This window comes from Hemitrygon akajei, chromosome 23, assembly GCF_048418815.1.
Source record: "Hemitrygon akajei chromosome 23, sHemAka1.3, whole genome shotgun sequence".
Lineage (NCBI taxonomy): Eukaryota > Metazoa > Chordata > Chondrichthyes > Myliobatiformes > Dasyatidae > Hemitrygon > Hemitrygon akajei.
In genome coordinates this window covers 62,647,448-62,787,740 of record NC_133146.1, presented here as the reverse complement: position 1 = coordinate 62,787,740, position 140,293 = coordinate 62,647,448, and the positions used below count along the sequence as shown (strand labels likewise).

The 140,293-nt window shown below is 40.8% G+C and overlaps 1 protein-coding gene across 2 annotated transcripts; it reads right to left on the bottom strand.

Moving 5' to 3' along the window:
* Positions 1 to 19,434: 19,434 nt before the first annotated feature.
* On the bottom strand, positions 19,435 to 110,607 carry eno4 (enolase 4). 2 transcript variants are annotated; one of them, XM_073027838.1, is made up of 13 exons: positions 110,362 to 110,607; positions 99,032 to 99,160; positions 75,079 to 75,269; positions 73,801 to 73,940; positions 62,831 to 63,000; positions 57,684 to 57,815; positions 54,768 to 54,833; positions 53,599 to 53,757; positions 40,954 to 41,079; positions 27,675 to 27,867; positions 25,935 to 26,002; positions 23,640 to 23,757; positions 19,435 to 23,018 (listed from the first exon to the last, which is right to left on the bottom strand). In XM_073027838.1, exons 1-13 carry the CDS (start codon positions 110,536 to 110,538, stop codon positions 22,930 to 22,932), a joined length of 1,758 nt encoding a protein of 585 aa, XP_072883939.1. In that variant the 5' UTR covers positions 110,539 to 110,607; the 3' UTR covers positions 19,435 to 22,929. The 2 variants fall into 2 exon arrangements, with proteins under 2 accessions (XP_072883939.1, XP_072883940.1); XM_073027839.1 differs by lacking the exon at positions 99,032 to 99,160.
* Positions 110,608 to 140,293: the final 29,686 nt, after the last annotated feature.

Below are 140,293 nucleotides of genomic sequence, written 5' to 3'. Positions count from 1 at the left end.
GACATACTTTCAAGGACTCTTCATCTCAAGTTCTCAATATTTATTGTTTATTTATTTATTTTTATTACTTTGTGTTTTCTCCTTTTTGAACTTGCACTATTGTCTTTTGCACATTGGTTGTTTAGTCAGTCTTGTTCTGCACAGTCTTTCATTGATTTGGTTGTGTCTCTGTACTTACTATGAATGTCTGTAAGAAAATTAATATCATGGTTGTATGTGGTGATATATATGTACTTTGTTAATAAAATTAACAAACTGAACCAGTATTTTATAAAGGTTTGAATTAACTTCTTTACTTTTGTGCTTTATCCTTCTATTTATTAAACTCACAGTTTCCTATGCCTTCTTGATTGTGTTTATGATTACACTTCTGAAGGAGATTTGGTCAGAAGCAAATAAAATAAAGAGTTGTGAATATGAAGCATCATAGTTAGTATTTTAAAAAAGTAAAAAAGTCTGTTTATTCTTCTCCTTAGATGCTGCCTGACCTGCTGAGTTCCTCCATTATTTTGTCTAATTACCACTGCCATTGTCCTTTTGATACCCATCTAATATCCTCACTGTTCAGTACACTTGTCAAACTTTGTATTCTCTGAAATTGTGCTCTGTGCATTAAAATCCATGATATCAAGAAAACCTTGGTTCTAGTACAAAACCCTGACATGGTCATAGTGCTCAACTCCAGTAAAAAATCTCTGTGTAATTTTCTTTTGGCCAAGAAATAGTGAAACAATACTACTCTCGATTTTCTATCTGTATACCAATTTACAATTCATGCTATTTCAATCTCGTTCATTATGTGAGCTTCCATCTTGTTGACCAAGTGACAATGCCGTTATTTGGCATTAATCAAACACCTTCTGAAAGACTATGCACAAATCAACCACAATGTTTGTTTCACATTATTTCCCTACAACAAATCCATGCTGACTTCAAATTTCTGTTAATGTGTATGAATTTAACATCTATATCAATTTTTATCTGTATTGCAAATACTAATACTTCAGGTGAAGTTGATAACATTTGTTTCTTTGTATAAATCTCCTTTTCTCAGTAACTTACCCATTAATTGCCAGTCATAGACTTTTAGACCATAAAATGCAGGAGCAGGATTAGGCCAGCTGGCCCAGCAACTCCAACCATGGCTGATGTATTATCCTTCTCAACCACATTTTTCTGTCTTCTCCTTGTAACCATTGACACCCTAGCTAATCAAGAACTTATCAACTTCTGCTGTAAATATACTCAATGCTTGTCATTCACAGCTGTCTGTGGCAATGAATTCCACAGATTCACCATCCTCTGGCGAAAGAAATTCCTCATCTCTGTTCTAAAGAGACAGTCATCTATTCTGATGCTGTGCCCTCTGGCCCTAGACTCTTCTACTATTGAAAGCATCCCCTGCTTGTCCTTTTGAATCCATTTATTTATGCTATTTGCTAGCTTACTTATCCTGAAGGATGGTCATGGCCTGAAACATCCATAGATGCTGCCTGACCTGCTGAGTTGCTCCAGCATTTTGTGTGAGTTTCTCTGGCTGTAGACACTGCTTGGCCTGCTGAGTTCATCCAGCATTTTGTGTGTGTTGCTTTAGATTTCCAGCATCTGCAGAATCTCTTGTGTTTAGTCCCTCTTTGTCCTTTTAAATTCAAAAACTGAATTAAAGATTTTATATTGTCTGATTCTCATTTGGATTATCAGCTACACATCTGCCCTACATCCATGTTCTCTATTTGGTCTTTTTCTCTACTCCTTACAGCATTCATGGCTTTCTGACTACAGCTGCAAGAGAGAACTCAACTGAGAAATAATTGTAATGATTGACATAGGATATGAAATCTTCAAATGTTTCAATTCAGTCTATCTCAGGAAAAACATGGTAGAGAAATTGTTGAGGTAAGTTTATCACAGCAAAGAAGAACTGGAACTGAAGCAATTTGCAGAAATTTGAAGCAAGCGGGAAAGCACACAGCAGGTCAGTCAGTAAGAGAGAAAAATCATATTTATGCTTTTAATGTGGTTTTTCCAAAACTGAGAATCAATAAATTATTTCATTTTTCAAAAATGCAGTTATTTTGCAGCAGGTTTAATCCAAATGTAAAGTATCTATTTGGAGAACAAAACAAATTCAGTAAATATTGAACAAAATACCTTTAAGGTCAGATTAAAAATCCTGTTTTTGATAAATTCCATGATTTTCTATAATTTTCTTTCTTTTTCCACTCAGGGAGTTGGGCTATATACTTTTTATTTTCTGAAATTGCTTTAGATTGCTTTAGATTTCTACCATATGTGCTATGTGTTGTTGGTAGTGTGATATGGACCTTGGCTCTGGAGGAATGCTGCTTTGTTTAGCTATATTCACGTATGGTTGAATGTTAATTAAACTTGAACGTGAACTTCTGCCAATCCCATTCAGTTTTATTCTATATTGGAGTTTGATCTGGCAGTCACGCTTTTGACAGCAGCTCATACAGAGAGCATACAATGAAGCCAAAGCCAGTGGGAAGATAGAGGATTGGGAAGCTTATAAAAACTTGCAGAAGGAAACTAAGAAATTCATTAGGAAGGAAAAGATGAATTATAAAAGGAAGCTGGTGACTGATATCAAAGAGGATACTAAAGGCTTTTAAAGTATACAAAAGGTAAAAGAGATTGAGGGTAGATACAGGACCAATAGAAAATGACTCTGGAGATATTGTAATGAGAGACACAGAGATGGCAGAGGAACTGAATGCGTATCTTGCATCAATCTTCACAGTGGAAAACATTTGCATGATACCGGACATTCAAGAGTGTCAGGGAAGTGAAGTATGTGCAGTGAAAATTATGACTGAGAAGGTGCTCAGGAAGCTTAATGGTCTGAGGGTGGATAAATCTCCTGGATCTGATGGAAAGCACCCTCAGGTTCAGAAGGAAGTAACTGGAGAGATTATGGAGGCATTAACAATGACCTTTCAAGAATCGGTAGATTCTGGCTTTGTACCGGATAATGGGAAAATTGCAAATGTTACTCCACCATTTAAGAAGGGTGGGAGGCAGCAGAAAGGAAACTATAGACCCATTAGCCTGACATCAGTGGTTGGAAAGTTGTTGAAATCGATAGTTAGGGATGGGATTATGGTGTGCCTGGAGGCACATGACAAGATAGGCCAAAACCAGCATGGTTTCCTGAAAGGAAAATCCTGCCTGACTAACCCTACTGCAGTTTTTAAGGAGATTACAAGCAGGGTAGGTGGTGTACTTTTTTTTTTGACAAGGTGCCGCACATGAGGCTACTTAGCAAGACAAGATCCCATGTAATTACAGGGGAGTTACTAGCATGGGTGGAGCATTGGCTGATTGGCAGAAAACAGAGAGTGGGAATAAAGGGATCCTATTCTGCTGGCTGCCGGTTACCAGTGGAGTTCCACAGGGGTCGGTGTTGGGAGCGCTGCTTCTTACGATGTATGTCAATGATTTAGTCTATGGGATTATGGATTTGTGGCTAAATTTGCCGATGATACAAAGATAGGTGGAGGAGCAGGTAGTGTTGAGGAAACAGAGAGCCTGCAGAGAGTCTTAGGGGAATGGACGAAGAAGAGGCAAATGAAACACAGAGTTGGAAAGTGTATGGTCATGGACTTTGGTGGAAGAAATAAACAGGCAGACTATTATTTAGATGGGGAGAAATGCAGAGATGCAAAGGAATTTGGGAGTTCTTGTGCAGGATACCCTAAAGGTCAACCTCCAGATTGAGTTGTTGGTGAAGAAGGCAAATGCAATGTTGGTATTCATTTCTAGAGGTATAGAATATAAGAGCAAGGATGTGATGTTGAGGCTCTATAAGGCATATGTGAGACCACACTTGGAGTATTGTGTGCAGTTTTGGGCTCCTTATTTTAGAAAGGATATATTGACATTGGAGAGGGTTCAGAGAAGATTCATGAGAATGATTCCAGGAATGAAAGGTTTACCATATGAGGAATGTCTGGCAGCTCTTGGGCTGTATTCCCTGGATTTCAGGAGAATGAGGGGGGTTCTCACAAAAACATTCGGAATGTTGAAAGGCCTGAACAGATTAGATATGACAAAGTTATTTCCCATTGTAGGGGAGTTCAGGACCAGTGGGCACGACTTCAGGATTGAAGGACATTCATTTAGAGCAGAGATGCAGAGAAATTACTTTAGTCTGAGGGTGGTAAATCTGTGGAATCTGTTGCCATGAGCAGCTATGAAGGCCAAGTCATTGGGTGCATTTAAGGCAGAGTTAGATAGGTTCTTGATTAGCCAGGGCATGAAAGGGGATGGGGAGGAGGCAGGGAGTGGGGATGACTGGAAGAATTGGATCAGCCATGATTGAATGGCGGAGCAGACTCGACAGGCCAAATGGCCTACTTCTGCTCCTATATCTTATGGTCCTATGTTTTCGACTGATTTGCTTCTTTGAGAATTCATGCAGTGACACAAGCAGGAAATTAGCTGATGGTTTTGTTTTTCCTAACCACAGCGACCATATGACATTGTTGCAAAATGCCAAAGACCTTCCTATGATCAACCACAGCCAGGTCATTGGGTGTATTTAAGGAGGAGGTTCATAGGTTCTTGATTAGTCAGGGCATAAAAGGTTACAAGCAGAAGGCAGGTGAAAGGGGTTGAATGGATCAGTCATGATGAACTGGCGGAGCAAACTCGATGGGCAAATGGCCTAATTCTGCTCCTATGTCTTGTGGTCTTATAAAAGAGATAGTCCACATTTTCAAAAATCACTGTACATAAAAATGTGTTGCTTGTCAGAATATATAGTAACTCACCTATTTATAATGCTTGCACTTATTATTTAGCATTACAAGACCAGGGTTCTTTTGAGTGGAGAAGTGTTGAGTAGTGTAGATGAATTATAGTTTGATCTTTTTCAATCAAAAAACAGTAGCTGAAAGCACTTATTAAAGTGTGTTTTGAAAATCCATCAGTACCTGGATTGCTGCCATATTCTAATGTAAGTCCCCTACTGTGAGAATGTAGTTGGTATTTCATTATCCATATATGCAGCATTTTCTTTGAACGAAGACGAAGGGCCATATTTACCTATAATTTGTATTGTGCTGCAAACAGAAGCACATTGTGGTCAAAAGCAAGAATGCTCTGTGTTTGCTGGAGCAATAAACTGCAGAGGCTGTAAATTCAAAACAGAACCAGAAAATGCTGAAGCTCTCTGGAGCTCAATTCACATCTATTGGGGAGGAGGTGGGGCTAAGAAAGCGAGTAGAACTCTGTCGCCAGATCTGGAAAAGAGAGAAATGAAAGGGACCCTTAAGTTGGTGAGGGGAAGGGTGTGAAGAAAACAAAAGGAATGTTTATGATATGGTGCAAATCAAAATTATCAACTTAACAACAACTTTACAGCCAATTGTTAGAGCCAGAAGAGTGGGAAGAAAGATAAACAAACTGTAAGAGAGATATAATCACAGCCGTAAAAGGAAGCAGAAGTGATTACCTGAAATTGTTAAATCAATAATGAGGGCTACAAATTGCCCAGATGAAAGACGAGCTATTCTTGGCTTATTTTGCCAATTTTGCCAAAGATTAAGTGGTGATTGTGGGGGTGGGGCAGAGAATCAAAATGGCAGGTGACGGCTCTACAGGCAATTGATTAAATCAGGCAAATCTATATTGATAACTGTATATTAAATAGCTATTATTTACATTTATAATGAAAATAATCGCTATCCTAAAATTTCAGATATAGAATAATTATTTTCTCTTACTGAATGTACAGTATGAGTTGAATTGACTTTATTACTTACATCCTTCATATACATGAGGATTATAAATCTTTATGTTACATCTCCTCTAAATGTGCAATTATAGTCATGTATAATAAATATTATGTACAACAGGACAGTCAATATAACATAGAAATACAATTGTGTTAGCATGAATTAATCAGCCTGATGGCCTGGTGGAAGAAGCTGTCACACGGCCTGTTGGTCTTGGATTTTGTGCTGTGGTACCATTTCCCAGATGGTAGCAGCTGGAACACCTTGTGGTGGGGTGATTCGGGTTCCCAATGATCCTTTGGGCTCTTTATACACACTTGTCATTGTAAATATCCTGAGTAGTGGGAAGTTCACATCTACAGATGTGCTGGGCTGTCTGCACCACTCTCTGCAGGGACCTGCGATTGAAGGAAGTACAATTCCCATACCAAAAGGTGATGTATCCTGATAGGATGCTCTCAATTGTGTCCCGGTAGAAAGTCCTAGGGATTTGGAGGCCCATACCAAACTTCTTCAACCGTCTGAGTTGAAAGAGGTGCTGTTGTGCCTTTTTCACCACACAACCGGTAGGTACAGACCACGTGAGATCCTCGGTGATGTGGATGCCGAGGAACTTAAAGCTGTTCACCCTCTCAGCCCCAGATCCATTGATGTCAATAGGAGTTAGCCCATCTCCATTGCTCCTGTAGTCCACAACCAGCTCCTTTGTTTTTGCAACATTGAGGGAGAGGTTGTTTTCTTGACACCACTGTGTCAGGGTGATGACTTCTTCTCTGCAGGCTGCCTCGTTATTATTTGAGATAAAGCCAATCAGTGTAGTATTATCAGCAAATTTAATAGCAGAGTGGAGCTGTGGGTGGTGACACAATCATGAGTATACAGAGAGTAGAGGAGGGGCTTAGGACACAGTCCTGAGGGGCACTGGTGTTAAGGGTCAGGGGGGCAGAGGTGAGGGAGCCCACTCTTACCACCTGCTGGTGATCTGACAGGACATCCAGGATCCAGCTACATTAGGCAGGGTGAATAAGCAAGTCATTTTTTTCCCAATTTGCTTATGATAGATGCATAGATAATGTGGCTTTACGATAACAAAAAGAGCTACACTCACTGTTTTCTAGGAATTTATCCTTTGCCCTGTAATGCAGGGGGTACTGAATTTAAGTTAAGATTTTGGACTGCTGGAATATGACAATGGAGAGGTAGTAGTGGGGAACAAGGAAATAGTGGATGAACTGACTAAGTACTTTGCATCAGTCTTCACTGTGGAAGACACTAATACTATGCTGGAAGTTTGAAAGTGTCAAGGGGCAGAAGCGAGTGCAGTTGCTATTACCAGGCAGAAGGTGCTTGGGAAGCTGAAAGGTCTGAAGGCAGCATGTCACCGGGACCAGATGGACTACACCCTAGGGTTCTGAGAAAAGGAGCTGAAGAGATTATGGAAGCATTAGGAATGATCCTTCAAGAATCACTTAGAAACATAGAAAACCTACAGCACAATACAGGCCCTTCGCACCACAAAGCTTTGTCGAACATGTCCTTACCTTAGAAATTACCTAGGGTTACCCATAGCCCTCTATTTTTCTGAGTTCCATGTATCCATCCAGGAGTCTCTTAAAAGACCCTATTGTATCTGCCTCTACCACCGTCGTCGGTAACCCATTCCATGCACTCACCACTCTCTGCATAAAAAACTTACCTCTGACATCTCCTCTGTACCTAATTACATGCACCTTAAAACTGTGCCCTCTTGTGCTAGTCATTTTAGCCCTGGGGAAAAGCCTCTGACTATCCACACGATCAATGCCTCTCATCATCTTATACACCTCTATCAGGTCACCTCTCATTCTCTGTCGCTCCAAGGAAAAAAAGGCCAAGTTTACTCACCCTAATATCATAAGGCTTGCTCCCCAATCCAGGCAACTTCCTTGTAAATCTCCTCAGCACCAGAACTGAGCACAGTACTCCAAGTGGGGTCTGACCAGGGTCCTATATCGTTGCAACATTACGTCTCAGCTCTTAAACTCAATCCCACGATTGATGAAGGACAATGCACCATATGCTTTCTTAACCACAGAGTCAACCTGCACAGCAGCTTTGAGTGTCCTATGGACTCGAACCCCAAGATCCCTCTGATCCTCCACACTGCCAAGAGTCTTACCATTAATAACACTTGATTCTGGAATAGTCCTAGAAACTGGAAAATTGCAATTATCACTCTTCAAAAAGGGAGAGAGGGAGGCAGAAGAAAGGCAATTATAGGCTAGTTAGCCTGATCTCAGTGGTTAGGAAGATGTTAATTGCTAAGAATGAGATCTCAAGATACTTGGAGGCACCTGGTAAAAAAGACTAAATGCCTACTTTCTAAAGGGAAAATCTTGCTTAACAAATCTATTGGAATATTTTGATGAAATAACAAGCAGGATAGACAAAGGAGAATCATTAGATGTTCTGTATTTGGATTTTCAGAAGGCATTTGACATAGTGGTGCACACAAGGCTACTTAACAAGAGCCCATGGTATTACTGGAAAAATACTACCATGGATAGAGTACTGGCTAATTGGCAGGAGGCAAAGACTGGTAATGAAGGGAGCCTTTTCTGGTTCGCTGCCAGTTGGGATGCTTCTTTTTACATTATTCATCATTGATTTGAATAATAGAATTGATGGCTTTGTGGCTAAGTTAGTGTGGTGAACTACATATACCTGTCTGGACACGCCCCCCCGCTGACTGCTCCTGTGGCTCCTCCCACAGACCCCTGTATAAAGGCGATTGGAGGCACTGCTCCTCCCTCAGTCTCCAGGATGTTGTGTGATGGTCTCTTGCTGCTGACACTGCTTTCTCTTCCAGCTAATAAAAGCCTATCTTGACTCACGTCTCCGAGAGTTATTGATGGTGCATCAGTTAGCAGATGATATGAAGATAGACGGAGGGGCAGGTAGTGTCGAGGAAGCAGGGAGGCTGCAGAAAGGATGGGATAGGAGAATGTGCAAAGAAGTGGCAGATGGAAATATATGGTCATGCATTTTGGTAGAAGGAATAAAAGCATAGACTATTTTCTAAACAGGGAGAAATTTTTTAAAAATCCACGATGCAAAGGGTCTTTGGAGTTCTAGTGCAGGATTCCCTAAAGGTTAACTTTCAGGTTGTGTTGGTGGTGAGGAAAGCAAATGCAATGTTAACATTTATTTCCAGAGGACGAGAATATAAAATCAAGACTGTAATGCTAAGGCTTCATAAGGCACTGGTGAGGCCAAATTTGAGGATTGTGAGTGGTTTTGGGCCTCTTATCTAAGAAAGGATTCTTTTAGCCAGAGGGTGGTTGTTTCAGTGGCTCAATCAGCAACTGGAGCAATGCACAGTGAAGAGGATTCTCACAGGTCAGCAGGAGCAGTGTAGAGAGGGGTTAATAAAAGTACAGAGGGGATAAGGGGATCAGCTATTGTCGGGAGTGGACCAGTGGTGAGAGTGGGGGTGTCAGGCTTTGGCTCAGAAGAAGTGTTGGCTTGGGGCAAGTTGTCTGTGCGTTTCTGTAAGTTTCCTTTCTTTCTTACTGTGTCAGGGATACTTGGTGTAGTTTAAATGGCTGGTGTGTGTTCTTCATGCTGGATGTTGGAGTCCTGGGAGACTCAGAATCTCCCAGGAACTACATCCATGTGAAGTGCATCCAGCTGCAGCTCCTTGAAGACCATGTTAGGGATTTGGAGCAGCAGCTGGATGACTGTCAGCTTGTATGGGAGAGTAAGGAGATCATTGATCAGAGTTACAGGGAAGAAGTCATACCTAAGTTGTATGAGGTGGGTACCTGGGTGACTGTCAGGAGAAGAAATGGAAAGGTGAATAGGCAGAATACCCCTCAATAACGAGTATGATGTTTTGGATACTGTTGTGCAGAATGACCTCTCAGGCGAATGCCACGGAGACCAGATTATTGGCACTGAGCATGGGTATGTGGTACCGAAGAGAAAGAGAGAGAAGAGGAGAGTGGGACTGATGGGAGGATTCAATAGTCACAGCAACAGACAGGAGATTCTGTGGATGTGAACGGGACACTCAAATGGTATGTTGCCTCCAGGTGCCAGTGTCAGGGATGTCTCAGATTGCATCCACAGCATTTAGGAGAGGGAGGGAGAGCAGACAGATGTCTTGGTGCATGTTGTTACAAATGACATAAGAAGAGAAAGCAATGAGATCCTGAAGAGAGAATTTAGAGATCTAGGCAGAAAGATGAGAAACAGGACCTCCAAAGTAGTAATTTCTGGACTGCAATCTGTGCCATGCAACAGTGAGGGTAGAAACAGGATAATTTGGCAGATTAATGTGTGGCTGATAAACTCTTGCAGGGGGCAGGGCTTCAGGTTCTTGGATCATTGGGAGGTGACCTTCTGAGGTAGGTATTACCTGTACAAAAGGGACAGGTTGCACCTGAACCCGAGGGGGACCAATATCCTTGCGGCAGGCAGGTATCTTAGAACTTTTGGGGAGGGTTTAAACTAATTTGGCGGGGGGGGGGTCGAAAACTGGAGAGAAAAGACTCAGGATAGGACAAATGATAAAAAAAATGAAGAAAGCATCCAGTCAGACTGTCAGGAAGGGCAGGCAGATGATAGGACAAAATTGCAGGCAGCAGTGTGAGTATCAGTGCATTAGGGATGCAGAATCAAAAAAGGGAAGCTAATTCAGTACTCAGAGTGTTGTATCTCAATGCATGGAGTATAAGAAATAAGATGGATGATCTTGCTGTGCTATTACAGATTGTCAGGTATGATGTTGAGGCAATCACTGATTGTGGCTGAAGGATGGTTGCAATTAGGAGCTGAATGTCCAAGGTTACACACTGTATCAGAGGAATAGGAAGGTAGGCAGAGGGAGTGGTGTGGCTCTGCTGAGAAAGAATGTTATCAAATAATTAGAAAGATGTGACATAGCATCAGAAGATGTTGAATCCTTGCTGGTTGAGTTAAAAAACTGCAAGGGTAAAAGGACTCTGCTGATAGTTATATACAGGGCTCCAAACGGGAGCTGGGATCTAGACTACAGATTACAATGGGAAATAGAAAAGGTGAGTCAAAATGGCAATGTTATGATAGTCATGGAAGATTTTAACATACAGGTAATTGGGAAAATCATATTGGTAATAGATCCCAAGAGAATGATTTTTGTTGAATGCCTACAAGATGGGTTTTTAGAGCAGTTTGCCATTGAGTCTATGAGGGGATCAGCTATACTGGATTGGGTATTATGTAAAGAACTGGAGGTGATCAGGGAGGTTAAGGTAAAGAAATCCTTAGTTGTCAGTGATCACAATATGATTGAGATCAACTTGAAATTTGATAGGAAGAAAGTAAAGTCTGACGTAGCAGTATTTCAGTGAGTAAAGGAAATTACAGTGGTATAAGAGAGGAGTTGGCCAAAGTAAATTGGAAGGAGATGCTGGCAGGATGACAGCAGAGCAGTAATGGCTTGAGTTTCTGGGAAAAATGAGGATGGTGCAGGATAGATGTATCCCAAAAACAAAGAAATGGCAAAATCGTACTACCGTAGCTGAGAAGGGAAGTCAAAGCTGATATAAGAGCAATAGAGAGGACATACAACAGAGCAAAGATTAGTGGGAACACAGATGATTGGGAAGCTTTTAAAAACCGAAAGAAAGCAACAAAAAGAGTCATTAGGAGAGAAAAGATGAAATGTGAAAGCAAGTTAGCAAACAATATCAAGCTGGATAGAAAAATAGAAAAAAAATAAAAGAGATGAGAGTGGATATAGGACCACTTGAAACAGAGGCTGGAGAAATAATAATGGGAGACAAGGAGATGGCAGATGAACTAGATGAGAATTTTGCATTAGCCTTCACTAGCACTAGTACTAGACACTAGCAGTGTGCCAGGTGCTGAAGGCTGTGAGGGAAGAGAAGTGAGTGCAGTTACTACTGTAACCCTCAGGCTCGGCTAGCGGCTTAATTTAGTGGAAGACAGCCTCTGGCCCGGCCAAACTTAGAAATCTTGTTTGGGTGGATGCTGTGTGATGTGTTCCCCTGTTACAAATCAGAACCACGAAATAACAAATAGTACACAATATGCAATTAAACCATTGAGCTTTATAATTCTTAATTTGACTATAGGATTAGTAAAGAAACAAAAAAGAAAAAGGGCCCATTCTCATGAAACAGTCTACTGCGCAACATTGGAGCTCACAGTTTTCCTGTCTGTTCGTTAGGCGTCGTCAACTCCCGACCCCATTCCAAGTCCACTACATACATTTAAGAAAGGAGGAAGGCAGCAGAAAGGGAATTATAGACCAGTTACCGTGACCTTAGTGGTTGGGAAGATGTTAGAATCAATTGTTAAGGATGAGGTGATGGAGTACTTGGTGACACAGGACAAGGTAACACAGATTCAGCATGGTTTGCTTCAGGAGAAATTCTGCCTGGCAGACCTGTTGGAATTCTTTGAGGAGATTACAAGCAGGATAAATAAAGGGGATGCAGTGGATGTTGTATATTTGGACTTTCAGAAGGCCTTTGACAGGTGCCACACATGAGGCTGCTTACCAAATTAAGAGCCCATGGTATTACAGGAAAGTTACTAACATAGTTAGAGTATTGGCTGATCGGTAAGAGGCAGCGAGCAGAAATAAAAGGATCCTTTTCTGGCTGGCTGCCAGTGACTAGTGGTGTTCTGCAGGGGTCAGTGTTGGGACTGCTTTTTTTTATGCTGTGTATCAATGATTTTGACGATGGATTAGGTGGCTTGTTTGCCAAGTTGGCAGGTGATACGAAGATTTGTGGAGGGGCAGGTAGTATTTAGGAAACTTGTAGTATGCAGAAGGACTGAGACAGTTAAGGAGAATGGGCAAGAAAGTGGGAAATGAAATAAATGTTGGAAAATGCACAGTCATGCACTTTGGTAGTAGAAATAAATGTGCAGACTATTTTCTAAAATGGAAAAAATCCAGGAATCTGAGATGCAGAGGGACTTGGACTCCTTGTGCAGAACACCCTGAAGGTTAACTTGCAGGTTGAGTCTGTGGTGAGGAAGGCAAATGCAATGTTAGCATTCATTTCAGGAGGTCTAGAATATGATAGCAGGGATGTGATGCTGAGGCTTTATAAGGCACTGGTGAGGCCTCACCTTGACTGTTGTTAACAGTTTTGGGCTCCTTATCTAAGAAAAGATGTGCTGCCATTGAGGAGGGTTCAGAGGAGGTTCACAAGGATGATTCCGGGAATGAAAGGGTTATCATATGAGGACCGTTTGATGGCTCTGGGCCTGTACATGCTGGAATATAGGAAGATGAGGAGGGATATCATTGAAACATTTTAATTGGTGAAATGCCTATACAGAGTAGATGTGAAAGGAGTTTCCCATGGTGGCGGAGTCTAGGACTAGAGAGCACAGCCTCAGGATAGAGGGGCATCCATTTAAAACAGAGGTGTGGACAAATTCCTTTTGCCAGAGGATGTTGAATTTGTGAAATTTGTCCTGAATACTAAGTTCACATCTACAGACATGCTGGGCTGTCTGCACCACTCTCTGCAGAGTCCTGCGGTTGAGGGAAGTACAGTTCCCATACCAAGCAGTGATACAGCCAGTCAGGATGCTCTTAATTGTGTCTCTATAAAAAGTCCTTAGAATTTGGGGACTCATGTCAAACTTCTTCAACCGTCTGAGGTGAAAGAGGCATTGGAGTGCTTTTCTCACCACATGGCTGGTACGTACAGACTAAGTGAGATTCTCATGATGTGTATACCAAGGAACTTGAAACTGATCACCCTCTCAACCTCAGATCCATTGATGACAACAGGGGTTAGCCTGCCTCTGTTCCTTCTGTAGGCCACAACCAGCTCCTTTGTTTTTGTGACATTGATGGAAAGGTTGTTTTTTTGACACCACTGTGTCAGGATAATGATTTCTTATCTGTAGGCTGTCTTGTTATTATTCGAGGCAAGGCCAATCAATGTACAGTGACAATGGTGGATGTTTTGAAGCAGGAGGGTACTCTACACTGGGAGAGGGAGAGGGAGAGATCAAAAATGTCTGCAAAGACACCCGTCAGTTGTGCCGTGCACATTCTCAGCACCTGCCCTGGGACACCATCCGCTCCAACAACCTTGCGGCTATCTACTTGTTGGAAACACCTGCGTACTTCAGCCTCAGAGAGGACCAAGGTGCATGTTGTATCGGCTGTCCTCGGGGGCTCAGTATTGTCGACATTGAACCGAACATAAAGAAGATTTAGCTCATCTGGGAGAGAGGCAGCGATGTTGGCAGCACCACTGCACTTAGCTTTGAAGTTTGTGAATGTGTGTAGACCTTGCCATAAGCTGTGTGTGTTGTTGGAGATTGCACCTATGGTTACGAGTTCAGATAAACAGTCACAAAGAGAAAAAAATCCTCAACTGTTCAGGAAACATAAAACATTCGGTAGCAATCTTCTTTCTTTGATCTCCCTGTTGACATTCACCCTTCAAACAAGCCTAAAACAGAATGACTGATAATTTTTCTCATTACTGCTTCCCTGTAGTGAAAAAACTGACTTTGCTTTTAGTTACAAAATTAAACATAAAAATCAGGAGAGGAAACTGAGCTTAAGTAAAAAATTATTTTGCAATAGGAAAGTAGAGAGAAACAGCCATATAGGTTGAATACACAAAGCACTGGAGGAAACCAGTCAATCAGGCAGCATCTATGGAAGGAAATGGACCATTGATGTTTCAGATCAAGATTTTATAAAGAAACCTCATCTCTCTGCATGGATGCTACCTGCCCTACTGATTTCCTCAAGTGCTTTGTGTGTTGCTTCAGATTCCAGCATCTCCAGCTATACAGGCTGTCCCTGAGCTATAAACACCTGGCCTATAGACAAATGAACAAACAAACTCTCATAATATTATTAAATTCCAAAGTTTAAACTACAAACATATGCTTATTACTGCGAATAGCAGAAATAGCTTCCTCTCACACATTTTGTATTTTTTTCTTTCTTTTTAGTCTTTTGTGTGTTTGATACAATTCATTATAATACTGTCAAGGTATGGTTACAATATCCAGAGACTTTTGTCTTTTTTCTGACTTTGGACAAAAATAACTTATGAACATATGTATAAATGGAAGCACGCAAAATGCAACAATGGAAAAGAATAAACAGTTGACGTTTTGGGCTCGGCCCTTCTTTGGGACTGAGAAGGAAGAAGCCAGAATAAAAAGGTGGGGGGAGGGGAAAGAGGCTGGCTGAAAGGTGATAGGTGAAGCCAGGAGTGGGAAAGGTCAAGAGCTGGAGAACAAAGACTCTAATAGGAGTGGAGAATGGATCATGGGAGAAAGGGAAGGAGGAGGGTGATGTACCATCAATAACTCTCAGAGACGGGAGGCAAACGATAGGCTTTTATTAGCTGCAAGAGACTACGATTAGTAGCAAGAGACCACCACACAACATCCTGGAGACTGAGGGGGGAGCAGTGCCTCCAATCGCCTTTATACAGGGGTCTGTAGGAGGAGCCACAGGAGCAGTCAGTGGGGGGGGCGTGTCCAGACAGGTATATGTAGTTCACCACATTCACCCCCTCTTTGTTTTAAAAGAGAGTCCCCATGGGGCGAAGTTTCTGACAAGTATATTTGCAGGTTAAGTCTATCAGGTGGTTGAATCTGTCGCTGCGATCTACGTAGCACCGGTGGTGATTGCACCAGTGACGATGGTTGTGCTGGCTCCGGCCTGACTTGAGGTGCCAGCCTGTTAGGAGTCAGTAATCCCTCATGCGTGTGCGAGGTGCCCGGTATGGGAGTGTCGTGAGGAGTCTGTGTAGGGCTTGGTGTGCGCGGTGTCTCGTGGGTATACATCTCAGTGGGTACGGGGTTCATAGTCACCGTGGAGTGTTTGGGGTAGGGGTCTGGTGCTCCCGAGGGCGCCAGGTCACGGACGGAGACCGTGTCCTCCCGCCCATCAGGTAAGACCACGTAGGCATACTGGGGGTTCGCATGAAGTAGGTGAACCCTCTCAACCATTGGGGAGTATTTATTGCTCCTCGCATGTTTCCGGAGCAGCACTGGCCCTGGGGACGTCAGCCAAACTGGTAGGGTGGTCCCAGTGGCAGACTTCCTGGGAAGAGAAAAGAGTCACTCATGAGGGGTGGCATTGGTGGATGTGCATAACAGGGAGCAGATGGAGTGGAGCGCCTTGGGGAGGACCTCCTGCCAGCGAGAGACCGGCAATCCCTTTGACTTAAGGGCTAAGAGTGTGGCCTTCCACACAGTGGCATTCTCCCTCTCCACCTGTCCATTCCCCCGGGGATTATAGCTCGTGGTACTAGTAGCAATACCCCTAGCCAGCAGGTACTGGCACAGCTCGTCACTCATAAAGGAGGACCCTCTATCACAGTGGATATAGCAGGGATATCCGAGCAGAGTGAATAGCTGGTGCAGGGCTTTTATGATGGACGTGGCAGTGGTATCGGGGCAGGGGATGGCAAAGGGGAACTTGTCAATTATGTTGAGAAAGTAGACATTGCGGTCAGTGGAGGGAAGGGGGCACTTAAATTCGACACTCAGTCGCTCAAAGGGGTGGGTGGCCTTGATAAGTTGTGCCTTTTCAGGACGGTAGAAGTGTGGTTTGCACTCAGCGCAGACTTGGCAGTCCCTGGTCATCGTCCTGATGTCCTCAAGGGAGTAAGGCAGGTTCCGGGCTTTCACAAAATGGTAAAATTGGGTGACCCCCGGGTGGCAAAGATCTGCATGGAGGGCGTATAGCCAGTCAAGCTGCGCGCTGGCACACGCTCCCCGGGATAGGGCATCAGGGGGCTCATTGAGCCTTCCAGGCCGGTACAGGATATCATAGTTGTAGGTGGAGAGTTCCATTCTCCACCGCAAAATTTTATCATTTTTGATTTTGCCCCGCTGTTGGTTGCTGAACATGAACACAACTGAGCGCTGGTCGGTCAGCAAGGTGAACCTTTTGCCGGCGAGATAGTGCCTCCAGTGCCTAATAGCTTCCACTATGGCCTGGGCTTCTTTCTCCACCGCGGAGTGCCGAATTTCAGGGCCTTGAAGGGTACGAGAGAAGAATGCTACCGGCCTTCCTGCCTGATTGACGGTAGCAGCCAGTGCGAAGTCGGAGGTGTCACTCTCTACCTGGAAGGGAATGGTCTCGTCCACCGCATGCATCGTTGCTTTGGCAATGTCCCCTTTAATGCGGCTGAAGGCCGCACGGGCCTTGAGAGGGGAAATGCGGTGGACTTGACCAGGGGGCAGACCTTGTCTGCATAGTGAGGGACCCACTGGGCGTAATAGGAAAAGAAGCCCAGGCACAGTTTGAGGGCTCTGAGGGTGGTGGGAAGAGCGAGTTCCAACAGGGGGCGCATACGGTCGGGGTCAGGGCCAATGACCCCGTTCTCCACGACATACCCAAGAATAGCAAGTCAGGTTGTTCCAAACACACACTTGTCCCTGTTATAGGTAAGGTTAAGAGCTTTGGCTGCTTGGAAAAATCATTGGAGGTTAGTGTCGTGACCGCAGATGGTGATGTTATCCAGATACGGGAACGTGGCCTTCAGTTGGCACTGGTCCACCATCCGGTCCATTTCCCTCTGGAAGACAGAGACACCATTCGTGACACCGAAGGGAACGTGCAGGAAGTGATAGAGCCTGCCGCCCGCCTCAAAGGCGGTGTAGGGGCAGTCCTCTGGGCGGATGGGGAGCTGATGGTAAGCGGATTTCAGGTCTATGGTCGAGTACACCTTGTACTGAGCTATCTGATTGACCATATCCGCGATGCGGGGTAGGGGGTACGCGTCAAGCTGCGTGAACCTATTGATGGTCTGGCTATAGTCCACAACCATCCTATTTTTCTGCCCTGTCCGAACAACGACCACCTGGGCCCTCCAAGGACTTGTGCTTGGATCAATGATCCCCTCCCTGAGCAGCCACTGCACCTCCGACTTAATGAAGGCCCTGTCCCCCACGCTGTACCTCCTGCTTTTAGTTGCCACGGGTTTACAGTCGGGGGTCAGGTTGGCAAACAGCGGTGGGGGAGGGATCTTGAGGGTGGAGAGGCTGCAAGTGGTGTCAGTAGCGTGGCTGCTGGCATGGTGCTGGGTGGGAGGTGTGGGTCGGTGTGTATGTGTGGTCAGTAGCGGGGTATATGACAAAGCCCCACAAAACTGAGAATTTCTGACAGTGATTGGTGGGAGGGGCCCATCATACTCCATTGTCTCACTTTTCAGGTGGCTCTGGAAGTCGAGCCCCAATAGCACAGGGGCACACAGTTGAGGCATGACCAGTAACGCAAAGTCCCGATATTCTGTGCCCTGCACCACCAATGTCGCTACACAACCCCCCCCCCCCCCCCAGATGTCTGTGGAATGTGATCCAGAAGCCATGGTGACCCCCTGGCTTACCGGCTGAGTCACGAGTCCGCAGCGTTGCACCGTGTCCGGGTGAATAAAACTCTCAGTGCTGCCCGTGTCAAACAGGCAGCTAGTCCTGTGCCCCATCCACCAGGATGTCCATCATTGACCTTGCAAGCTGGTGTGGAGCGCTTTGGTCGAGGGTTACGGAGGCCAGAGTTGAATCGCCGTCTTGGTGCCCGGTAAGCACCCGTGGGTCGGAGGCGTGGCGAGGTGGTGCCAACAAAGATGGCCGCCCCCATACCTCGCACGAGGTGGGCAGGCAAGATGGCGGTGACCAAGATGGCCGCCCCCATACCTCGCACGAGGCGGGCAGGCAAGATGGCGGTGACCAAGATGGTGACCCGCATGCCTTGCATACGGCGCTGCTCAACCCCGCTCGTGGCTTAGACTTACAGGCCTTGGCAAAGTGGCCCTTCTTTCTGCAGCTGGAGCAGGAAGCTTTTCGGGCTGGGCAGCGATTTCGGGCGTGCTTTTCGAGTCCGTAGAAGTAACACTGTGCGGACTTGCGACTGGCAGGAGCCGTGGTCGATTGCGGGGACTTCATGGGCTCGCGACTGGCAGCAGCCATGGTCGATTAGCCGGAGGGTTGCGAGGAGTTCACGGACTCACGAGTGGCAGCAGCTGTGGTCGATTCGCCGGTGAGTGGTGGGGTCTGCAGCGTCCATGGGACCGGCGGGAGATCGCGCGGCTGGACAGCGTCAGCATTGTGCAGAGCAGCCTCCAGCATGTTGGCCAGCTCGATCGCCGACTGTAAGGTAAGATCGGCGTTTTCCAGCAGCCGCTGGCGCACATACACTGACCTGATTCCTGTAATGAAGGCGTCTCGTACCAGGAGCTCCGCATGCTGTTCTGCCATCAGTCCCCTGCAGTCGCAGGCCCACACGAGTGTCTGTAGGGCCCGGACAAACTCAGCGCTCGACTCTCCGGCCCGCTGCCGCCACATTGCTAAGCGATGTCTTGCGTAGACGGTGTTCACCGGCCGCAGGTACTGTCTTTTGAGGGCGTCCAGTGCCCCTTGCTAGGTCAGCAGGTCCCTGATCAGGGAGTATACCCGCGGACTGACTCTGGAGAAGGGAACTCTGTGCATGGTAGCAGGCTCAGTCACGCGAATCTCTTCCAGGTACGATTGGAAGCATGCAAGCCAGACTTCAAAGGCAATGGCTGCTTCGGGAGCTTGAGGATCAATGTCCAATTTATCCTGTCGTAAAATGCTCTCCATGTTTTAAAATTGCTGCTAATAAAATTGATGCACCATCAATAACTCTCGGAGACGGGAGGCAAACAATAGGCTTTTATTAGCTGCAAGAGACCACGATTAGTAGCAAGAAACCACCACACAACATCCTGGAGACTGAGGGAGGAGCAGTGCCTCCAACCGCCTTTATACAAGTGTCTGTGGGAGGAGCCACAGGAGCAGTCAGCAGAGGGGTGTGTCCAGACAGGTATATGTAGTTCACCACAGAGGGGACACAGGGGGAAGCAACAGTCAGGTGAGAAGAAGTAAAAGGTCAGAGTGAAGAATGGGGTGGGGGGGAATTTGTTTACTGGAGGGAGAAATCAATATTCATGTCATCAGGTTGGAGGATAGCAGACGGCATAGAAGATTTTGCTCCTCCATCTTGGCATAAGAGGAGGCCATGGATCGACACAATGGAATGGGAATTGGAATTGGAATTAAAATGTTTGGCCACCAGGAAGTCCTGCTTGTGGCAGATGATGCATAGGTGCTTGACGAAGCGGTGTCCCAATTTACGACAAGTCTCACCAATGAAGATCAGAGTGGTCGGCTATGTGTGGAGCCAAAAGAAATGGGAGAGATATTAAATGGGTTTTCTGCATCTGTATTTACTAAGGAAACTGGAATGGAGTCTATGGAAGCAAGGCAAACAAGTAGGGAGGTCATGGAACTTATACAGATTAAAGAGGAGGAGGTGCTTGCTGTCTTGAGGCAAATCAGAGTAGATAAATCCCCAGGACCTGACAGGGTATTCCCTCGGACCTTGAAGGAGACTAGTGTTGAAATTGCAGGGGCCCTGGCAGAAATATTTAAAATGTCGATATCAACAGGTCAGGTGCCAGAGGATTGGAGGATAACTAATGTTGTTCCATTGTTTAAAAAAGGCTCAAAAAGTAAGCCAGGAAATTATAGGCTGGTAAGTTTGACATCAGTAGTAGGTAAATTATTGGAAGGAATACTAAGAGATAGGATCTACAAGTATTTGGATAGACAGGGACTTATTAGAAAAAGTCACCATGGCTTTGTGCGTGGTAGGTCATGTTTAACCAATCTATTAGAGGTTTTCGAGGAAGTTACCAGGAAAGTGGATGAAGGGAAGGCAGTGGATGTTGTATACATGGACCAGTAAGGCCTTTGACAAGATCCCGCATGAGAGGTTAGTTAGGAAGATTCAGTCGCTAGGTATACATGGAGAGATAGTAAATTGGATTAGACATTGGCTCAATGGAAGAAGCCAGAGAGTGGTAGCAGAGGATTGCTTCTCTGAGTGGAGGCCTGTGACTAGTGGTGTGCCACAAGGATCAGTGCTGGGTCCATTGTTATTTGTCATCTATATCAATGATCTGGATGATAATGTGGCAAATTGGATCAGCAAATTTGCTGATGATACAAAGATTGGAGGTGTAGTGGACAGTGAGGAAGGTTTTCAAAGCTTGCAGAGAGATTTGGACCAGTTGGAGAAATGGGCTGAAAAATGGCAGATGGAGTTTAATGCGGACAAATGTGAGGTATTGCACTTCGGAAGGTCAAACCAAGGTAGAACATACAAGGTAAATGGTAGGACACTGAGGAGTGCAGTAGAACAGAAGGATCTGGGAGTACAAATACATAATTCCCTAAAAGTGACGTCACAGGTGGATAGGGTCATAAAGAGAGCTTTTGGTACATTGGCCTTTATAAATCAAAGTACTGAGTATAAGAGTTGGAATGTAATGGTGAGGTTGTATAAGACATTGGTGAGACTGAATTTGGAGTATTGTGTGCAGTTTTGGTCACCTAATTACAGGAAGGATGTTAATAAGGTTGAAAGAGTGCAGAGGAGGTTTACAAGGATGTTGCCGGGACTTGAGAAACTGAGTTACAGAGAAAGGTTGAATAGGTTAGGACTTTATTCCCTGGAGCGTAGGAGAATGAGGGGTGATTCGATAGAGGTGTATAAAATTATGATGGGTATATAGAGTGAATGCAAGCAGGCTTTTTCCACTGAGGTTCGGGGAAATAAAAACCAGAGGACATGGGTTAAGGGTGAAGGGGGAAATGTTTAAAGGGAATATTAGGGGGGGATTTCTTCACGCAGAGACTGGTGGGAGTGTGGAATGAGTTGCCAGATGAAGTGGTGAATGCGGGTTCACTTTTGACATTTAGGAAAAACTTGGACAGGTATATGGATGAGAGGGGTTTGGAGGGATACGGCCCAGGTGCAGGTCAGTGGGACTAGGCAGAAAATGGTTCGGCACAGCCAAGAAGGGCCAAAAGGCCTGTTTCTGTGCTGTAATGTTCTATGGTTCTATGTAGAGGAGGCCGCATTGGGACCACTGGATACAATAGACGACCCTAGCAGGTTCACAGGTGGTGTTACCTTACCTGGAAGGACTGTTGGGGCTCTGAATGGAGGTGAAACATGAGGTACAGGGGCACGTGTAGCACTTAAGCCTCTTGCAGGTTTAAGTGCCTAGAGGGAGATTAGTGGGGAAGGACGAATAGACAAGGAAATTGTGGAGGGAGCGATTCCAATGGAAAGTGGTGGGGAGGTAAAGGTCTGTTTAGTGGTAGGATCCCTTTGTAGATGGTGGTAGAGGAGGATAATGTGTTGGATGTGGAGGCTGATGGGGTGATAGGTGGTAAAAACAAGAAGGACTCTATCACTAGACAATAATGCAGGAGTAGGCCATTCGGCCCTTTGAGCCATTCACTGTGATCATGGCTGATCATCCACAATCAATACCCCGTTCCTGCCTTCTCCCCATATCCCTTGACTCCGCTATTAAAATTGTGTTAAGTTTACATACTGTAAATATGAATGAACTTAATGTAAGTTTGATTTTAATAGGGAATGGAAAATTATAAGATCTAGTGTTTGTTCAGTATAATAAATGAAGTGTATGATATTAGAATATGGAAACTCATTTCTAATCACAGTTCATTCTTAGCCGTATATATTGCTGCAAACATTGATTTCTGATTGTTATCTATCAAGTGCAATGTGCAACTGGTACTTAGCTAATGATAAAGGGATTCATGTAACTGAAATAGTTGTGTAGATGAATAGTTTTATAATGTATATACAATCAATGACTCTTAAAACACAAAATATTAAGTCACCATTAATTGGTTATGATTATACTGAATTGACACAAACTATGCAAGATTGCTTTCTAGAAACTCTGCTTATGTTTGTCTTAAATGTACTTGAGAACCTGATCAATGGTAATTAATGTTAATTGGTTTCAACATGAAATGACAGTGGAACTTCACTCAGAAACTCCTCCAGTTTAACAAAGGGAAAATTCTCTATTTTAAACTGTTTTACAAAGCTATAAGAATATTGCATTTTTATAGTGAATTAGCATTGCTTTCATGTACTGGGTGATTACTATTAAGAATGTATAAAAATGTTAACTGCAGTACCAGTTGAAGTAATTTCTACAATCACCTCATATATATCATCATTCGTTTGGGACAATTCTTCACTTGTCTTCAAATAAAATCTTTTGACAATGAGGTTACTTCAAGCCCTGATCAATATGCCTGTAGTTCAACTTAGTTGCTTAGATTGTGTCTTTTCTGGATCAAGATCTTTCTCTTCTTCACTAATGACAGGAAATTGATGTTGAGGTGATTCACCTATTTAAAAAAAAAGTTACAGTTAAGTAGTGCTAGTTAAAATTATACTTTAAATTTATTGTTGTGTGGTATTAGCAAATAAGAAATAAACACTTAAATTTATGGCAGATATTTAAAAATATACCAAACCAAATTACTAACAATGAGTTCATAAAATTTCTTATATATTTAAGCTACCATTTATATGCTACAATTTTCACTCACTATTTCACCATTTAAGTAAATGTTAGTTTATAGCAAGCACACTAAGTGAAAAATAAAATTATTCAACATTTACAGCACTTGGAGAATGAAAAGCATTATAATAATGCTGGCTTTCAATTTAGGGGATGGTTATTGATGTGAAATACTAAATTCAGTAGCACAATAATGAAGTGATTGTAGATATAGCCTCCTGATTGAAGACAATTGGTATTTATGTACATCCAGTACCATTAAGTTGTCAGTTACATGGACCAATGCAGCTTTTGGCAAATGCTTTCTTTTCTTTTGGACAGAGTGTGATTTGCTGACTCGTAGGATTCTCATTCCCTCTAGCTGCGCAATTTCTGTCACTCCTCCCATAATCTTTGTCTCCCATTCTCTGCAAGCTGAAAAGGAATAAAATGAAGCAGCTCATACCCAATGCTCCCCTCTGAGCCAATTCTTCTTCAATGGCCAGCAGACGGTTGTATTTTGCCACCCGCTCTCCATGACATAGACCTCCCAGTTTGATGAACCTGGCCCCCAGACCAACAGCCTGAAGGGAATGAAAACCAACAAATGTGGTTAGTTTGAAGTTTTAGGAATTGAAATAGACAAAAGCTATTAATGATGTTGGTGGGCGGGAGAGGGGGGAAGTGTAGTGGAATTCATTTTAAGAAGTTCAACAGTACCCAGCTTAAAGTAAGTATTAACAAATTGAAGAATTGTCATTATTAGCATGTATAATATGTAATGTAAAATTTAAAAAACACAAAATGGGAAAGGCCTGTTTATTATTTTTCACTAGAAGCATAAAGGATATGGACAGATATTAGTTCACTGAAAAGCACAATGCATGGAAATAGCAGGGTAACTATCTATTCTTTGCACCTAAACCGAACTTAAAAGCTTACCACAAAATACTTTCTTTCTAAGTTCTAAAATGTTTTACATAAATGTGATAAAGAGTCCTAAATGGGTCTAAAATATTAACATATATTATGGGTTAAACTACAACTTCTGAATCTGAATTCAACTGCTAGCTAAAATGAAAAAAAAGTTTGAACAAAGTATATGGTAATTTAGGTCTGCCATTTGAAGAATTCTGATTGTATGTGATTTAACTACCATTTTCACCTTGACTACTACAATGATGTTTTAAGATTTACTATATTTTCCCTGGCCATTGTAAAAATAATAACAACATATGGTGCTGCAATTAATTAGTTCAATAGATTTAAAACAACTAAACTAAACTGAGCTGCAAGATTTAACTGAATGAGCTATTTGTAAAAAAGTTGCTAATTAGGGGTAACACGAGGGGGAATTTCTTTAATCAGAGTGGTAGCTGTGTGGAATGAGCTTCCAGTAGAAGCGGTAGAGGCAGGTTCGGTATTGTCATTTAAAGTAAAATTGGATAGGTATATGGACAGGAAAGGAATGGAGGGTTATGGGCTGAGTGCAGGTCGGTGGGACTAGGTGACAGTAAGCGTTCGACACGAACTAGAAGGGCCGAGATGGCCTGTTTCCATGCTGTAATTGTTATATGGTTATATTCTATGAAGTTAGGTCATAGTGAATTGAATTGACTTTATTTCTTACATACTTCACATACATGAAGAGTAAAAATCTTTACGTTATGTCCCCATCTAAATGTGCAATGTGCAATCATAGTAATTTATAATAAATAGAACAGTTAATGTAATATAGAGTACACTCAAATCAGCATGAGCTCATCAGTCTGATGGCCTGGTGGAAGAAGCTGTCCTGGAGCCTGTTGGTCCTGGTTTTTATGCTGTGGTACCGCTTCCCAGATGGCAGCAGCTGGAATAGATTGTGGTTGGGATAACTTGGGTCCCCAATGACCGTGCGGGCCCTTTTTACACACCTGTCCTTGTAAATGTCCTGAATCATGGAAAGTTCACAACTACAGATGCGCTGGGCTGTCCACAACACTCTCTGCAGAGTCCTGCAGTTAAGGCAAGTACAGTTCCCATACCAGGCAGTGATGCAGCCAGACAGGATGCTCTCATTTATGCCCCTATAGAAAGTTCTAAGGATTTCGGGGCCCATACCAAAACATCCTCAACTGTCTAAGGTGAAACAGGCACTGTTGTGCCTTTTACACCACACAGCTGGTGTGTACAGACCACGTGAAGTCCTCGGTGATGTGGATGCAGAGAAACTTGAAGATGTTTACCCTCTCAACCCCAGATCCACTGATGTCAACAGGGGTAAGCCCATCTCCATTCCTCCTGTGATCAACAACCAGCTCTTTTGTTTTTGTGACATTGAGGGAGAGGTTGTTTTCTTGACACCACTGAGTCAGAGAGATGACATCTTCCCTGTAGGCCACCCTGTTATTGTTTGAGATAAGGTCAATCAATGTAGTGTCGTTGGCAAATTTAATTAGCAGATTAGAGCTCTGGGTGGCGATACAGTCATGGGTATACAGGGAGTAAAAACGGGGACTCAGTATGCAGCCCTGAGGGGCTCCTATATTGAGAGTCAGAGGGCTGGGGGGGGGGGAGGGACCCCACTCTTACAACCTGCTGGTGATCTGACAGGAAGTCCAGGATCCAACTGCACAAGGCAGGGTTAAGGCCGAGGTCTCTGAGCTTCTTGCCGAGCCTAGATGTAGCCTATGGTGTAGAATGCTGAACTGTAGTTCAAGAACAGCATTCTCACATAAGCATCCTTCTCCAGATGTGTAAGGACATCTGTATAGCTTACTATGTCAGCTAGGCTGTTGTCAGTGGTATCTTCATCTGTCAGACCCGGTATAAATCTGCAATCATTGTCTGAAATGTTAAAAAAAATTGATTAGTTAAGTGATCATTTATTTTTAAATTTTTCCCCCCCCCAAGGCAGATTACCTGGAATTTCATACACATCATTCTGATTGCCAGCTGGCTTGTTGAGAATACAAGTTGGGAAGTTAAAATGCAGCTGTATAAAATTTTGTTTAGGTCTTTTTTGGGGTATTGTGTCCATTTCTGAAAAGTGTGGAAGCTTTGGAGAGAGTGCAGAGGAGTTTTACCAGGATTAGAGAGATTGGATAAATTTAGTTTGTTTCATCCGGAGCATCAGAAGTTGAGAAGTGATACAAGATAAATAAATTTTTGAACACAAAGAGCGATAGGTGCCTGGAACATACTGCCATGTAGACAGAAGCATTTAAAAGGCTTTTAGATAGGGGCATGAACAGGCTAAGGATGGAAGTATAGAGACCACGTGCAGACAGATGGGATTAGTTTAGACTGTCATCATTGCCAGTAAAGATGTCATGGCCAAGTGTTCTGAACCTACACTCTGCACGTTACTATTTATGTTCCATAAGGCCTATCTCACCTAGACTTTTAAAACAAACAATCATTTCCAGCAAAGCAGTATTTTAATTGCACGATTTCCAATCTATCCTACTGCAATTAGCTTTCATGATTAACTTACTCTACTTTGGAGACAGCAAAGCAGCTTGGATATTCGTTTTGTGGAGCGCCTAAGCTCAGTCCTCAGGATGAGTGCGAATTTTCCATTTCATGTCACCTTAAATCTCGATCCCATTCCTATTCCAATCACTCTTCAGCCTCCTCCATTCTCTTACTGAATCCCAACATAAACAAGAACAACATCTATCTACTACTGCCTACTATTGAATGTTTTCAAATGAGAATTTTTTTTCTTCAGGAAAACTGCTGTTTCTCCATTTGCCATCATGGCTATGTCCCTTTTTCATCTGGTTTCTACGTTATGATTCCCAAACATTCAGTACTCAAGCTATTGGTCACCTGATCTTTTCTTGACCAATCTGCATAAAATTTTTAATCTCACTCACCCACCAACCACCCAAAGTCTGCTTACTCAAGATGATTTGAAAACTGTACCCTTTCAATCCTTCTCCAGTTCTGAGTAAGGATCTGTGTTCTGAAATGTTAACTGGTCTCTCTTTCTACAGATGCTGCTTGACTGGCTGAGTTCTTCCAGTATTTTATGTTTTTACTACAATATCCTATTCCCAGATCCTTCCTAATCTTTACTGAATTATTGGGATTCAAGGCATTCATTTGTTTCTAGACATCCCCTTGATCTTGCCCATCTAGTTCTGTAACTTCATTCAACCCAGCCCACTCCATATAACTAACTTTTCTCAAATGTATCTGAAATGATTATCCCGCTTTCAACTCTATCACTATGTGATTTTAGTCCACTCTCAAAAACAAATGTCCACTCTGCTGTACCTTTCTGCAGCTTTAAAAAACTTCATAAAGCTCAGTTCTTCAAAGGTACTTTCAATCTCATTTCACTGTCAACTTGGAAGATTTTCAATTTTACAGATTCTAAATGAATTTGTTATAATTGACAGGGATACTGAATTATTTTATGAACAGAAATGGAATGCAGCAATTTCAATGATAATTATTTAAAAAGTAGTGACAATAACTTCAGTATATTTCTAGCTCATAAATAACATACCTTCCAATAATTTTGCAACGTGAATTAAATTTGAAATTGTGGTTTGATTGGCATGTTTCAATACCAAACCACTGCTTTGATTTGCACCCAGGCCATCTGTTAGGAGCTTGTCTATTGACCTTGAAGCTGCATCAGCCAGAATATAACACTGGGGACTAAGAAGACTACATAGCTTATTCCACTGTTCAACATCCTGAATAGGAAAACAAATGGTTATTGTTTTGATGATAAATATATATATGTTTTTTAAAAAATTAACTCATATAATTAAATAACAAAATTTCATTCATTTTGTTGTATAAATGCAGTAAAGCATTAATGTTTCAAAGGAGGCTTAACAAAATTTAACAGAGTGCTACATGGTATATTAAAACTGATGCAAATTGCTGCTGGTTCCTAAAGGATGGTGGTGGCTTGTTAATTGTAGATGATCTGTCTAGAAGCGATGCAAGCACAAGGGGTGAATAAGGAAAGAAAATAAGTAAAGGCTTCAGCTGTGAGATATAAAATACTGCAGTTGTAAAATGAAATCAAAGAGAATAATGTAAATGCACATTAGATCAGACAGGATCCATGATGAGAGAAAAAAAGAGTGAATGTAACAGGTTTATGACCTTTCATCAAAACTGGCCCATTCTGGTACAAATAGTTGAACTTTGTCTTCAGAAGTAAAGGTATCAAAGGTTGCTGGAATGCAAAGATGTAAAAATGATAGATTCTGCAGCTCCTGCAGGTGCAGTGGTGCAAGAAGGAAATGACCATTGGTGGGGAAGAATTCTGGGAGGCACTAGTAACTTCTGGGAAAGCTAGAAAACATAGAGATGTATCTAGTGGTGGCCTTACATTGAAGGTGATAGAAATTATAGAGGATGTGGTGGAAGGTGAGGACAATGGGAACTTTATTCTGGTTGGGAAGAGAGGTGGTGAGGTAGAAATGTGAGAACAGAAATGTTGCTTTGAGAATTCCATCAACACCATTGTTAAGGAAGGTGACTGCTTTGTAAATGCTGCCATTCAATTCACTGAAGGTGACCCCGAGTTTCTAGTCACTTTAATGAAGCCTAGTGTCTCAAGGAACAGAATCAGTACAGTACAGTTCTCATAACCCAGTTTCAGGTTAACCTATCTCAAGCTTATTTCTTCTGAAAAACAATTAGACTGTAACAATATTTCTTCAAATGTAGAACAGTATGGTACAGGAACAGATCCTCAGCTCAAAATGTTGTGCCATACTAATTAAGATAATGAACCCTAATTAAACTAATCCCTTCTACTCAGCGTTTAACACCATCATTCTTACAGTCCTGATGGAAAACCCTTGCATTGGGGCAGTTCCATTCTCTTGACCTCAAAAGCCCTATTCTAGTGGTAGGAGTGATCGTCAGAACTGGAGACCACATTGGTTGCAATGAATGGCCACGATTGTAGTGCCTTGCCATCTCCTTTGCTCTCCATGGAGTACTGCAGAACTGCCTTCCCGCTGTTGGATCTCAGTAGTGATCTCATCCATCCAGTCCACCAGAACTAACTTCTTATGCTGGGATAGGCATTGACTACATTTGTAGTGTGTGATAATGCATGAACACTCCTCAGCAGTCTTCCTCTCTTTCTGCACTACTTATTTAGTTTATTTTTATATAAATACTTCTTATTGCAATTTATAGTTTTTATTATGTATTGCAATGTAACACTACTGCAAAACAACAAATTTCACGACATATATATGCCAGTGATATTAAAGCTAATTCTGTGATAAACGGCCTCCTTCTTGGAGGCTGATCAGAAGAGATTCACTAGCCTAATTCCTGAGATGAGAGGGGTTTCCTGTCATATGTGACTAAAATTGTTTAAACCTATAGTCTCTGCTGTTTAGAAGAATGAGGGATGATCTTATTTAAATATATGAGATTCTAAGCAGACGTAATAAAATTGATAACCGAGCTGTTTCCCCAGGAGGGACCGAATATGATAGTTACAAACACAAAGTACATTGCAGATGCTGTGGTCAAATCAACACGTACAAACAAGCTGGATGAACTCAGCAGGTCGGGCAGCATCCGTTGAAATGAGCAGTCAACGTTTCAGGCCGAGACCCTTCGTCAGGACTGAAGAAGGGGGGGTCAGGGGCCCCATAAAGAAGGTGGGGGGCGGGTGGAAAACCAATCAGAGGAAAGATCAAGGGGTGGGGGAGGGGAAGCAGGGAGGGGATAGGAGGAGAGGTGAAGAAGGAATCTGAGGGGAAAGCACTATGGGTAGTAGAAGGCGGCAGAATCATGCGAGAGGTGATAGGCAGCTAGAAGAGGAGACCGAGTGAAAGTGGGATGGGGGAAGGGAGAGGGAGGGAATTACCGGAAGTTGGAGAATTCGATGTTCATACCAAGGGGCTGGAGACTACTCAGACGGTATATGAGGTAGTCTTCAGCCCCTTGGCAACATCTCATATACCGTCTGGGTAGTCTCCAGCCCCTTGGTATGAACATCGAATTCTCCAACTTCCGGTAATTCCCTCCCTCTCCCTTCCCCCATCCCACTTTCACACTGTCTCCTCTTCTAGCTGCCTATCACCTCTCTCATGATTCTGCCGCCTTCTACTACCCAAAGTGCTTTCCCCTCAGATTCCTTCTTCACCTCTCCTGCCTATCCCCTCCCTGCTTCCCCTCCCCCACCCCTTGATCTTTCCTCTGATTGGTTTTCCACCCTCCCCCCTCATTCTTTATAAGCCCCCTGCACCATCCTTCTTCAGTCCTGATGAAGGGTCTCAGCCCGAAACGTTGACTGCTCATTTCAACAGATGCTGCCCGACCTGCTGAGTTCATCCAGCTTGTATGATAGTTACAAGATGCGGCGCCATTATTCAAAACTGAGATGTGTGGGAAAATCTTCTCAAAGAGGCTGGTGTATCTCAGGAATCCTCTACGCCCATGGGTTGTGGAGATTAGATCACTGGAGATATTCCAAGAAGAAGTAGATAAGTTTATGCAAAATTCAGAGTTGAAGCCTGAGGCAGATCAGCCATAATCATAATGGATGACAGGTAGGCTTGAGATAAGGTGGTCAACTTCCGACTCTGATTTAATGTCATGTTTTCTCTGACATTATTTTTATTTTCCTCCTCTCTCTAGTCATCCATTCCCTTTTTACATCCCTTTCAGATGAATCACCTTCAGATTGTAAACCTTTATCACCCTCCATCTGCCATCAGTATCAGCGCTGTTAGTCTCCAGTTTATCACTGTCATTCCCTATCTCCACCCTCCCTGTATCTTAAAACATCCTTACTTCTTTTCCAAATGTGACACAGTTCTCAGGAAAGATATTTGAATTGGTTAATTGTTCTCTCTGAATAATTGCTCCCTGACTAGCTGAGTGATTCCATTATTTTCTCTTTATTTAAGAATTCAAATGAGATTAAAGTTATGAGACAAGGTGGGAAGCCAGCCAAGACAGTATTTAATTACATTGTTTATATAAATATTTATTCATTTTTCTTTAGAAATTAAACTATGAACTTTCGATTGCCTGACACTTTAAATCTCCACCATACTTTACTCCCTTTGTGGCCTCCTGTACTATTACAATGAAGCCCAATGCAACTTCCAGGAACATCACCTCTTCCACCCGGGCACGTTGCAATCTTCTGGACTCAATATTGACCTATACAACTTAAAGTAACTTAACTTTTCTATCAATATCTGTCATCCATCTGTGATATTGGCTCAGCTTGTTTGTTCCAGTCCTCCCTCTTTTCCTCTGAGAGTGGAAGATGTGCCGGTTTGACCTGTCATTGGCTCTGCATTTTGCAATTCTTGCATTTTTTATCTATGTTCTTAATCTCTAATTGTTTCTATTCACTCATTGACCAGATGAGCTTGTTTACAGTTTACCTCCTTGGTCATCCTAGTTTTATCCAGAGACCCTTATCCCTTTGCACTTCCCTGCACACCATCAAACTTCACTTGTCTCTTTCCTAGTTCTGAGTCTTTGGCTCTCTTTCTGTTTCCACATGTGCAGCATGACCACTTGTGTAGAAACATAGAAACATGGAGAACCTACAGCACAATACAGACCCTTCAGCCCACAAAGCTTGCCAAACATGTCCTTAGCTTAGAACAACCTAGGCTTACCCATAGCCCTCTAATTTTTCTAAGCTCCACGTATCCATCCAGGAGTCTCTTAAAAGACCCTATCATTTCCGCCTCCACCGCCGCTGCCGGCAGCCCATTCCACACACTCACCACTCTCTGAGTAAAAAGCTTCTGACTATCCACATGATTAATGCCTCTCATCATCTTGTACACCTCTAATCCTCTGTTGCTCCAAGGAGAAAAGGCCGAGTTCACTCAACCTATTCTGACATTTCTGTTTTTCTGATATCTTCTGTTTTTATAATGGCAGTGAGTTGAATTGAATTGAAAGTTGTACATGAAGTTCAGGGGTTTGTTATAAATGTAAAATTGTTATAGCTTTTCATGTTCAGAGAAAAATAAAGTAAATCTTTTGCACAAAAGTGGATGTGATATTCTCAAATGTAGAGGAGTGTCTACAATTAGCTTTCATAATGGAAATGCTACTGGAATTATCTATTAATTTTTCCTCTATTTAACAGCATACACCAGGTTAGGACTGTAGTATAAGTAACTGTTTCATGGCTGGATGAAGTGGCTGTGTTGGGCTAGATCAGAGAATCCCAATGGGGTTGATATGTTTATTAAGGAGGCATTAGAGGAAATAGAAGTTTGAGGGGGGGTGCAAGAGCTTTGGGGGGGGTGGTAACTTGCTGCTGTCATCAACATTGGAGAGGCATTGCCAGTTTGTACAGTATTAAATTATTATTTTAAATTAGCCCCGTTAATGATGGATAAATACGTATAATGTGATCTCTGTGAGTTTGAAGGCAGTGAAGCCTTGAATTTTATTCTTGTTGAGAAACAGAAACTACAGAAAATGCATCAATACGATGTTACATACCTGGGGTGTGGTTTTATTCCATTCCCATCAGATCAGTGACAACCCATGTGTCTTATTTGTAATACTGTACTGTCTAATGAAGCCATGGCACCATTAAGATTGCAGGAACACTTCCATAAAAGATACCATAAAAAGGCTACTTATGGTATTACTCAGTTTCAAAAGATGAAAGAAGCATTTGAAAAGCGTTGCAAACTTGAGTCATTTGCCAAGAGAGCTAAAAATGACCCTGATAGTGGTCTCATTGATAGCAACATCTGGAAAATCTCAGACAATTGGTGAAAGATTAATAATGCCTGCTGTATCAGAAGTACTCACCGCTATCCTCAAAATGGATACCAGAATCTTAAAATCAATTGCTCTAAGTAATAACTATAGCTCATCATACCGACGAAATGAACGAAGACATTGAGTAACAACTATGCACAGAACTACAAAAAAACAAAATTTGGGATACAACTGGATGAGCCAACTGTGCGAGACAAAGAGGCATTGCTAATGGTATACGTAAAGTTTATCAAAAATGGAAAAGTTTATGAAGATATTCCTTTTGTAAAATGATAAAAACAAATATCAACGGAAAATCTATCTCCAATGAGCTCAAAATGCATATTGAGGATAAAAGTATTCTGATTAGGAGCATGATTTCTGTGCAACAGGTGGAGCACCATATATGACAGGTCACCATGGTGGTTTAGTGGCACTTATGAAAAAAGTGATTACAAGTATGTTTGCAATCCATTGTGTAATTCATTGTCAACATTTGCAGCCAAAAGCCTCAGCCAGTGACTTTTTTCAAGCATGAATTCTTGTAATATCTGCAATTAACAAAATTAAAGCTCATCCATTAAATAGCAGAATATTTTGCCACTTATGACAAGATAACTATGAAGAGTTTGAACACTTGCTTCTTTACACTGGAGTACGTTGGCTGTCAAAAGGCTGCTGCTTAAAATGTTTCTTTGATTTTTTTGATACCATGGTTAAATTTTTGCTCAAAGTCGGCAAAAGCATGGGAATCAAGATTGAACTTCTACACGGAAATGTGGCCTAACTAGCCGATCAGTATAACAAAATAAACATTCTAAATATGAAACGGCAGAATGAGAATTTCAATTTAATCCAGGCAAGAAGTGCAGTGTCCACTTTTAATTGGAAATATATAAGCAAAACATTGGGAGAAGAACATTCTCACAGTTCCCTGCATGGAAAGTATGGTATTCTCTTTCATAGACAGTGATTTGCAAGAGTACTGCTTATACCTGCAGTCACTGAAGGATTTTCAGAATCAGTTCAAGGACTTGAATGATCTGGAAATTTTGGACTGCATAATTATAACCATATAACAATTACAGCACGGAAACAGGCCATCTTGGCCTTTCTAGTCCGTGCCGAATGCTTACTCTCACCTAGTTCCACCTACCTGCACTCAGCCCATAACCCTCCATTCCTCTCCTGTCCATATACCTATCCAATTTTTTTTTTAAATGACAAAAATCGAACTTGCCTCTACCACTTCTACTGGAAGCTCGTTCCTCACAGCTACCACTCTCTGAGTAAGGAAGTTCCTCCTCGTGTTACCCCTAAACATTTGCCCCTTAACTCTCAACTCATGTCCTCTTGTTTGAATCTCCCCTACTCTCAATGGAAAAAGCCTATCCACGTCAACTCTATCTATCCCCCTCATAATTTTAAATACCTCTATCAAGTCCCCCCTCAACCTTCTATGCTCCAAAGAATAAAGACCTAACTTGTTCAACCTTTCTCTGTAACTTAGGTGCTGAAACCCTAGTAACATTCTAGTAAATCTCCTCTGTACTCTATTTTGTTGACATCTTTCCTATAATTCGGTGACCAAAACTGTACACAATACTCCAAATTTGGCTGCACCAATGCCTTGTACAATTTTAACATTACACCCCAATTCCTATACTCAATGCTCTGATTTATAAAGGCCAGCATACCAAAAGCTTTCTTCACCACCCTATCCACATGAGATTCCACCTTCAGGGAACTATGCACCATTATTCCTAGGTCACTCCGTTCTACTGAGTGATCCCAGTTCTTTGCAAGGTGGAAGGACAGGAAGAGAGTTTGCAAGAAGAAATTATCGAAATTCAGAATGACGAAGAAGCAAAAATGCTTTTCAAAAATGTTGGCTTTTATGGTAGGTGGCTGCACTATCATATGAAGTTTTGTGGTCTTTGGAAATGAGCCAAACTGCTCTTCATTGCATTTCCATCCTTCTATCTTGTTGAAAGAAGCTTCAGTGCAGTGAACCAGATACTCACAAAAACAGCTTGGACACTGTTACACATGGGCACTTTTAAGGCGTTTGCTGACTCAACTTGAACCAGATATTTCAACTCTTGCTAAGAATCATCAAGCTCAAAAATCACATTGATATCGAAACTGCTGTACAGTGTACAGGTACTGTGTAAGCCAGGTTTAAAAATAAATAAAAAATTAAAGCAGGATTATTGTTCTCATGTTAGTATATGCTAGACATATTTTTAAACTATGGGGGTGGCAGAAAGTATAGTGTCTCTAAGATGGGTTTTGGCAAGTATGAAGGTGCTTTAGGGAGGTGTTAGCAAGTACAAAAATGCTTCAGGGAGGCATTGAGCTAAAAAAATTTGGGCAACACTGGACTATATGGTCTTTAGCATCCCTTTAATACTGTCCTATTTATACTGAGGTTTCTTCACATTCTCTGCTTTCTATAACCAAATACGAATTTACAGTATTTAGAGCCTTTCATGGCCTAAGACATTACAGAAAATTAAGTGCTCTTGAAGTGTAATCGTGGTTGTATTCTGAGCATTGAGCATCCAATTTGAGTAGGCAGAGTCTCAAATTAACAGATTATTTATATTTATTGTTGTTGTTGAAGGATAAATATTAGCAATGGATGAAGAACTTCTGTCTTCAGAACAGTGTCAGGGAATATTTTATGTACGTCTGAGGAAATACAAGGGATTTTAATGTCTCAGCTGTGGTATAGTTCCTTGTAACTCCACTCTTCATACATCCAGAGCTTAGTGTAAATCCACAAATTCTTATGACTACAAAATGGATTTATAGAATATTCCTACAACTAGTATGTGTTTGAGATCATTAAGATTATATAGGTTAAAAAGCCATTTTGTATTGGTCCTTACTCAATTAGTTCCTTAAAGTGCTATCTTGAGCCATTTCCATAAACCAATACTCCTTTTTTAGATATTTTTCATTACTTTAAAATGGTCTCTCTCCTTCAAAACCTACTATAGATTCCCTTTCCAGCAATGTTCAAATAAGGGATCCCTTAACACTCTGCATTAAATATTAAGTTGATGACTGAAGATTTTTAATTCTTCCATTCAAACATTGAGAAGACTGAACAATTATCTTCTACCCTAAATAATCAAAGGTACACGAGTGAATCTGCAGATGCTGGAAATAAATAAAAACACAAAATGCTGGCAGAACTCAGCAGGCCAGACAGCATCTATAGGAGGAGGTAGAGACGACGTTTCGGGCTGAAACCCTTCATCAGGAGGGTTGCCTGATGAAGGGTTTGGGCCTGAAACGTCGTCACTACCTCCTCCCATAGATGCTGTCTGGCCTGCTGAGTTCTGCCAGCATTTTGTGTTTTTACCTAAATAATCAAGCCTGGTTCTTTCATGCTACCATTGTGTAACCTCTTCAAACTACATCATTTATTGAGAACTCTTCTAGTTTAAGATGACGCCCCCGAAGATGTGTGACAGCTTATTGGTGGTTCAAAAGTAAAGGAATTCAATTAAAAACATCATTAATAATGTTTTTTTAAAAAGCAAGTTGTGGTAAACTATCACTGCAAACAATGAAGAGGCAAGTGAGGGCAAAGTGAACTTGAGATATGCGCCCTGCTAGTGCACTGCAAAATCGATCCATTTGGAATTGGAGCCATGCTGGTTGGAGTGGACAAGTTGGAGGAAGGAAGATGGGATAGAGGAGTTTCAATGCCCGTCCAACCAACCATGTACGAGGGTGGATCACTGAAAGCATTGAGCTGATTTTGAGAGGTCAAGAACAGCTTTGTCGGTGGTGAAATCCAAGTCCAAAGCGAATTACTGGATGGCATGTTCTAGGCCCAGACGATTCTCTGCTGTGAGGCCTGGGTCCTAAAGCAAGTACAATACGCTGTTTTGGACAAGCTAATCGCTGGCCCAGGTAGACTGGAAAGGCAGGGTGTCGAGAGTTGGGTGATGAGAGGTGAGCTGATAGAGGTATATAAGATGATGAGAGGCATTGATCATGTGGATAGTCAGAGGCTTATTCCCAGGGCTGAAATGTCTGACACAAGAGGGCACAGTTTTCAGGTGCTTGGAAGCAGGTACAGAGGAGATGTCAGGGGTAAGTTTTTTCATGCAGAGAGTGGTGAATGTGTGGAATGGACATCCGGGGATGGTGGTGAGGTGGATACAAAAGGGTTGTTTAAGAGACTTCTGGATAGACATATGGAGCTTCGAAAAATAGAAGGCTATGGGTAACCCTAGGTAAATTCTAAGGTAAGGACATGTGCGGCACAGCTTTGTGGGCCGAAGGGCCTGTATTGTGCTGTAGGTTTTCTATGTTTCTAGATTGGATTGCTTTAAGCACCGAACCAATTTGGAGAGGTCGAGAACAGCTTCTATGACAGCGAAATCTAGGCCTGGAACGCTTTGTGCGGGTGGGGCAGGGGTCCTAGAGGGAAGTTCGGCTATTTAAGGTGCTGGATTAGGTAGTCTGGATACTCCTCTCTCCATGACGCTAAGGCTGTGAGACTACCCTCCCCCACCCGGTTGCCGTGTTTTCAGTCTGCAGTAATTTCTATGATGAAGTGAATACCCAAGCTTTGGGTCTACATCGGGCACGTGGATCTAAGGACTCAATATGATTCAGAATGCTGTTGTTGATGGTGTTGTCGTTGATTGCTTCTATTGTTTGCAGGATATGTTTTGATTTTTTTTCTCTTTCTCTGTGGACACTGAGGGCTTGGTCTTAATTTTTTTAAATTGAGTGCTTTCAGGTTCCTAACTTTGTGACTGCATGTTAAACAAACAAATCTCAAGGTTGTATAATTTATACATTCTTTGATAATCAATGCACTTTGAATCTTGAATTCTGCACATCTTGACATAATAGTCAATTTTGACAAATCTGTTCTGTAATTTTGACTAACTGGGAAAGCAGAACAGTCTCTACAGTAAGCATGAAGCATGGTATCTGATGTCTTCAATAGGTGCTGCACTGCAACTTTGACTCGTACTCTTTGCAGGTATTCCAGATCTCCACTGGTGGCAAGTGCAGGATTTCTCAGTGGGCTGCAGGTAGCAGATCCTTTGTTTGCAAAGGAGGAAATGTATATCAACTTTGCCAACTGGACAGAACATTCAGATTTATCTCTCTGTCTAAGATCATACAATTACAATCTGCACTCTTGCAGCAACTAGTCGCTCACAAATCTTACTGGAAGATTTATCAATTGGAAAGGATTATATTTCATTAACACAGAGGTGCTTTGAAATCACAGTTAAAGCTTTCTCTAACTGGAGAGAAGGTTCTTGGGAAACTGAAAGGTCTGAAGGCAGGTAAGTCACCTGGACCAGATGGTGTACATCCCGGAGTTCTGAAAGAAGTGGCTGATGAGATCATGGAGGATTTAGTAATGATCTTTCAAGAATCACTAGATTCTGGAATGGTTCAGGAAAATTGCAAATGTCACTCTACTCTTCAAGAAGGGAGAGAGGCAGAAAAAAAGGAAACTATAGGCCAGTTAGTCTGACCTTAGTTGTTGGGAAGATGTTGGATTCGATTATAAAGGATGAAGTCTCAGGGTACTTGGAGGCACATGATAAAATGAGCCATAGTGGGCATGGTTTCCTCAAGGGAAACTCTTGCCTAACAAATCTATTGGAATTCTTTGAAGAAATATCAAGCAGGATAGACAATGGTGAATCAATTGATGTTGTGCATTTGAATTTTCAGAAGGCCTTTGACAAGGTGCCACACATGAGGCTGCTTAACAAGCTATGATCCCATGGTATTACAGAAAGATTCTAGCATGGATAAAACAGTGGCTGATTAGCAAGAGGCAAAGTGTGGGAATAAAGAGAGCCTTTTCTGGCTGGCTGCTGGTGACCAGTGGTGTTCTACAGAGGTATGTGTTGGGACTAATTCTTTTTAACTTATATGTCAATGATTTGGATGATGGAATTGATGGCTTTTTTGGAAAGTTTGCAGATGATATGAAGATGGGTAGAGGGGCATGTAGTTTTGAGGAAGTAGAGGGGCTACAGAAGGACTTGGACAGATTAGGAGAACGGGCAAAGAAATGGCAGATGAAATACAGTGTTGGGAAGTGTATGGTCATGCATTTTGGTAGAAGAAATGAAAAGGATGACTATTTTCTAAATGGAGAGAAAATATGAAAAAACTGAGGCACAAAGGGACTTGGGAGTCCTTGTGCAGGATTCCCTAAAGTGGTTGAATCTGTGGTGAGGGAGGTGAATGCACTGTTAGCATTCATTTCAAGAGGACTAGAATATAAAAGCAAGAAATAAATGTTAATACTTTATATAGCAATGGTGGAGCCTCACTTGGAAGCATTGTGAGAAGTTTGGGCCCCTTAGATTGGAAAGAATATGTTGAAACTGGAGAGAGTTCAAAGGAAGTTCACGAAAATGATCAGGATTGAATGGCTTGTCATATGAAGAGCTTTTGATGGCTCTGGGCCTATATTCGCTGAAATTCAAGAGAATGAGGGGCGACCTCTTTGAAACCTATTGAATGGTGAAAGGCCTTGATAGAGTGGATGATAGAGATATTTCCTATGGTGGGAGAGTCTAAGACCAGAGGACACAGCCTCAGAATAGAGGGGTGTCCTTTTAGAACGGAGATGAAGAGGAATTTCTTTAGCCAGAGTGTGGTGAATCTGTGGAATTCCTTGCCACATGCAGCTGAGAAAGCTGAGTCTTTATGTATATTTAAGGCAGAGGTTGATAGATTTGTGATTGGTCAGGACATGAAGGGATACAGGGAGACGGCATGAGATTGGGGCTGAGAGGAAAATTGGATCAGCTGTGATGAAACTATGGAGCAGACTTGATGAATCAAATTACCTAATTCTGCTCCTATATCTTACAGTGTGTTATTTCATTGTCAACTTTCACTCCCTAATCCTCCAATGTCTTAAGAATACAGTCCCCTATTTCCAAAACTCTCTGGAGACTTGCTATTCCACTTTTTGTACCTTCCATACCCAAACTCTCCTTATCTCTTGTAGGCTCTTCCGTTTTGTTCTTCAACCCACTATTGGGGATACGAATTGACAATAAATTGGACTGGTCAAAGAACACTGAGGCTGTCTACAAGAAGGGTCAGAGCCATCTCTACTTCCTGAGGAGACTGAGGTCCTTTAACATCTGCCGGACGATGTTGAGGATGTTCTACGACTCTGTGGTGGCCAGTGCTATCATGTTTGTTGTTGTGTGCTGGGGCAGCAGGCTGAGGGTAGCAGACACCAACAGAATCAACAAGCTCATTCATAAGGCCAGTGATGTTGTGGGGGTGGAACTGGACTCTCTGATGGTGGTGTCTGAAAAGAGGATGCTGTCCAAGTTGCATGCCATCTTGGACAATGTCTCCTATCCACTCCATAATGTACTGGTTAGGCACACGAGTACATTCAGCCAGAGACTCATTCCACCGAGACGTAACACTGAGAGTGATAGGAAGTCATTCCTGCCTGTGGCCATCAAACCTTACAACCCCTCCCTCGGAGTGTCAGACACCCTGAGCCAATAGGCTGGTCCTGGACTTATTTCCACTTGGCATAATTTACCTATTATTATTTGATTATTTATGGTTTTATATTGCTTTATTTCTACACTATTCTTGGTTGGTGCAACTGTAACGAAACCCAATTTCCCTCGGGATCGATAAAGTATGTCTGTCTGTCTGTATTGGTAGCTAAATTTTCAGTGACTTAATTTCCATTTTCTGGAATTTCCTTCCTAAATCCCTTAATTTCTCAAATTCTCTTTGCACTTTTAAATCATTAACAAATCTGCTTGGCTAAACATATAACCCTCATTCATTGCCTCAGTAGCTCTGAAAGAGCAAATGAATATATATCGATGTTCAATGGATTAGATTACATTAATATGGCACTATTTTGTAGCTTTTCTTAGATAAGTTGAATGAAATAAGAGCATTAAACCTATTGAAACAGTAGTTCGCATTTTACATTCACAATTTATCGACTTTATTTATAATCCTTCATATTTACAAACATAGTAACTAACCTCCTTCCGAAGAGGATCTATCAGACCAATAATTGATGGATATTGCTCTATCAGCTTTGTGTAGAACTCTATCATATCATCAGGATGTTTTAATACTCCAGTTATAACTTCATATTTCTGTTTTTCCTGTAAGATATGAAGTTAAAATATCCATTTAAATTCCCAATTCAGTAAAAAAGAGCACAAGAGATAACAATCTTCTTCCTTAAATTGCCACTGTCAGAAGTAAGTCCCTGGCCAATGTGATTCACACTATATCAAGAAGTAGTTGAGGGAATGAGATAGAAGAAAGGTCTTAGGACCAGATGGTAAAATAGTTGTAATATGAAGACTCAGACACCAGAATAAGCCATGCTCTAGCAAAATTGTTCAAATGTAGAAGAACTTACATGACAATGTGGAAAGGTGAGTCTGAGTACAGAGAGGAAATTAAGAGCCTGGTGGCATGGTGCGAAGACAATAACCTATCCCTCAACGTCAGCAAGATGAAGGAATTTGTTGTTGACTTCAGAAGGAGTAGCGGACCACATGACCCCATCTACATCGGTGGTGCGCAGGTGGAACAGGTCAAAAGCTTTTAAGTTCCTTGGGGTGAATATCACAAATGACCTGACTTGGTCTAACCAAGCAGAGTCCACTGCCAAGAAGGCCCACCAGCGCCTTTACTTCCTGAGAAAGCTGAAGAAATTTGGCCTATCCCCTAAAACCTTCACTAATTTTTATAGATGCACCGTAGAAAGCATTCTCCTAGGGTGCATCACAACCTGGTATGGAAGTTGTCCTGGCCAAGACTGGAAGAAGCTGCAGAAGATTGTGAACATATCCCAGCACATCACACAAACCAATCTTCCATCCTTGGACTCACTTCACACCGCATGCTGTCGGAGCAGTGCTGCCAGGATAATCAAGGACACGACCCACCCAGCCAACACACTTTTTGTCTCTCTTCCCTCCGGGAGAAGGTTCAGGAGCTTGAAGATTCATACGGCCAGATTTGGGAACAGCTTCTTTTCAACTGTGATAAGACTGCTGAACGGATCCTGACCCAGATCTGGGCCGTACCTTCCAAATATCTGGACCTGACTTGCACTACCTTACTTTCCCTTTTCTATTTTCTAATTATGATTTATAATTTAAATTTTTATTATATTTACTTTGATTTGTCTTTCAGGGAGCGTGAAGCGCAGAATCAAATATCACTGTGATGATTGTATGCTCTAGTATCAATTGTTTGGTGACAATAAAGTAAAGGTGATCAGGTTCATCCGGTTCACAAACAGCAGGACAATCAGCATAATTTTAAATCATTTAGCAAAGGGTAGTTACTTGTCAAAAAGCGGATGAACTTAGAGCGTGGATCTGTACTTGGAACTATGATGTTGTGGCCATTACAGACACTTGGATGGTTCAGGGGCAGGAATGGCTTCTTAGAGTGCCAGGCTTTAGATGTTTCAGAAAGGACAGGGAGGGGGGCAAAAAGGGTGGGTGTGGCACTGCTGATCAGAGATAGTGTCATGGCTGCAGAAAAGAGCATTTTCGAGATAATGATCACAATTCTATCCCCTTTACCATAGCTTTGGAGGGGGGATAGGCGCAGACAGGTTAGGAAGATGTTTAATTGGAGTAGGGGAAATATGAAGCTATCAGGCAGGAACCTGGAAGCATAAATTGGGAGCGGATGTTCTCAGGAAAATGTTACGGCAGAAATGTAGCAAACATTCAGGGGATATTTGTGTGGCGTTCTGCATAGGTATGTTCCAATGAGAAAGGGAAAGGATGGTGTACAAAGGCTGTAGAAAAGAAAAGCTTACAAAAGGTTCAAAAAAACTAGGCAATGATAGAGATCTATAAAATTATAAGGCTAGCAGGAAGGAGCTTAAGAATTAAATTCAGAGAGCCAGAAAGGGCCATGAGAAGGCCTTGGTGAGCAGGATTAAGGAAAACCCCACAGCATTCTACAAATATGTGAAGAGCAAGAGGATAAACTGTGAGAGAATAGGGCCAATCAAGCGTGACAGTGGAAAAAGTGTGTATGGAATCGGAGAAGATAGCGGAGGTATTTAATGAATACTACTTTGCTTCAGTATTCACTAAGGAAAAGGACCTTGGTGATTGTCAGGATGACTTAAGCGGACTGAAAATCTTGAGCATACAGACGTTAGGAGGATGTGCTGGAGCTTTTGGAAAACATCAAGTTGGATAAGTCACCGGGACCGGATAAGATATACCCCAGGCTACTGTGGGAGGCGAGGGAGGAGATTGTTGAGCCTTTGGTAATGATCTTTGCATCATCAATGGGGACTGGAGGGTTCCAGATGTTGTTCCTTTATTCAAGAAAGGGAGTAGAGATAGCACAGGAAATTTTAGACCAGTGAGTCTTACTTCAGTGGTTGGTAAGTTGATGGAGAAGATACTGAGAGGCAGGATTTATGAATATTTGGAGAGGCATAATATGATTAGGAATAGACAGCATGGCTTTGTCAAAGGCAGGTTGTACCTGACAAGCCTGACTGAATTTTTTGAGGATGTGACTAAACACATTGATGAAGGTAGAGCAATAGGTGTAGTGTATATGGATTTCAGCAAGACATCTAATAAAGTACCCCATATGCAAGGCTCATTGAGAAGGCAAGGAGGCATGGGATTCAAGGGGACCTTGCTTTGTGGATCCAGAATTGGCTTGCCCACAGAAGGCAAAGAGTGGTTGTAGATGGGTCTTATTCTGCATGGAGGTCAGTGACCAGGGGTGTGCCACAGGGATCTGTTTTGGGATCCCTTCTCTTCGTGATTTTGATAAATGACCTGGATGAGGAGGTGGAGGGTGGGTTAGTAAATTTGCTGATGACACAAAGGTTGAGGTGTTGTGGATAGTGTGAAGGGCTGTCAGAGGTTACAGTGGGACATTGATAGGATGGTAAACTGGGCTGAGAAGTGGCAGATGGAGTTCAACCCAGATAAGTGTGAAGTGGTTCATTTTGGTAGGTCAAATATGATGGCAGAATATAGTATTAATGGTAAGACTCTTGGTAGTGTGGGGAATCAGAGGGATCTTAGGGCCATAGGACACTCAAAGCTGCTGCGCAGGTTGACTGTTTGGTTAAGAAGGCATACGATGTATTGGCCTTCATCAACCGTGGGATTGAATTCAAGAGCCGAGAGGTAATGTTACAGCTATATAGAACCCTGGTCAGACTCCACTTGGAGTACTGTGCTCAGTTCTGGTCACCTCACTACAGGAAGGATGTGGAAACTATAGAAAGGGTGCAGAGGAGATTTATAAGGATGTTTCCTGGATTTGGGAGCATGCCTTATGAGAATAGGTTAAGTGAACTTGACCTTTTCTCCTTGGAGCGACAGAAGATGACAGGTGACCTGATAGAGGTGTATAAGATGATGAGCGGCATTGATTGTGTGGATAGTCAGAGGCTTTTTCCCAGGGCTGAAATGGCTAACATGAGAGGGCAGTTTTAAGGTGTTTGGATGCAGGTACAGAGGAGGTGTCAGGGGTAAGTTGTTTTTTTTTTCACGCAGTGAGTGGTGAGTGTGTGGAATGGGCTGCCAGCAACGGTGGTGGAGATGGATACAATAGGGTCTTTTAAGAGACTCTTGGTTAGGTACATGGAGCTTAGAAAAATAGAGGGCTGTGGGTAACCCTGGTAATTTCTAAAGTATGTACCTGTTCGGCACAGTATTGTAAGCCAAAGGGCTTGTATTGTCCTGTCGGTCTTCTATGTTTCTAATAACCTATTCACCAATGCCTAGTTTGGTTCTCACAAGAACAACTTATTCCAAATGTCATCACAGCCTCATTTCAACCATAGATCAAAGAGGTAAATCTAAAGATTAAATGAGATTAACACGAGGTAAAAATTGGTCAAATGTGACATTAAATGCCTTGATAGAACTAATGTCAATGATCATCAAAGGAGATCATCAATGCAGAAGAACTTGGACAGAGTAGGAAAATGGGCAAAGAAGTGGCAGAAGGAATATAGTTTAGGGAAGCATATGGTCATGCACTTTGGTAGAAGGAAAAAGGCAGAAACATTTGCAGAATGCAGAAACTGGAGCTGCATGATTCCCTAAAGGTTGACTTGCAAGTTGAGTCTGTAGTAAGGAATACAAATGCAATGATAACATTCATTTTGAGAGGACTAGAATATAAAAACAAGGATATAATACTGAAGCATTGGCTAGAATGCATTTGGAGTATTGTGAGCAGATTTGGGTCCCATATCTAAGAAAGTATGTGCTGACATTGGAAAGAGTATAGGAGGTTTACAAAAATGACCCTAGGAATGCAAGGGTTAATGCATGCATACTGTTTGGTGGCTCTGGCCCTGCACACACTGAAGTTTAGAGGAATGAGGTGGGGGGAGGGAGGAGGGAGTTCCCTTTGAAACCTACAGAACATTAAAAGGCCTGGAGAGAGTGCCTAGGACCAGAAGGCGCAGCCTCAGAATAGAAGAACATCCTTTTAGAACGGACAAGAGGAGGAATTTGGACAAGAGGAGGAATTTAGACACGAGGAGGAATTTAGACACGAGGAGGAATTTCTTAAGCCAGAGGATGCTAAATTGCCATTGCCACAAACAGCTGTGGAGGCAGTTATTGTGTATATTTAAAGAGGAAGTTGATAGGTTTTTGATTAGTAAGGGCATGAAAGGTTATCGGGAAAAGGCAGGAGAATGGGGTTGAGAGGAAAAATAGATCAGCCATGATCAAATAGCAGAGCAGACTCAAAGGCCTAATTCCTGATCTACCACAGCTACTACAATTGAAATTAAGTGGCATTACTATTACTGGGTACCTTATCATCAATATTCCAGGAGGTCATCATTAATCAGATACTGAACTAGACCAGACACAGACACTGACACTCAGTGATCACTTTATTAGGTAACCTGTACACCTGCTCGTTAATGCAGATATCCAATCAGCCAATTATGTGGCAGCAACTGGATGCATAAAAGCATGCAGACATGGTCAAGAGTTTCAGTTGTTGTTCAAACCAAACATCAGAATGGGGAAGAAATGTCATTTAACTGACTGACTAAGGAATAATTGTTGGTGCCAGATAGGTGATTTGAATATCTCAGAAACTACTGATCTGCTGAGATTGTCACACATAAGTCTCCCGAGTTTACAGAGAATGGTGTGAAAACAAAAAGAACCATCCAATTAGTTGTAGTTCTGTGGCTGAAAATGTTTTATTAATGAGAGAGATCAGAGGAGAATGGAGAGACTGGTTCAAGCTGACAGTAAGGCGACAGTAACTCAAATAATGATGCATTACAACAGTGGTGTGCAGAAGAGCATCTCTGAACCTTGAACATCAAACCTTGAAGTGGATGGGCAGCAGAAAATAATGAATATACACTCAGTGGTCACTTTATTAGGTATAGGATGTACCTAATAAAGTCGCACAGAGTGTATATAACATGGCTATAATAGCAGGTGAAAAACAAGAAAAAATCTGCAGATGCTGGAAATCCAAGCAACAGACACAAAATACTGGAGGAACTGAGCAGGGTAGGCAGCGTCTGTGGAAAAAAAGTACAGTCAATGTTTCGGGCTGAGATCCTTCGGCAGGACTGGAGAAAAATAATGAGGAGGAGATTTAAAAGGTGAAGGAGGAGAGCAAGAAACATAAGGTGATGGGTGAAGCTGGGAAGGTGATTGGTCAAAGAGATACAGGGCTGGAGAAGGGGTAGTCTGATAGGAGAGGACAGGAGCCCATGGAAGAAAGAAAATAGAGGAGGAGCAACAGGGGGAGGTGATGGGCAGGCAAGGAGATAAGGGGAGAAAGGGAAAAAGGGATGGGGAATGGTGAAGGGGAGGGGCCATTTCTGGAAGTTCGAGAAATCAATGTTCATGCCATCAGTTGGAAGCTACCTAGACAGAACATAAGATGTTGCTCTTCCAACCTGAGTGTGGCTTCATTGCGACAGTAGAGGGGGCCATGGATTGACATATCGGAATGGGAACGGGAAGTGGAATTAAAATGGATGGCCACTGGGAGATCCTGCTTCTTCTGATAAATGGAGCGTAGGTTCTCAGCAATCTATGTTCTCAGTCTCCCAATCTATGTCAGGTCTCACCAACATACAGGAGGCCACAGTGGGAGCACCAGACATAGTATATGAACCCAACAGACTCACAGGTGAAGTGTTGCCTCACCTGGAGGGACTGTTTGGACCTTGAATGGTAGTAAGGGAGGAGGTGTAACACTTGTTCCGCTTGCAAGGATAAATGCCAGGAGGGAGATTAGTGGGGAGGGACAAATGAACAAGGGAGTTGTGTAGGGATTGGTCGACGACTGGTGCTGCTTCCTGTTCTGATGCTGAGCTTGTTGACTTAATCAACTTTGCCTCCAACTTCCACCTTTGCCTCAAATTTAACTGTTTCATTTCTGACACCTCCCTCCCTTTTCTCAATCTCACTGTCTCTATCTCTGGAGACATCTTATCTACTGGTTTCTATTATAAATCCATGAACTCTCCGATCCTGTTAATTGTAAAAATGCCATCCCCTTCAAGAGGACAAGAGGAACCCTATCCTAGGGTGGTGGGAGGATAGGGTAAGAAAGAGTGGACATGCATGAAATAGAAGAGATGATATTGAGGACAGCATTGAGGTTCTGCCATCTCCAACAGGATCCCACCACCAAGTGCATCTCCCCTCCCCCCCCCCCCCCCCCCCCACCTTCTGCTTTCCACAGGATCACTTCCTATGCAACTCCCTTCCTCATTTGTCCATCCTGATTCATCTCCCTCTTGGCATTAATTCTTGCAAGTGGAACAAATGCTATACCTGCCTCCACACCTCTTCTCTCACTACCATTCAGTCCTTCCAGGTGAGGTAACACCACCTGTGAGTCTGTTGGGGTCATATACTGTGTCCAGTGCTCCTGGTGTGGCCTCCTGTACATTGAGGAGACCTGACATAGATTGAGAGACCACTTCGCCGAGCACCTATGCTCCATCTGCCAGAAGAAGCAGGTTCTCCCAGCAGCCATCATTTTAATTTCACTTCCCATTCTGATATGTTAATCCATGGCCTCCTCTACTATCGTGATGAGGAGCAACACCTTATATTCTGTCTGGGGATAGCCTCCAACCTATATGTAACCATATAACAATTACAGCATGGAAACAGGCCATCTTGGCCCTTCTAGTCTGTGCTGAACTAGATGATACCTGATGGCCGAACCTGATGACATGAAGATTGATTTCTTGAACTTCCGGTAATGCCCCCCACCTTCACCATTCCACATTCCTTTTTCCCCCTCTCGCTTTATCTCCTTGCCTGCCCGTCTCCTCCATTCTCGCTTTGGTGCTCTCCTCCCTTTTCTTTTTTCCATGGCCTTCTGTCCTCTTCTATCATACTCCCCCTTCTCCAGCCCTGTATCCCTTTCACCAATCAACTTTTCAGCACTTAACTTCATCCCTCCCCCTCCCAGTCTCACCTATCACCTTGTGTTCTTCTCTCTCTCCTCCCCCACCTTTTAAATCTATTTATCTTTTTTTTACTCCAGTCCTGCCGAAGGGTCTCAACCTGAAATGTCGACTGTACAGACGCTGCCCAGCCTGCAGAGTTCCTCCAACAATTATAAAAGAAGGTGACAGGCTAGGTATTCAGTAATGAATCACACCTGAAAATCCTTCACCAATGTACAGAATAGAAGTGAAGAGTGTTACAACCTCAGCTCTCAGGAAATAACACTAGTAGCCAGGCCACAATAGGAACTGGATACAAAAGATATTTATTAAATGTAAGATAAAGGTAAAAAGGGTGATGTATGTGTGGTAATGTTGGCTGGAGAGAGAGAAGGACAGAGAGTGAGGGAGAGAGGGAGAGAGGCAGACATTTGAAGCAGTCCCCAGCAGGTGCTGGCAATGGATGGATGTTTGCAGGTGTCTCGGGGAACTGCAACACTGTTTAAAGAGGAAGCACAGGCCAGGAAATGTACAGGACATAGCAAGAGTATGTGGTTGAATAGCCTTCATTTGCCCGGACAAATATTGGCTTTGAAATAAATTGGCATCTTTTACCATTGCTAGACCTAAATGCAAAATCTTTTTGAGAAAGATCAAAAGCTTCATCATCTTTTGAAGGATAATAACAGATGGGTAATAAATGCTATCAATACCAGCTTTGCTTGCAAACCAAAAGTCAATACATTTTTAAAAATCCTTGAGTTTTCAAGAACCAACACTTCTATTCATTGCAAAATATATTAGCTGAATACTGACACATCATCAATTACGCTGAAGTTTGATTTTACATTCTGCCTATGTCTCTCACGGTACATGTGTTCCTTCAACATTAAGCTCTCCTAGGTTATTTTTACACAAAAAGAAGACAAAATCTCTATAGACTTTCTTGTCAGTTATGGCAATATGCCTACAGAGTTACCATGGTATCTGGGAACTAGCCTTTCTAGGTCACAATAGATCTGTGTCATTCAGAGTACAGACAGAATTCTATTTGAGAAGTCCTCCTCCTTTGGGTGGAGAATTTATGATCATACTAATGCAGAGGGAGATATCATCCCTATCAGAAAATACATTTGAATGTGCTTGTTAAAAAGAAACATGAAGCGTAGGGGAAATAAAGAAACAATTATGTGGTCACAATATAATAAGAGGAAATAAATAATGCAAATCCAGTTTCAGCAGTGAATAATGAATGTCATCAGACACAGCTTTAAGAGGAACAGAAGTGCTTGTGGTGCCTTAGCCAAATGAAAAACAAAGTTATCATGAAATTGGCACAAAGATTTATAGAACCATAAAGCCAAAACAAAGAAATTAGTGAGCTTATTGAGGCTTCCATTATAGAGCAGCAGAATGTCCCATCTTTAATAGTCATCCTAAAAGAAAAACCTGGCAAACACATTTTCAGTATACTTTAGACATAGGGCCTCTATACTCCTTGTTCCTGAATCAACTATGCATGAAGTATTGATTCATATGAAAATAATTAAGATATTCCACAGACACACAAATCAGACATTTGAAAACAAGCTGGTGACGGCATCATGAGGGCGACTAAAACAAAACTGGAAATAAGATCATAAGACATAGGAACAGAACTAAGCCATTTGGCCCATTGAGTTTTGTTTCCTGAAGGAAACCATGGTTACTTTGTCCCATCTTGTCCTGTGTTACCAAGTACTCCAGAACCACATCCTTAACAGTTGACTCCAAGTACTTCCCAAACACTAAGGTCAGGCTCACTTGTCTTTACATTCAGTCATGGCTGATCGTTTTTTTTCTTCCTCAGCCCCACTCCCTGGCCTCCTCCCTGTAACCTTTGATGCCATGTACAGTCAAGCTTTGCCTTAAATTACCTGGCCTCCACAGCTGCCTGTGTTAATAAATTCCTCAAATCCACCACCCTCTGAAGAAATTTCTTCACATCGCTGTTTTAAATGGATACCCTTCTATCCTGAGGTTGTGCCCTCTTGTCCTAGACTCCTCCACCATGGGAAACATCTTTTCCACAACTACTCTATCTAGGCCTTTCAACATTTGAAAGGTTTCAATAAGGTCCCCCCTCATTGAGAGAGATTCCAAGTTAGTACAGTACAGGAACAGGCCATTTGGCCTACAATGTGGTGCCAAACCAGTTAAAAAAGCAAATCAATAGCACACAAACAGTAATCCCTCCTACCTACACCATGTCCATATTCCTCCATGTTCCTTACATCTATCTGCCTATCTAAACATCTCTTCAAAGCTTCTAATGTATTTGCCTCTACCACAATACCAGGCAGGGTATTCCAGGCATCTATGACTCTCTGATTAAAAAAAATACCCCTCACATCCCTTTGAACTTACCCCCTTTCATTTTCAATGCATGCCTTAGATGGAGTTTACCACCCGCTTTGGGCTGCATTCACAAGCAACCCGACTCCGAGCATGCCCTCTGGTATTAGACAATTCAATCCTGGGCAACATGCTCTCTGTCCACTCTATCTCTATCTATGCCTCTCATAATCTTGTAAACCTCTATCAGATCTCCCCTCTGCCTCCAGCACTCCAGAGAAAACAACTCAAGTTTATCCAGCTTCTTGTGATAGCACATGCCCTCTAAATCAGGCAGATCCTAGTAAACCTCTTCTGCACCCTCTCCAAAGCCTCAACATCCCTCCCACTGTGGGGTCACCAGACCTGTACACAGTACTCCAGATGTGGCCTAACTCGAGTTTTATAAAGTTGCAACATAACCTCCTGACTTTTGAACAATGCCTCAACTAATAATAGTAAGCATTCTATAGCCTTCTTAACCACCTTATCAACCTATGTAGCAACATTCAAGAGCTATGAACTTGGATCCCAAGATCTCTCTGCTTGGTAACTCTGTTAAGGATCTTGCCCTTAACAGTGTACTGTCTCTTTGCATTTGCCCTACCAAGATGCAACACCTTATATTTATCTGGATTAAACTCCATCTGCTATTTCTCAGCCCATATCTGCAATTGATATTGTGCTATATCCTTTGCAGTCTTCTACACTATCCACAACTCCACTAATCTTGGTATCACCTGCAAATTTACTAACTCACCCATCTACATTTTCATCCAGTTCATTTACATACATCCAAACAGCAGAGGTCCCAGCACAGATCCTTGTGGAAATCCACTACTTACAGACCTCCAGCTCAAATAAGTCCCTTCAACCACTACCCTGTCTTCCATGTGCAAGCAATATCCGGCCTCTCCAGGCTTTCCTTATTCCTTTCTTTGGTTCTTTTCTGGCTTCTTAATACTCCTCATATGCTTCATTTGATCCTAACTTCTGAAACTTTACATACTTTTCCTTTATCTTCTTGATTAAATTTATCACCTGTCTGGACGTCCAAGGTTTTCTTATCTTTCCATCCCAGTTCTTTCTTCCGACAGGAAAATACTTTTCCTATATTCTGTTCAATTGATCCTTTGAACACCCTCTATATGTCTGATGTGGGCTTGCCAGAGAAAAGGTGTCCCCAATTAACTCTTCTTAGTTTCTGCCTGATGTCATCGTAATTTGTCCTACTCCAATTTAAAGCTCTCCTAAAATGACCTTGCCTATCCTTAATTATTGCCTGAAAGTTAAGGAACTGTGGTTACTGTTCACCCACTGAAAGGTCAGTCACAAGGCCAGGCTCTTTACCCAACACCAGGTCTAGTACGGCCCTTCCTCTTATTAGAACGTCCACATATTGATTTAAGAAACTCTCCTGGATACACTTAACAAATTCTGCTCCAATCAAACCCCTTATATTAAGGTGATTCCAGTTTATATTAGGGATGTTGAAATACCCCTGTGACAATAACCTTATTATTTTTACACATTTCCTCAATCTGATCATATATCTGTTTCTCAATGTCCCGGAGGCTATTAGGGGGTCTGTAGTACAAATACGCCAGTGTGAATACACCCTTCCTATTCCTGAGTTCCACCCAAATCGACTCAGTGTCTGACCCCTCCATTATATCTCTCCTGAGTGCAGCTGTGATATTGTCCCTGATTAGTAGTGCAACTCAATCACCCACCCCCTTACCTCATCCTCTATCTTTTCTAAAAATTCAAAAAAATTTGGTACATTAATCACCGATTCCTGCCCCTCTCTCAACCAAGTTTCAGTAATGGCTACAATATTGTTGTTCCATGCTCTAAATTCATCACCTTTTCTATAAAACTCCTAGCATTAAACTATACAGAAGTCAAACTATCCAATCTTTTATATCTGTTGTTTTGATTTTGCCTTTCAATACTTTCCCTTACCTCTACCTTCTGGTCCGATTCTTCCCTTAATGAAGTGGGCTCCAGTTCCAACCCCCTGCAAAACTGGTTTAAACTCTCCTGAGTAGCATTAGCACAGCTCGTGACCAAGATACTGGTTTCCCTCCAGTTCAGGTGCAATCTATCTCTCTCGTATAGATCACACCTTCCCCAGAAAAGGTTCTAATAATCTATCTTCATAGCCACTCATTCATCCATGCTATCACCCCATTCACCGTGACAGTGCTGTCTGAAAAGAGGAGGCTGTCCAAGTTGCATGCCATCTTGAACAATATCTTCCATCCACTCCATAATGTACTGGTTAGGCACCGGTGTACATTCCACCGAGATGCAACACTAAGTGTCATAGGAAGTCATTCCTGCCTGTGGCCATCAAACTTTACAACTCCTTCCTCGAAGTGTCAGATACTCTGAGCCAACAGGCTGGTCCTGGACTTATTTCCACTTGGCATAATTTACTTATTATCATTTAATTATTTCTGGTTTTATTTTGCTATATTTCTACTCTATTCTTGGTTGGTGCAACTGTAACGAAATTCAGTTTCCCTCAGGATCAATAAAGTAGGTCTGTCTTGTCTGTCTGTCATTCCTACCTGCACTAGCAGGTTGCACAGACAGTAATCTGGAGATTACAACCCTGGGGGTCCTTCTCTTCAGCCTCTTTCCTAACTCTATATACTCACTGTGCAGGACCTCTTACCTTTTCTGCCTATTGAATGAGGAGAGATTAAAAGGCACAGGTTTAGAAATTGCACAGAAGGTGCAAAGTGATTTGTTCACAAAGATAAGAACCTTGATGATTTATAGATTTGAATACTTATGTATATACGTAAATGTAATATAAACTCACATAATCCATTAATTCATGTGCACCACAGTTGAGCATCAAATGTAGGTCCTCTCCCAATGTCATTTGTAGTGTGGTACAAGCCTCTTGAATCACCTCAAAAGCTTGTTCTATACGATCATAACCTTTCTTCCAGCAACCCAAGTGAGACATTACTGCAGGCTGAATGTAGAAACAAGTCTTTTGGTCTGTTTGCGTTAAAAAACAGATTCAGTGATCTGCAATAATAACCCCTTCCCTCCACCTACAAAAACAGAGATAGTAAGGCTTGCCTGCTTTGTTTTAAAATAGTGGACTCCAGTTAATTGGGTCACATCAGGGGCAGTACATTTTGGCTTAACTAAGCAGCTGCCCCAATTGGCCGAAGTTTCATGTAAATAGTTAAAAAGGTATAAAAAGACAAAATGAGTAACAAATTATACATTTAAATGAAATACGGAACAAATTAGAACACTACCAATCGCATGACAGTACTATAAAATTGTGTATTAGTTCCTAATAAGTATCGATGGAGGAATTCATCCATGTCATGTTCTTTTGACTGTAAATTAATAAAATCAGTGCAGATAGTGGACTGCCTTCATACAATCCTATCAACGACTGCATCCTCCAAATCTTCATTTTCATTGTAACATTCAAGATGATCGTCAATACCTTCAAATTCTTGCAGTTCCTAACATGTTGAAGTAATGAAATGGTTTCATTTTCACTTCTGGATGCTTCTGGCATCTTCAAGCTGGAATGCTTGAAACCAGAATGAACAAAACAGTTCTGAATTGTTTTTCTGATTATTTGCCAACTATCAGTGCCAATAATCAGTTTTCTTTTTAAACAAACACATGCGAGTGATGCCATTTAAAAACTGTTCACTCAAAGAAGGTGCTGTGTCTAACAGCCATGCAAGTGCATGCGACTGATGCAAGTTAGAACCTGTTAGAACATGTCTCTTGCCTCCCTTAAGCAGCATCATGTCCCAAATAAACAAAGGTAATCCTGGTTATTTTCTCCATCGGTGTTTGTTCTTTAAGAGGTGTTCTAAATAAGCAGCTGCCCCAGTTAACTCATGGCCCAATTAATCGGGATTTATTATAACATGAATCCAAATATATACTGTAAAATACTTTCAAGAATGCTTAGTATGACAAATGGATCATTCTTTAATATATTCTTACTCCATGTTTTGGTTGTAACATCCATTTGCTTATTTCTTGCTGAAGATTTCTCATCATTTTCAGAGCCTAGAAGACAATATCAAACAGCTCTAATTATATTCTCAGATCATGTCAAGGTAGTAGTAAAAGTAAGGAGGTTTTCCAGATTTGTCAATCAATATTTTAAATTTTCCAGCTTGAATGGATTGCTTAGCTAAATATTTTTCATGAGGAGCTATTATCATTATAGCAGAGTACTTGGAAACATTTAAGGTAATCAAGCAAAATCAACATGGTTTTCAGAATCAGGTTTATTATTATCGGCATGTGACATGAAATTTGTTAACTTTGATGCAACAGTTCAATGCAATACATAAAATAATAATAATAAATAAGTAAATAAGTTACAGTATACGTATATTGAATAGATTAAAAAATTAGCAAAAAACAGAAATACTGTATATTAAAAAATAGTTAGGTCGTGTCCAAGGGTTCAATGTCCATTTAGGAATTGATGGTAGAGGAGAAGTTCCTGAATCATTGAGTGTGTGCCTTCAGGCTTCTGTACCTCCTACCTGATGGTAACAGTGAGAAAAGGGCATTCTCTGGGTGCTGGAGGTCCTTAATAATGGATGCTGCTTTTCTGAGACATCACCCCCTGAAGATGTCCTGGGTACTTTGTAGGCTAGTACCCAAGATGGAGCTGACTAAACTTACAACCCTCTGCGGCTTCTTTCAGTCCTGTGCAGTAGCTGCCCCCCTCCCCCATACCAGAGAGTGCTGCAGCCTGTCAGAATGCTCTCCATGGTACATCTATAGAAGTTTTGGAGTGCATTTGTTGATAAGCCAAATCTCTTCAAACTCCTAATGAAGTATAGCCGCTGTCTTACCTTCTTAATCGATATGTTGGGACCAGGTTAGATCCTCAGAGATCTTGACACCCAGGGATCTTCTGATCCCTCAATGATGATTGGTATGTGTTCCTTCATCTTACCTTTCCTGAAGTCCACAATCAGCTCTTTCAGTCCCTATACACTTCTATCACCCATCAAAAAGGCCTCAAAGCTCTGCTTCTTTCTTTACAAAAGAACCAACCAATCCCTCTCTACCACCACCATCTTCTATCTGACAGAATGGTCCTCACCCTGAACAACTTTTCCTTCTGCTCCTCCCACTTTCTCCGAACTCAAGGGGTAGCCATGGCAACTTGCATGGGCCCCAGATATGCCTGCCTCTTTGTTGGCTATGTAGAATAGTCCATGTTCGAAGCTCTTCCCAGTTATATTCCCCAACAGTTTCTCCGCAACAACTATAACAGCATTGATAAACTCAGCATAGGTGCATGAAGCAATCTTATCAACTTTGCTTCTAACTTCCACCCTATCCTTAAATTCACTTGTTCCGTCTCTGACATCTCTCTGTCCTTTATTGATTTCTCTGTTTCCAGCTCGGGAGACAAGCTGTCAAACAACATCTTTTATAAACCTACTGATTTTCACTGTTACCTCAACCATACCTCTTCCTGTCCTATCGCCTGTAAAAATGCCATTCCCTTTTCTCAGTATCTTCACTTCCCCTGCAACTGTTCCCAGGACGCAGCTTTCTGTTCCATGACATCAGAGATGTCCTCCTTCTTTAAAGTATGGGGTTTCCCCTCCTTCCCTTCATCCGCATCTCCACCATTTCCCATACATCTGCGCTCACCCATATTCCTATCGCCTTTAATAGTGGTAAGAGTTCCACTTGTCCTTCTCTACCACCCCATCAGCCTTCACATCCCATACATTATCCTCCACAACTTCCGCCATCTCTGTACATATCTTTACCTGCTTCCCTCCCTGCTTTCCGCAGAGAAAACTGAGTTACAGAGAAAGGTTGAATAGGTTAGGACTTTATTCCCTGGAGCGTAGAAGAATGAGGGGAGATTTGATAGAGGAATATAAAATTATGACAGGTGTAGATAGAGTGAATGCAAGCAGGCTTTTTCTACTGAGGCTAGGGGAGAAAAAAACCAGAGGACATGGGTTAAGGGTGAAGGGGGAAAAGTTTAAAGGGAACATTGGGGGGGGGCTTCTTCACACAGAGAGTGGTGGGAGTGTGGAATGAGCTGCCAGATGAAGTAGTAAATGCGGGCTCACTTTTGACATTTAAGAAAAACTTGGACAGGTACATGAATGAAAGGTGTTTGGAGGGATATGGGCCAGGTGCAGGTCAATGGGACTAGGCAGAAAAATGGTTTGGCACAGCCAAGAAGGGCCAAAAGGCCTGTTTCTGTGATGTAATGTTCTATCATTCTATGGTTCTATGGATCACTCCCTCCACGATTCCCTTGTCCATCCATCTTTCCCCACTAATCTTCCTCCCAGCACTTATCTCTGCAAGTGGCTTAAGTGCTACACTTGCCCATTCACCTCCCTTCAGGGCCCCAGGAAGTCCTTCCAGGTGAGGCAACACACCACCTGCGAATCTCATAGGGTTGCTTATTGTGTCCAGTGCTCCCAATGCAGCCTCCTCTACATTGGTGAGACACGTCATAAACTCTGGGGTCGCTTTGTTGAACATTTCTGCACTATATGCCCCAAGTGGGACTTCCCAGTGGCCAAGCATTTTAATTCCATTCCCATTCCTGTTCCAACGTATCAGTCCATGGCTGCTTCTTGTGCCAAGATCAGGTCACTCTCATTGTGAAGGAGTAACACTTTATATTCTAACCCAAAACGTAGACTGTTCATTAATTTCCATAGATGCTGCCAGACCTGCTGGGTTCCTTCAATATTTTGTGTGTGTTACTCTGGATTTCCAACATCTGCAAATCTCTTGAGTTTATCTTTATCAGAATAGACAATTTTAACATCTAACAGGTTTCTTCATGAGGTTAGATCAGTTAAATAGCACTTAATCAAATAGGTCAGACAAATGCATAGTCAAATGTCTTACCTTTTTATAACCAAGATTAGGTTGAGGAACTGCTATCACTTCTTTCAGCAATCTTAATTTACCCCCAGATGACTTCCCACAGTCAAGTAAACTTACTAATGGAAGTGGCATTCTCATCTTCTTTGGGGATTCCTAAAATGAAAATTAAAGATTAATTTAATGGAAATATGAAAGTAGTTTTTATAAAGCAAAGAGTAATTTTCTAGTACATATGTAATTTGAATTGAATATTATAATTTTCAGGTACTTGGCAAACCTATTTCCCCCTGAATATTTAGAAAATTAATAATTAGAGTTGTTTAATGTACTATTAATTTGTACTCATTTTGCAGCTGAATTTACACCATTTATATCCAACAACACCACACTACAGCCAGTACGAACCGTAGAAATGATATATAGACTGATACGTTTGTATTAATAGCAAACATCAACATTAAGTGATTGCTAATTTAGCTCAAAACATTGTAACTTCCCTCCTTATAGACAGTAATAGAAATCAGTTTTTGGTTGTAAGACAGAGGTGACAGAGTGGCAAATGAAATGAAGGCAACTGAGTCTTCCAAATGAGAGTGAATAGAAAATCTCTAACATTGTAAACAATTAATATAAGAAATAATTATCAAAGATTATTATCTGCTAAATGACGAGATCAGAGAGATTACTATTTTTGATTCCTCTCCTAGATGGCCCTGTGATTTAAACTAAATAGAAATTATAACTTATTATTTTATCAAAATAGATAAGATGATAAATGATTTGATGATAGTAACAATAATGGCTTAATAAAAGCTAATAAAATATGTAAACATATTTTAATAAAGTTGGAAGGCAAGTACTGTTCTATTGTTTCATTTACAAGAATTGGATGAGTTCTGAGGTGACTGATGATGCCAATGCGGAAACTGCAGACTCTTCCACATATGGGGCACGAGATACCCAACAGGGCAGGGCGTAGGTGGGTAGTTTCAGAGATGGTATACTCCTTCCACCATTTATGCTAAGCTTTGTGTGTTCCCATTGAATGGACTTCAGCTTCTCAATGTTATTACAAATCTTTCCATTCCAATTTAAATGGTAACATGCCAGGGATCCCAAGACATGGTGGAGATGTACTTTCTCAAAGAAGCTTGGAGCACATCCTTAAATCTATCTTTGTTCCTCTGGTAATCTCTTCCTAGGACGGAGCTCAGACCATAGTGTGGGGGAACTCCATAGAGATGATCAACAGCTGGCTCAAAGACCTGAAGGGTCCTGGTATCCTTTGTGATCACGGTTCAAGGAAAAATTTGATAAGCTTATTTAAAGCTCATACTTAGATAGTTAATATGCCAATGCTTCTCTCTTAATCTTACAGTTACACTTCAATGTAGTTAGCCTCTCCAACAAAAATTCATTACACTCGGATAACAGAGGTAGTCCTGTTGATGCTTTTCTGAAAGGCAAGCTTATCTTATCCCACTTCTATATGTCCTTACAACTACCTGCTTTGAGGCCCTATCATGTTCTTACAGCTATATCCTTTAAGGCCTCATGATTTACTTGTTTTTCTAAGTGAGCCAGTTTGCTCAGCTGGGTTATCTTTATCTCTATCCATCTGCACTATTCCACCTATTATCATCTTTCAAGTAGCCTTGTTAGTACCTTAATTAGAATATTAGTGCCTGAATATTATAATTATGTGTCTGAAATTCCAAGCTTCATTGCTTAAGTAGAGTCACTAAAATAGTTTCATAGTACAGTATAGCCCATGATGTTGTGCCGGCCCTCTAATTTACTCCAAGATCAATCTAACAGTTCCTTCCCACATAACATTTCATTTTTCTATCACTCATGTGACTATCTAAAAGTCTCATAAATGTTTCTAATGTATCTGCTTCTACCACCACAACCAGCTGTGTGTTACCACTCTATAAAAAATTATACCTCTGACATCCCCCTATACTTTCCTCCAATAACCTTAAAAGTATGTCTTCTCATATTAGCCATGGCGGCCCTCGGCATTGCCTCTTATCATCTTATATACCTCTATCAAGTCGTATCTTCTATCATCCTCTTTTACTCCAAAGAGAAAAGCCCTAGCTTGCTCAACCTTTCCTCATAAGACAAGCTCTTTTATTCAGGTAGCATCCTGGTAAATCTCCTCTGCACCCTCTCTAAAGGATCCACGTTCTTCCTATAATGAACTTAAAACAATAGTGCAAGTGTGGTCTAGCTGGAATTTTATAGAGCTGCTACATTACTTTGTGGCCTCTGAACTCAATCCCCAGACTAATAAAGGCCAATACACCATATGCCTTCTTGCTTACCCTATCAACTTATGTGGTTACTTTGAGACATGTATGCATTTGGAATACATGTCTACACTGTTCCTCTACACTGTTAAGAATCCTGAAATTAACCTTGTACTCTGCTTTCAAGTTCAACATTCCAAACTGTATCACTTCACACTTTTCCAGATTAATAGGATGCAGAGATGGGCTAAGTTGCAGATAGAGCTCAATGTCCCTTCAACAACCTTCTACACGATCAATAACCTTCCTTTGTATAATCTACAAACTTACTAACCCACTCTTCCATTTCCTCATACAAGTTATTTATAAAAATCCCAAAGTGTAAGTTTTCTAGAATAGATCTCTGTGGAACACCACTGATCAAGGGCCTCCAAAGAGAATATGCTCTATCTATGCTCCCTAAGCAAGCCAATTCTGAAGCTATGCAGCCATGTTTCCATTGATCCCATGCCTTATGACTCTTTGAATGAGCCAACCATGGGGAATCTTGTTGAATGCCTTATGAAAGTGCATATATACCACATCCACTGTCCTACCTTCATCAATTTGTTTTGTCTCTTCCTCAAAAAAGTCTATCAGATTCATGAGGCACGCTCTACCCACCATCACAATGCCATGCTGACTCTCCCTAATCATACTATGCTTCTCTAAATTCTCATAAACCCTGTCCCTAAAAATACCTTTCCCGCCACTGATGTAAGACTCACTGGTCTATAACTCCCAGAAACTGAACAGAGTAACATTTGTCATCTTCCAATCTTCTGTTACTACTTGTGTGGCCAGTGGGAACATGTGTCTTTTGTTCTTGTGACATGTTTCTACCTCTCTTATCAACCATTTATTCTTCATCCTATAATTCTTTTCCTGCCTCAAATGGAACATCTTATCCAGAACCCCATACAAATGCTCCTTAATCGACCTCACATTTCATTGAGAACATCTGTTTCTAGTTTATGCTCCCACATTTCTGTCTAATAGCATCATACCAAGTCCTCCCTCAATTAAATATTTTCCCATATTATTTCCGTATCCTTTTCCAAAGCTATGCAATTCAAGGAGATGCGGTCACTGTCTTCAAAACGCTCACCCACTGAGAGATTTGTCACCTCACCAGGTTCACTGCCTAGTATCAAATGTTGTATGGCCTCTCCTTGTGTTGGTCTGTCCTAATGTTGTGTCGAAAATCCTTTCTAAACACGCCTCACAAATTTTGCCTCATTTAATCTTTTGCATTAACAAGGTGGCAATTAATGTCAGGGAAGTTGACAACAACTCAGTAGTCTGCCTTCTGATCTGCTCCTATATATCCTTATAGCTATTAGGGGGCAGGGCTATAGAATACCCTCAATAGTGTGATTTCTGTTTCTGACTTCCACCTACATTGACTCAGTAGATGATCCACAGCTGTGATACTATCCCTGATAAGAATTGCCAATCCCCCACCTCTATTACCTCCTTCTCTGTCACTTTTGAAACATCTAAACTTCAGAATATCCAGCAGCCATACCTACCCTTCTCTCTGTGATGGCCACAATGTTGTAGTTCCATGTACTGATCCATAGTCTAAGTTCATTACCCTTGTTTGTGATACTTCCTGCATTAAGGTAAACACATTTCAACCCAGCTAACTGGCTGCATTTATGCCTTATCCATTACCTGTCTTTCCTCACAGTCTCCTTACACATTGCATCTGTCTTTATACAAACTACTCCATCATTTGTCCTATCATTCTGATTTCCACCTCCCTACTAACCTCGCTTAAACCCTCCCTAACATTAATTTAAAATGTTACCACTCTGTGAACGTAAACTGCTATATTTATCAAGGATCTTTAAAGGCAACCATTTTTACTTTTTCTTATAGAACTATTTTATCCTTAAATATTTTCTTATCCAAACTTAAAACCTATGTTTTCCTTATTAGACTTTATGGAAATTATCACCTTCTAAACATTATCTTCATTAATTACAAACATGCCCATTTTTATTCAAGTCTCCCCCTTCAAGTAGAGTCAATGAATCAGCTGTTGTTCTTATCATTATTTTAAAATTGAAGAACTAAATTCCATCAGGTTATATTCAACTTTTTTTTACAATATTTTATACCTATAATCTAATTATCTATAAATTTAATTTTCTAGACATTTGTACAAATAAAAGCATTTATCATACTCATTTCATAGCTTCTGATAATATATAACCACTGTTGCTTTATCCATGTTTGTCTTCAGAATCTCACACCATGTTCTCATATAGCCTGTATTCATAACAGTTTGTACTCCACTTAGCTCAACAGATTGTTCAAATATCATTTACCCTTGAGAAATAATATTCTATATTATTAACATTTCATCTCTACACAACTCAGTATAACAATGGATGAGAGTGAGCTGCAAAGAGATGACATAGTAATGACAATGTTAATACAAACTCCCATTACACAACACTTATAAATTTAATCCTCTCCCCCATTACCTTTATAACTCCACTCTAGAATAGCATTGTTATTTTCTTCATTTCCCTTTCCCTCATCATTTTGGATCATTCTCCACAAGATATTCACTCATCTCATTCTTATCCATTCAAGAATGCAGTAATATTTAAAAAATGCAGTGTTGCTTTCTGAGTACTAATTTCATTAAAGTCTAAACAATATGATAAATATTCAAAATATAATTAATGGATAATAATTTAAAGTTACACAAACAGGTAATGGGTTACAAACTGATTAAAGCAAACAACCTTCTGTGATATTGCGGCAGTAACAAATTAGATTTTATACTGCTCCATCTGCTTGTTTTCCATATGCAGTAGTAATTAATATAATAAATGCAAAAAGAGAAAGTTCTCCTACCTCTGCTTGGTTCAGTGAAGCAATGTATAAATACAAGTGGGTCTTCTGTAGTTTGGCTGCAGCCTTGGCCATTGCCAGTGATACCACACCAATTGCTACACTGCCAGGAAGTAATGCTTCCGGTGGGTAACGGGGATTGATTGTCTTTTCTGGAACATTACTTCTTTTGTCTGCAAATTAAGTTATTAATATGAGCTTCCTGGCTAATTTTAGACCATAAGACATAGGAGAAGAATTAGGCCATTTGGCCCATCAAGTCTGCTCCGCCACTCAATCATAGCTGATCCTTTTTCCCTGCCTCAGCCTCACTCCTCAGCCTTCTTCCCATAACCTTTGATGCTGTGTTCAATCAAGAACCTATCAAACTCTCCCTTAAATACTCCCAATGGCCTGGCCTCCACACCTGCCTGTGGTAATTAATTCCACAAATTCTGCACCCTTTGGCTAAAGAAATTTCTCCACATCTCTATTTTAAATGGATACCCCTCTATCCTGAGGCTGTGCCCTCTTGGCCTTGATTCCCCCACCATGGTAAACATCTTTTCCATATCTACTCTGTCTATGCCTTTCAACATTTGAAAGGTTTCAATGAGATCCCCTCATCCTTCTAAATTCGAGTAAGTACAGACCTAGAATCAAAATTTCTTTGTATGATAACTCTTTCATTCCTGGAATCATCCTTGTGAACCTCCTCTGAACCTTCTCCAATGCCAGCACACCCTTTCTTAGATGAGGAGCCCAAAACTGTTCTCAATACTCAAGGTGGGACCTCACCAGTGCCTCGTCTCTGTTTTTGTATTACAGACCACTTGAAATGAATGTGAACATTGCATTTCCCTTCCTCACCACTGACTTTACCTGCAAGTAAAACTTTGGGGTATTCTGCACATGGAATCCAGAGTCCCTTTGCATATCAGATTTTTGAATTTGCTCCCCATTTAAAAATGTTTTCTACTACCAAAGTGCATGACCATGCATTTTCCAATATTGTATTTCATTTGCCCCACTCTCTTGCCCATTCTTCTAATCTGTCTAGGTGCTTCTGCAGACTACCTGTTTCCTCAGCACTACCTGTCCCTCCACCAATCTTACATCATCTGCAAATTTTGCAACAAAGTCATCTATTCCATCATCTAAATCATTGACGAAAGTGTAAAAAAGCAGTTCCAACACCAACCTCTGAGGAACACAACTAGTCACTTGCAGCAAACTGGACTTTTTTCTCCAGTTCTGCCAAAGGGTTTTGGCCCGAAATGTCTACTGTGTTTTTTTTTATAACTGCTGCCTGGTCTGCTGAGTTCCTCCAGTATTTTGTGCGTGCTACTTGGATTTCCAGCATTTGCAGATTTTCTTTAGTTTCAGAAAAGGATTATTTTATTCCTACTCACTACCTCCTACCAATCAGCCAATGCTTGAACCATGCCAGTAACTTTACAGTATTATCATGGGCTCTTAACTTGGTAAGCAGCCTCAAGTGTAGCACCTTGTCAAAAGGCCTTCTGAAAGTCCAAATATATAACACCCACTGCATCCCCTTTATCTTGCTTACATGTAATCTCCTCAAAGAATTCCAAAAGGCTCATCAGGCAGGATTTTCCCTTAAGGAAACCATGCTGACTTTGTACTATCTTGTCCTGTATCACCATGTACTCTATGACTTCTGCCTTAACAATTGACTTCAACATCTTCCCAACCACTGAGGTCAGGCTAACTGGTCTATAATTTCCTTCCTGCTGCTTTCTTAAAGAGTGGAGTGACATTTGCAATTTTCCAGTCCTTTGGCAACATGACACAGTCCAAGGACTTTTGAAAGGTCATTACTAATGCCCCCACAGTCTCTACAGCCACCCATTTCACAAGATCACAGAAAAAAAGAGCAGAAGCAGGCCATTCAGCCCATCGAGTCTGCTCTGCCACTCCAACATAAGCTAAACTATTCTCCCATCTAGTTCCAATTTCCGGCTTTATCCCCATATCCCTTGATACCCGGATTAATTAGATACCTATCAATCTCCTCCTTAAACCTCCTCAATGATCGGGCCTCCACAGCTGTTCGTGGCAATGAAATCCATAAATCCACGACCCTCTAGCTAAAAAAATTTCTCCTCATCTCTGTTCTAAATGGGTATGCCTGAACTTTTTTTGTGCACTTTACGCAGTCCAGTGTAGGTCTGTAGTCTTGCTTCCTCTGTGTTTTTTTTTTATTATGTAGTTCAGTCTAGTTTTTTGTAATGTGTCATGTAACACCATGGTCCTGAAAAACGTTGTCTCATTTTTACTATGCACTGTACCAGCAGTTATGGTCGAAATGACAATAAAAGTGACTTGACTTGACTAATTCTAAGATTGTGGCCCCTTGTCCTGGACTCACCCACCAAGGGAAACAGCCATTCCATATCTACTCTGTGCAATCTTTTCAACATTTGAAATGTTTCTATGAGATCCCCTCATTCTTCTATACTCTAATGAATACAGTCCAAGAGCTGACAAATGCTCCTCATATGTTAGCCCCGCAATCCAGGAACAATCCTCGTAAATCTTCTCTGAACTCTCTCCAACATCAGTACATCCCTTCTAAGGTAGGGGGCACAAAACTGCACACAGTATTCCAAATGAGATCTCACCAGTGCCCCATAGAGCCTCATCAACAGCTCTTTACTCTTATACACTATTCCTCTTGAAATGAATGTCAACATAGCATTCGCTTTCCTTACTGCCGATCCAACCTGGTGGTTAACCTTTAGGGTATCCTGCATGAGGACCCCCAAGTCCCTTTACATTTCTGATTTTTGAGTTTTCTCCCCATCTAAATAATAATCTGTCCGATTATTTCTTCTTCCAAAATGTACAACATACATTTCTCAACATCGTATCTCATTTCAGAACCCTAGGATGCAATTTATCTGGTCCAGTTCTTTCAGCCTTTTGAGCACCTCCTCCTTTGTAATAGTAACTGTACTCACTTCTCTTCCCTCACATCTTTCAACATCTGGCACACTGCTAGTGTCTGCCACAGTGAAGACTGATGTAAAATACCCATTGAGTTCATCTGCCAACTCCTTGCCTCTCCATTTTTATTTCTCCGGCCTCATTTTCTAGTGGTGCTATATCCACTCTCAATGTTCTCTTATTTTTAACATACTTAAAGCTTTTATTATCCATTTGATATTATTTGCTAGCTTGCTTTCATATTTCTTCTTCTCCCTTCTAATGATTCTTTTAGTTGCTCTCTGTAGGTTTTTAAACCCTTCTCAATCCTCTGTCTTCCCACTAATTTTTGCTTTGTGGTACGCCATTTCTTTTGCTTTTACGATAGCTTTGACTTCCCTTGTCAGCCAGTTGTACAATTTTGCTATTTGAGTATTTCTTCGTTTTTGGAATACATCTATCCTGTACTTTCCTAATTTTTTTTCCAGAAACTCAGACTATCGCTGCTCTGCTGTCATCCCTGCCAGCATCCCCTTCCAATTTACTTCAGCCAACTACTCTCTCACACCACTGCAATTTCTTTTACTCCACTGAAATACTGCGCCGTCAGATTTTACTTTCTCCCTATCAAATTTCAAGTTCAACTCAATCATATTGTGATCACTGTCTCCTAAGGGTTCTTTTACCTTAAGCTCCCTAATCACTTCCTTCCTGTTCATTACATAACATCTAACCAAGTATAGCTGATCCTCTAGTACAGTCAATGACAAAGTGCTCTAAAAAGCCATCTCGTAGGCATTCAACAAACTCACTCTCGAGATTCATTTCCAATCTGATTTTTCCCAACCGACCTGGATGTTGAAATCTCCCGTGACTTCATAACATTGCTCTTTTGACATGCTTTTTCTATTCCCTGTTGCAATCTGTGGCTAACATTCCAGTTACTGTTGGGAGACTTATAACCATATAACAATTACAGCACAGAAACAGGCCATCTTGGCCCTTCTAGTCCGTGCCGAATGCTTACTCTCACCTAGTCCCATAGACCTGCACTCAGCCCATAACCCTCCATTCCTTTCCTGTCCATATACCTATCCAATATTTTTTAAATGGCAATATCAAACCTGCCCCTACCATTTTTACTGGAAGCTCGTTCCACACAGCTACCACTCTCTGAGTAAAGAATTTCCCCCTCATTTTACCCCTAAACTTTTGCCCCCTAACTCTCAACTCATGTCCTTTTGTTTGAATCTCCCCTACTCTCAATGGAAAAAGCCTATCCATGTCAACTCTATCTATCCCTCTCATAATTTTAAATACCTCTATCAAGTCCCCACCTCAACCTTCTACACTCCAAAGAATAAAGACCTAACTTGTTCAATCTTTCCCCGTAACTTAGGTGCTGAAACCCAGGTAACATTCTAGTAAATCTTCTCTGTACTCTCTCTATTTTGTTGATATCTTTCCTATAATTCGGTGACCAGAACTGTACACAATACTCCAAATTTGGCCTCACCAATGCCTTGTACAATTTTAACATTACATCCCAACTCCTGTACTCATTGCTTTGATTTATAAAGGCCAGCATACCAAAAGCTTTCTTCACCACCCTATCCACATGAGATTCCACCTTCAGGGAACTATGCACCATTATTCCTAGATCACTCTGTTCTACTGCATTCCTCAATGCCCTACCATTTACCATGCATGTCCTATTTTGATTAGTCCGACCAAAATATAGCACCTCACAATTAATGCTGATAATTGCTTATCAGCATTAAACTCCATCTGCCATCTTTCAGCCCACTCTTCTAACTGGCCTAAATCTCTCTGCAAGCTTTGAAAACCTACTTCATTATCCACAACGCCACCTACCTTAGTATCATCTGCATATTTACTAATCCAATTTACCACCCCATCATCCAGATCATTAATGTATATGACAAACAACATTGGACCCAGTACAGATCCCTGAGGCACACCACTAGTCACCGGCCTCCAACCTGACAAACAGTTATCCACCACTACTCTCTGGCATCTCCCATCCAGCCACTGTTGAATCCATTTTACTACTTCAATATTAATACCTAACGACTGAATCTTCCTAACTAACCTTCCATGTGGAACCTTGTCAAAGGCCTTACTGAAGTCCATATAGACAACATCCACTGCCTTACCCTCGTCAACTTTCCTCGTAACCTCTTCAAAAAATTCAATAAGATTTGTCAAACATGACCTTCCACGCACAAATCCATGTTGATTGTTCCTAATCAGACCCTGTCTATCCAGATAATTATATATACCATCTCTAAGAATACTTTTCCATTAATTTACCCACCACTGACGTCAAACTTACAAGCCGATAATTGCTAAGTTTTTCTCTTAGAACCCTTTTTAAACAATGGAACCACATGAGCAATACACCAATCCTCTGGCACCATCCCCGTTTCTAATGACATTTGAAATATTTCTGTCAGAGCCCCTGCTATTTCTACACTAACTTCCCTCAAGGTCCTAGGGAATATACTGTCAGGACCCGGAGACTTACCCACTTTTATATTCTTTAAAAGCGCCAGTACTTCCTCTTCTTTAATCATCATAGTTTCCATAACTACCCTACTTGTTTCCCTTACCTTACACAATTCAATATGCTTCTCCTTAGTGAATACCGAAGAAAAGAAATTGTTTAAAATCTCCCCAATCTCTTTTGGCTCCACAAATAGCTGTCCACTCTGATTCTCTAAGGGACCAATTTTATCCCTCACTATCCTTTTGCTATTAATATAACTGTAGAAACCCCTTGGATTTATTTTCACCTTACTTGCCAAAGCAACGTCATATCTTCTTTTAGCTTTTCTAATTTCTTTAAGATTCTTTTCACATTCTTTATATTCCTCAAGCACCACATTTAATCCATGCTGCCTATATTTATTGTAGATCTCTCTCTTTTTCCAAACCAAGTTTCCAATATCCCTTGAAAACCATGGCTCTCTCAAACTTTTAACCTTCCCTTTCAACCTAACAGGAACATAAAAATTCTGTACCCTCAAAATTTCACCTTTAAATGACCTCCATTTCTCTATTACATCCTTCCCATAAAACAAATTGTCCCAATCCGCTCCTTCTAAATCCTTTTGCATCACCTCAAAGTTAGCCTTTCTCCAATCAAAAATCTCAACCCTGGGTCCAGTCCTATCCTTCCCCATAATTATATTGAAACTAATGGTACTTGTGATCACTGGACCCGAAGTGCTCCCCAACACATACCTCTGTCACCTGACCTATCTCATTCCCTAACAGGAGATCCAACACTGCCCCTTCTCTAGTTGGTACCTCTACATATTGTTGCAAAAAATTATCCTGCACACATTTTACAAACTCCAAACCATCCAGCCCTTTTACAGAATGGGCTTCCCAGTCTATGTGTGGAAAATTAAAATCTCCCACAATCACAACCTTGTGCTTATTACAAATATCTTCTATCTCCTTACAAATTTGCTCCTCCAATTCTCGCTCCCCATTAGGTGGTCTACAATACACTCCTATAAGTGTTACTACACCTTCCCCATTCCTCAACTCCACCCAAATAGTCTCCCTAGACGAGCCCTCTAATCTATCCTGCCAAAGCACCGCTGTAATATTTTCTCTGACAAGCAATGCAACACCTCCCCCCTTGCCCCTCCGATTCTATCACACCTGAAGCAACGAAATCCAGGAATATTTAGTTGTCAATCTCACCCCTCCTGCAACCATGTTTCACTAATAGCTACATCATCATATTTCCAGGTATCAATCCATGCTCTAAGCTCATCCACCTTTCTTACAATGCTCCTAGCATTAAAATAAATGCATTTAAGAAATTCTCCACCTCCTCCTCTCTGTTTATCCCTAACGGTGCAAACAATTTTACTATCTTTTTCTTCCTTGTCCCCTACATCTTCGGTCTGAGCGCTCCCCTTCTCTATCACCTGCCTATCCTCCCTCACACACTGTCTACTAGCTTTCTCTATTTGTGAACTAACCTCCTCTCTCCTAGTTTCTTCAATTTGATTCCCACCCCCCCCCCCCAACCATTCTAGTTTAAATTCTCCCCAGTAGCCTAAGCAACTCTCCCCACCAGGATATTGGTCCCCCTAGGTTTCACATGCAACCCGTCCTTTTTGTATAGGTCACACCCACCCCAAAAGAGGTCCCAATGATCCAGAAACTTGAATCCCTGCCCCCTGCTCCAATCCCTCAGCCACACATTTATCCTCCACCTCATTCCATTTCTACTCTCACTGTCGCATGGTACAGGCAGTAATCCTGAGATTACTACCTTTGCAGTCCTTCTTCTCAACTCCCTTCCTAACTCCTTATAGTCTCCTTTCAGGACCTCTTCCCTTTTACTACCTATGTCATTGGTACCTATATGTACCACGACCTCTGGCTCCTCATTTCCCACTTCGGGATATCTTGGACACGATCAGAAACATCCCGGACCCTGGCACCAGGTAGGCAAACTACCATCTGGGTCTCCTGATTGCGTCCACAGAATCACCTATCTGATCCCCTATCGAGTCCCCTATTACTACTGCCTTCCTCTTCCTTTCCCTACCCTTCTGAGCTACAGGGCCGGATTCTGTGACGGAGGCATGGCCACTGTTGCTTCCCCCAGGTAGGCTGTACCCCCCAACAGTACTCAAACAGGAGTACTTATTGTCAAGGGGTACTCCACTGGGGTACTCTCTAGTACCTGACTCTTTCCCTTCTCTCTCCTAACCGTGACCCACTTGTCTGCCTCCCGTGGCCCCAGTGTGACCACCTGCCTGTAACTCCTCTCTATCAACTCCTCACTCTCCCTGACCAGACGAAGGTCATCAAGCTGCAGCTCCAGTTCCCTAACACGGTCCCTTAGGAGCTGCAGCTCGGCACACCTGACGCAGATGTGGACGTCCGGGAGGCTAGGAGACTCCAGGACCTCCCACATCTGATACAGAGAACAACAAGCTGCCCTCACACTCATAATTCCCCCTTTCCTCAAATAACAGGAAAAATTGAAAACTAAACCTACCTTGCCTTGCCCGGCTTATATCTAACTGCCATCAGGGTCCTTTTATCCTTTCAGTTTCTTAACTCAACCCGGAAGGATTCAACATCTTCCAATCCTATGTCACATCTTTCTACTGATTTGTTGCCATTCTTTACCAGCAGAGCCACACTACCCCCTCTGCCTACCTTCCTATCCCTCTGATATAACATGTAACCTTGGACATTCAGCTCCCAACTACAACCATCCTTCAGCCATGATTCAGTGATGGTCACAACTTTATAGCTGACAATCTGGAGTAGAGGAATAAGATTATCCACCTTATTTCTTATATTCCATGCACTGAGATCCAACACCTTGAGTTCTGTATTTGCTACCCTTTTTGACTCTGCATCCTTAATGCACTGATACGCGCTCTGCTGGCTGCAATGATGTCCTATCTTCTGCCCGCCCTTCCTGACAATCTGACTGCACGTTATCATTGCTTTTTTACCATCCATCCTGTCCTGAGTCCCTTCACTCCTCTCTACTGGATTAATTGAAACCCTCCCCAACAGCTCTAACAAACCTGCCCGCAAGAATATTGACTCCCCTTGGGTTCAGGTGCAATCCATGACTTTTGAACAGGTCATATCTCCTCCAAAAGAGATCCCAATGACCCAAGAACCTAAAGCCCTGCCCCCTGCACCAGCTTCTCAGCCATGCATTGATTTACCACATCATCCTGTTTCTACCCTCACTGGCACGTGGCACAGGCAGCATTCCAGAAATTACCACCCATGAGGTCTTGCTTCTCAGCTTTCTGCCTAGCTCGCCAAATTATTTTCAGGACCTCTATGCTTCTCCTCCCCATGTCATTGGTACCAATATGTACCAAGACATCTGGCTGCTCTCCTTCCTTCTCCAAAATGTGACATCCCTGACCCTGGCACCTGTGAGGCAACATACTATTCGGGTGTCCTGTTCACATCCACAGAATCTCCTGTCGATTCCCCTGACTATTAAGTCCCCTATCATTACCACTTCCATCTTCTCCCTTTTTCCCTTTTGCATCACAGACCAATATCAGTGCCAGTAACCTGGTCTCTGTGGCATTCCCCTGAGAGGTCATCCCCACAACAGTATCCAAAACAGTATACTATTATTGAGGGGAATGGCCACAGGGGTGCTCTGCGTTAACTGCCTATTCACATTTCCATTTCCCCTGACTGTCACCCAGCTACTCACCCTCTGCAACTTCAGGGTGACTACTTCTCTGTACCTCTGATTAATAATCTCCTCACTCTCCTGTACAAGCCGAAGGTCATCCAGCTGCTGCTCCAGATCCCTAACACGGTCCTCAAGGAGCTGCAGCCAGATGCACTTCACGCAGATGTAAGTTTGGCAATCTAAGAAAACTGTTACGTCCTAAAGCAAGACCTGGCTATAAATTGAGGTGATTTCACCACTATTGCTTTAAACTTGCTGGAATCTTTTGTAGAAAGCATTTCAACACTATATTTTTTATTTTCCTGTTCCTGGAATATACTGTACGATGTGATGTTGTAGGCAAAAACTATTCCATTTATTTAAATGCTTGATCACTCAGAACTCGGAATGGGTCAGTAAATTTCTCATATCAACAGGGGAGTGGTACAAAGCTAGGGTATCCAGATCCGAAATAATGCAAACCCTCTACGGTTCAAAATAGTGGGCAGGCAACTGACTGATCACTGCACAATTTGGAGGAGGAAGGTGGAAATCACCTACTAATGCAGAAAAATAAACCAATTATTTAGCTCTTCATGAGAAAAATGCAACTGATGCTGATTATCCATTTTAATTTAGAATTATTTTTAACTTCAGTGTGGAAACAGAGAAAGAAGACATCTGAAGTCAAGAGAAGGAGATGGAGAAGCAAAATATCAGAGCCTGGAAGATCTGTGATCAGGAAGGTAGATAAGAAAAACAATATATATTTAGGAGAGGCCAAATACTTCTGGAGAGAAATTCTACGTCTCTTAGCCCACAGGGTATACTGTAAAAGATAATTATTGTATTCTATTTAGTCAGACTCTCCGATCTCTCTTTCACTGGCACCACTGTTGTTGGCAGAATCTCAGATGGCAACAAAGAGGCAGAGGATTGAAATAGATCAGATGGTTGAATGATGTCACAACAGCAACCTTACACTGAATATTAGTAGGAAGAAGGAATTGATTGTGGGCTTCAGAAAGGGGAAAGTTGGGAAAACACACTTCAGTCCTCATTGAAGGGTCAGTATTGGAAAGTGCAAGATCCTGGCTGTCAATCGATCAGCAGATCAATGCTGGGCCCAATACATTGATATCATTACAATTAAAGCACAATTGTAGCTCTATTTCATTAGTAGTTTGAGGAAAAACTGTATATTACCAAAGACTTTTGCAAATTTCTACAGATGTACAGATGACTTGATGAAGGTGTATAAAATGATAAGAGGCAAAGATTTGAGTGGACAGTGAAACTTTCTGCTAGGAAGTGGTTTATGCCACAGGGCATAATTTTAAGGCATTTGGAGGAAAGTACAAGTATAGGAAGATGCCACAAAACACAAAATTTCAGGACATATTGTATGTCAGTCATAATAAACCTGATATTGACCTCTTATGTTGTAAGAGAATAAGTTCCTTGGCTCTCAACTGTGAGATACTTACAAATCCACTTCTGCAAAATGGTAAAGGTATTATATATATTAAAAAAAATTAAGAACATGTTTATTTGAATTTTTACCCTCCTCTCTCATTCCCAATCCATTACTATCTGCCATGACAATATTGTATGAGGTACAGTGAGCAGGGCTATGTGTCTGGGAAGGGTTAGCAGCAGCATTCAACTCTGACAGTAACCACTAAGCACATTAGGATAGGAATGCACTCATTTTTGTATAATTTGTCAGTGTGAAGCATCCCTACAAAGTGGATAAGTTTAAATTCCTGCACATACCTCTGCTATACAATTTAAGCACCCCTTTTAAAGTAAGTTCTAAACAAACCTTTAGGACTTTTCTTTTTCTTATCTCCAACAGGAGCACTGACTATTGGAGAGGGTAATTCAGGCTCAGTTGGTTTCTCTTCTTCATCATCCTTATTTCTTTGCTCTTCATCTTCTTCCACTTTTCTCCAAAAGTAGTCACTGTTTATTCAAATTCAGAATTAGGACTTGGCACATTTCATATATTGATAATGATACACAGGAGCAAATATTACATTTAAGATAATACACAACTTCCTAATGAGTGTAATGGCCTTACATGATACACTTTACTCAACTGCCTTGTTTTCAGTTTTATTATAATCAATAGTGTAAGCGTTGGCACGGACTAGAAGGGCCGAGATGGCCTGTTTCCGTGCTGTAATTGTTATATGGTTATATGGTTAATTGCATCCAAACCTACTCCTTCAATATCAAAGTGCCTATACATTTTTCTCCTTAATTTATTGTGTCAAATTGTTCCACTCAGATCATAACCAACATTTGAGTCTGGTATCATTTGGTACAAAATATCCTTCTTCAGCTCCAGATCTTCATCAAATCAAGAGCAGATTTCTAACCACTCACATTCAGTAATTGGATAGCTTTGGTCTTCATTAACATGCATTATAGTGGGAGGGATCATTTATTTGCAAGTGCATATTTAAGGTGAGGTTCACTATCTCTGCAAGCACAAAAGCAAAATGAACTAGGCAAAATGAGGAGGTTTGGAAGGAAGTTTCTGTGCAGGGAGAAACCTTAAATGTGACATATTCAAGATGATCATCTTTTGCAACCCACTAAATCTCATCTGTACAGTCATCAGTGACACAAAGAACAGAGGAATAGAAATGTCAGAAATGACAATCAGTTCTAAAATATTTTAACATAAAATCTTGAAAGAAAAGATAGAATAACCAAAGACTTGATCTTTTCTCACGTAGAGTAGAAATTGTATTGGGCCAAAATGTGATGCAAGTCCACAAATACAGATTGCATACACTCCAGAAAAGGGATAGCTGCACTGCCACACTCTAATCTATATATGAACAACTAATTCAATTATGCAACTATTTACTAAAACATGTCTCTCATGACCTGCCCTGAAATTCAGGCAACAGATAAATACTACCAAGCTCAAGATACAAATGATATGAAAGGTAAAAATAAAGGAAATAGTTAACCACTGTAAGAATAAAACTGGTAGGTTAATAAAGCCCTCTTTACAAGATAGTAAAGTGAAGACCAGATGCAAATAATTCATTGGAAAGGATTGGATGAAATATTCAAATATCTGTACCTTAATAGTCTGTCCACATGAGTCTGGTTCTCTGGTAAAAGCCCTTTCAACATAGAGTTCAGAGGTCCATTGATCCATTCCAAAGCAAACTTGACAGATTGATTTTTTTGCTCATTATCATTTGCACCAGTACCTTGAGTTGTATAGTTAGGGTCACTACAACAGTTAGACATTGCAGCAAAACATAGACTCTGGAAGGAAATAATTTGTGTTTATATACATTCAAATGCAGTTAAGTAAAATTATTTTGAAGCTTAATATTTATTAGAAATCTATTGAATATAATCAAGTTTATGGCAAATAAGATTTGTGCCACAAAAGTGGCACGTAATGACCCTCAATAATTATCTCCAATGAGAAAGAATCTATTTTACATTGTCATTCAATGACACTACCAGATAGAGTGCCTAGTGACATGGTGTCATGATAGCAACTTTTCTCTCAATGTCAGCAAACAAAAGAGTTCATCATTGACTTCAGGAAGGGGCAGGTGCATATGCTCCTGTTTACATCAATGGTGCTAAGGTCGAGAGATTGAGCGCTTCAAGTTCCTAGGAGTAAACATTACCAATAGCTTGTCCTGATCCAAAAAACATACGGGGGGTGATTGATAAGTTCGTGGCCTAAGGTAGGAGTCAATTTTAGAAAACCTAACACATCTAGTTTTCACCATAGTCCCCTCCTACATTTACAAGCTTAGTCCAGTGGCCGTGAAGCATACAGATTCCTTGTTTGTAGAAGTCAGTGTCTTGGACCTCCAGAAAGTGTCCACAGCAGGGGTGATTGATAAGTTTGTGGCCTAAGGTAGAAGCAGATGAGTTATACAGCTCTCGTTACATGCACATGCAGTTCAACTCTGAGTGATTATGCACAAAATTTTGCAGTTAATAACTTTTGTGGTATTTCTGTTTCAGATAATTAAAAATTGCAAGCACCATCTGAGAAAATGGACAACATCAGCCTTCGTGCAGTCATCCGCTACCTCAGCCTCAAGGAGGTCCACGAGGACATGGTGGCAACACTAGGGGAGGGTGAAAAATAAATGTGCTAGGTTTTCTAAAATTGGCTCCTACCTTGGGCCATGAACTTATCAATCACCCCTCATACTTGTAATTGCTATGATCAGAAAGTTCACCAGCACCTCTGCATCCTCAGAAGATTAATGAAATTTGGCATGCCTTCTTTGATCCTCACTAATTTTTATTGATGCGCCATATAAACAGCCTCTTATCAAGATGCATCATGGCTTGGTATGGCCCATGATCACAAGAAACTGCAGAGTTGTGGACAATGTGCAACAAACCACAGATTCTAGCCTCCCCTCTATTGAATGTGTCTATATTTGCTGCCTCAGTAAAGCAGCCAACATAAACAAAGAAGCAACCTACCCAGACATTCTCTCTTCCCTCCTATTGGGCAGAAGATACAAAAGCCTAAATGCATATACTAACAGGCTGAAGGACAACTCTATCTCATTGTTATAGGAGTATTTAACAGTTCTCTAGTACAATAACATGTACTTTTATTCTTTCAATTTACCTTGTTATGACCTTGCATCTTATTGCCTACATGCATGGCACTTTCTTAGAATCAGAATCAGGTTTATTATCAAAGGTATGTGTTGTAAAAGTTATTAATTTAGCAGCAACATTTCAATGCAATACATAATATAGAAAAAAAATAATTAAATAAGTAAACCAATTACAGTATACATATATTGAATAGATTAAAATTTGTGTAAAAATAAATACATATATATAAAAAAAAGTGAAATAATGTTCACAGGTTCAATGTCCATTTAGGAATCAGATGGTAGAGGGGAAGGTGGTGTTCCTGAATTGCTGAGTGTGTGCCTTCAGGCTTCTGTACCTTCTACATGATGGAAGCAGTGAGAAAAGGGCATGCCTTGGGTACTGCTGTCTTTCTGTAAAACTTAATTCTGCATTTTGTTATTGTTTTACATTAACAAATGTAAAACTTTAATGCATTGCTGCAATGAATTGACATGCATGAATGGTATGCAAGACAAGTTTGTCACATGTATCTCAGTACATGTGACAATAATAAATAATTTTGCTGTAAAACTTTAATCTGCATTGTTAATGTTTTCCCTTGTTCTATTGTAATGAAATGATTTGTATAATAGCTTATAAAACAACGTTATTCACTGTACCTCAGCACATGATAATAATAATCCAACTATGAAACAGGGCTGTAAACCCTCCCCAGCCACTGTCACCACACTGCAGGTTCCAATGCTTTCTGCAAAACTTTGAAAAGTACAGGTTTTTGATGTCCACTCTTATCCCGTGTATACCAAGCATAGTCCTTGATACATTTACCACTTAACTCCAATCCACCACCAATAAAAGATCACTTAACTTCAGCCACATATTCTGCAATTTCAAGCCTATGAGGTAAATGTGGGAATATCACTTTGTTGTACTTATTGTTGAAGATTAGACAATTTTATATATTTTCAAAGAAATTTATTATCTGACAATTTTTATCACTTTCTCTCTCTTCTCCCTCTCTCTCAGTAGAGTTTCTTGATAGACACCACGTTGGCCCTGGTAATATGCAGTGACTTCTGAGATACAGTTATAGAAAGGGCAAATCTAATTACCATCATTTTCTCTTAAACATTTTGTACTACAAAGTAATGCCTAAAAAAACAGGCTGTTTCAAAGGTGTAAAGAATAACTGCAGAGTATTTTCAAACATTGGGAATAATGTGTATGATTTTGGAAGAAATGCTGTTTCATAAACTACCCTATCTGATTCATGAATGTCAATGAAATACTTGGCTTCGATGGTATCCTTACTAGGCCAAAACTTGCAATGTTGTAGCTATTGTTAATACATATTAACTTTTGATTTTAATACTAAGTATTTGGAAGCAGAATACAAACCACTTCTGTACCAGATTCGGTATTTGGTATATATTCATTCCTACACAAAAATGCATGGAGACTGTATTTGTATGAAATCCAGAGCAACACACAAAGGATCTGGGGGAACTCGGCAAGTAATGCAGCATCTGTGGAAGAAAATGGACAATGGACATTTCTGATCAAAGTTCTTCACCAAGACCAGAAAGAAATGGAGAGTTTGGAGTGGCTTTGTCTCATCAGGCTTGGGCAAAATAAAAAAATCTGGTAAGTTTCTCATGCTTAAATCTTCATGACCCCTGGGGCCATTCCCACCAATAATTAGTATACTACTTTAGATACTGTTGAGGGGGAAGACCTACTGGGGGAAGCCGCAGTGACTGGGACTCTTGCACTGAGTCTGGTGCTGTGGCTCAGAAGAGAAGATAGGTGAAGGGGACTGCAGTGGTGGTAGGAGATTCCATTGTCCGAGGAACAAGATTCTGTGAGTGCAATAGAGACACCTGGATGGTACGTTGCCTCCGAGGTGCCAGGGCCAGGGTCAGGGATGTCTCAAATCAGGTCCACGGCACTCTAAGGGAGAGGGTCAGCAGCCAGAAGTCTTGGTACATATTGGCACCAATGGCATGGGATGTCCTGAAAAGAAATTTTAGGGAGTTAGGTAGAAAGCTGAAAAACAGGACCTTGAGGATAGTAATCTCTGAATTGCTGCCCATGCCATGGATCAGTGAGGGTAAGAATAGGATGATTTGGCAGGTGAATGCATGGCTGAGGAACTGTTGCAGGGGTAGGGGTTCAGACTTATGGATCATTGAGATCGTTTCTAGTGAAGATACAACTTGTACAAAAGGGACAGGTTACACCTGAATCTGAGTGGGACCAATATCCTTGCGGCAGGTTTGCTAGAGTTATTCGAGAGGGTTTAAACTAATCTGACAGGGGGATGGGAGCTGGAGTGATAGTGTTGAGGATGAGCTGGTTGGTTTACAAACAGAGGCAGTGTGTATCGAGACTGCTAACAAGGAGAGGCTTATGATGGGGCAAAATTACAGTCAACAGGATGAGTTGCAATGCAAAAAGTGGACAAAATTGAAAGGGGTGATGTTGAACAGGACTGAAGGTTTTGATAGTTGAATAAGTGCAGTATACGAAATGGTATACAAAATGCTCTGATGGTAAAAAAAAAATCAAATCATTAGAAAATCATAGGGTTGGTAGATGTTGAGTTGTTGTGGGTAGAGCTAAGGAACGGCAAGAGTAAAAAAGATCCTGATGGGAGTTATACACAGATCCTCAAATAATAGTAAGGATGTGTCTACAAATTAAAATGGGAGATAGAAAATGCATGCCAAAAGGGTAACATTACAATAGCTGTGGCAGATTTCAGTATGCAGATAAATAGGAAAAATCAGGTTGGTGCTGAATCCCAAGATGCAGATTTTCTAGACTGCTTACCAGATGGCTTTTTAAAAACAGCTCAAGGCGGAACCCACCAGGGGACCAGCTATTCTGGATTGGATGTTGTACAGTAAGCTGGAATTGATTGCTTAAGGTAAAGGAACCCTTGGGCAAGTGATTTTAAAATGATAGAATTCACCCTAATGATAGAATTCAGATGTATCAGTATTATGGTGGAGTAAAGAGAATTACAGGGGTATGAGAGATAAGCTGGCAAGAATTGATTGGAAAAGAACACAGGCAGGGATGATGGCAGAGCAGCAATGACTGAAATTTCCAGAAGCAATTCGGAAGGTGCAGGATATACACATCCCAAAGAGGAAGAAATACGAAAAGGCAAGATGACAGAACCATGGATGACAAGAGAAGTCAAAGCCAACATAAAAGCCAAAGAAAAAGCATAAAAGGGATTTTTAAAAGAGAGGGGCATAGCTACGATGGTGCTTAACAGTGGCTCCCTTAAGCTCATAAGACCATAAGATACAGGAGCAGAATTAGGCCATTCAGCCCATTGAGTCTACTCCACCATTCCATCATATCCTTTGATGTCCTGACCAATCAGGAAACTATTAACTTCTGCTTTAGATATTCCCATGGACATGGCCTCCACTGCAGTCTCACGTGCAGAGCATTTTGCAGATTCACTACTCTCGGCTAAAAAATATTCTTCCTTAGCTCTGTTCCAAAAGGTCGCCCTTCAGCTTTGAGGCTGTGACCTCTAGTTCCGGATATCCTCATCATAGAAAACATCCTTTCCATATCCACCTTATATAGTCCTTTCAACGTTTGGTAGGTTTCAATAAGTTCCCCCTGCATTCTTCTAAATTTCCGTGAGTACAGGACCAAACCTGCCAAACACTCCTCTTATGTTAACCCCTTCATTCTTGGAATCATCCTTGTGAACCTTCTCTGGATTCTCTCCAATGGCACCACATCCTTTCTCAGATATGGGGCCCAAAACTGTTGACAATACTCCAAGTGTGGCATGACTAGTGTTTTATAAAGCTTCAGCATTATCTCTTTGCTTTTATAGAACCATAGAACACTACAGCACAGTACAGGCCCTTCAGCTCTCCATGTTGTGCTGACCCATATAATCCTTAAAAAAAGTACTAAACCCACACTACCCCATAACCCTCTATTTTTCTTTCATCCATGTGCCTGTCTAAGAAGCTCTTAAATACCCCTGATGTTTTAGCCTCCACCACCATCCCTGGCAAGTCATTCCAGGCACTCACAACCCTCTGGGTAAAAAACTTACCCCTGACGTCTCCCCTAAACTTCCCTCCCTTAATTTTGTACATATGCCCTCTGGTGTTTGCTGTTGGTGCCCTGGGAAACAGGTACTGACTATCCACCCTATCTATGCCTCTCATAATCTTGTAGACCTCTATCAAGTCCCCTCTCATTCTTCTATGCTCCAAAGAGAAAAGTGCCAGCTCTGCTAAACTTGCTTCATATGACTTGTTCTCCAAACCAGGCAACATCCTGGTAAATCTCCTCTGCAGCCTCTCCATAGCTTCTGCTTCCTTCCTATAATGAGGTGACCAGAATTGAACACAATACTCTAAGTGCGGTCTCACCAGAGATTTGTAGAGTTGTAACATGACCTCTCTACTCTTAAACTCAATCCCCCTGTTAATGAAGCCTAGCATCCCATAGGCCTTCTTAACTACCCTATCAAGCTACGCAGTGACCTTGAGGGATGGATGGATTTGAACCTCAAGGTCCCTTTGTTCATCCACACTCTTAAGTAACTGACCATTAATCCTGTACTCAGTCTTCTGGTTTGTCCTTCCAAAATGCATCACCTCACACTTATCTGGATGAACTCCATCTGCCATTTTTCTGCCCAACTCCGCAGTCTGTCTATATCCTCTTGTAACCTTCAACAACCTGCAGCTCCATCCACAACTCCTCCAATCTTCGTGCCATCCATGAACTTACTGAGGACTATTTGGGGGCCTACTCCCAACACAGTGATTGATCCCTTCCTATTTCTGCCTTTCACCAGACTGACTCCGTGGAACTACGATGTTGTGGCCATTACTGAAACTTGGTTGGAGGAAGGGCAGGATTGGATGATGCAGATCCCAGGGTTCAGGTGTTTTAAAAGGAATAGGATGGGAGGTAGAAAAGGTGGGGGGAGAGGCATTACTGGTCAGGGATAGTATCACGGCTATAGAAAGGAGGACGCTGTAGAGGGAGTGTCCACTGAGTCGGTCTGGGTGGAAGTCAGAAATAGGAAGGGATCAATCACTGTGTTGGGATTCTACTCCCCTTGAAATAAATGCCAACATTGTATTTGCCTTCTTTACCACGGACTCAACCTGTGAATTAACCTCCTGGGAATCTTGCACGAGGGCTCTTAAGTTCCTTTGCACTTCTTATGTTTGAATTTTCTCCCCATTTAGATAATTGTCTGCACTATTGTTAATTTTACTGAAGTGCATTATCAAACATATCCCAACATTGTATTCCATTAGCCACTTTTTTGCCCATTCCTTCAATTTGTCGAAGTCCTGCTATAATCGCATTGCTTTCTCAGCACTACCTACCCCTCCGCCTATCTTTGCATTATCTGCAAACTGGCATAAAGCCATCAATTCCATTATCTATATCACAGACAAAAAGGGAAAGTAGCAGTCCCAATACTGACCCCTGAGGAACCACTAGTCACTGGCAGCCAACCAGAAAAGGCCCCCTTTATTCCCACTCACTGTCTCCTACCTGTTTGCCATTCCTCTATCCATGTCAGTATCTTTCCTATAAAACCATAGGATTTTATCTTGTTTAGCAGCCTCATGTATGGCAATTTATCAAAAGTCTTCTGAAAATCCAAGTAAATGACATCCATTGCCTGTCCTTAGTTAACCCTGCTTGTTACTTCCTCAAAGAACTCTAACAGATTTGTCAGGTAAGATTTCCCTTCACAGAAACCATGCTGACATTGACATTTTATCATTAGTCTCCAAGTACCCTGAAACCTCATCCTTAATAATAGAGTCCAACCCTTTCCCAACCACTGAGGTTAGGCTAATTGGCCTATAATTTCCTTTCTTTTGTCTCCCTCCCTTCTTAAAGAGTGGAGTGACTTTTATAATTTTCCAGTTCTCCAGGACCATGCCAGAATCAAATGATTCTTGAAAGATCATGACCAATGCATCCATTATCTTTTTTGCAACCTCTCTCAGGACTCTGGGATGTAGTTCATCTGGTTCAGGTGACTCGTACATCTTAAGACCTTTCAGTTTGCCTAGCACTTTTTTTAGTTTTAAACTAAATAGTGTGGAGCGGGGTTTCAACAGACTGGAGAAGTATGGATAAAGTAAAAAAGTGTGGATAAAGCTAAAGAAAAAAGAAAGATAAAAAGGAGAAAAGTAAGAGTGGATGAAAAAAGTGCAAGTGCAAAACAGTAAAAGATTACAAGATTTTAAAACCACTGAGTGTAAGGGCACTTTATTTGCATGCCCGTAGCATTCGAAACAAGGTTCGTGTACTTGTGCCACAAATCAGTACAAAAAGGTATGATTTAGTGGTAATTACAGAGATGTGGTTGCAGGGTGGAGAGGATTAGGAATTAAATATCCAAGGACATCAGGTCATACAGAAGGATAGGCAGGAAGGTAAGGGAGGTGGGGTAGCACTCTTAATTAAAGATGAGATCAGGGCGATAGTGAGAAACGATATAAGATCCAAGGAGCAGGATGTTGAATCCATCTGGGTCGAAATTAGGAGTAGTAAAGGGAAAAAAGTCACTGGAGGGAGTTGTCTATTAGCCACCAAATACACAATGACATTACAGTGGCACGGGCAGTAAACAGAGAAATTTCTGAGGCATGTAAGAATGGAACAGCAGTTATCATAGGAGATTTTAACTTGTATGTAGATTGGGTAAATCAAGTTGGTTGAGGCAGTCTTGAGGAGGACTTCATAGAATGCATCCATGATGGCTTTCTTTAACAGCAAGTTACTCAACCTACAAAGGAACATACTATCTTAGATCTAGTCCTGTGCAACTATAGGGGTAAAATTAGTGATCTTGTTGTTACATGACCACAGTTTCGTACTGTGGGCATCACTTTAAAACGCTTGGATGAGGCAGGACTATGAGATCAGTGTAACAAGCTGTGACAGACCTCTGGGACTTTTAGGAGTGAGAGAGTGGGGAGAGAGTGAGGGGGAGAGAGGGGGGAGAGTGGGAGAGGGGGGAGAGGGAGGGAGGGGGGAGAGAGGGGAGAGAGGGGAGAGAGGGGAGAGAGGGGAGAGAGGGGAGAGAGGGGAGAGAGGGGAGAGAGGGGAGAGGGGGGAGAGGGGGGGAGAGGTGGGGAGAGGTGGGGAGAGGTGGGGAGAGGTGGGGAGAGGTGGGGAGAGGTGGGGAGAGAGGGGGAGAGAGGGGGAGAGAGGGGAAGTTTTGGACTGCGGGCAGGAACAGCTCACTACAATATGGGTAAAGTCTGAAACTTCCCATGCCCAAAGGATTGGGTTGATTAATGGCACACAGTACACATTGGATGTGTGACTGTCACTTCGTATAATCCATATGTGGATTTTGTTGGAGTATCCTATGGCAACTACTTTTATTAACCCTTACCTGGAGTCAGGTGTGCTATGTGGTAACCACTTGTGCGAAGGGATATTCTGTGACTATCACCTTGTGGTATTTCTACGTGGACTTCGGAATGACTCAACAGATAAGATCTTCAGCCACTGTTACTTCGTTTTCCCAGCATAGAACCTGTGGAATTTTTCATAATCGCCTCCTCGCTACATTTTAACGTGGATTTACAAATCTCTCCCCTCATTTATACCATGGATTACTGGACCTTTCTAGTTTGCCATCTTAAGACTTTAAGAACTGTCCCTAAGCTTGACTGTCTGGGAGCCACACACGCATAACACTGTTAACTTCTGTTTATTTTGCTTAATTTTCTATTTTATGAGTAGATACTAATAAAGATAGTGGTTTTAACATCAAAACCTGACTCAGTTTGTGATCTATTGTTGCTGGTACATAACATTGTATTTAGGGAACCTCTTGGAAACAGTGATCACTGTATGATTGAGTTTCTCATACAAATGGAGGGTGTAATAGTTCAATCTAAAACCAGTGTATTATGCCTAAATAATGGACACTACAATGGGATGAGGAATGATTGGCTAGTGTAGAACTGGGAACACGGGTTATATGGTGGGACAATTGAAGAACAGTGGAAGACTTTCAAAGCGATTTTTCACAGTGCTCAACAAAAGTATATTCAAGTTAAAAGCAAGGACAGTAAGGGTGGGGAGAGTCAGCCTTGGATAATTAAGAAAATAAAAGAAGGCATCAAGCTAAAAACTCATGCATACAAAGTCGCCAGTAGTGGGAAATTGGAAGATTGGGAAAACTTTAAACAGCAACAAAGTGCCACTAAGTGAGCAATAAAGAAAGGGAAGCTCGATGACGTGCCACATTAAAGACTTATCCATAAGATAAGGATGAATAGAGTTGGGGATGATGTATTAGCATGGATAGAGAATTGGTTAACTAATAGAAAGCAGAGAGTTGGGATACATGGGTGTTACTCTGGTTTGCAATCAATGGTGAGCGGTGTGTCACAGGGGTCGGTGCTGAGCCTGCAATGGTTCATGACATACATTAATGATCTAGAAGAGGGGACTGAGTGTAGTGTGTCTAAGTTTGCTGATGGTACTAAATTTAGTGGAAAAACAAATTGTGCAGAAGATATAGAGAGTCTGTAGAGAGATATAGAGAGGTTAAGTGAGCGGGCAAGGGTCTGGCAGATGGAGTACAATGTTAGTAAATGCAAGGTCATCTGCTCTGGATGTGCAAATGAAAGAGCAGATTATTATTTAAATGGTAAAAAACGGTAGTATGCTGCTGAGCAGAAGGACTTGGAGTGCTTGTGCATGAATCACAAAAGGTTGGTTTGCAGGTGCAGCAGGCTATCAAGAAGGCAAATGGATTGCTGGCCTTCATTGCTAGAGGGATTGAATTTAAGTGCAGTGAGGTAATGCAGCAACTGTAGAGGGTACTGGTGAGACTGCACCTGGAGTACTGTGTGCAGTTCCGGTCTCCTTGAAGAAGGATATACTAGTTTTGGAGGCGGTGCAGAGGAGGTTCACCAGGTTGATTCTAGAGATGAGGGAGTTAGACTATGAGGAGAGATTGAGTTACCAGGGACTGTGCTCACTGGAATTCAGAAGAATGAGAGGAGATCTTATTGAAACATATAAAATTAAGAAAGGGATAGATAAGGTAGAGGCAGGAAATTTGTTTCCACTGGTAGGCGAGACTAGAACCAGGGGACATAGCCTCAAGATTCGGGGGGAGTAGATTTATGACAGAGATGAGCAGGAACTGCTTTTCCCAGAGAGTGGTGAATCTGTGGAATTCTCTGTCTATTGAAGCAGTGGAGGCTACCTCAGTAAATATATTTAAGACAAGGTTGGATAGATTTTTGCATAGTAGGGGAATTAAGGGTTATGCGGAAAAGGCAGGTAGGTGGAGATGAATCCATTGCCAGATCAACCATGATCTTATTGAATGGCAGACCAGGCTTGATGGGCCAGATGGCCTACTCCTGCTCCTATTTCTTATGTTCTTTTTCCTTTGTAATAGTAATGGCACTCACTCCTGCTCCCTAACAGTCACAGACTCTGGCACACTGCTAGTGTCTTCCGCAGTGAAGACTGATGCAAAGTACTCATTAAGTTCAACTGCCATTTCTTCATCCCCCCACTACCTCACCAGCATATTTCCAGTGGGTCAATATCAACTCTCAACTCCTTTTTCTCATTACATAACTGAAAAAAACTGCTTTATATTATTGGCTAGTTTGCCCTCATATTTCATCTTTTCACTTCTGATAGCTTTTTTAGTTGTCTCTTGTTGGATTTTAAAAGCGTCCTAATCATTCAACATCCCACTCACTTTTGCAACCTTATATGCCCTTTCCTTGGCTTTTATGCAGTCCTTAACTTCCCTTGTCAACTACAGTTGCCTACACCAGCCATTTGAGAACAACTTCTTCTGTGGGACATATCCTGTGAACTACCCTGAAACCTCAGCCATCTCAGCCCTGCTGTCATTCCTGCCAATATCCTCCTCCAATCAACCTGAGCAAGCTCTCTCTCATGCCCCTGTATTTCCCTTTATTCTGTTGCGATCCTGACACACGTGATTTATGCTTCTCCCTTTTAAAATGCAGTATGAATTCAACTGTATTATGATCACAGCTTCCTAAGGATTCCTTTCCTCCCTACTAAGATCTGGATTCTAACACAATACCCAAACTAAGATAGCCTTTCCACTAGTAGGCTCAAGCACAAGCTGCTCCAAAAAGCCATCTCATAGGCACTCAACAAATTCACTATCTTGCAATCTGGCACCAACCTGTTTTTCCCAATTCCTTTGCATATTGAAGTCCCTCATTACAATTGTGACATTGCTCTTATTACATGTCTTTCCCAGCTCCCTTTGCAATCTCAAGCCCACATCTTGACTACCATTTGGAGGTCTATATATGATTCCCATAATGCTTTTTTATCCTTGCAGTATCTTAACTCCACTCACAAAGATTCAACATTCTCTGCCCCTATGTCACCTCTTTCTAAAGATGTAATTCCATCTCTTACCAACAGAGCCACACCCCCGCCTATGCCTTCCTGCCTGTCCTTTTCATACAAGGTATATGCTTTGATGTCAAGATCTGAACTATGGCTTTCTTTCAGTCACAACTCAGTAATGCCCACAATAGGCAAACCAACCAATCTCTAATTGTGCCATGAGTTCATCCACCTTATTCTAAAAGCCATGTGCATCTTCGGTCCTGCTTTCTTCATCCTTTTGAATTTTGCCTCTGGGGTACAATTTAACTCTTTGCTCTATCTGCATTTTTAACCAATCATTCGTGTATCCTTCCCTACATGCATGTTACACTCATCATCTATTTGTAAACCTGCTGGCTCATCCTCAGCTCCATCATACTGGTTCCCATCCCACTACCACACTAATTTAAAGCACTTCCAATAGCTCAAGTAAACCTGTGCAGAAGAATATTGGTCCCCCTTGGATTCAAGTTCAACCTGTCCCTTTTGTACAGGCCCACCCTCTCTAGAAGAGGTCCTAATTATCCAGAAATCTGAATCTCTGCCCCCTGCTCCAATTCTTCAGCCACACATTAATTTACCACCTCATTCTATTCTTATCGTCACTGTTGCATGACACAGGCAGCAATCCTGAGATGACTATCGTTGAGGTCCTATTTCTCAGCTTCCTTCCTAACTCCTTGTATTCTCTTTTCAAGACCTCCTTCTTTTTCGACCTGTGTCGTTGGTATCAATATGTACCACGACTTCTGGCTACTCACCCTCCCTTTTCAGGGTATTGTGGACACATTCAGAAATATCGCAGACCCTGACACCTGGGTGGCAAACTATCATGTGTGTTTATTTTTCATGTCCAGAGAATCGTCTAACTGTCCCCCAACTATAGAGTCCCTTATTACTGCTGTTATCCTGTTCAGTTCCTACCTTTCTGAGTCACAGGCCAGACTCAGTGCCAGAGGCATGGCTGCTGCTTCTCCCTCCAGGCTGCTCTTTCTTAGGGTTTGCTGTTTCTCTTTGAACTGACTTCCATTGTTTTCTTTATTTAGTGGCTACCTGGAGATGAAGAATCTCAGAGTTATACAGTCAGCCCTCCTTATCCGCGGGGGATTGGTTCCGAGAACCCTGTGGATAACAAAAATCGCGGATGCTCAAGTCCCTTATTTAACCTGGCTCAGTGCAGTGGTCTTTAGGACCCAGCGGAACCCCGGACTTTATTTAACTTGCTCTGTGCGGGGACATTAGGACCTGGCAGTGCAGCTCTGAATCCGCAGTGTTTCTGTTCATGAAAATAATCACGATCACGATTGAAAATAAGGTGGAAGTAATAAAGCGATCGGAAAAAGGTGAAACGCCATCGGTCATTGGAAAAGCGTTAGGCTACAGTCGGTCAATGATCAGAACAATTTTAATGGAGCATGTGAAAGGCCCTGCCCCGATGAAAGCTACAATTATTACTAAGCAACGCAGTGGTTTAATTATTGAAATACGTATGTTTCTTAAGTACTTTATATGCACAGAAAGGTAAAATTATGTACTATATACTAAGAAAAACATTTGACTGACGCTAAATAATACCAGATGTACCTGTTCCGACCTCAAATCCGACTTAAAGATGGACTCAGGAACGGAATTCGTTCATAACCCGGGGACTGCCTGTACTTTTAAGTCATTTCTAGATTACTTATAATACCTAATGCAATGTAAATGCTATGTAAATAGTTGTTAAACTGTATTGTTTAGGAAATAATGACAAGAAAAAATAGTCTGTACATGCTCAAATAATGAGTGCTGGAGAGAGAACTTCCAGGTTTTCCCGATCCGCAGTTGGTTGAAAATGCGCATGTGGAATCCGTGGATAAGGAGGGCCGACTGTATACTGCATACATACTTTGATAATAAATGAACTTTTGAATCTTTGAAGCAGAAGAAAGAAAATTATAGGTCGGTTAGTCTGACCTCAGTGGTTGGAAAGATGTTGGAGCCAATTGTTAAAGCTGTGGTTTTGGGGTACTTGGAGGCACAGGATAAAATAGGCTGTAGTCAGCATGGTTTCCTCAAGGAAAAATTTTGCCTTACAAATCTATTCGAATTCTTAGAAGAAATAACAAGCAGGATAGACAAAAGGAGAATCAGTGGATGTTGTATACTTGGATTTTCAGAAAGCCTTTGACAAGGTACCACACATGAGGCTGCTTAACACGTCAAGATCCCATGGTATTGCAAGGAAGATTCTAGTAAGGATAAAGCAGGGGCAAATTGTCAACAGGCGAAGAGTGGGGGAAAAAGGGAGCCTTCTGGTTGGCTGCCAGTGACTAGTGGTGTTCCAAGGGGTCTGTGTTGAGACTGCTTCTACTTACATTATATGTCATTGACTTGGATGACGGAATTGGTGACTTTGTGGCAAAGTTTACAGATGATGCAAAGATAGATGGAGGAGCATGTAGTTTTGAGAAACTAGAGAGACTACAGAAGGATTTAGAGAATGGGCAAAGAAGTGGCAGATGGAATACAGTGTTGGGAAGAGTTTGGTCATGCACTCTGGTAAAAAAAATGTAAGCATTAACTATTTTTTAAATGGAGTGAAAATTCAAATCAAAGGTGCAAAGAGACTTGGGAGTCCTTATGCAGGATTCCCTAAAGATTAATTTGCAGGTCGAGTCTGTGGTGAGGAAGGCAAATGCGATGTTCGCATTCATTTCAAGTGGATTAGAATATAAAAGCAAGTATGTAATGTGTGTAAGGTACTGGTGAGGCCTCACTTGGAGTATCGTGAGCAGTTTTGGGCCCATTACCCATTATCTAAGAAAGGATGTGCTCACATTGGAGAGGATTAAAGGAGATACATGAAAATGATTCCAGGATTGAAAGGCTTGTCATATGAAGAGCGTTTGATGGCTCTGAGCCTGTACTCACTGGAATTCAGAAAAATGAGGGGTGATCTCATTGAAACCTATTGAATTTTATAGGGCCATAATAGAGTGGATGTGGAGAGGATGTTTCCTATGGAGTCTAGGATCAAAGGATGTAGCCTCAGGATAGAGGGAGTCCTTTTCGAATGAAGATGAGGTGGAATTTCTTTAGCCAGAAAGTAGTGGATCTGTAGAATTCATTGCCACAACCTGCTGTGGAGGCCAAGTCATTGGAAATATTTAAGGCAGAGTTTGACAGATTCATGATTAGTCAGGGCATGAAGGGACACAGGGAGAAGACAGGAGATTGGGGTTGGGAAGGAAAATGGATCAGCCATGATGATATGGTGGAGCAAACTCGATGTGTCAAATGGCATAATTCTGCTCCTATATCTTATGGTCTTATGGCAAGAGAGCAGACAGCTTGTATAAAAAGTTGGAAAGGGTGGGAAAAAGAATCAGCTGGAAGGTGATGGGTGAAATCAGGTAAATCTGGGGGGGGGGGTTAATTGGCAGATGACGGATGGGGGAGAGTGGAGATGATGAAATAAGCAGGGAAGAGATAGGTAGAAGTGACAAATGCTGAAGAAGATGGAATCTTATAGGAGAGAATAGTAGACAATAGAATAAAGGGAAGGTGGTGGGGAGGGAAACCAGTGGGAGGAACATGTGGGTGATGGACAGATGGAGACGATAGGGGAGAGGAACAAGGTAAGGTGATAGGGATAAGGAAAAAAGGCAGTGGCAGATACCAGTGGTTAACAGAAGTGAGAGAAATTGATATTCATGCATTAGGTTGGAGACTACCAAGAGGTAATATGAGGCGCTGCTCTTCCAATCTGCTTCTAGCTTCAATCTGGCTCCTAGTATGGCCTTCTCTACATCAGAGAAAAGTGATGAAGATTTGGCCATTGCTTTGTTAAGCATGATCCCTCCATCTACTATACCAGTTGGTATCTCCAGGTGGCCAACTATTGTAATTCCAACTCCCATTCCCACTCCTATGTATTTGCCCATGGCCTTTTCCACTGCCGTGTTCTCCACTGCCCTCTCTTATCAGGTTCCATCTTCTTCAGCTCTTTGCCACTTCTCCCTATCACCTCCCAGCTTCTTACATTGTTTTACTCTCCTGCTTCCCGTACCTGCCTATCACTCTCTCATCACCTGAATTCCCTCATCATCTACCAGCTCTTGGTCTACCTCACTCCCTAGATTTTTTTATGCTGCCTTTGATCTTGAGAACTTTGTAAAATTTATTTGAAGATTATAGGTAAACCATAATTGGAAGTAATTTGACACATATCACCAAGCTCTACGCATAACCCCTCTGATGCCTACTGAAACAAAGCCTTCCTTATCTACTCAATTACTAACATTAGTCAATCCATTTTGTTTTCTTGTGGTTAGTATCATCACATTTTATGTTTATAAAAGGTAGGCTCTATCCAAAATAGTTGCCACCAAAACATGCCAGCTGTAATTTCTTTTCCAAGACCTTCAGGTATACAAGTGAAAGGGTTTAAAGTACCTATATTATCATTACTGTTGATAATAAGTGTTCATGAAAAGGACTGAAGAAAGCAGGACTCCTGGACTGTGAAACTATTTTCAAGTGCTTAGTTTATACATCATTTTGTCAATGAAGCTCTAAATCAGCACCTTTTCAAATAAATTGAAATTGCATTTCTATGTGGTACCCGTACACACCAATGCCACAGTATTTTTGATCACAATCATGGCTATTATTGTAAAAGAAAGTCAATTTCTGGTTTTAAGAAAAGAGTAGGGAATTTCAAGGGTAGGTATAATGGAGAGCAATTGATTAGATTATTTTTTCTGAAATTGTCTCTGCAGCTACGTCCTAACTTCAACTGCTTTATGACAGGCTTCTCTAAGAAGCTTTCCAAGACAGGCATGTCAAGAAGCAGGTGCATATAGTAGATAATCTACAGAAAATTGGAAAGGCACTCCCCCTTTCACTGAGTGCTCATCAGTTTGGTGCCACAGTCCTATTCACACAATAGTAATTAACACCTGAACAACTGCTTTCATTGATTTCTTTTAAATGGTATATTCTACATATTATTGTACTTACATTCACACTGCCCAATTGCATCATTGAAACATGCAGTAGAAATAGAATCATGCAGTAGAAATAGTAAATCATGCTTTTCTGTAAGAATGTTGCTCATGAAAGGAAACAAATTTGGAAATCATTAAAAATAGACAAGAATGATGGACAGGAAAGAAAGTCTAAAGAATTATAACTCTTTAGAACCATGAAAGAATTGACTTTATTGTAGCATATATATTATAGGAAAAGAATACTAAGATAAGGAAGCAAACAAATTATATTTTTGCAAAAATGTTAACTCATTTAAAGTGTCTTCAGTGCAGTATACTATTTTGAAAGTGAATTTTTTGCTTTATTTTTTATGTTGATATTTGGCTTACTTATTTTATCTGATCATTCAACTATGCTTTCCATGACCTGGTAGCAATTTTTCATTGCCCATAACATTTAACATAGACCAAGAGATACCTGGGTACCTAGGAGCAGCATGCTGATATAGTGATGTAAGGAGATTATGAATTATCAGCATGACATCTAAAACTATGACAAACTTCTATAGATGTATGATGGAAAGAATATTAACTGGTTGCATCAAAGCCTGGTATGGAAACATCAATGCCCTTGAACAGGAAATCCTATAAAAAGTAGTGGATACTGCTAAGTCCATCACAGGTAAAGCCCTGCCCATCATTGAGCACATCTACATGGAGCAATGTTGCAGGAAAGCAACATCAATCATCACAGACCCCCACCACTCAGGTCATGATCTCTTCTCACTGCTGCCATCATGAAGATACAGAAGCCTAAGGAATCACACCACCAGGTTCACTTATTATCCCTCAACAGTCAGGCTCTTGAACTAAAGGGGATTACTTTGTTCATCTTCACTTGCCACATCATCGAAATGCTTCCACAACCTATGGACTCACTACGAATGACTCTTCAACTTATGTTCTTGATATTTATTGCTTATTTCTTTCTTTTTGTATTTGTACAGTTTGTTGTCCTTTCCATATTAGTTGAATGCCCAGTTGGTGTGGTCTTTCACTGCTTCTATTATGGTCATTATTCTATTATGGATGCATTGAGTATGCCTGCAAGAAAATGAATTTCAGGGTTGTATATGGTGATATCGAATTGAATTTCGGTTTATTGTCATCTAGCAACCACAAATGCAATGCAGTTAAAAAATGAAACAACATTCCTCCAGAATGATATCACAAAAGCACACAGCAAAACAGACTACGCCAGAAAATCCACATAACGTTTGGCAATCCCCAAATCCAGAGTCCGGAGAGGCTGCTGCGTATTAATATTGTGCTACCATCTTATGCGTTCCCAAGGAGCTCCAAACCCACCAAACAAAATAAGACTACCTAGACACACCAAGTCAGGAGACCAACTCTACCACCCAACAAACCAAAAACTAAAGCTACAAGACCTACACAAAACCACATAGTTACAACAGTGCAAACAATACCATAATTAATAAAAAACAGACCATGGGCACAATAAAAATAGTCCAAAGATGATAAAAGACTATAAGTTTGAAAGAAACCACCACACAGTTTCCACAAGTCCTCAGGGTCATCCCACGCCGGCGGCAGAAGGGAATATCCCAGCTATAGACTTCCACGGTGCCGCCGGACTCAGCCTCGCAGACACAGCACACAGTGAAAGCAGCACGACCGCAGCGGACTCTGAGTCCGTCAAACCTGCGAGCCTCCAACCATCCCCTCTGGCACAGCCTCTCTGAGCACCATCCGCTGCCGAGCGCACTACAACGCCCCTGCCACCAGCCACTGGCAATGCGACCCCGAGGACTGGGGGCATGTTCTTCCCAGCAGTGACCTGGACCTCACAACAGCAGAAGCAACGAAAAAGGCCTTCCTGGAGATTTCCAGATGTTCCTCCGTGCTCCCATGTCTGTTTTTCATCAGATTAGGATTGTGCACGGCACCCCACTTGACAAATAACAGATATCAACTCCAGAAAGGCCACTGCAAACTTCGTCGCACTGCCATCTTTAAGTGCATGATGTACTTTGATAATACATTTACACTGAACTTTGAACTTCAGCTTTGGCATAGTATTAGAATATTTACCCAATATGAAAAAGCCTTTCTTCATTTCTGGGAATACAGAACTATTTCCCTACTGGGAAAAAAAAACAAACCATCTCATGGAAGTTGTAGAGAGTTATAGACTCAGGCAGTTCTATCAATATGCGGGTAGATCGGGAAAATCAGTTTGGTGCTGCATCCCAAGAAAGGGAATTTGTAGAATGCCTATGAGATGGCTTTTTAGAGCAGCTTGTGGTTGAGTCCACCAGGGGAAAACAGTTCTGGAATGGGTGTTCTTTAATAAATCACACTTGACTAGGGAGGTTAAGATAAAGAAACCCTTAGGAGACAGTGATTATTATATGATAGTTTCAACCCTGCAGTTGAGAGGGAGAAGCTAAAGTCAGATATATCAGTATTACTGTGGAGTAAAGGGAATTACAGAGGCATGAGAGAGGAGCTGGCCAACGTTGATTGAAAAGGGACAGCAGAACAGCAATGGCTGATGTTTCTGGGAGCAATTTGGAAGGCACAGGACAGATATATCCCAAAGAGGAAGAAGTATTCCAGTGGGAGGGTGATGCAACCATGGCTGACAAGGGAAGTTAAAAAGCAGTACGAAAGCAAAAGAGTACATACAATATAGCAAAAATTGGTGGTAAGTTAGAGGATTGGGAAGCTTCTAAAAACCAACAGAAGGCAATTAATAAGTCATAAAGAGAATAAAGATGAAATATGAAGGTAAGCGAGTGAATAATATACTGTAAAAGAGGATACAAAAAGTTTTTTCAGATATATAAATTGTAAAAGAGAGGCGAAAGTGGATATCAGACCACTGGAAAATGATCCTAGGGAGGTAGTAATGGGAGACAAAGAAATGACAGATAAACTTAATAAATATTTTGCATTAGTCTTCAATGTGGAATTCACAATCAGTATGCTAAAAATTCAAGAGTGCCAGGAGGCAGAAGTGAGTGTAGTTGCTATTATTAAGGAGAAGGTGCTTCGGAAGCTGAAAGGTCTGAAGGTAAATAAGTCACCTAGACCATGATGGGTCTGCATGTAGTACACCAGCACAAACCTTTGGTGAACTTAGGAAAAGTGGTTGAGAATCATGCCCAGTACAAGATGTACTGGGCAGCTGTAATTATTACCCTCCTGCTATTGTGACAGCTTCAAAGCAATATCTATTTATGTCAGAATCACGTAATTTCTATAATAACAGGAGATTTCTCAAATTTGCAGTATACAAGCTGAAATATTATTAACAATGGGAAATGGTGGATAAAATAGACCCATATTTGTAAGAGGCTAAAATCTATTACTTGTTCTTCAAGTTCCTGAGTGTCAATGTCTCAGAGGATCTAACCTGGACCCAACATATCGATGCAGCTATAAAGAAAGCAAGACAGTTGCTATATTTCATCAGGAATTTGAGGAGATTTGGTTTGTCACAAAAAAACACTTGAAAACCTCTACAGCTGTACTGTGGAGAGCATTCTGACTGGCTGCATCACTATCTGGTATGTGCAGGGCGACTACTACACAGGATTGAAAGAAACTACAGAGTTATAAAATGAGCTCTATTGTGGGTACTAGCCTCTGTAGTAGCCAGGACATCTTCAAGGATTGGTGCCTCTGAAAAGTGACTTCCATCATCAAGGACCCCCACCATCCAGGACATGTCCTACTCTCATTGTTACCATCAGGAAGAAGGTACAGGAGCCTGAAGGTACACACCCAGCGATTCAGGAACAGCTTCTTGTCCTCTGCCATCTGGTTTCTAAATGGATATTGAACCCCATAAACACTACCTTATAACCTTTTAAATTTTTATTTTTGCACTACTTATCAATTTAATTATTTAATACACACACACATCTCTCTCTCTCTCACACACACACACGCTTACTGGAATTCAGTTTTTTTCTATATATATTTATCATCTATTGCATTGTACTGCTGCCACAAAGTTAACAAATTTCACGACATGTGCTAGTGATATTGAACCTGATTCTGATTTATTTATTTGAAAATCAAAAATGAAAACAAAAATACAGCATATCACAGAAAAACAAGCTTCCTGATATACTATGGTAATGTTTCACAGATGTAATTTGTCTCCAACATATTGAATTTCAGAATGAATTACTTAATGAAACTGAAGCTTTAGCTTAATTATATATATTCACAAACTTCAGGGGAACATTTTTGTAATAATGCATGAATGTCTGTAGAACAACAACATAAACTACATAATTGAATTTTCAAATATAGTATATTGTTCGTAAGTAGCTTCAACACAATAGAAAGAAATGTTCAGAAATTCCTTTTGCAATATTGAAAGTACTATTTTCTGACTATAAAATATCTTTTATTTATCCTCTGTTTCTTAATGTCTTTCTTTTCCCCATCTGCTGCAGAATTTGATTTCCACACTGTTGTCAGGTGCCTTAGCTCAGTGGCATTATTTCAAAAATGCTATCCAAATAATGAGGATGTTAAATGCTATCCTCAAATGACAACAATCCATGTTCCCACTGTCCCAATGAGACAGGAAAAAGATGATACAGCAAAGGAACTATGGCTGACAAGAAAGATGGAACTTTTAGTCAAAAGGAAGAGGAATGCATACTTAAGATTTAAAAAGCAAAGATTAAACAGGGTTCTAAAGAGTTATAAAATAGTCACGGAAGAGCTTAAAAGGGAATTAGGAGAGATGGAAGGCACATGAAAAGACCTTGGCAAGAAGGATTAAGGAAAATGCCGATGTGTGCTACATGTACATGAAAAATAGGTGGATAACTTTGAGTTACTTCGAACTTTTGAACTTTAAATAGGTGGATGATTAGAATGAGGGTAGGTCTGCTCAGGGATAAGGGGACAAACATGTACCTGGAGTCAGTGGAGATAGGGGATGTCTTTAATGACTACTTCACCAGGTGGAAAGACCTTAATTAATGTGAGGTCAGCATAGAACCGACTAATATGCTGAAGCATGTTGAAGTTAATAAAGAGACAGTGTTGAAACTTTTGAAAAACATAATTATAGATATATTCCCCAAGAATGGACAGGATATACCAGGTTACTATAGGAAATGAGGGTAGAGAGTGCTAAGGCATGGAAGATGATCTTTGTATCCTCACTAGCCAAAGGATTAGAATTAGAGGATTAAAGGATGACAAATAGTGTACCTTTGTTCAAGAAACATAAAAGGCTTTATAGACCTGTGAGTCTTACCTCGGTCCTGGGTAAACTAATCTAGAGGATTCTTAGGGATACCATTTATGAATATCTGTAAAGACATTGTCTTATTAGGGATAGCCAGCATGTCTTTGTGAGGGGGAGGTTATGCCTCATGAGCCTAACTGACTTTTTCAAAACAAATTGATAATTGTATAGCAGTGGATATGGTTTATATGGATTTTTAGTAAGGTATTCGACAAGGAAGGGTCATCCAGAAATTCAGGAAACATGGGATCACAGAAACTTGACAGCATGGATTAAGAATTGGCTAGGCCACAGAAAACACAGGGTGGTAGTGGATATAGAGTAGTCTGCCAAGAGCTAGTGACTAGTAATGTTTTGCAGGGATCTGTTCTGGGAGCCCTGCTCTTTGTGAATTTTATAAATGACTTAGATAAGGAAGTGGAAGGGATGGTTAGTAAGTTAGCAGGTGACACAAAAGTTAGTGGTGTTATGGCTAGTGTAGAAAGTTGTAATAGGTTATAATGAGGCATAAACAGGATGCAGCGCTAGGCTGAGAAATGGCAGATGGAGTTCAAACTGGAGAAGTGTGAAATGATACTTAGGAATGTCAAACATGAAGGCACTGTACAAGGGTAATGCCAGAATTCTTAGCAGTGTGGAGGAAAAGATGAATATTGGGGTCCTAGTCCATAGATCTCTCAAAGTCCTGATGAAGGGTCTCAGCCCGAAATGTTGACTGCTCGTTTCCATGGATGCTGCCCAACCTGCTGAGTTCCTCCAGTGTGTTATACGTGGTGATCTTTCAAAGTTGCCAGGCAAGTTGATGAGTTGGTTAAGAAGGCGTAAGGTACTTTGGACTTCATGAGTCAGGGGATAGAGTTTAAGAGCTCAGACTAATGTTACAGCTCTATAAAACTCTGGATACATCACACTTAGAGTACTGTGTTCAGTTCTGTTGACGTCATTATAGGAAAGTTGTGGATGCATTAAAGAGGGCGCAGAGGATTACTAGAATGCTGCCTGGATCAGAGAACATGTCTTATGTGGAAAAGCTGAGCAAGCTATGGCTTTTCTTTTTGGAGCGAAGTGGGATGAGAAGCAACTTGATGGAGGTGCACAAGATCATTGGAGGCATAGAAAGAGTGGACAGCCTTTTTCTCAGGGCGGCAATAGCTAATACCAGAGGACATCTTTTTAAGGTGAATGGAGGCAGGTTTAAGGAAGATGTCAGAGGTAGGTTTTTATTTACAAAGCGAATGATAACTGTCTGAAGTGCAATGTTTGGGTTGTGTTTGAGGCAAATACATTAGGGACATTTGAGGGTTTTTCGATGGGCACCTGGAATAAAGAAAAATGGAGGGTTATGCACTACGTAGGAGGGAAAGTTAGATAGATTGAGAAGAAGGTTAAAACATTGGCCTGCACTATGCTGTTCCGTTCCATTCTAAATAAAGCTGTGTTAGGACCAGGAATGAATATTTCAGTTGTTTTGCCCTCCTTAGTTCAGAGGTACTGTAGCCTAGGTGAGATCATCTAAGCTTGAAAAGAAATGGGAAATTGAGCTGAAAGGGCTAAAGGATCATTTAAAAAATTCTCTAATGCTAAGCTGTCAAGAAAGCCAATTAAACCACAAAATATAGTGTGTTTATATCTATATAAAAACTTAGTAGTAATATGAGGCATTATTGGAAATAAAATTAAACTGTCCAAATTATGAAAATATATACTCACACCTTTTCAAAATTCTTTATAGTACATAATACCTCCACCTCTACTGTCGATTGACTGTTTATGTCCAGTATTTCTCTTCCAATAATTCTGCTTACTGCAGCTGGCTTTGCAAAGCTCACAAAATAATTTGCCTGTTAAAAAAAATACAACTTTACCTTACTAGAAATAAAGTTAAAAAATAAAAGAACCCTTTGCTACTTTCAAAGACATGCTGAAAATTCATTACACATATTATGTCTGCACTAACCAAAGGTTAAGTGCATCTTATAAGTTTTAATCATTTCAACTATAAGAATTGTTATATTTTTATGAGAATGAACCTTCATTTACTATCATAAATTTAAGAAACTTAAGAGATTAGAAAAGCTAAAAGAAGTTACGAGTTTGGTTTGGCAAATAAGGTGGAAGTAAATCCGAAAGGCTTCTACAGTTATATTAAAAGCAAGAGGATAGTGAGGGATAAAATTGGTCCCTTAGAGAATCAGGGTGGTCAGCTATGTGTGGAGCCGAGGGAGATGGGAGAGATTTTGAACGATTTCTTCTCTTCGGTATTCACTAAGGAGAAGGATATTGAATGGTGTAAGGTGTGGGAAACAAGTAAGGAAGTTATGGAACCTATGACAATTAAAGAGGTGGAAGTACTGGCGCTTTAAAGAAATTTAAAAGTGGATAAATCTCCGGGTCCTTGCAGGATATTCCCCAGGACCTTGAGGGAAGTTTGTGTAGAGATCTGACGGAGATCTTTCAGATGTCATTAGAAACGGGGATTGTGCCGGAGGATTGGCGTATTGCTCATGTGGTTCCATTGTTTAAAAAGGGTTCGAGAAGTAAGCCTGGCAATTATAGACCTATCAGTTTGACATCAGTGGTGGGTAAATTAATGGAAAGTATTCTTAGAGATAGTATTTATAATTATCTGGATAGACAGGATCTGATTAGGAGTAGCCAGCATGGATTTGTGCGTGGAAGGTCATGTTTGACAAACCTTATTGAATTTTTTGAAGTAGTTACGAGGAATGTTGATGAGGGTAAGGCAGTGGATGTAGTCTATATGGACTTCAGCAAGGCCTTTGACAAAGTTCCACGTGGAAGGTTAGTTAAGAAGGTTCAGTCGTTAGGTATTAATGCTGGACTAATAAAATGGATTCAACAGTGGCTAGATGGGAGATGCCAGAGAGTAGTGGTGGATAATTGTTTATCGGGATGGAGGCCGGTGACTAGCGGGGTGCCTCAGGGATCTGTTTTGGGCCCAATGTTGTTTGTAATATTCATAAATGATCTGGATGATGGGGTGGTAAATTGGATTAGTAAGTATGCTGATGATACTAAGGTAGGAGGTGTTGTGGATAATGAGGTGGGTTTTCAAAGCTGAGAAGTGTGAGGTTCTACATTTTAGCAGGAATAATCCAAATAGAACATACAGGGTAAATGGTAGGGCATTGAGGAATGCAGTGGAACAGAGAGATCTAGGAATAACAGTGCATAGTTCCCTGAAGGTGGAATCTCATGTAGATAGGGTAGTGAAGAAGGCTTTTGGAACGCTGGCCTTTATAAATCAGAGCATTGAGTACAGAAGTTGGGATGTAATGTTAAAATTGTACAAGGCATTGGTAAGGCCAAATTTGGAATATTGTGTACAGTTCTGGTCACCGAATTATAGGAAAGATATCAATAAATTAGAGAGAGTGCAGAGACGATTTACTAGGATGTTACCCTGGGTTTCAGCACTTAAGTTACAGAGAAAGGTTGAACAAGTTAGGTCTCTATTCATTGGAGCGTAGAAGGTTGAGGGGGGATTTGATCAAGGTATTTAAAATGTTGAGAGGGATAGATAGAGTTAACGTGAATAGGCTGTTTCTATTGAGAGTAGGGGAGATTCAAACGAGAGGACATGATTTGAGAGTTAGGGGGCAAAAGTTTAAGGGAAACACGAGGGGGTATTTCTTTACTCAGAGAGTGATAGCTGTGTAGAATGAGCTTCCTGTAGAAGTAGTAGAGGCCAGTTCAGTTGTGTCATTTAAGGTAAAATTGGATAGGTATATGGACAGGAAAGGAGTGGAGGGTTATGGGCTGATTGCGGGTAGGTGGGACTAGGTGAGATTAAGAGTTCGGCACGGACTAGGAGGGCCGGAATGGCCTGTTTCCGTGCTGTGATTGTTATATGGTTATAAATTATGGAACAAATGATATAAACTTTTGCCCTTGCTTCTTAGATCCCCAAAATTTGAAAAGGTTTTAATTGTCAAATTGAAAAAGATAGTAGAAACTAATATAGGTGACCACCACATTATTTGGGGGTGGGTGGAATGAACTGAGATCCTGGAAAATGGGCTGTATCACTATTTTCCTTAATGTGAAGCTAGGTCATCTGCACTTGTCAAGAAATATAAGTTGAAAAAACGTACCTTCATTCAAGAGTGTCAGGAAAGTGAAGTACGTGCAGTGAAAATTAAGATTGAGAAGGTGCTCAGGAAGCTTACTGGTTTGAGGGTGGATAAATCTCCTGATGGAATGTACCCTCGGGTTCTGAAGTAAGTAGTTGGAGAGATTGCGGAGGCATTAACAATGATCTTTCAAGAATTGATAGATTCTGGCATTGTACCGGATGAGTAGAAAATAGCAAATGTTACTCTGCTATTTAAGAAGGGTGGGAGGCAGCAGAAGTAAACTATAGACCTGTTAGCCTGATATCAATGGTTGGGAAGTTGTTGAATCGATTGTTAAGGATATTACGGAGTATCTGGGGGCACATGACAAGATAGGCCAAAGCCAGCATGGTTTCCTGAAAGGAAAACCCTGCTTGACTAACCTACTGCAATTCTTTGTGGAAATTACAAGCAGAGTAGACAAAGGAGATTTAGTAGATGTGGTGTACTTGGATTTTCAGAAGGCCTTTGACAAGTTGACGCATATGAGGCTGCTTATCAAGATGAGCCCATGGAATTACAGGGGAGTTACTAGCATGGGTGGAACATTGGCTGATAGGCAGTGTGGTGATATCACGTGCAATGATGTATCAGTACATGATTGGACAGAGCACAGAGCATGCGCCGGATTGCCAGAATGTTTCAGCATGTGGCTGGGTTAAGACGTGTTTGTTTATTACTGCAAATAAAAGTTATCTAATTCTTCCAGAATATGATCCTTTACTGTTAACCCACAGTATGTTTAAATGGAAGTAACATAACATGGTGTCAGAAGTGGTTCTGGAAGAATAATACAGGAGAATCGAGAATCGAAGATAATTGAGACAAAGAAGAAAAAAGTTCGAACTGTAAACAGTAAAATGGAAGGTTTACAACCCCCACCAAAACTTCAGCTGACTGGCAATGTAGCTGAGAATTGGAGGATATTCAAGCAACAGTTTGAACTGTACCTATCAGCGATCGATCATGAGAAAAATCGGAAAAAACCGAAGTTGTGCTTTTGGTCCATGTAATCGGGAATGTCACAGTAGAGGTATACAATAATTTTGTCTTTGAAGATGGAGATAATTTCAATTTAAAGTTAATAATGGACAGATCTGAAGTATTTTGTATACCTAAGCATAATTTAATGTATGACCAATATAAATTGTTCACATGTGCGCAGAGAGCTGCTGAAACAATTGATCAGTATGTTACCGAGTTAAGAAAGTGTAGTATTACATTCGAGTTTGGATCACTTACAGACTCTCTCATTAAAGATAGACTTGTTTGTGGCATTCGAGATAATGCTCTGAGAGAAAGGCTGCTGAGTGAGCAAGATTTAAATTTTGAAAAAGCTTTGGTGCTTTGCAAAGCTTAGACCGTGACGCTGCAGACTGAAGAACTTTTTGTCGAAATCTGCATTGTAAAAGCTGTAAAAAACCGTGAATACTCAAGAAATATAAAAATACGTCAATGAAACCAACAGAGAGCAAGACGGCATTCGAAAGAAAAAAGTCATGTGATCGCTGTGTGCGGGAATATCGTCCAAATCAGTGCCCCACATATGGCAAATTTGCAATGGCTGCGGTAAGCTTAATCATTTTTCTCGCTGTTGTAAAGGTAGAAAGAAGGAAAATAAAATGAAACAAGTAAATGCTGTGCTTGAAGATAAACATGAGGAATTTTATATACAGGTAGTCCCCGAGTTACGAACGTCCGACTTACGGACAATTCGTGCTTACGAACCGATGAAGGAGAATGCCGTCTGCCATTTTAAGTCATTGCCGTTGACACTGCGTTGAGTGTGTAACTTTGTATTTGGCTTAAATTTTCCTTAGAGAGATTCACCCTGACACCCCCTCCCCCATTCTGGTCGGCTGGTGGCGCAGTGAGATCAGCACCGGGCTGGAGAACAGAGGTTCCCGAGTTCAATCCAGTGACAGACCATTCCCGTGCTGGGTTGATGTCGATCCAGTGACTCCCGTACCATCCGTGCCGGGTTGATGTCAAGCTCGCAATTTGACCTCATAAAAAAAAAACACTGCCACCTCCAGTTTAAATTCCCACGCGGAACATTGTGGAGGATCAAATACAGTACCCAAGCCCAGCACAGCCCCCACTTGTCCCATTTAACCGGTCTCAGTGCGATGGACTTTCGAACCACGGAATTCAGTGCGGAGCTCCAGAGGAGGTTGGGACCCGCTGTCCGCAGTGTTTCTGTTCCGAGAGCTGAAGTGACAGAATGTTGCATTACAGTTGGCAGAAGGTGATGCAACTCGACTGCAGGTCCAGCTCATGGAGGCAAGTGCTGACATGGAGAATATAAAAGCGGTAGCTGCAGTGTCTGAGACAACCAAACAGGAGGCAACTGATGATATGAAAAAGCAATGGCAGGAGGAGGTTGCTTCAATGCAAGCGATAATGAAAGAGACACTGAGAGAATATGAGATTCAGTTTCATCACCGTCTAGAGCAAGAACACTCACAGTGGGCACAGTATAAGGAAGAAGTGAAAGCACAAGTGAAGGAATTGAGAAGTATTATTGAAATGATGAAGTCTCAGAATAAAAAAAAGATTACACAGTTAATGAATGAATTAGATGAAGAAAAAAAGATTCGAATTTCATTACAAATGGAAGTGGAACATGAATTGACTTATCTAAGGAGACATTTGTCTGAAGGACAAGGAGAGAAAGTGAGGATACAAGATAAAAGGAACACATGGACACAGACCAGATCATACACGGTCCAAACAGAGGAGAGAGCAGTGTTAGGAAGAAATCGCAAAGACCTCAAGAAAGAGCCAACTTCAGAGATTCAGTTAACTGCTGCAGATGAGACAAAACATGTAAATAATAACATGGAAACACAAGATCTGTGTGTACCACTTAGGTCTACTCGTGTTCGTAAACCCACAGAGAGACTGATAGAGACTTGTTAAATTATGTAATTGCTTTGATTAACATTGTTAATTGTTTTTCTCTTTAAGGAAAGGAAGACATGGTGATGATGTGCCAGTACATGTTTGGACAGAGTACTGAGCATGCGCGGGATTGCCAGAATGGTCCAGCACGTGGCTGGGTTAAGACATGTTTGTTTATTAGTATAAATAAAAGTTCTCTAATTCTTCTGGAATATGATTCTTTACTGTTAACCCATGGTACGTTTAACCAAAAGTAACATAACAGGCAGAAAACAGAGAGCGGGAATAAAGGGATCCTATTCTGGCTGGCTGCTACTTACCAGTGGAGTTCCACAGGGCTCTGTGTTGGGACCACTGCTTTTTATGATGTAAGTCAATGATTTGGACTATGGTATTAGTGGATTTGTGGCTAAATTTGCTGATGATACAAGGATAGGTGGAGGAGCGGGTAGCGTTGAGGAAACAGAGAGTCTACAGAGAGACTTAGATAGTTTAGGGCAATGGGCAAAGATGTGGCAAATGAAGTACAATGTTGGAAGGTGTATGGTCATGCACTTTGGTGGAAGAAATAAATGGTCAGACTATTATTTAGTTGGGGAGAGAATTCAAAATGCAGAGATGCAAAGGCACTTGGGAGACCTTGTGCAGGATGCCCTAAAGGTTAACCTCCAGGCTGAGACGGTGGCGAAGAAGGCAAATGGCATTGCCATTCATTTCCAGAGGTATAGCATATAAGAGCAGGGATGTGATGTTGAGGCACTGTAAGGCACTTGTGAGACCACTCTTGGAGTATTGTGTGCAGTTTTGGGCTCCTTATTTTAGAAAATACTGACATTGGAGGTGGTTCAGAGAAGATTCACGAAAATGATTCCGGGAATGAAAGGGATACCGTTTGAGGAACACCTTGCAGCTCTTGGGCTGTATTCCCTGGAGTTCAGGAGAATGAGGGGTGATCTCATAGAAACATTCTGAATGTTAAAAGACCTGAACAGATTCGATATGGCAAAGTTATTTCTCATGGTAGCAGAGTCTAAGACAGGAGGGCACGACTTCAGGACTGAAGGTTGTCTATTTAGAACAAGATGTGGAGAAATTACTTTGGTCAGAGGGTGGTAAATCTGTGGAATTTGTTGTCACGAGTGGCTGTGGAGGCCAAGTCATTGGGTGCATTTAAGGCAGAGATAGATAGGTTCTTGATTAGCATCAAAGGATATGAGGAGAAGGCAGGGGAGTGGGGAATGACTGGAAGAATTGGATCAGCCCATGATTGAATGGCAGATGGGCCAAATGGCCTACTTCTGCTTCTATATCCTGTGGTCTTATGGTCTTATTCAGTGACTTGGAAATCTCTTGACTTGTGCTTTTCAATAACCTTTTCACAGAGTTGCTTGAAGTGTTCGTTTGTCTTCATGGTGTAGTTTTTGCCAGGATACTGACTCACCAGCAGTTGGACTTTCCAGATATAGATGGATTTTTACTACAAATCGATTGAAACACCTTGACTGCATACAAGTCTCTAAAAACAGATCTGCATTTAACTTGTTATGTGACTTTTAAAACCAATTAGCTGCACCAGTTATGATTTGATGTGTCTGACTTAAAGGATATGAATACTTACGCAATCAATTATTTTGTGGTTTATATTTGTAATTAATTTAGATCACCTTGTAGAGATCTGTTTTTACTTTGACATGAAAGAGACTTTTTCTGTTGATCAGTGCCAAAAAAGCCAAATTAAATCCACTGTGATTCAATGTTGTAAAACACGAAAACTTCCAAGGGGGAATGAATATTTTTTTTATAGGCACTGCACAAGACCAAAAAATTTTTTTAAATTAAATTTCAGGCAGAACAACAAATATCATAATTGATACAATTATCTTAATAGAGTATTTTCACAATACTCCCTTCCCAAAACAATAATTCTGCTAATTTTTCCTTTTCTTGAGGGGAATTTTCACTCTGACACTGATAACTTTCCAAGTTACCATTTATTAAGAATGCAGTCTGGTTATTCATAATTTGTAGATAACACATGCGGGCAGGACTTGGTCCTCTAATAATAACCGCATTAGTTTATATATATTAGGACTAAAGAATTGCAAACCATCACAAATCTGAACCTCTTCCTTCATCCTTTGGTTTCTCCCCTTGCTTCTTAAATACGCATTTCAGATTCAAATCAAGGATTTTAAATGTCAAATCCTCCTCCCCGATTACCCACATCCATACCCATACAAGATCTGTCTCCACCTCTCACATAAATTGTCTGCAAATGCTTTACTATTGTCCACACCTGTTGTAAATTATAGTCTATGAATTCAGTATTTTATCTGCAATCTACCGCAGATGACAAAAGCATTCTCCTGTTTTAGAATACTATGTGACCAAGGATTGGTAGTGATGATACCTGCATAAATATATGGTAATATGCAGATTTTGTTTCTTAAAAAACGTAATAGAAACAATTAGACTCTGAATTGAACTCGACATGATATATTGATTGTATCTGGACTGCATTCTCAGAGGCTATTCTAGTTGGTACCAAAAGTGCAGCAGTAATGATATTTGAAAGCATTTACAGTTACCACTAATATTTTAACCTCATTTCTGAAACTCCTGAATAATATTCCATTTGAGGCATACATTTCTTCAGAGGTGAAAACTGCTTTGTGGTAATGACTTGTTGAAAGAAGAATTTCAGTGAGTACGCATACATTTGATATGAGCAGCTCTTAAGATAATTATTGATCATTTTATAATTTTTGAAATACAACACAACAATTAAAATAAAAAGTTTATGTTTCATATATATGAGCAATGAGTAAGAATAGAGGGACTTCTGGTGAGGCACAAAATATAACGCAAGAGTCAAAACAATGTTATTTTGATTTCTAACTTGGTGCCTTATATACGAAGAAAGTGGAACCTGTACATGGCAAAAGTCTGGAAAATACAACAGCCTAACAGGATTAAACAAGATAAAGTTACTGATTTGCAGGAGGTGTGGGGCAAGGAGCAGAAGTAGGCCATTCAATCATGGGCCAATTCTTCCAGTTATCCTCATTTCCCTGCCTTCTCCCCATACCCTTTGATACCCCGGCAAATCAAGAACCTGTCTATCTCTGCCTTAAATACACCCGATGACTTGTCCTCCACAGCCTCTCGTGGCAACAAATTTCACAGAATTACCACCCTCTGACTAAAGTAACTTCAATCATTCAATCCTGAAGTCATGTCCTCTTAACCTGGTCTCCCCTACCATGGGAAATAACTTTGCCACATCTAATCTAATTTCCCATCAGATGGGATGGCCTTTGATTGTCCTTTCTGAAGATCTAGCAGCGTCTTTCTCTCAGAGAAAAAAGTTCATGATAGCACTGTCTGTGAATCTAAAGTACACTACAGCCATTGTCAAGAATGATGGTGCATACTCCAAGTATGATGTTATGGCATTGCATAAACCAGGGGTGAACTTGAGGAAATGAATTAAAAATACAGGGGTATCTCTGCCATTAATAATGTGAATTCCAACTCAAATATGGATAAAATGCTGTCAAGATAGGTCAAAGTACACATTTGGTTTTCTAGTTTTTCCTTAATCAACAGCAGTCAGTTTAATTTACACTAGATTATTGATGGGGTGTAGATGCATCTCCACCAAAAGAGGTGTAAGGCACTGCTTCCCTCTGCTAGCCTGCATGTCACCTTGGGCAAGGTGAGTACCTGCTTAGCCCCCCCGATCAGGGCCATGAGAAGTGATGGGAGCAGGTGGCGGATGGTCTGCTGAGTAGCAGGTGCATATTACAAGTCCTGGTTATGCAACTGCTGATGCTAGGCAGACAACCTCTTAAGAGTATTGATAATGGCTTGTAAAGACATTGTTCAGAAGAAGGCAATGGTAAACCACTTCTGTAGAAAAAATTGGCAAGAACAATCATGGTCATAGCCAGTATCGCCCATATAATGACACTTCATATAACAAATTAATGGAATACATAATAGATGCAAAACAGTCTTTTCATGCTTCTGAACCCTTGAGTATTCATTTAGAAGGGTTCCTTTCTGCCAATCTAAAATTCAATCCAAGGTCCAAGGCAGATTATTATAATGACAGGAAGTGGCTGGTGGGAGGGCACTGGCTTAGTGACTTGCCAGTGGATTGTTTCGGAATGTAATCAGTCTTATGTCATGTGAATCTTTGATGAACAACTACACCATACATTAAAAATGTGCAAGCTTGTCCCATAGATTGGAGCTTCCACATTCAAAACTTTAAGATAATTGACATAATACAGTCTTCTCTGTATGTTATTTGCAGTATACCAATAAGCTAATATTGAAATTCAAAGGTTTATTAATGTAAACTACAGTAAGCTGAAACCTTAATGGAATGTATGATAGAACACCAGAAATCCAAGTAAGTATGTGCAAGTTAGAAACAAATTTAATGTTGACTCCCTTACAGAACACAAAATGAAGAGAGGGAAAATCTGAAATGTTAGCTTTGTTGCTTTCTTCACAGATCTTGCCTGCCTTCCGAGTATTTGTAGCAACTCCCACTACATTTTAGACTTACAGGCTATGCCTTTTTTGAGGGAGGGGTGTAATTACAATATAGTAATACACATAGAAAGCATGCCCAAAATCAAAAGCTCAAAAAATCTAACATCACATTTAATAAAGTTAATTTTTTGTGCCTGATGAGATTCATGTCAGTAATTAAGACTGGTCATACTACTAGAAGAATGAGCAAATGCCTATATACAGTAAATCACAAACAGAAGAGATTCTGCAGATGCTGGAAAACCAGAGCAACAAACAAAAATTAAACTCAGCATGTCAGGCAGCATCTATGGAGAGGAATAAACAGCCAATGCTTCAAGTCAAGACCCTTCATTGGGACTCGTGTGCTATGCTTATATACAGTAAAATGTTTTAAATCTACATCTACTGAAGGTCAGGAACTTCTGGCAGTTCAATACTTTACAAATGGAGATCCAGATGGTGGAATGCCACTTAGAAATGTGAAGCACCTTTACGACATGACTGACTTGTATGTGCAATAGCTGGAAGCTGCAATCTGATTTGCACACAAGATATGGTGGATGATATCGATTTCTTTTTCAGAAATAGAAATCAAGTCCACAGAGTGTTATAACAATGCAGAATAACCACTGTATGTGGAACGTAGATGAAAAATCAATAGGCTATTTTATCTAAAACATGACCTAAAATTTAGCTTTCCAGTTTGATTTCAAGTGATTGAAATCAATGTTGTTAAACTAAATTCACATATAACTAAGTTATTATAATATTTAATGGTCAATTGTCCCAATCTATTTTGTCAAATAGTTCCCAGCTTTCTTCATCTTGATAGTGAATATATCAGCCAATCACAGATATATTCACTTTTTTCTTGTTTAAAACCACATTAACCACCAAATGGTTAAGAAGTTAAGAAGTCTAGTTAAAAAGTCAAGATTTCATTTTTATATAATTGCCATTTTTTATACTAGGAGAGCAGAATTGGCTCGTACGCTAATAATGTGCACGTGGACAGAAGTAGTCACTTGATCAGGTGCTGTCGAAGCAGGGTTTCAAGGTCTCTCTGAAAGAAAAGATCCATCTCCCTGTGAGAATTATTTGGAACATTGATTTATCACAGTATTATTAAGTGTCAATATATCAGTAATTAGAGAGATCCTGAATTAGCAAACAACGGGAATTTCACATTTGTACTAACACTTTCAACTAGCATGAACACTGTATTACTGAACACTATACTATCAAACCTCAACTTTGTCAACCTGTGCCCAGACTTACAAACACGGATAAAACCACACCTGAAGCGTTAACTGTTTCTTCGCCCCCCGCCCCTTGGTGGATACACCCTGACCTGGTGAGTGTTTCTGGGTTTATTCTGCATTCTTAGCACACGTAAGCTAGTTTGTCTGTGCTGGTAGAATCTTGCATCTCTCGCCCCTCTGAGAACAACTTACCAGGTGACCGTAAACATCGTCGGGTTTCTCATAAAACATGGTGTTGAGCACCTGTTGCATTCTCTGCGGCACCGCGTTGCTCTGGTAATACTCGGCTGCGCGCTGCTTGAGACGGTGGAACTCGCTGGCCTCCGCGCTACCACAGCCGTTAGCGACCTGATCTGCGCTCGCTGACATCCCGCACAACCACCGCTCAGAGCAACCTTGGGCGTTTACCCCCTTCCACAGACTAACGGCCGGTCGCCTGGATAAAGGCCGCGCGTCCCTCTGGTTGCTGGGCGACCAGCGATCGCGAGCACGGGCGCGATCACGCGGCTTCGAGCGCCCAGGCGCGCCGGAGGGAGAAGCTGCCGCGGAGAGCCGGCGCCCAGGTCAGCTCGTTGTATAGGGTGGTTGTAGACCTCAGGGAAGGCCCAGGCTCAAGCCTAAACCCAATATGTGGGTTGGCACAGCACTGTGGGATTCACAAGGTGCCAACTTGCCAGCGGTGCTGTCAATTTGGATGAATAATTACATCTAAGAATAGTCTATTACCATGGGTTATTGCAATATCAACATTGAAGCCTTCCCTGTGGTCAGGACAACATATTCTTTCAAAAGGGCTATACCTAGAAATAACAATGGAAAATGTTGCCAACACTCAGCAAGTCAAACGACAGCTGTGGGGGGGGGGGGGGGGGGAGAGATATATGTTGGATCTTCCTTAGAAGTGGGAATCGAGGAAATAATGGAAATACTTATGTTCAGGTGCATGGGAGAGGAGGAGAGGTAGAAAGATCAGAGGAATACACACAAAAAGCTAGAGGAACTCGGATTGTCTTGCAGCATGTATGGAAAAGTGTAAACCATCAATGTTTCAGGCTGAGACCCTTCTTCAGGACACCTCATTTCTAGCCCTCAAAAAGGACCCTACTCCAGACCATCAGAAAACTCTCCAACACCACCCCAGACCTCATCCACTCTGGAGAAGACCTATCCTCTGCCACCAAAATCATACTTTCCATACCCCACACTGGTCACTTCTATCTCCTATTTAGAAGTCAAGAAGAGTCTCAGCTGGAAACATTGAGTGTTTACTCCTTTCCATGGATGGTGCCTGACCCTCTGAGTTCCTCCAGCATTTTGTGTGTGTTGCTTTGAATTTCCAGCATCTGCAGATTTTCTTGTGTTTGTGAAAGACCAGAGGAAATGTCAGTGGAAGGGTAATTATTACAGAGACATAAATTCATCTGTGAAAAGGCAGAGAAGACAAAGGTCTTGAATTGAGTTGCAGAGGCTGCAATATTGTTAGATGGAAGAAGAGGTACTGTTCCCCAGTAATGCATTTCTCTTATATTTCTCTAATGATTCCTCTCTAAACAGAGAATCAGAGCAGGGGTATGAAGGGAGGTTGTATATGTATTTTACAACTCTGGTTTTCTGTTTGTTATTCCTTCGACTTACTGACTGTTGCACCTGCTGGCATTTAGGGCAACAATGAAGGTCCTCTGTCACCGTCCACCATTTTCGATCTTGGTCTTGGTGGTGCTCAGGGCTTCTCCCATCATTTCAGTAGCTTCCTCTCGATTTTCACTACTGTCATCCATGTGAGTCTCCCATGGAGACTTAGGAATACTTTCACACACAGATGTAGAAGGATTCTTCAATGCTGTTTCTGTAACACCGTAACAGTTTTGTTTGACCAGTCAGGGTGCTTGGCCTTGAACTGAACTCCTGAACCTGGAGGACCAGTGGACCATTCTTAGTTTGGCCTCTACCCTATAATCTGGTTGGCATGGGTAACCCTACTAAGAGCCAAACTACTAAGCCTTGACTCCAGGCAACATAGTTCTCCAGGTCATTGAGACATGCAACTCTCCAAACCATGACAAGATTGTTGTCCTCTTGGAGATGTTTCTTAGACAACTACTACTGTCATCAATTTGTGTATATCTTGTGAATTTATCTTTGCTGAAGAAATTTATTTAGTGTGTTTTGGTGATGTACAATTTACATTGAGAACTTTAGCACAGGTCCACAATTCCAATAATGTTAGACTGATAGCAAACAAACTAATTTGGGCATTCTCAGAGTTCTGTCACATAAAAGAACCCAATGCAATGAGTCATAATTAATATCTTAGAGCTCCTTTCGTTGAGTGAAAGGAAGCAGAGCTCCTTATTAGTTAATAAAACTACTGAGGAAAAATTATTTCGTGGTTGAGCATTTTGTCTAAATGGTATATGGGAGGAAGAATTTTTTATTTGTGATAAACCGGGCATTTTGCTATTTAATTAATATTTGCAGGCATTAAAAAAATGGTGGGCATTTTTTATGAATGTGTCTAACTTTTCATCTTGAAGAATTAGCAAGGCTGTTGAGCTTTATTCAATGTAGTGTTTCTATCCAGCGAACATATTTCCATTTTCCACTATTACTCATCATTATTCAATCTAAATAATTTTACCATGACTTTACCCTTTTAAATTTAATTAGAATGTTTTCTGAAAAGTAAGTTATATTTAACTCAGTTACAGAGGGCCGTGAAAAGGTTAATATGGAAGTCGCATTTAAGAATTATAAAAAAGGTTATTATGAGATTGCTCGATTTTACATATAAAATAAACCTTTCAACACAAATATTGTTTTTATTGCAATGGCAAATAGTCTGTCTGATCTATCTGTCCATATAGTGACTGAGTAAATGAATTTGATATATTTGGTATTAATCTTTTTTAAGATAAAATCTCAAAATTTTTGATATTACATTACTAAACATTTATACACTAATATTCTATGTCTTAATCTCCATTTTCTCATCAGTATGTTTTTGTGCATTCCTTTATTTCAGTTTGTATTTATTTTCAGCCAACATTGCTGAACAGGAAAAAAATACCAATTATAAACATTGGACAAATGCACATATATTTTAATTCTACTTTATTCAGACTTATTTAATTTTCATGTAAATCTTTTTAAAAATGACAGGAAGCCATCATTTAATAAAAGTTTGTAGCTACTTTTCCCAGTGGTGTCTCTATACCTGATTTACTTAAATTTAATGGCTGGCCGAGTTAAAGGTTGTTTGCATTCTTTACTTACAACAATTGTAAATGAACATAGTACGGTAGTTGTTTCCGACAGCTTTAGAGGCTTAGACCTTGAATGTATTCAAGGTTGAGATCGATGTTTATTCAAAAGCCAAACCAAGGGTTATATAACTCAGAACAGTTCAACACAGTACCAGCCACGTTGTGCTCACCTACTGTATATAAACTGACTCCATGTTCAATCTAACCCTTTCTTCTTATATAGCCATAATCTTTCATTTTTTTAAATATCCATGTGCCTATCTAAGTCTCTTAAATATCCCTAATGTATCAGCTTCAATCACCACACAGAGAATGGTATGTGTATTCCAGGCACTTACCAATCTCTAGGTGTAAAAAAAAATTACCTCTGACTTCTCCCCTAATATTTCCACCAATCACCTTAAAAATAATGTCCTCTGGTATTAGCCATTGCTGCCCAGGGAGAAAGGTGCTAACTGTCCACTCTATCTATGCCTCTTATAATCTTATACACCTCTATCAAGTCACTTCTCATCCTCAGTTGCTTCAAAGAGAAAAGTTCTAGCTCGCTGAACCTTTCTTCCATTAAGACACATTCCCTTATCCAGGCAGCATCCTGGTAAATTTAATCTGCACCCTCTCTAATGTCTTAACATCCTTTCCATAATGAGCTGACCAAAATTGAATACAATGCTCCAAGTATGGCGTAACTACAGAATTGAATTGACTTTATTATTTTCATCCTTCATATACATGAGGAGTAAAAATCTTTACGATTTGTCTCCACCATCTAAATGTGCAATTGATAGTAATTTATAAAAATACTAGGTACAACAGAACAGCCAATATAACAAAAATACAATTATATCAGCATGAATTAATCAATCTGATAGCCTGGTGGAAGAAGCTGTTCCAGAGCCTGTTGGTCCTGGCTTTTATGCTGTGGTACCATTTCCCAGATGGTGGCAGCTGGGACAGTTTGTGGCTGGAGTGACTTGGGTCTCCAATGATTCTTTGAGCCCTGTCTCTGTAAATGTCCTGAATAGTAGGAAGTTCACATCTGTAGATACACTGGGCGGTACACACGCCTCCCTGAAGATTCCTGCGATTGAGGGAAGGACAGTTCCCATACCAGGCAGTGATGCAGCCAGTCAATTGTGCCCCTGTTGAAAGTTCTTAGGATTTGGGGACCCATACTTAAATTCTTCAACCATCTGAGGTGAAAGAGATTTATTGTGCCTTTTTCATCACACAGTCGGCATGTATAGACCACGTGAGATCCTCGGTGATGTGTATGCCTAGGAATTTAAAGATGTTCACCCTCTCAACCCCAGATCCATTGATGTCAATGGGGGTTAGTTTCATAGTTTCATAGAGTTGCAACAATTACCTTGTGGCTCATGGATTGAATCCCTAATGAAGGCCAACCCACCATACTCCTTCTTAACATAAGAACATAAGAAATAGGAGCAGGAGCAGGCCATCCGGCCCATCGAGCCTGTCCCGCCATTCAATAAGATCATGGCTGATCTGTCCGTAAACTCAGCTCCATCTACCTGCCTTTTCCACATACTACTTAATTCCCTTACTATGTAAAAACCTATCCAACTGTTTATTAAATATATTTAGCGAGGAAGCCTCAACTGCCTCCCTGGGCAGAGAATTCCACAGATTCACCACTCTCTGGGAAAAACAGTTTCTCCTCATCTCCATCCTAAATCTTCTCCCCTGAATCTCGAGCCAATGTCCCCCAGTTCTAGTCTTACCTACCAATGGAAACAACTTTCCTACTTCTATCTTATTTATCCCTTTCAAAATTTTGATTGTTTCTATAAGATCCCTTCTCATTCTTCTGAACTCCAGAGAGTATAGTCCCAGGCAACTCAATCTCTCCTCATAAGTTAACCCCTTTATCCCTGGAGTCAACCTGGTGAACTTCCTCTGCACTGCCTCCAAAGCCAGTATATCTTTCCTCAAGTACGGAGACCAGAACTACACACAGTACTCCAAGTGTGGCCTCACTGGTACCCTGTATAGATGCAGCATGACCTCCCTGCTCTTGAATTCAATCCCTCTAGCAATGAAGGCCAATATTCCATTTGCCTTCTTAATAACCTGTTGTACCTGCAAGACAACATTTTGCAATTCATGAACAAGCACTCCCAAGTCCCTCTGCACAACAGCATGTTGCAATCTTTCACCATTTAAGTAATACTCTGCTCTTCTATTATTCCTTCCAAAGTGGATGATCTCGCATTTACAGACGTTGTATTCGATCTGCCAGACCTTGGCTCACTCACTTAATCTATCTATATCCCTCTGCAGACTCTCCACATCCTCTGTACAATTTGCTTTTCTACTCAGTGTCATCAATAAATTATTGCTACACTACACTCAGTCCCCTCTTCCAAAGCATCAATGTAAATGGTAAACAGCTGCGGGACCAGCACCAACCCCTGCGGCACCCCACTCACCACTGACTGCCAATCGGAGAAACACCCATTTATACCAACTCTCTGCCTTCTATCGGTTAACCAATCCACTATCCATGCCAATACACTTCCTCCGACTCCATGCATCCGTATCTCATTTATAAGTCTCTTGTGCGGCAACTTATCGAACGCCTTCTGGAGATTCAAGTATACAACATCCACCTGTTCACCTCTATCCACTGCACTCATTATGTCCTCAAAGAACTCCAGTAAGTTCTTAACCACTCTTTTGTTTGGCAACAAGGGTGATCTATGGACTTGGACCCCAATATCTCTCTGTTCCTCCAACTGTTAAGAATTCTGCTGTTAACCTTGTACTGTGCCTTCAAGTTCAGCTTTCCAAAATGTATCCCTTCACACTTTTCTGGATTGAACTTCATCTTCCCACTTCACTGTCTAGCTCTGAATCCTGTCTATGTCCCACTGTAACATCTAACAATCTTTTACACTATCTATAACACCATCAATTTTCATGTCAACTGCAAACTTACCCTTCTTTCCACTTCTTCAGCTAAGACATTTATAAAACTCATGAAGAGCATGGGTTCCAGAACAGCAATCAAAGTTTTTGCTCCCTTCCTGTTTTGGACTTCACCCATCCTGACTCAGTGGATGATGCCTCTACAACATTCTCCCTTTTTTTTGCGGCTATGATGGCAATGCCACTCCTCTGAGGAAAACAGCCAGAGGTGTACTCTGCATTGACTGCCTATGTTGTAGAGCAGGCAAGAAGTGGTGAGGTCAATACCTGATTTTATTGAATGGTAGATCAGACCTGTGGGACCCATTGGCTTACATCTGTTTCTTACATTATTATCTAAACATTCAATTATTCCCAGAGTTTTAATGCTTATAAGAAGTAAGGAAAAAAGAATTCTTCGTTCTTGGGATGGAGGCTTTGCTGACAGTATATATTGCTCTTTACCTTAAAAATACGATGTATTGCTGCCTTTTTGAATCAACTCTACATACAGCAATGTTGTATATAAGCTGCTGCTTTTTTTGGCAGATTGTGGGATGAATTAAGTGATGGAAAGAAGGACTGGGTACAATCAGACTGTGTACAAAGATTTATCAATGCATGTAAATTAAGACATAAAGCAAAAGGATCTGAATGAAGAATAGGAAAGCTAAGGATAGTTCCTTATGGATTCCATTGGGATCTGTGTAGAAGCCGAACAGTGAGGTGTGCTGGCTTTTTTTTTGGACAAGGGAACATGGAATCATATTGTGGTTATTGTAAATGGGCTAAACTTTTTATTTGATGGATTCATGAAGCTGAGTTCCTTGTTGAGCTTTGGGATTTCGAGCACACTCTCTGAGTAGTTTCCATCAGATAGCTGTGCTTAAAGTTATTAAGCTATGTGAAAACATGTCATTCCTCTGCCTCAGTCTTGACAGATGCATTCTTGTCATACATCTCTTGTCCACCTTCCATTAAATTATATTACCATAGCATCATGACTTTTGCAAACACCTTGCACCTCTAAATCTAATATTTCTTCATTTTTAAATATATTCCATTTTTTTCCTGTTTATTTTTGGTCAGAATAAATAATTATAGCAGGGAATTGAGAAGAATTGGGAAGAATTTTCCAGAATTTTGGTGGTAATCTGGTGGATTTTGCCGATTTCTATTTGAAAAAAAAGAAACAATTAATATTATCAAATCTGGAATAAGTTTAACTGATGAGTAACTTTCTCTACGAAAATTCATCAAGTGCTATTATCATTAAATATATGCACTAGTATAACAGACAATACGCAAACTATAGATCACTAAAAATGTTATGATCACTAAAAGGCCAATTTTACTGTTGGTGAAATATATTATATATATAATCACAGAATTTGCTCCAATATCTGGAGAAAAACTTGGCTGTGAATACACACTGGGCTAAAAATTGGGGACTTCTTTTGGGTATGACTGTTTTGTACAGTTAGCTTCTAAGCAATGTGTTGTAGAGCAGCATCAAATATTGGCTTTTCTCACTATGAAAGCTTTTCACACCTTACAAGCAAGCACTGCCTAGCATGAAATGTTTTCCTGATTGGCTTTCACCCTATCCTTTTGGTTGCTTTCAGTAGAAGGATAGGGTAATTTGCAGATGTCTGTCAAAAGTAACATTGCAGGAATTGATAAATAACCACTTAGTCTTACAATTAAGTTAACAATCTTCAATTGCAGTATTTCCATCACAATTCAGAATTTTCTGATACTGAGGATTATTTTGCAGATTCTTTGTCAGCCTTCAAACAAGCTTAAGGTTTTCTCAATCAGTAAACATGCCAACTGCTTCGTTTATTTTTCCTCAAACATGTCTGGTGTTCTTACTAATTGTGGAGCAAAATGGTCTCCGCAAAAGAGAGTCAACAAAATAAACTGGAAGACCACAATCTGTGCAGATTGGAGATAACATCTCTGCCTCGCTGACAACCATTGGCTCACCTCTGTGCTTAGCCCACAGTCCTACTCTCTGTACACCATGCCTGGGTGGTTAGGCACAGCTCAAATGGCATTTATAAATTTGCAGACGATACAACTGTTGTTGGTAGAATTTGAGATGGTGACGTACAGGAGTGAAATTTGTCTGCTAGTTGAATGGTGTTGCAGCAACAACCTTGCACACAACATCAGTAAGACCAAAGAACTGATTGTGGACTTCAGAAAGGGTCAGATGAGGGAACACATGCCAGTCCTAGAAGGATCAGAAGTGGAAAGAATGAGCAACTTCAAGCTCCTGGGTTTCAATATCTCTGAGGATCTTTCCTAGACCCAACATATCAGTGCAGCTACAAAGAAGGCACAACAGCAGCTATACTTCATTAGGAGTTTTAAGAGATTGCTGTGTCATCAAAGACACTTGCAAGTTTCTACAGAAGTACCGTGGAGAGCATTTTAACTGCACAGGATCGAAATAAGCTGCAGAGAGTTGTAAACTCAGTCAATCTCATTATGGGCACTAGCCTCATGGTGTCCAGGACATCTTCAAGGAGCAATGCTTCGAAAGGGCGGCATGCATCATTAAGGACTCCTCTCCCAAGTAATGTGTTGTTCTCATTGTTACCATCAGTAAGGAGGTACAGAAGCCTAGAAGCACACTCAATGATTCACGGTCAGCTTCTTCCCTTCTGCCATCCAGTTTCTGAATGGATGTTGAACCCACAAACACCATCTCACTCTCATTTGTATTTTTGCACTGCTTATTTAATTTAACAGTTTAATACATATACACTTACTGTATTCCTGTTGTTTCTATTATCATGGATTGCATTGTATTGCTGCTACAAAGACACAGATTTCACATAAATGCCAGTGATATTAAACCTGATTCTGGTCATTTCAGGAGCAAAAAGGACCCCTCAATAACAAACCACCTAATTCCATTGGACTCAGTGGCAGGAAAGAATAATAAAAATCAGCATTGGTTTGGAAATTGCATTGGACAATAAAGATGTTGGTAACAATAAAGATGGTAAAGTCTTCACTATCTTTAAGTGGAGAGCTGGTGCCTGTTTAGTACTTTTTTGGAGGTATGGAATTATTAGGAGAAATGATGTAATATTGTTATTTATATTATGGTCATACTGGATTAATACATTTCCTTTTTTAGTAACATTGTTTCTATCATTTCTTTAAGGCCCTGTATAATCTGAGCATGCCCAGTGACCCAGGTGTGACAGGAAAGCAGCTTCATTTTACACGATGCTCAGTGGTTTCATTTGCAATAATTTATCATATTTTTTTATTTTACTGCAAAGCAGCAAGTTTCATGATATATGTCAGTTATAATAACCCTGATTTTGATTGTGATTCTGAAGTTTACAAAGGGCATTAAAATGAAACATAAAATATACTTCCAATGTGTTATGTTACACTCTGCTCTGGACATCAATAAAATTTGATAGGAAATATTTTGTATTGACTGTCCAAAGATGTATTATTGTATAACATATTATAAATGTATTTTATATTCCATTTTAATGTCCTTAACAGTTTAGTCTTCCTTATATGAATTAAATTGTTAGGAATTCTAATGAGTGAGCTATTACACAAGTTTTCTTTTTCATTCTGTGCATTGCAAAGCAGAAGCAAGTTTTCGTGGTAATCACACTGCTTTAGTTTCACAAGTCCAGCATGATAATTAGGAGATTTTAAAACTGTAAGGTAGTTTGGGTTGCACCAGAACCTCAAAACTTGTTTTTCTATCATTTTATTTTCTGTAAAGAGCCTTATTTGACAATTGATTGAAGGTATTAATATTTCACTAGCATTTTGTAATGGAACTTACATCTGACAGACAGAATACTCACAGTAGGAATCACTTTCAAACAGGTTCCTATAGTATAATAATGCTGTGAAATCACTTGTTACTCTCAGTCACACATATATCACTGTCTCGCAGAGGATGTTATCTTCAAACTATTGACAGGCATGTTTTAGACTATTGGACACTTAGACACTTTAGGAAGGAGATAAATTTATGCAACTGTGTTCGACCATCAGCACTGAAAAGTTTGATATACTTACACTGGCATGGTTAAATTAATTCAGTCAATCATATATTACTCTTATCTGAATTTGTGGCTTTAGTGAACAAATGTGTAAAATGTAAAAAGTATGGAAGATATCTCAGTAAGCAGAGGGAGGTGCTCATCACCTCCCTGGTGTCTCTCCTCTATCTCTTTCTTCCATGATCCTTTCTCCTTTCCTATCAGATTCCTTTTATCTTTTCCACCTATCAGCCCCCAGACTCTCACTTCATCTCTCCTCCTCCACCCACTCACCTTCCCCTATCACCTGCCAGCTTCTACTTCCCCTCCCCCACCTTATTATACTGGCTTCTGCCTCCTTCCTTTCCAGTCCTGAAGAAGGGTCCCAGCCTGAAACATCGATAGTTTATTTCCTTCCAGCATTTTGTGTTTCATGAGCAGTAAGCTACTTTAATTGACACAAAAGCAAATATATCCACACTAAAAATAACAAATCTCTGATCATGATTAAAATTCAACAGTTTAAAATATTTAGCATGATGTACTGGATTGACATATTTATATCAGTGTAACTCAAAATTCAAATGCAAAAAACAGCAATCATCAAAATTGAAAAAGGATATAAAATATTTGGCTAATCATAGAAAGCAATTAATAAATGTTATAATCTACTTTCAAATGAAAGGTGAAAATTCTTTAAGTTCAGAACAGTTTGGTAAATGCATTTTTTTAATTATTTCAACAGTTTATGGATTTTTATTGTACCTTTAATGCTTGGTATAATTTATGATATGCTTTTCATTTCTGAAGCAACAATTTCTTAAAGGATTTTGGAACAGTTTTTTTAATATATTGTACCCAGGGAAATAAAGTTATTCCTCTCTTCAATACTGCTCATTGATTCCACATACTTTGCTACATATTGCAAACACTTGATCTGCAAATCAATGCATAAAGAAAGAATGCTTGATCACACATGACAAGAAAAGAAACTTATAAAAGAAATCAAAAAATTTTGAACTTAAAATTACCTTGGGAATTATTCCAAATTTCCATTGTAATTTTGGCAGAAAATTGGAAGGAACCCCAGAAAATATGTGTTTAAGCAAAAGAATAAGAAAATATAGATTGTAATTAATTTGGCCTGTCAAGCTTATTTTCATTTTTCTCCAAGAAAATAATGATTCTATCATTTAACTTCACAGAATTTTCATTTAATTAATAGAATTAGAGTACAGATTTTTTTTTAATGAAGGTTTCTAACATTACTTCCCAAATTCCTAAGAAATTAAATAACTCCAGCATGTTGCTAATTGTAAAACCTATCTGATCAACCATGAATATATAATTACAAATATATATTTGCATTAATACAAGAAAACTATCCAGTTTATTTGAAATTGGTTTTTTTTGTAATGTGATTGTAATATAAGTTTAATCTAATATGCATTGACAATCTGGAGCTAAATGTAGGATATATGATGGTGTTTTCAGATAATACAAAAATTATCTATTTGGTTGTCAGTGAGGTGGAAACCTTTGAACTGCAAGAAAATATAGATAGTTGATCAAAGAAGTGGCAAGTGGAACTTGATGTATAAAAATATGTAGTAATAGACTTGAGGAGGTGCATCAAAGCAAGGGAAGGTATAATATTGAGCAGATATAAAATAGTGTAAAGTGACTTTAGAATGTATGTCCACAGATACATAAATGTAGCACCTCACATCAATAAAACATTTTAAAAGGCTTAAAAAATATTTTCACTTATTAGCTGAAGTATAGTATATAAACATAGAAAGCCTACAGCACAATACAGGCCCTTCGGCCCACAAAGTTGTACCGAACAGCTCCCTACCTTACAAAATTACTAGGCTTACCTATAGCCCTTTATTGTACTAGGCTCCATGTACCTATCTAAAAGTCTCTCAAAAGACCCTATCGTATCTGCTCCACCACCATTGCCGGCAGCCAATTCCATGCACTCGCCACTCTCTGAGTGAAAAAACTTACCCCTGACATCTCCTTTGTACTTACTCCCCAGCACTTTAAACCTGTGTCCTGTTGTGGCAACCATTTCAGCCCTGGGAAAAAGCCTCTGACTATCCACACGATCAATGCCTCTCATCATCTTATACAACTCTATCAGGTCACCTCTCATCCTTCGTCGCTCCAAGCAGAAAAGGCCGAGTTCACTCAACCTATTTTCATAAGGCATGCTCCCCAATCCAGGCAACATCCTTGTAAATCTCCTCTGCACCCTTTCTATGGCTTCCACATCCTTCCTGTAGTGAGGCAACCAGAACTGAGCACAGTACAAGTGGGGTCTGACCAGGGTCCTATATAGCTGCAATGTTACCTCTCGGCTCCTAAAATCACAGCTGCCTTGAGTGTCCTATGGACTTGGACCCCAAGATCCCTCTGATCCTCCACACTGCCAAGAGTCTTACCATTAATGCTATATTCTGACATCATATTTGACCTACCAAAATGAACCACTTCACACTTATCTGGGTTGAACTCCATCTGTCACTTCTCAGCCCAGTTTTGCATCCTATCAATGTCCCACTGTAACCTCTGACAGCCCTCCACACTTTCCACAACACCTCCAACCTGTGTGTCATCAGCAAACTTACTAACCCATCCCTCCACCAAGACCAAGGAGATGGTAGTGGACTTTAGGAGATCTAGGCCTCATATGGAGCCAGTGATCATTAATGGAGAATGTGTGGAGCAGGTTAAGACCTACAAGTATCTGGGAGTACAGTTAGACGAGAAGCTAGACTGGACTGCCAACACAGATGCCTTGTGCAGGAAGGCACAGAGTCGACTGTACTTCCTTAGAAGGTTGGCGTCATTCAATGTCTGTAGTGAGATGCTGAAGATGTTCTATAGGTCAGTTGTGGAGAGCGCCCTCTTCTTTGTGGTGGCGTGTTGGGGAGGAAGCATTAAGAAGAGGGACGCCTCACGTCTTAATAAGCTGGTAAGGAAGGCGGGCTCTGTCGTGGGCAAAGTACTGGAGAGTTTAACATCGGTAGCTGAGCGAAGGGCGCTGAGTAGGCTACGGTCAATTATGGATAACTCTGAACATCCTCTACATAGCACCATCCAGAGACAGAGAAGCAGTTTCAGCGACAGGTTACTGTCGATGCAATGCTCCTCAGACAGGATGAAGAGGTCAATACTCCCCAATGCCATTAGGCTTTACAATTCTACCGCCAGGACTTAAGAACTTTTTAAAAGCTATTATTAATGCTTTTTGAGATAGTGATTTAGATGCATATCATATTTTTTACTGAGTTAAGTATTGTATGTAATTAGTTTTGCTACAACAAGTGTATGGGACATTGGAAAAAAGTTGAATTTCCCCATGGGGATGAATAAAGTATCTATCTATCTATCTCCACTTGCCCATCCAGCTCATTTATAAAAATCACGAAGAGTAAGGGTCCCAGAACAGATCCCTGAGGCAACCCACTGGTGACCGACCTCCATGCAGAATATGACCTATCTACAACCATTCTTTGCCTTCTGTGGGCAAGCTAGTTCTGGATCCACAAAGCAATGTCCCCTTGGATCTCATGCCTCTTTACTTTCTCATAAACCTTGCATGGGGTACCTTATCAAATGCCTTGCTGAAATCCATAAACACTACTTCAACTGCTCTTCCTTCATCAATGTGTTTAGTCACATCCTCAAAAAATTCAATCAGGCTTGTAAGGCATGACCTGCCCTTGACAAAGTCATACTGACTGCTCCTAATCATATTATACCTCTCCAAGTGTTCATAAATCCTGCCTCTCAGGATCTTCTCCGTCAACTTCCCAACTACTGAGGTAAGACTCACCGGTCTATAATTTCCTGGGCTATCTCTACACCCTTTCTTGAATAAAGGAACAACCTTCACAACCCTCCAATCCTCCGGAACCTCTCCCGTCCCAATTGATGATACAAAGAGCATCACCAGAGGCTCAGCAATCTCCTTCCTTGCCTCCCACAGCAGCCTGGGGTACATCTCACCCAGTACCGGCAACTTATCCAACTTGATGCTTTCCAAAAGCTCCAGCACATCCTCTTTCTTAATATCTACATGCTCAAGCTTTTCAGTCTGCTGAAAGTCCTGACTAAAATCACTAAAATAAAAACTTGAAAGTCATCTTAGTACTGTGTATTATACTAGTAAGACCATTTCTACTCAGTATATAACAGGAAAGATGTGATGCAATTGCCAAGGAGGCAGAAGAATTTTACGAACATTATCAGTGCCAGAATTTTGTAGTTATGTAGCTAATTTAGGCATGTGGGTCCTAGGTACAGCAAATAGGGGAACATATTTCATTTAGTAGAGATGTCAAAAGCCAAGATCATGGATGGAAAGTAATTGGAAGATTTAGTGGGAAGATGAGCAAAATAACTTTTTTCAAGTTCACTGCTTGAAAGTGTGATAAGGGGCAGAAATGTTCAGCTCACTTCAAATATGCATGAGTGTACTTAAAAAGCAATGATCTAGATGACTGCAGACTTATGCTGGAAGGTGAGAATGGGCTGAGTAGCTTGTTTTCAACTGGCACAGATACACTGGGCTAAATGGGCTACTTTTGTGTTGTAACTTTTCTGTATTTCTACCATTTTATGTTTATTATCAAAAACTCCTATCCTTTTTTTGATCTGATTTCATTCCAGATGTTAATTGTGCATTAATTGTGTTGGTAGCTGATCCTCATAATTATGCATGTGAAAAAACATTAATTTAAGACCAGTCATGTTCTGTAATTGAATGTTTATTTTGTAAGTAATTCTAAATCTCTTTCAACAATTTAAAGACTTCCTGCAATTTGTGTCTCTTTATATTTTTTGATCAAGACTTCACAAACTAGAACAAAAAATTCCAGTTTAATTAATGTTGTTTTCTCTATTTCTGCCACCTTTCTGCCCAAATATGCTTGCAATGTTCAACATTTGGTCGATCCTTTGGATGCACTGGAATAGCTTTCAAGCAGCATGGTGATAATTTCAGTTTAATTTGTTTTTGCTATCTGAGCAATGATCATAGTTAAATTGTTTTCCCTTTCTTGTACATGCTTCATTGAGCAATGATTATTAGCATTAAGGATCATTGTACCCATAGAGGATGATTTTTAAAAAGTTCTTGGAATGGTGTCTGAAACATAGAAACCCTACAGCACAATATAGGCCTTTTGGCCCACAAAGCTATGCTGAACATGTCCTTACCTTAGAAATTACCTAGGGTTACCTAGGAAGAGTAGGGTTGAACCACCTTTGTGGTATTCTAAAGCAAATTGAAACAATCTGAAAGGACAGGTACTATTGAAGTCAAAACCTATTTTTGTGTGGCTGATTCTTAAAGTGATTCTTCAACCCTTTACGATACCCACAATTGCTGATTCCGAGTCACCAGAAATGAATAAGCTTGATGTCTTACTTAATCTTATGCATAAGACCAGAAGACATAGGAGCAGAATCAGGCCACTTTGCCAATCCATCATGGATGATTTATTATCCCATTCCTCCTTATTTTCCTGCCTTCTCCCTGTAACCTTTAACACCCTGACTAATCAAGAACCTATCAACATCTCAATGATTGGCCCCCACAGCCATACGTGGCAATGAAGTCCACAGATTCACCACCATCTGGCTAAATAAATTCCTCCTCATCTCTGTTCTAAATGGATGTTCCACTCTTCTGAGGCTGTGTCCTCTGTTCCTAAACTCCCCCACCTGTAGAAAACATTCTCTCCACATCCACTCTATTTAGTCCTTTCAATATTTAAAGTTCTAACTAAATTTATTATCGAAGTGTATATATATATGTCACCATGTAGGTAGTAGGCAGCTGCCAACCCAGGTGATCATTGACTTGCACATCTGGTGAACCGTGTCCTCTCCAGAATGCAAGCCTGGGTGGGACAATTTGAAGAACCAACTGTTGACCATGCAGCAGGTTCCCCATCTCCACATCACTGATGTAGTCCAAGGGAAGGGCAAACGCTGATACAGCTTGGCACCTGTGTTGTTGCAGAGTTTGCCAGAGTGAAACAACATCAAACTGCCTTAGGGACCTTGGCTGTGGATTACTTCCTCGGGGTTTACTCCTGAAAACTTCCTCATAGGTGGGTACAGCTGCAAGGCAGCAGAGTTTTAAAATCAGAATTTTCTTTCTTCTAGCCAGGGTGCCATCCAAGGCTGATGAGCCCCGCCTGCCCGAAGCAACTGTTTTTGTGGTGCCAGTGGTCTGCCTTTGCCCCATCTCTTGTCAGTAGAAACACTTCTGCCAGGCCTAGTAGCTAAGCCACACATGAAGGCCAAGAGTTGGACGTGTTTGTCAGAGGCTGTTAGAGACACATGCCATTTGGAGCACTTTCTGGGTAGTGGGAGCTTATCCCACTACCACCCCTGGCCATGATAACCTTAGGAACTGTCCCCTTGTACAACCTTAAGATTCATTATCTTGTAGATATCCTCAATAAATCTATAATAGAATGTTAACCATATTAGAATCAATGAAAGACCCCATTAACTTGGGTGTTCAACCAGTTTGCAAAGAAGTAATAATAATAAATAAATTAGAAATAAATATCGAGAACATGAGATGAGTCCTTGAAAGTAAATCCATAGGTTGTCAGAACAGTTCAGTGAAGGGTTGAGTGAAGTTAACTCCTTTGGTTCAAGAGCCTGATAGTTGTGGAGTAATAACTGTCCCTGAACTTGCTGGTGCGAGTCATGAGGCTCCTGTATCTCCTTCCTGATGGTGGCAGCGGGAAGAGAGCATGTCCTGGGTGGTGAGGGTTCCTCACAATGGATGCTGCTTTCCTGGTACAGCGCTCTGTGTTGATGTGCTCAATGGTGGGAGGGCTTACCCCTGGTGTACTGGGCCTAATCCACTACTTTTTGTAGGATTTTTCGTTCAAGGGCACTGGTATTTCCATACCAGGCTGTGATGCAGCCTATCAAAGATTTAGATGTCATTCTGAATCTTCGCAAACTCCTAAGGAAGTAGAGGAGCTGCCGTGCTTTTTTCGGAATTGCACTTAGGTGACCTTTTACACCTCTGATCTTCCAATGAGGTCTGGCTCATGGACCTCCAATTTCCTCCTCCTGAAGTCAATCATCAGCTCTGTCATCTTGCTGACATTGAGTTTGAGGTGGTTATTTTGGTACCACTCAATCAGATTTTCATTTTTCATCCTATATGCTGAATCGTCACCACTTTTGATTTGGCCTAAGACAACAAACTTGAATATGGCACTGGAGCTGTGCTTAGCAACACAGTGGTAAGTGTAAAGTGAGTAGAGCAGGGGTTAAGCAGAAAGGTTTCGCTTGGATCCGCCTCATACACATAAAAGGCAAGTTTATGTTTATTCACCTCAGTATTTATAAGATTGTGAAATTTACTAAAACTTCGCAGAAATCTTTTATTCTGCTACTTTTGACTGAGACATTTTAAGTTGTCGTGTTTTGTACGCTTACTATCTTTTGTATGGGCGATAAGGAATTTCGTGGATCATGGTGTTCACGGTAATTAACGATATTTCTGTGCCTATTGCAATTCATTTATGGAAAGTCAAACATCTCATGCCGAAGGAGGTGTTGGGTGTGAAGTTGCAGCAGTGTATTAATATTTAGTAATGTATTCCGAGTGTTAATAATACTTTTGGTTCCCTGAGGTTATTATGGCCGGGAACACGGTGGTGGGGTTGGGGGTGGTAGTGGGTAGTAGGGATAAGCTCACTCTGTCTATTAAATGCTCCAATGTCGCGCCTCTCAAATAGTCTTAGACACCCAAGTATAGCTCCTGGCCTTCACCTGTGCCTTAGCTGGCGGGAACAGTTTCTACAGTCAGGAAAAGGGGCAAAGGCAGGTTACTGGCAGCTTAAAACCAGTCGCTTCGGGCAGATGGGGCTGGTTAGCCGTGGTTGGCAGCTCAACTAGAAGGAAAACTCTGATCTCAAACCTTCGCTACCTTGCGGCTATACTCACTTATGGGGAAAGCTTCGGGAGTAAACTCCAAGGAAAAATCCGGAAGTGGACTCCCGAAAGCAGTCCTACCTGCAGTTCAACGCTGACTGGCAACTCCTGTGGCCCTCTGGTGCCAAACTACATTGGTCTCTGCAGTTCCTTTGGATTCATCAGCAGCGAAGAGAGGGGTAGCCTGGACAAGGCCGACAGCTTGCTCTCCATATTGTACAGTACTGGCTTGTGTATCACATAGACAGCTGGCAGGCAACAACCATGATCGACCGCGAACAGAGGATCTCAATAGTACTTCCAATGTGAGAAAATCTTAAACCCTAATTTAGCGAGAGATTAAAGACGTGCATTTTTTTATTTTTTAATAAAATATAGCATGGAATAGGCCTTTACCACTCACCGAGCCGTGCCGGCCAACAACCTACCGACCTAGCCTAATCACAGGATAATTTACTATGGCATATTAACCTGATAACTGGTATGTCTTGTTCTGCGAATTGGTAAAATGGTGCTAACAGAGATAGAAAAGACTGTAGTGCTGGTCTCTGGAGCAAAAATAATCTGGTGGGAGAACTCAACTGAAGCAGTATCTGCAGAGGGGAAAGGACGGTACCTTTTCGGCTTGTGGGGTCAAAAGGATGATAGACTGTTCCAATCGAGATCCGAAACGTAGACCACCACTTTGCCTCCACAGATGTTTCTTTAACGCGCTGACTTTATTTGTGTTGTTATTAGAAGATTTGAGGTACACCAATCCAATGTGGCAGACGCGTTCTCCAATTCCTATACGTGATAAATCAGTAGTAGAAACTGCGAAGGTAGATCCACTGTTGCAGGTTGTAATTACTTTAATCCGCCACCCGGCTATTCTACGCTGAACGATCGACATGGTAGGATGCCTCTATATTGATCACAAGTTGGAAATCTTCTATAGTTCCCATCTAGAAATTTGGATAGGAATTATTAGCTTCATTCAACAATTGAACACTCGAATGAAGCTTCCTGTCAACCTACATCCCAAACTCCTTGATTGAAATCGGTGCAATATGAGGGAGTTTGGGGGTCTTCCAACATATCCGACGATGACAGGAAATGTGCAGGAAAGCCTTCAAAGTAGAAAAAGCTATTTTACTGGGGCAACTCCGCTCTCTCGATCTCGGAAGTCCGGGTGGTTGGTACGAGTATATGTTACAATTGGGGTGTTGTAAATGATCATGGCGTCTTCTGTGCCTCGGCACACCCTTTGTTCTCCACAAAACGTTGCAGGACAACCTTCCTGGTTGTTGGATTTCACTGTTGAACTCATCTGCCCTGTCTGCCGGAACTGACTTCGCAGACAGGTCCGTATCTCTCCGGGGTGTAAGGCCCTCCGGCTACCCTCACCTAATTTTGCCCGCCTGTCGAAGCGGTTTACCGGGGTGTGGCTGCTGTCGCCTGCAAACAACTACTTTGAGCCACATGTGAGAGTTGAGTATCCGCTGGGGCCCAAAGGGGAGTAAGCTGAATGGACCCGATAAGCCCCTTCACCATAGGCGCTATCCCTCCCTGGACACTAAACGACCGGAGGGAGAGTAAGATCCCTGTATTAAACACAAATTATATTTAGTCTGGACTCATATTGACCAATTTCCATATTCAACAGGAAAGAGGATACAATGGTTGGAGTGAATGTTTTGTAATATAGTATTTTATTTATCTAACAATGCAGCTTGACTTCACTATCAAACTCCCGATATTACTGAAATAGTTTTGTTGTGCAGCAGAAGAGACTATCCATGAAATGGTCGCTGCAGACATTACCCAAAGCCTTACTTGGAATCTTCTGTTTGATGTTTGAGGCTGTGGGCTCACTTTTAATATAGTAGCGAATTTTTCATTAATCCTCAAAGGAATGGCATTTAAAATCCTCAGGTGAGGAGCTCTTCTTCCGGCTTCCTTCTGTACTCCAGCTAAACTGAAGAGTAATTGGCATTCATAGACCTGTATTCATTCCTGTGTTTCGCCCAGTGCTTTATTGGAAAATATGGTTGAGCTGAATTTGATTTCAATCCACTTGGCTATGATTGCGACATGGTTATGCTTTTACAGAATACATGGTTTTTGGACAATAATAATTATTTCTGTTAGGATTCATTTGTAGATAGTTGTCACTCCAACCATCCCGTTTATATGTAAAGTAAAATTAGTTTTGACAAAAGCAATCGGCGAGAAAAGAGGCGGTTGTCTGAGACTGGTTGGTATGAAAAAAGAGCATGCATGAACAATAAATCCCAGTGATTAAGTGGTGGTAAATGACTTTTTTTCCTATCACGAACACGTTTTCAGTTAAATGCCAGAATAAAATGTCTCCGTTACATTAGTTCATCTAAATGGATTTACATGTTTTTTTTTGGTTCAACAAATAGTTGCAAAGATTCTACCGCTCAAAGTACTCTGGGCCGCTGTACTTTATGAAATATAAGGTGTCGTCCGCCTCACGTGATTTTCCACCTAAAGGCCTGCGGTACTCAGATTCGTATTCCGTTATGAGTGGGAAAAGTGGATAGCGGTTTTAAACCAATCTTTTAAAAATGCAGATTTCTTTCTCTATTTTTCACAACCTTGTATTTCAGACTGGTATTATCAAGTAATCTCCATCGGTAAATTTTAAACGACAGAATTTTTATTTATCATTATCGCTTAATCAGAATTGCGCATAGATCTCTGATGTCAATGGCGTTTTATAGTCGAAACGCCGCCAGTGTGTACGAGAAAAGTCAACCGTAAGAGTTATAAATTTTGAAATAGTTTAATATAAGAATATAGTATTATAATCGAACGAGCAGTAGTATCCTGTGTTAAAATTACATCGATGTAAGCATTTGAAACAATAAAGGCATTCACTCGTGCTTTACTGCATTTCTTCCGCAGTGTAATCCAAAGTTTATGACCCTGATCACATGGGACGTGCCTTGAACTTTTAACCCCTTATTCTGGGCCATGTTTGCGGCTAATGGAATGCATTCGGTATCTCAAAGGAAGACACCATTCTCGTATCAATGTCACGAATACTGTTGCGCCATCTGCGGAGATGCGAGCTTGTCATTTGAGAGTTTTTTTAAAGCGAATTCCGAGATCCGACGGACAGTTGTCTCGATTACATGTATTCCTTTCGATTTAGGTGGGGGGCGAGCGGACTGTTGGTGGGGAGATGTCTGCAGACATGTTTTTCCCTTAATTGCTTAACGCTGGTGGCATTGTATGAACTTCCCCGCAGCCCATGGGTTAAATTCGCATTTAATATTGATGTTAAACAATGTTGAAATGCGAATGAGATCATTGTGATTTCATAAAAGATGATCCCCACAATAATGGAGAATTAAACAATTGCTTCAAAGAGTATTAAAGATTATTTATTGGTTAACATTACAACCGCGCCGGTTATCATTATTTTCTTTCCATGTTAACTGAATTTTACCCTGTATGTCTAGCCGCGCGTATTGATGATTTTTAAGATCGCATCTTGTCTTAATTTCTAAAGGATACTTGCTAGGAACGACGGGGGACATTATTTTATGTTAAGCAATTCAAAGACCTCCAGTTGAGTAGCATTGCTGTCAAAATGTGTGAACATCGATTTGGTGGTCTATTAAATACAAAACATTAGTTTATCTGGGTTTATTTGTCGAGTGCCACGCTGCTTTATCGACAAATAAGTGGAAATTAATACTGTGGAAGATGGCTGACATCCGCCAGCCTCACCTCGTAAACTCAGAGGTTTTAGCTCCAGTACCCGTTCCTACCTTCATTTTCCATTATAATTCTCCAATTAGTGCATCGGGCACGCTTAAACCTATCTCTGATACCTCACATACCGGCGATGTCAATAACCAGATCATAGGGCACAATACAATGTATAACTAACAAGAATTGGCAGGTTTGATTGATCGAGAGTAATTTGCATGGCCTGTTCTTGGTTACTTTAGTACAGGAGGAATTATTGCAAGTTGACACTGTAGCTCTTTATATATAATTATTACATTGAATTGCATGAATCCTATATTCTCCCTAATTTATAACGCAATTTTTTAAAAATCGTGTATTTAGATCGGTACCTATTTTCAGTTTAATGTATTAGTAGTATTGTCCGTGTGAAGTCGAAATTACACCTGCGTTGCACCAAGTTGATCCTTGTACATGTTCGAATGATATAAAAATCACTTTTCTTAACTTTATTTGCTGAAAATTTGCTAAAACCGATTATATGGTGAATGCTGCGCAGCAGAAATATTTCAGTACCAAAACATTAAATACCTTGACCTCATCATATGCAGGAACATTGAACAACTGGAGTAGCAAGTTATAGTGGAGGGCGTGAGCGCAGCGACTGCTTTCTGATGTGTGGACAGAAGTCAGCCAAAGACGGGAAGAGGTAAGGTCTTGTCCTGTTTGAGACAGAGTAAAAATATAAAAGTTTATGGATGTGGAAAGGAAACAATTGCATTTTCAATACAAGTCAGAAAGTTGCTGTGTATGAAGCTAAACATTCACGTCTGGTTTGTGACTGAGTTTTTGTTTTCGCTTCCACGCGTTTGCGACATAGTACGTATGTATACCGTTGGTTCTGTATTCGGTCTTCTTTTGTTTGGAGATCATCGGAAGCAGCTGGTCTAACCTGTTTGTGTGCGTCAGCGGTCCTGCAAGGGGTGATTATTAAGAAAAGGCGACGTGATGAACAATGGGAAGAATCTTGTTAAAATGATGACATGTAAAGGACGAAGTTCGTCCACTACAATATAATTAGTGTCTGACTTCCACTTACTGTTTTCTGTGTGTGTTTTATCTGTCCAAGTCACCCTACTCAATATTTGCATTCTTCTTTTGACTTAGTTTCATGTTTATTTTATTAACTTTTTATTTTCCCATTAAGTTTTTATATAATAGCTATTCAAATGATCCATTCTATTTGCTAGTTCATTATAAATTATAGTAGTGTTTTGTGAAGTCACCTCAATCAAGAATGCCTATTTTGTACAGTTTCAATATTGATTGTGAAATGCAATACTATTTGATGGGTAATTCATGACATTCTTAAATTGTGTATCGAACTATTTTATTTACGATTTAACTATAATTTATTGAATCCTATAAGGTAGAAGCACTCCAATCAAGGTTATAAAATTCTAATGTGATCAATGACGGTTTACTTCAAAGCAACAGAGAGCGCGCGAGAGGAAAACAGGAACTATAAGATTAGGACAATTCCATGACACTAGCAAAGAAAATTTGCACTTCTCGTATTAACAGTATGAAACTTTTTTTCTGAGTATTTGTTTGTCCTCTGATTCGCTGTAAATTTGTCTCCCACTGTTCTAACTGGTAACTGAGTATCGGTGTCTTGCCTTAAGGTGGATTAGTATTTTCAGGTTAAAATCTTTTGGTTAAGTTGATTCTTGTGTTTGAAGTAGTGTTCGTATGTGTATAAATATGACAAGAGACCAAGCTCGTCTCCATTAACTATATCTATCCCAATGTCCATTGCATAACCAATTTTATTGAATAGGTTATGACAATATTTGTGTAAAAACATTCTGATTATGTTTCTCTCTATTTGTAATACGCATGATATATGTTAAGTTAGTAATAATAATAATAATAATTCTGCGATGGAATTTGTAAGAGGTATATAGTTCAAGAATGAAATAGACTGGAAACTAAATCGAAACAGTCCAAAATTCACATTAACTGTGCGCTGCTGAACTGAAAAGTGGAAGTCACTGATCGTGGCTTGATTTGTTCCAGCTTGTTTAAAATAAGTTTTTGATTTTATAGAATTAATTTCCATTTTCAACATAAAATGCATTTCAGGCGGAATAGGGAGAAATTGGTTTAAAGTAACAATTTCTCGATGTAGTTTTTTTATGTAAACACATGACTACCTCTTGCCATACTGTTTGTATCTGAGATGTACTTCATCTGTGACCTATGTTTTATCAAATTTCAGACTCCTTAAAACTCTTTCCTCTCACGGGTTCCCGAACTTTCCATATCGCCTTGGTATTTATGAAGGATTCGACTTCATTGTATTAAAGTGATGACACCTTATGCAACATCGGAAACAACGTAAATTTTTAGACCATGTGAACTAGTGGACTTGTCTCAGCACGGGGTTTGTTTGTGGGAACCAAAGTATTTCTTTATGTCGCAATTAGATATTGCAGCTTTGCACTGGTTTCACAAATATAAATTCTCTACAGCAAATTAATACTTCTTACAAATTCGTCCGTAACTTCATGGCATATCCAAAGCGTCAATAACGTTTGTTTATTAGAAGTTAATGTCATTTAAATTGATGGAACTGGTGCCAATAATGTCAAAGTAATATTTAAAGTTTCTACATAAACCCCTGAATTAAATCAAAACCTTTTAACCAGTCTAATATATAAAATTCAACAGAACAGTACGATTTCCATAAAATAAAACCAATCTAAACACGGAAGCCTCATGACTAATTGCAGACAGTCAAAAACATTGCAATATATCAAAGAAATTCGACAGGTGTCATTCCAATGAATAAATAGGGTACAATTCGTTTTTTACACTTTACACCTTTGAATAATTTAAATACTTTAAATAGTTATTATTGAAAACCTTTGACCCATATCAATTGTGCAGGAACAAGTGCTTTACTGATTTAGAATTACAAAATATATCAGTACTGTGCTCAAGAATTTTACAGATATTTCTAGAAATTTCATTTGGAGATTGCTCGTTCACTGAAAGTTTATGATGACTAAATTTAAAATTCTACCTTTCCTATTGTGAATTACCAGACATTTTCAGTGATAATATTTTAATCTGCAGTGACGTTGGAATAAAGTTCCATTAACTTCATTATTTTATTTTGAAATATTTTCCACAAATGTCCTCAATCTGAACATAAGGCCCATTCCTCTCGAATTATTGTTGTAGTCACGTGAAGTATTTTTTGCTATGTCGTTATACACTGGTATTCCCCATCTGGTCATAGCTAAGACCCGAATTCCAGGTGGGATGCAGGATTCTGTTTACAGGCACGCCTATATGGTAGACTGACAGTACCAAAGGTAACTAAACAGCATAATGTATGCCCACAATGAAGGTAAAATATTGGTCAATTGTTTTATGTTATAGTTGTTATAGGGATTATGTCAGAGACACGCGAACAAACTGATTGGTTTCTATACAAATTATTTTGTTAAGCAGATGAAAGCCCAGTTGCCTTAGATCAGGGAAGATCATAACTGTACAATTAAACACATTATTCCGAACAATTTTGTTTGTAGAACATGTTTATGATGACCATTCATTTACCGACCTTTCCCAGAATATCAAACACAAATTAAGTTTTAAAATCTCATATACCTTCCAAGGCGAGATTTTAATCAATAATAATACGAATAATTTGATGTGAGAATTTTGAGTACATAGCGTGGAAACCTGTATACTCCAAATAATCTAAGGTCATTCTTTGTGCTAAATGTTGAAATACTCTATAATATGGATTCAGCGATCCAAATAGCAGATTTGGATTTTATTTTAAAAATCTTGAATTAGGCAACTTTTGATTAACTGAAACAACTTGTCTTTACAAAGCTATATGAATAAATCAGACTGATAGTCCTTTTCATCATTTTAACATATTGGCAGTTTTTCACTGATTGCAGAACTCTAAGGGGTGAGAGCGATCGTAGAGGTACTGCAAATTTTCCTCTTTTAATTAACATTATTTTGAAACTAAGTAAAATGAGAAGCTGAATTTGAATACGGGGTATTTTACAGCTTATATGAATTCAAATGATTAATTTTCTTATTCTTATGCAGCCATAAATTCTTCAATGCATGTGATCTCTAACCATGTGTATTCTTGTCTAACCTTAGTAGAAATAAAGACATGACCTTGTAGACTAAAAAATCAATGCAGATAAATGGAATTTGGCCGTTTATGAACTGTGGTGTTACACGGCTACAGCGCCACCCCATGGTTTACATTAGTACTGTATTTAGTCCCATTGTTTGCAAGTCACATAATTCACTCTGGGAAGTACATATCAAAATCGTGACATACATGGTGTCATTGCGCATGCTTTGTTGTTGTAAAGAGGTTTTGTTAGTTGGTGTACTTCATTAAAAACAACCAGTTTTAAGAAAATGTCAGGTACAGTTTTTTCTGGCGTAACATGCAGACTTATATAGAGATGGTTCGAATAATGAATAAGCGGTCCGGGTTCAATCCTGTTCTATTCTCCAGCTCTGCAAAGTCGCATTGAAAAACTCCCAAAAATGTACATGTTTCAGTTCTGTATAAGAACGGCCTCAACTTCTAAAGGGGACTTCAGAACTGCCGAAATGCAAGATATGCACTTAGGTGGGAGTCGCTCGAAGCTTCTCCCTTAAATTCTGACTAAGTGCTTTTGAATTACTGTGACATTTTCAGTCGTGGAATAGTTATTGGATGAAAGATTTTCAGGCAATTATTATCTGATCTTTCGAGCAATCACACGTAACCAAAGCGATCAACTTAAATCTCTGAAAGAAAGACTTCATCTCATTAAGGGAATATAGGGACTGCAGTGAGCAGCTCCAAACAATGATGCAAAGACTTTAAGGCTGCGCTGGTGTCTGCCCCTAGCAGTTAATAGGCCTAAATCTCCCCCATTGTCATTGTGGCCACAGTGGGGGCACCAGCAGAAAATGTGCCAAGACACTGCGGGAAGCAACAGCTTTTCAATACTTAACGCAGCTGGAGAGATTCTAGGCAGTACCATACAACTATACTTGGGAAAGACATGTGATTGGAAGAGGTCAAGACGGCCACCTCCCATCGAGGTTCAAGCCGATGTGTTTCAATTTCGGTTCAATTTCTGACAACTTGCAGCTAGTTTCTTCTCCTCGCTCCCCCCCCCCCCCCCCCCGTCCCTCCGCCCTTCGCCAGTCGTGGTGTAGTCCAAATCTAAACGTTTTGGTTGCAGTGATTGGTGTCTTCCCTCACAGTGTTAGCAAAGGATAGGGTAAAGGGGGAAGGGTGGGGGTCCGCTGACGCAACTGGGTGACTTGACATGAACGGCAAAATGCATATGCGATTCAAGGATAAAAACTGGCATTTTTAAACTGTAATGCTTTCCGCTTTGATTCTATGAGCAAATGTCAAACAGAGTAAGGTAGTTGTTGCTCCGCCACAACAGCGAACTGAAAATAATCTGAGGTCTGGTTTGTTATTTTTCGAGAAAGCGGACGCTTTGGCTCATTTCAGCAGCACCTCTCTAAAAAATGGGTGAAAGTGAGAAAACAAAGTTCGCGAGAGACAGGGTTGCCTCATCGGCACTTGCAAAGAGCAGTTGTAATGAGACTAGACTTTACTTATATGCCAATTTCAGAAGGACGGGGCGGGGGTGGTGTTTCAAGATTCTTGACCCTTTAATGTCATTTCCAGAACGCAAGAGTAAAGGAGAATGAAATAATTGTTACTCTGGATCCGATGCAGCATAGAAAGAATGTTTATGAAGGAATCTCTAGTACGGAATGCACTGCACAGAATGCACTGACCCACAATTTCAGTTGGTGGGTGGCGATAGTGAAGGTGTTGGGAGCGTTTGGAGGTTGTGTTGTTACTAAACTAGATATTATATTGTCGCTCTCTAAAGTAGTTTGGATGCAAGATATATGTCTAAGTGGAATCAACAATTCTTCTTGTGTACTTGCAAACAAGATAACTTTAACGTAGAAAGAGGAATATCTCATTGTTTTGGCTTGATGACCGTGGAACCCTTAGGCACAATGCACGTTTAGAGAGATCAGGGGTGTCTCTCCACCACCAGCGCCTCAGAAGAACACACGCAAACACTTAAACGCGACACTTTTAACAGCTGAGAGCGAGTTGTGGCCAGCACGGGCACACACCTCTCTCAGTGGCAAGTTCAACTCGTTCAATTAGGCAGAAGTTACGCGTACAAAGTGAAAACAGTGATGCTGGAAATACTCAGTGCGCCAGGCAGCTACTGTGTGGAGAGACACCATTCACGTGCTGAGTATTTCCAGATCCTACTGTTTTAATTTAAGCTTTTCAAAACCCGCAGTATGTTGCTTTTAGTAGCCACGTTTACAGTTGGCTGTAACCTGACCCGGATCTATTGTAGTCAGAGCCGCGAATATAAATCCAAAGCGAACAAATAGCTTGCAAACTAATTTACGTTACGAAGTTTGCGAAACCGAATACCCGCTTTACACTGTTTGCTACAGTTCAGTAATACTTAAAAAATATAATATTTCGAGGTGACAATGTCATGAAGTCTAAACTGGATTAAATGATTTGCAGTCCAAGTTACACCTTCAAACCAGAAATCCGGACAAAATTGCATGAGAGACAATAAATTGGATGCAGGGATACAAGAAGAGGCATGGAATGCTGGGAGTAGGCATGAGCTAGATAGGTCGGATAGCTCTCCTGTATTGCAATAAATCCATATTTTTTCAGGATCGGTTCGCGAGCTGTTTGGGGTATTTATACCCCTGTTGGGGTGCCTTTGCATCTTTCGTTGTATTCTCACCTGGACGCACACCGTCAATGTGAATTGATAGTACGTGAATCTGTCTGTGTGTAACAATATCTGAGTATGTGAATTCAGCGTTGTACGGAAACTGGACATTCGGAACACCTGGATCACAGATCCGAGCCCGGTATCTTCAACACACACGCATCCTAGAAGTGCCGGATAATTAAACGAATGTAGTAATCATATTATGTATCCATCTTGATTTGCCAGGTTCATTTTCTGCTGCACATTTAAAGTGCGTGTGTACTAAATTTATCGATCTGAGATCTTTTGCTATTGTATGTTTTCTGCTAATTCTAAATTTGAAATGGGTCGTTTTTAGGAGCACGCATTCCCTCAAATGTTGTGCATTTAAAGTCTTTCTGCAAGAGTAGCGATAGTAAATTGCTGATGTGAATGATTTGAATATAAATCCACAATTTATGAAAGTTGGGAGGCAAATATCAAAAACTTACTTGTTGTTTTCGTATTAAAAATATAGGCATAAGATAAGCAACAGTTTATACCGGTAAGAGTTACTGGCAAGCCTCTTCCAGACATGCTGCTCGGTCATCTATATACACGTACATTTTAATTATTTAACTAATGATCTTAAATGCTCTTGGAAAGGTCGTGATGGGTCAGGGGCACAAGGAACGACAAGTACCATTTCTACCTAATTACTGCTCCTCTCACACTCAATTGGCCTCCAGATGATGTTAGTGATGAGCTGAGAATTGACAGGCTCAATTGGCTACAATGGAAAGGTTGTCTCGGTCATGTTTTCAAACTCGCAGCCAGGTGTTTTCTGAATAGCGTATTGCGAGTTTGTACTTCTTGTGGTCCATTCCTGTTAACACCATTTCAAGTCCTTTCATTGTTATTTCGACTAATGTCAAGGTCAATAATTACAGTGGAAATTCTTGTTTGTTATCTCTTGCAGTTATAGATGTTAACCCGTTAAGAATTAAAATTTAACACATCTTAAAAGATTGAAAAAATCATGATTGTTTATATGCAGTTATGTATACTTTCAAGTGATTACTTAAACGAAACAATTTGACGCAATTTAATTAGAGCTATTTAAACTACATTTCAGCCATTTGGTTTCTGGAAAAATGCTTATAGCGTTCACTGTTTTTGAATAAACGGTTGTAATAATTTAACGCTACATTGATAAATAAAGATGCAAGTTCCATGTGCCTAGTACAACGCGATTCATTTTTGCAAGTGAACAAATGCTTCTTCAGCGCATGTTCAGTTTATTTCGTTTCCAATGCCGATTAATTAATTTTGACTGTGGATCTTCTGTTCCCTTTTAGCGGTAATCGAAGAGAAACCCCAGAGTTTATCGCAG

What these genes read in the sequence shown, in the direction of transcription:
- eno4 (XM_073027838.1), bottom strand. Translation starts at nt 110,538, where the DNA reads ATGTCAGCGAGCGCAGATCAGGTCGCTAACGGCTGTGGTAGCGCGGAG. An exon ending in CTTCACTGAACCAAGCAGAG is followed by an intron (nt 57,816 to 62,830) that starts GTAGGAGAACTT and finishes TTTTCATTTTAG; the next exon opens with GAATCCCCAAAGAAGATGAG. An exon ending in GGCTCAGAGGGGAGCATTGG is followed by an intron (nt 23,019 to 23,639) that starts GTATGAGCTGCT and finishes TTTTTTAAATAG; the next exon opens with GTGAATCACCTCAACATCAA.